The following is a 138595-nucleotide window of genomic DNA, read 5'->3' as shown; positions in this document are numbered from 1 at the left end:
CTTGGAAGGACCCGGTGGCCCCAGTCTCCACTTCCAAAGCTGGTGGCCGGAATGATGCCGCCCGAGGCCTGGGGAGGCTGAAGGCTCCTTTGCATATGCAAAGAGCCTCCATGTCCAGAGCAGAGGCCAGGCCAGGATCTGGCAGATGTTGGGAGGCTGGTTCAGGGATCTTCAGCCCCCACACCCACTCCAGAGTTCGCTCTTCCTGAGCTGTTTGGCCTCACACTCAGCCTGGCCCTGAGGAGGCTCTTGACCTTGTAGCCTGGCCTGCCCCAAACAGTCACACTATGTCGCTCCCAAGAACTTCACTGAAGGAGAGAAGGAGGAAAGAAGGCAAGAGTAGGGGAAAGAAGGAATGGAAAGGGGAGGAAGGGTGTGGATGCAGGACCAGACTGCAATGTCAGGACAGCAAGGCCACATCACAAGTCTGAGCAGTGAGTGGGAGGGATGCTAGGCTAAGGGGGCCACCTGAGAAGGGTGGGGCTCACCTGCCCCTGTGTTCAACCCTCCACGGCAGCATCTCCCTGGTCCATGCAACCACCTGTGAGGTAGCTCTCCATGCCCATTTCACAGATGGGGAGACTGAGGGTCACACTGGGAGAAAGAAGACAGAGAACCCAGGACTCAGGTACCAATGCTGGAACCCCTTAGAAAGCAGCCACCACTCAGGTGTGCATCTCAGGAGAGTGACAGCAGCCGATCAACTGCGTTGACAGGACTAACTATTCATCCTGGTGTTTTGAGGCCACTTGGCAGTGGCAGGTTGAACTCTGGTAGCACCATAGGAAAGGCAATATGCCACATCAAAGACAGCTGAGGTGGGGGAGGGGGAGTTACAGCACCCCCTCTTCATAAAAATGTTCTTAAATTTGCTTTTACTATTTTGTTAACAGAAAAAGAGAGACTTGGAAAGAGTGAGTTAATTTGAAGGGAGGGGTGTTTAAAAAGAACTTTTCTGCTGGGATGCGATGGGATTTCCAAAAGGACCTCACACCTGGGATGTAAACTTCTATGCAGTCAGAGCCCTCGCGTGTAAAATGGGTGGGATGCGGGGTGGGAGGAAGGGAGGTCCACAGGGATGGGACATATGTATGCTTATGACTGGTTCACTTCATTGTCCAGCAGAAAGTAGCACAATATTATAAACAAACTATATATGCGTGCTGTCACTTCAGTTGTGCCTGACTCTTTGTGACCCCATGGACTATAGCCCACCAGGCTCCACTGTCCGAGGGATTCTCCAGACAAGAATAATGGAGTGGGTTGCCATGCCCTCCTCCAGGGGATTTTTCCTATCCAGGGATTGAGCATTTGTCTCTTAAGTTTCCTGCATTGGCAGGCGAGTTCTTTACTACTAGCGCCACCTGGAAAGTTCCCATAAAGGAACTATACGCCACTTAAAATAAATTAATTAAAAAATGTTGAACGAGATGAAAACAATAAATGAGAGGGTTGCCTGAAATCACCCCTACCCTCAAGCCCAACAGGACCAAGTCAACCCAGGGCCACAATTCAAATGCCCCTTGGAGTGGGAAGGTGAAAAATGGACAGATAAGGAGAGTCAGGAACTGCATTTTCACGTGAATATTCCTCTTACATCAGTTCAGTTCAGTCACTCAGTCGTGTCCGACTCTTTGCGACCCTGTGAACCACAGTGTGCCAGGCCTCCTGTCCATCACCAACTCCCAGAGTCCATTCAAACCCATGTCCATTGAGTCGGTGATGCCATCCAACCGTCTTATCCTCTGTCATCCCCTTCTCCTCCTGCCCTCAATCTTTCCCAGCATCAGGGTCTTTTCCAATGAGTCAACTCTTCGCATGAGGTGGCCAAAGTATTCGAGTTTCAGCTTCAGCATCAGTCCTTCCAATGAACACCCAGGACTGATCTCCTTTAGGATGGACTGGTTGGATCTCCTTGCAGTCCAAGGGACTCTCAAGAGTCTTCTCCAACACCACAGTTCAAAGGCATCAACTCTTTGGCACTCAGCACTCAGTCCAATTCTCACATCCATATATGACCACTGGAAAAACCATAGCCTTAACTAGATGGACCTTTGTTGACAAAGTAATATCTCTGCTTTTTAATATGCTGTCTAGGTTGGTCATAACTTTCCTTCCAAGGAGTAAGCATCTTTTAATTTCATGGCTGCAGTTACCATCTGCAGTGATTTTAGAGCCCAGAAAAATAAAGTCAGCCATTGTTTCCACTGTTTCCCCATCTATTTCCCATGAAGTGATGGGACCAGATGCCATGATGTTAGCTTTCTGAATGCTGAGCTTTAAGCCAACTTTTTCACTCCCCTCTTTCACTTTCATCAAGAGGCTCTTTAGTTTCTCTTCACTTTCTCCCATAAGGGTGCTGTCATCTGCATATCTGAGGTTATTGATATTTCTCCCGGGAATCTTGATTCCAGCTTGTGCTTCCTCCAGCCCAGTGTTCCTCATGATGTACTCTGCATATAAGTTAAATAAGCAGGGTGACAATATACAACCTTGATGTACTCCTTTTCCTATTTGGAACCAGTCTCTTGTTCCATGTACAGTTCTGACTGTTGCTTCCTGACCTGCATACAGGTTTCTCAAGAGGCAGGCCAGGTGGTCGGTACTCTCATCTCTTTCAGAATTTTCCACAGTTTATTGTGATCCACACAGTCAAAGGCTTTGGCATAGGGGTGCTAATTTGCAATTTTCAGAAACATTCCCATTTGCTGGAAAAGACCATCTGCGCTGATTTCCCTTTTCATTGCCCTTCTCAGCTGCTCTGGGTGCCCTCTTGGTTCTCCTCAGAACACTGTGTCTCTCTGAGGCTTTCTGGGGCCCAAAATAGCTAGAAGCAGGCTATTTTTATGGAACTCTGATAGCACAGGTCGGAGGAGCTGGGGGACCAAGCTGCTGGGCTTGGAGTCTTTTATCAGCCTTTATCATCCAGCTCTGACCTGTTGAACTCAAAGTGCCTGGAGGCATTGGAGAAGCCCAGGAATGTTCCCACTGGCGACGTCTGGGGAGAGTCAGGCAGCCTGGGGTAGTTATAAATAGGACATCCACGCAGGTGGAGCCCAGCCGGCAGGCTGCGGAAAGCTGGTTCCTGCTCCTTGAACCCTTCCATCTCTTCCTCTGCCAGAGCCTCGGGCACCCATTTCCCTAACATTTGCATGGCGGTTGCCTGGGTCTCCAGTCAAAGTGCATGCAAATCCAAGCTCTGTGCCCCAAATTTATCTCTTGATGAGCACTGTTCCCAGGAGAGCCCAGACCCAAGATGTCCAGGGAGAGAGGGAGCAGTTGTTCTTCCATCCCTCAAATACATAGTAAGCACCTACTGTGTGCTTAGCCTGGGCACCTAGCACAGGCAACGTGCTAGGGGCTGGGTACCAGAGTGAGCAGCCAGCCTGCACCCATGGGGCTTCCAGTCAATGGGCAGACAGCCGGACAGATCCATCAAATGCCTAAGATGATAGCTGGGGTGTGTGTGGTGGGGGGATGAGTACATGCTCAGTCGCTCAGTCATGTCCGACTCTTTGCAACCCCGTGAACTGTAACCCACCAGGCTCCTCGGTCCATGGAATTTTCCAGGCAAGAATACTGGAGCAGGATACCATTTCCAATTCCAGGGGATCTTCCCTAACTGGGGATGGGTAATACTTAAAACAGGATTGTGCAAGAATGCTCTTAGCAATTTTATTTATAAGAGTCCCAAACTAGGAATAACTCAAATGCCCATCAATGGGGTGGAGGAAAAAAAAGGGCTGTGTATACAACTCTGGAATATTCCTGATCACTGAGGAAAGATGAGACACCAGCCACAGGGATGCATCTCGACATGAGAAGGAAGCCAGACCAGGAGAACACTCTGTGCGCCTCCATGCACAGATCATTCAAAGGCAGGAACTGTCTATGTGTGGAGCTGAAAATAAGGACAGCGGTAACCCCGGGGTGGAACAGGCGGCCCAGCGAGGCACAAGGAGAACTTCGAGGGTCAAGTTCTCTTTCTGGATCTGGGTGCTAGATACCCATGTGTGCTTCCTTTGTGAAGATTTGTGCATCTGGTCAGTTAACATCTGTGCCCTTTTCTGTTTGTATATTTTACGTCTTGATAAAAGTTTACATAAAATAATAAAGGAGAAAAGGGGATATGTGGGGTTGTCCAGGAAGTAGGGCTGCAGAGAAAACACAGGACACCCAGTTACATTTGAATTTCAGTTAAACAAAGAATCCCATTTTTTAGCAAATGTCCTGAATATCGCTGGACCCGCATGGCGTGCTACTTGGAACCACAGTCCCAGGACCTGGGCTCTCTCCACCACATTTCATGGTCTCCACGTGGTCTCCATGGTCTCCAGCTCATCTGCTCCCCAGATGGGTTGCTTTGGGGTGCTGCCAGGCCATGAACCCAGGACTCTGGGCACCCCCCAGGGCAGCTCAGCTCTGCACCAAGACTTGGAATCAGGAAGTTGAAGACACCAGCAAGTCCCCCTCAAGGCCTTCCCTCTGTCCAAATTAAAATACTAAGTGGGAATATTGGAGCTGGATCTTCTGGAGTTTAATGGGTAGTGGCCACGACATAGTTCCTGAGTGCTCAGCAAATGTTATGAGCTTCTGGTTTGATCACTGGCAGCACTGACTCAATGCTGACTGTGTGTCCGCACTGCTGCTGCTGCTGCTGCTGCTAAGTCACTTCGTGTGCAATTCCCGCTTTGAACGCAGAGGTGATGCTTTGTAGAAAGTCGGTTGATTGAATGAATGAGCTCTCCCACTGCTATCACAGCCCCCACTTACCACCTGTGCAGTGACTTTGGAACCCTTCCCTCCTTAAGCCTCAGTTTCCTTCTCTGCAAAACAGAGATGATGACAGTCACTGGCTCACTTGGAAGCGTTTCTCAGCCTCAGCACCACGACCATTCGGCCTGGACCATTCTGTGCAAGGGTATGTCCTGCACTGCCAGGGGCTGAGTGACATCAGGGTCTCTATTCACAAGATGCAGACAGCAGCTGCTCCTGGCTGTGATGACCAAAACGTCTCCAGATGTTGCCAAGTGTCCTTGGGGAGACAGAATCACTGGCTGAGAGCCCCTGGGTTGTTATGAAGATTAATGAGATTATGTCTGCAGAGGACCTAGCGGAAACCCCAGCAGGGAATGATTGCGGTCAAGTTGAGGAGCCTAAAAGTGCCAGAATGAGGACTTTAACTCAATGTGTCTGACTGTAAGGCCTGACTGTGCCCACAGAGGCCCCAGGGATCTTGCTGGGTGCTGATCTGATGGGACAGGTCTAGTGTGGGGCCAAGACGCAGCCCTTGTATGAAGTGCTTGAACCCTTGCACTCTACACTGCCTGTGGCCTTGAGGTGCTTATAGTCCAGTGTTAGTTGCTCAGTCGTGTCCAACTCTTTGTGACCCCATGGACTGTAGTCTGCCAGGCTCCTCTGGCCATGGGATTCTCCAGGCAAGAATATTGAAGTGGGTTGCCATTCCTTTCTCCAGGGGATCTTCCCAATCCAGGGATCGAACCGAGGTCTCCTGCACTGCAGGCAGACTGTTTACCATCTGAGTTACCAGGGAAGCCCGGTCCAGAGGGGGAGAAAAATGGACACACACCACAGGACCTGCCATATGACAGGAAGGTAGAAGGTTTACATAATAAAAATTGGGTGGCAATGGGGAAGCAGTACATACATGAAGCCTTCAGTTTGCAAAATTCAGATCAGCAAACTATAGCCACTATAGGCCGCTGTCTGTCTGTATAAATAATGTTCATTGGCATCGGGGCTGGGTTTAGGGCAAGGCAAGTGAGGCAGGATGGTGCCAGCACAGGGCTGCCGCCTGTCTGTACTAAACTTTTTCCATATTTTGTACCTCATGGCTTTTTTCAGCAATTGATTTTTTTTTATTATTATTTACTGGTTTTGCTGAGTCTTCATTGCTATTTGCAGGCTTTCTCTAGTTGCAGCAAGCAGGGGCTTCTCTCTAGTTGTGGTGCAAGGGCTTCGCATTGCGGTGGCTTCTCTTGTTGCAGAGCACAAGCTCTAGGTACTCAGGCTTCAGTAGCTGCAACATGTGGGCTTAGTTGCTCTGTGGCATGTGGGATCTTTCAGGACCAGGGATCGAACCCGTGTCTCCTGCACTGGCAGGTAGATTCTTAACTACTAGACCACCAGGGAAGCCCTGAGCATTGATTTTGATTTTTTAAATTTTGCTTTGTAGTTATCTCTGTGCCTTTTCTGTGCACAGGGCCACGCCTCACTCGCCTCATCCTAGCCTCAGCCCTGCTAGAAGGGTTTCAGAAGGGCTCTGTGCCTCCAGATGGGACCAGCAGGGGCTCAGATGTGACACTTCCCTGTGTCTGCCTCCTGCGCTGCCCCCGGCTGGCTGTGTGGCCTTGGACAGCAGCCTGAACTCTGGGGCCTCCACTTCCCTCCTGTGAAATGGGGCCAGCAGTGCCCAACTCTCCTACCTGGCAGGGATGCAGAAAGAATTAAATGAGATAATATATGCAGAAGCTTTGGGGAGGCCTGAAGTATACTCACTGTCAGCTAGAACGCAGTCAAGTCAAATCCACCACATGGAGGCCGAAAAGAAGCAGGGAAGCCTTCAAGGGGCTGAGCTGGGTCATCACAGGTGACCCTCGAAATGGGTCTGGAGGAATAAGGAAGGGTCAGACAATCCAGAAAGACATCTGGGTGAAGGAATCTGCAGAGGGCAAGACATAAAGGAAGGGGTTCTCCTGGAAGGCGAGACCCAGATGGCCACGTGCAGAGGGACAGTCGGAGCTCAGCATGTCCACACGTCGGCAGTGGAGGTACTTCTCTCTGTGGCCAGGAGGAAGGGTAATTCACAGTCTGGCATGGATCACCATGGAAGGTAATCACCATACCAGCAGCAACCATCCACATGCCAGAGCCCCAGCAAGCCGCCAAGAACTTCCTGCGCAACCTCCTTTGCCACGGACACCATGTGGGGTTACAGAAGTGAGAACACGGGCTTCTGATTGTCCAGACCTGGAGGAAGGGAGAGTCAGACCAGGATGGCCTGGATGCAGGAAACGAAACTGAAAATACAAAGCAGAGGATTTGGCATTGGGCACCAGGGAGACTTGGCTTCCCTGGTGGCTCAGACAGTAAAGAGTCTACCTGCCAATGCAGGAAACCCAGTTCAATCCCTGGATCAGGAAGATCCACTGCAGAAGGAATAGCAACCCACTCCAGTATTCTTGCCTGGAGAACTCCATGGACAGAGAAGGCTGGCAGGCTATAGTCCATGAGATCACAAACAGTCGGACACAAGTGAGCAACTAACACTTTCAGTTTTTTTGACTGGGGAGACAAACAGCCAATAGCGCCCAACCTCGGACATATCAGCTTCAGATGCACTGAGTTTCAAGATACCATGCGGCAGGGAGACAGGCTCTGATAAATTGCTCTCTGGGTTAGAAAGCAGCAGATTCCAGCTGGGGGACTGGTCTGGGTGATTTCCCCCTAAACTTACCCAGAGATGGCCCCAGGAGGCCTCCCTGAGTCACACAGAGTTAGCGAGTCTCAAGAGGCACCATCTTGGGATGCCTTTGCTCTGTGTACATGGTGTGAGGTTGCACAACCCCAGGGACACTGCCACAGGGTGACCTGTAGAACATCAGCTTTATCTCCTTGATCTGTGCTGTCAGGACCATTATTATCCCCTTTTGCTGCTGAACAGTGTAAGGCTCAGAGAGGTGATGTAACTTGCACTTTGGCCAACAGCTAACACAGGTGGAGAGGGATTCATGGCCAGCTCCTGTCCCTTTCCAGAACAAATGACTTCTACCCCACTGGCCTCTCCCCTGAGGACTCACTTTCATCCAAACCCACTCAAAAGATGCTAAGCATTCTCCCACACCCTCTGGTTTCTTTGCCTAGGAGAACTAGAGGCCGGCCTTAAGGAAATTCCCTGGGACTTAGGGTTTATTGGAATCAGAAGAAACCGCTTCCTCCCAGGACAACACACCTGAGCCTTCTCTCTGTCCATCCACCTGGGCCTGTTGGGGAGGTGCAGCCTCCAGGAAGTCAGGCTGTTGGGGGTTCAGTGCTGTGCCAAGGTCTGATTTCATCAAGGAAATTGGCCAAGTCAGATTGCAGGATGTAAGAGAAGGTTCCTAAAATTCATGTAGCAAGAGAGGTGGAGAGGCAGGCGTCACACCCTCCAGGGGAGGCATGGGGGAGGAGACACCATAAGCACAAGATGTTCATCCTTGCACATCTGCAGCGGCGGGGATCAACACCCTTCAATGGGGATGTAAGCTTTGGTTGAACGACAAGGTGGAAGAGTAATTATAATCACAGCCATTTATGACATCTGTATTCATTTCTCCATGTCTGATGCCACAATGGACTACAAACCAGGTGGTTTAAGACAACAGAAATTTATTCTGTCCCAGTTCTAGAGGTCAGAGTCCAAAGTCAAATTGTTGGCTGTGCCTCTCTTCCTCTGCAGGCTCTGGGGGATGACCCTTTCCTGGGCTCTTCTGGTGACCCCAGGTGTCCTGGGCTTGTGGCCACATCACTCCAGTCTCTGCCTCCATCATCACATGGCTCCACCCTGTGTGTCTCCCCTTCTCTTCTCTTCTAAGGACACTTGTCACTGGACTTGGGGCTCACCCTGATCCAGGATGGCTTCGTTTTGAGATCCTTAACTTGATTACATCTGTAAAGATTCTTTTCCCAGTAAGGTCCACGTTAGCAGGCTCCAGGGGGACATAAGTTTTGCGGGGGGAGGGGCCACCTTCAATCCACGACTGCGCCATTCCCACATCCCACAGGCTGAGTGGGCAAGGGAGGGCTTTCCAAGTACAATCTCGTTTGCACACACTGTTTTGTACATAAAAATATGAGCTCCCTGTGGAACAGTGTGTTGGCTGTGAAGCTGCACCCCTGTCAGCCAAAGTCATTGCCTGTTATTTCCTTCCCCTGCCACACCCTCTCGGTACAAGAGAGAAAGAGGGAGGGAGCTTGCAAACAGCACATCCACTACTCTACTCGTTATAGATGTCCTATACGGGAAGGGAATGGTTGCATAGTCACACACCTGCACACATACAATTCTAAAAGCCAAGTATCTGGTCATTTTACGGATAGGGAATCTGAGGCTGGGATGACACGAGGGAAGATGACAGGAAGTCAGAGGATCAGAGTGACGGCTTCCATGCCCAGGTGGGGTCGGTTGACCCCCGAGAGTGCATTTCAACCCACCTTGAGCCTGGCCTCATAAGGACATCCGCAAACACCTCCCAGAACTTTGGTTGAGAGGCTTCTGAGAGAAAATCCATGCCTGCAGTCTTTTTACTCACACACCTAGCCATCCGAGCAGATCCAGGCCTGCTTCTCAGAGCAGAGCTGGGACAGGTGCTCCGTGGGCAGCATCGGTTTGGAATAAGCTTATCTTGCAGAGATTAACTCCTCTCTCAGGGCTGAATTCAGAGAAGGCAATGGCACCCCACTCCAGTACTCCTGCCTGGAAAATCCCATGGACGGAGGAGCCTGGTAGGCTGCAGTCCATGGGGTCGCTAGGAGTCAGACACGACTGAGCAACTTCACTCACTTTTCACTTTCATGCATTGGAGAAGGAAATGGCAACCCACTCCAGTGTTCTTGCCTGGAGAATCCCAGGGACGGGGGAGCCTGGTGGGCTGCCGTCTATGGGTTCGCACAGAGTCGGACACAACTGAAGTGACTTAACAGCAGGGCTGAATTAAAGTTTGATGAAAGATACTTCTTAATGCCTCGCTGGCCTCACAGAGCCCTCTGGGAGACAAGTCCTTCAAAATTCCTTCCCATGAGCCCATCCCCTCCCCAAATCAAGCAGCCATGTCATCTAAGGCAGGGCACAGAGGAAAACATGAGTTTTCTTCTGGTAGGAAGTTTGGCATCTCCACTGCCAGGATTAAAATTCTGGCCCTGTTTCAGACTAACTGAGAAACAAAGGCTGTTTTCATCCATCCATTCATCCACCCATTCATCCAGCAAGTATTTTTAGAGGGCCTGCTTAGCCCTGGGGCTTGCATGACCTCACCCTCTAGTGGGAAGGTGGACATGAAACCAGTAACAACACAAGAACCACATAATCAAGCCACGGGGGCTTAGAGTGGGAGGTGGGGTGCTACAGGGCAGGGCAGGCAGAGCTGAAGGATCCTGTTGGAAGGAAGACCCTCCCTGGGGAAGTGATGCTTGAAATGAAAGTTTAAGGACAACTAGGACAGACCTGGAGGAGGTGGACCTAGGGAAGGGGAGTCATCCCAGCAGAGGAATAGCAGGTGCAAAGGCCCTGCGGTGGGAAGACACCAAGGTAGGAGGGCCTGAAAGCAGACCGGGGGAGGGGGAGGTGGGAACCCCAGGAAAGAACTCAGGTGTGCCCTGGGGTGGGTGTGGCCAAAGCACAGAAGTGCTTAGATTTAATTCTGCGAGCAACCAGAAGCCTTTGGAGCATTTATTTTCAACTAAACTTGTAATTTGTAGATAATTGTTGATTTCCATGCAGGAGGAAGAAATCATGCAAAGAGATCCTGTGTAATGTCACCTCACTTCCCCCAGTGGTTTGTTTTGTTGTTAGCCGCTAAATCGGGTCCGACTCTTTTGTGACCCCATGGACTGTATAGCCCACCAGGCTCCTCTGTCCATGGGATTTCCCAGGCAAGAATACTGGAGTGGGTTGCCATTTCCCTTCTCCAGGGGATCTTCCCTACCTAGGGATTGAACTTGAGTCTCCTGCATTGGCAGGCAGATTCTTTACTTCTGAGTCACCGGGGAAGCCCCTCCCTCCATGATTATATCTTGCAAACTATAGTGTAGGGTCACAACCAGTACACTGACACGGATACAACCACCCATTTTATTCAGACTCCCCCAGTTTGCTCACTCGTGTATGTATGTGTGTGTACCTATGAATGTGTATATGTGTGTATTTGTGTCCCTGTGTTTGTGTACGTGTGTGCACATGTGTATGCAAGTGTATACACACGTGTGTTTAGTTCAGTGCAGCGAGTAGGCTTGTAGGGCTACTCACACATTTATCTACCATTTCACAGTAAAAGAAAAGAGCTTGTAAACATGAAATACGGCAGATGGGGTTCAAGTCCCCGCTGACCACTCCCATTACTGGTCCCTGTTGCCTCTCCCAGAGTGACCCTGAAGAGATCTCTTTGGTGTGGAGACCTCCACGGCTCCACACTGTAGGTGGAAAGATGTAGTGTCATTCATTTTCCAGGATGGCTAGAAAGTAAAAACAATACCACGTGGACTGTATGTGCCTGTGGTAGGATGTGACAAGAAGGGAATTTCACCTCTGTGGTCTTCTTTCCCCAAACCCCAAGCTTGGTCTAACCTTGAGGAAAACATGAGGCAGACCCAGATTGGAAGGTGTGTCACAAAACGCTTGAGCTGTACGCCCCCAAATAGCCAAGACCACCAAAAAGAAGGCATGAGGGGGAAACAGTCACTGGCCAGAGGACTAAGGTAACAGGGCGCCAGAAGCCACGTGCACCCTGGTGTGCGCTGGCGCGGACCCTAAAGTCTGGAATCGAGTGAAGAGTGACACCAGGATTGGCGCAGGACCCAATCATGCAGAATGACATTATGGGAAAGTCAAACGAGCCAGAGACACGGGCAAACACTCTGTACTATCTTTGCAACGTTTAGTACTTTTCGTTGCAAAGATAGCACAGACTATTCTCATATGTCCCACACTCAGAGTTCAAGGCACCCCCTTGAAGTTCACAAGGGACCCCAGGGAGCTTATATATTCACAAGTATGCAAAGTACAAAATTCAAATTTCCCCTCCAGCATCTTCTACCCCAAATTTACTACCCAGTAGCTAGGACATGTGGAGAAAGCAATGGCAAGCCACTCCAGTACTCTTGCCTAGAAAATCCCATGGATGGAGGAGCCTGGTAGGCTGCAGTCCGTGGGGTCGCTAAGGGTCGGACACAACTGAGCGTCTTCACTTTCACTTTTCACTTTCATGCATTGGAGAAGGAAATGGCAACCCACTCCAGTGTTCTTGCCTGGAGAATCCCAGGGACGGGGGAGCCTGGTGGGCTGCCGTCTATGGGGTCACACAGAGTCGGACACGACTGACATGACTGAGCAGCAGCAGCAGCAGCAGCTAGGACATGATATGGATTTTCTGCCACCTTTGGGACTTCTTTTATAAAGGAACCTTCCAGTGCCTGATGACAGGCCCATCTTTGCAGACGAGTCCTAAGTCAGAGGGAAGTCTCTGAAAAGACCCTCACTTGGACATATTTCAAACAACAAAAAACCCACATAGTCTGAACTTCTTCCTTGCACCAGGCTCTCTGCCTCCTCACCCCAGCCCACCAAATAGGAACTGTCTTTAGCTCCATTTCCAAGAGGGGGAAATTGAGGCCTGAGTCACAACCACTTGTGATGGGAGTGGAATTCGGTTCTTGCCTCTGATGGCAACACACAGCATCACCCCCCACTCCCCGGGGCTTCTCTCCCACAGTTCTTCCTTCCCTGCTTCTTTCCTCCCTCCCTCCCTTCCTCTGTCCGCCCTCGCTCTTCACCTCTCTCTTTCTTTCCCTTCCTACTTCCTTTCCTTCTCTCTCTCTCCAGACCAGCAGCACCAGCACCACCAGAACACACATTGTCAGGAGCCCGCGGGGCAGTGTTGGGCACGCACCATCCTGAGGGCTCCCCTCATAAGGGATGCTAGTGAAAAGCCTCCAGGCCCATCTGACTGCAGATGCCGTGCTGGGCTGGGATGGAAACTTCAGGAGGCTCCGTGACTAGGTTCAAGAACGCTTGGGTCTCACGCTTCAGCCAGGCACTTAATTGGCATCTTCCTCTTTCTAGCCTAGGAAATGGCTTTAAAAAGCTCTGCAGAACCTAGTCCTGGGAACCCTGGCTCTGCCAATCCGTCACGTCCCCAGGGAGGTCACTCTGCCAGCCCAGGAGAGGCCTGGGCTGGCTCTTGGCACTAACCACAAGTGGCTTACTCTGTGGGTCCCACGGGGGGCTCACCCCCACCCTACTGATACAGCCACGGACCCCGAGCACCTCAAAGTCTTACACCATCTCCTGCACAGAGCAAGCCTTGGGGAAGGGATACTGTGAAGGGGTAGATTGTGGACACAGGACTCTGTCTTGTCTCCTCTGATTCCTGAGGCGGAGACTCTGTCCTTTGAGGCAGGGAGCATCTGTCAAAGTTCCCTGCTCTGCAGCCTGGATTCAGCACCACCTCGGCCTGTTGCTCCTGACTCCCAATCTCAGCTTCCCCATCTGTAGAACAGACTGACCATTGTTTCCATCCCATGGGGGTGTCGTGAGGGCTAAGCGAGATGCTGCAGCGAGGGAGGCCACGCTGGCACCGGCTCAGTGAATCTATAACAGGAGAAAGGTCAGAAAGTAAAGAAAAGGCTGTGTGTGGGCTAAGTTGCTTTAGCCGTGTCCAACTCTTTGTGATGCTATGGACTGTAGCCCCCAAGGCTCCTCTGTCCATGGGATTTCCCAGGCAAGAATGTTGGAGTGGGTTGTCGTGCCCTCCTCCAGGGGATCTTCCCAACCCAGGGATCAAACCTGAGTCTCTTACATCTCCTGCATTGACAGGTGGGTTCTTTACCACTAGCATCACCTGGGAAACCAAACAGAAAAGTGGAGGATCAAAACTGGAGGATGGCAGGGCAGCTCTGATGGGGCCCCTGAACCAGGGATGAATGAACCGTTCCCAGTGGGTACACCTCTCAGGAGGAAGTAGACATTTGAAAATGTTTGTGGAAAACAGGGGCTCTTCCCTTGTTGGGGGAGGCAACCTCAGGGTCCCATCCAGACCCATAATCCTACGTCAGGGCCCAATGAGAAAAGAAAACTTGGGGCCTTTGTTCAAAAAGTATTGAGACTTTCTAAACCGTGGTGGCACAGCATTAAAGTCAGTGTGAGGTGCTTCAGAGAGGGCCTGTGTGACCACCCAAGTCACACACCCACAAAGCCAGCCTTGCTCAGGGGTCTCTCTGCCTTCAGAGAGTGAAATCTGGAGAACACTGTTAGCAGATACCTTTACCCAAGCAGCCTAACCACACACCCCATCTCCTCCAATAGTTCCCCAAAGAGTAAATTGATCTAGGGGTCAGAGTGGCCCACACCATTAACAAGAGGGGAAGTGCGAGAAGGGGAGTGGACCCTGGGAAAAGTCAAAGTGTCACCACGCAGCTCCAGGAGATAAGCTGATGATAGCCAGCAGCCACCAGGCATTTGCCATGATGCCAGAAATGGCACTTTGCTTCCTGTGGTCTAGGGAGGAAGTCATCTCACACACAAGGGACCCCTGCTCCAGTCCAGGCAGTGGGTGGGCACTTAGAGCCTTCAGGCGCCCCCAGAGCACGCTGCAGGGTGGAGCCAGCCACCCACAGGATCATGGAGCACAGGGATGAACCACCTTCCCAGAGCATCCGTGGTGCCTCTGGCCTGCAGATTCAGGGGTAGGGGGATGCTCCTGCCTGAGAGCCTCAGTTCCTCTGGAGGTCTTCTGATGGGGGCGCACAGCAGAGGGGAAGGAGTTGGGCCCCTCAAAACAAAACGAAAGGACTCTGGCACTGGGGACACTGCAGAGCAGCCAGGGCCCTGTGGGCCGTGGGGAGTAGGGGGAAGTCATGTGGCAGGAGGCACAGGGGAGTACAGGGAGGGGGATCAGCTCCTCACCTCATGCCCGAGGCAGTGCCAGCAGAGGTCGCCGCAGACAGAGATCAGGCCCTGTTCTCAGGGAGTCAAGGCTCTAGGGCAGTTACAGACAGACAGCGCTCACCACCCTCCCACCCAACAAACACGCCCGCACTGTGCAGAAGTTCTCCCAATAGACAAGAAGAAACTACAGGACCCAGCCTGGCAGTCTCCCCCAATGCTGCTCTAATGCCTCAGCTAATCTGCCACCATCAGAACCTCCATCCTAAGAGGAGGAGCCTGAGGGTCAGAGAGGAACTGCATCTCTGGGGTCACACTGCTGATCAATGGCAAAAGCAGTATTTAACCCAGATCTGAGTCACCTTCGGGGTCTTCTAGGGCATCCCAGGTGGCACTAGTAGTAAAGAACTCGACTGTCAATGCAGGAGACATAAGAGGCGCAGGTTCCATGCGTGGGGTCAGAAAGATCCCCTGGAGGAGGTCACGACAACTCACTCCAGTATTCTTGTCTGGAGAATCTCATGGTTATAGTCCACGGGGTCACAAAGACTCAGACACTACTGAGGCAACTTAGCACACACGCTTCTTTCCAATCTCAGGAAGCCCTCCTCCCCTCCAAGGATGGCTATATCCCCTTTGTCCACCCAGCCCTGAACTCTGTCCTCCAACCACCCACCTTGGGGAGGGCCCACTGACTCATACACACACACACATACAGATACACACACAGACACACACACTGGCTTTCGAATTTCCCCACAAGGGATTTTGTTGGTGGCCCCATGGTTAAGAATCTGCCTTCCAGTGCAGGACACATGGGTTCAATCCCTGATCAGGGAACCAAGATCCCACATGCCTTGAGGTAACTAACCTTGCATGCTGCAAATACTGAGCCTGCAAATCACAGTGAAAATCCCGCATGCCTCAACTAAGACCCGACACAGTTAAATAAATAAATATTAAAAATAAAAATACTTTATTAAAAAAAGAATTTCCCCTCGGTTGGCTTCTTGCCCTGTGTGGTGTGATGGGAGATGTTCACATATACACACACACACCCTCATTTTTGTCTCATCCAATGCAGAGACGATTACATCCCCACTCCCATATCTTTTGGAAATAGCACTTGGAATTTTCTTACAGGACTCTCTGAAAGTGAAAGTGAAGTCGCTCAGTCGTGTCCGACTCTGTGACCCCATGGACTGTAGCCTACCAGGCTCCTCCGTCCATGGGATTCTCCAGGCAGGAGTACAGGAGTGGGTTGCCATTTCCTTCTCCAGGGATCTTCCCAACCCAGGGATAAAACCCAGGTCTCCCTCATTGCAGGCAGACACTTTAATCTCTGAGCCACCAGGCAGGACTCTCTACCTCAAGTCAATTCCCTATTGTTTGGGTAGTGAAAACAGTTGGCTTAAAGCTCAACATTCAGAAAACTAAGATCATGGCAACCGGTCCCATCACTTCACAGCAAATAGATGGGGAAACAGTGGAAACAGTGGTTGACTTTATTTTTTTGGGCTCCAAAATCACTGCAGATGGTGATTGCAGCCATGAAATTAAAAGACTCTTACTCCTTGGAAGGAAAGTTATGACCAACCTAGATAGCATATTAAAAAGCAGAGACAATACTTTGTCAACAAAGGTCCGTCTAGTCAAGGCTATGGTTTTTCCAGTAGCAGTCGTGTATGGATGTGAAAGTTGGACTATAAAGAAAGCTGAGCGCCGAAGAATTGATGCTTTTGAATTGTGGTGTTGGAGAAGACTTTTGAGAGTCCTTTGGACTGCAAGGAGATCCAACCAGTCCATCCTAAAGGAGATCAGTCCTGGGTGTTCATTGGAAGGACTGATTTTGAAGCTAAAACTCCAATACTTTGGCCACTTGATGCGAAGAGTTGACTCACTGGAAAAGACCCTGATGCTGGGAAAGATTGAGGGCAGGAGAAGAAGGGGATGACAGAGGATGAGATGGTTGGATGACATCACCGACTCAATGGACATGAGTTTGGGTAAAACTCCGGGAGTTGGTCATGGACAGGGAGGCCTGGTGTGCTGCAGTACATGGGGTTGCAAAGAGTCGGACACAACTGAGCGACTGAACTGAACTGAACTGAGGGGAAGCCCATTTCGAGGGTCCAAGGGCAGACATGTGACTCAGTCCTGGCCCATCAGATTATCCCATCCTCCAGGCCTCAGCAATTGATTCATAGACAGGAAGATGACCCAAATCAATCCAGTCTGTTAATTCTGTGAAACTGTTGGAAAGAAATAACCTGAGTTTCTATTGGAAGAGGAGGTGGGAGGATGTAAATCTTGAGCTGCCAGGAGTTGACTGGAAAGGAAGACAGAGCCAGTGATGGAGAGAAATCAAGTCCTGGTGACAGGATTTGATCTCCTGGATCCAGCTATGCCTGAAGTCAGCCCCAGACCATTTCAGTAACATAAAAATCATTTTTCTTAAGTCTATTCAGTCAGATTTTGTGTCACTCATGACAGAAAGAGCCCTGAGCAGTATTCTGTCTCTTTCTTTTGTGAAGGATACAGGCACACAGGGGCAGACTCCACACTTGGCTCTCAAACACAGTGCCCAGAACTTGGAGAAACTCCCAAAGCTGGCCCAAGGAAGGCTTTGGAATGGAGCCTGTGCCTCTCAGTGACTTTTCTTTCTAAGGCAATTTAACCAGGAGTCCTTCCAAAGAGTGCTCTTGTCCCCCTCATGTAGCACAGAAATCCTCCAATCCTCGTGGGAGGCAGAACCCTGTCTTCTGGTGCAGACACCTGGCATAATTTCTTTCCCTTGAATTTGGGCAGGACTGTGAATAAGATGGAATATCAGTCCCAAGAAGAAGTCACTAATCAGTTGACTTGGAGTTTCTCCAAGGGGAGATTACCTGGGGTGGGCCTGGTCTAATCAGGTGAGGTATTAAAAGAGACAAGGCCCTCCTGAAATCAGAGTTTGAAACCGTGAGGGCTGAGAGAGAGGGTCACACGGTAAGGATCTAGAAGTAGCCTGTTGAAGCTGAGAGTAGTTCCCAGCCAACAGCTACAGGACAGAGGCATCTCAGTTCTGAGTCTGTGACAACTTGAGGGAGCGTATTGCTCAGTCGCTCAGCCGTGTCTGACTCTCTGCAATCCCATGGACTGCAGCACGCCAGGCTTCTCTGTCCTTCACTATCTCCTGGAGTTTGCTCTACCTCATGTCCATTGAGTCGGTGATGCCATCCAACCATCTCATCCTCTGTCACCCCCTTCTCCTCCTTCCCTCTTTCTCAGCACTAGGGTCTTTTGCAATGTGTCGGCTCTTCGCATCACATGGCCAAAGTACTGGCGCTTCAGCTTTAGCATCAGTCCTTCCAATGAATATTCAGTGTTGATTTTCTTTTGGATTGTCTGGTTTGATCTCCTTGCAGTCCAAGAGACTCTTGAGAGTCTTCTCCAGCACCACAGTTCAAAAGCACCAATTCTGAAGATAGTCTTTTGGTGGGTAAGCCTCCCGACGAGAACCCAGTTCAGCCCACTCCACGGCTGCAGCCTTGTCAGACTTTGAGCAGAGAGAGGAGCTCAGCTAAAATGTGCCAACTTCTGACCCACAGGCACCCTTGAGTGCTCGTTCAGCCACTAAGTTTATGGCTCTTTGTTATACAGTTTTGAAGATGAACACACCTCTCCTCTGCCTGGCTCACCTTCTCTTTGTTTGGGTCTCAAAGGTCACCACCTGAGAGGTCTTCCTGACCCCCTGCTGTAGGCAGAACCCCCACCCCCACCCCATCCCATCAGCCTCCAGTCTCTTACCCACTTTAATGGCCTTCTAGCCCTTCTACCTGCCACAGCATGGACACCACAAGCCTGCAGATTCTTTACCTATCTCCCCTGTGGATATGGAACTCCGGGGGAGGTTGGGGGGAAGGGGGGCGTGGCCTGACTGTCTACTGGCTGCTGTTGCTGCCCTGGGCTAAGAACTTGGCAAAGGAGAAGGCTTCTGTCAACACTGGTGGAATGAACATGTGAATGAATGAATGAACAAGCAATTGAATGAAGAACCAGCCAAGTTTAGCTGCTCAGAAGCCCTGCCCAGTTGCAGCTCTTGCGGGGGGCAGATAAGCATGTGGTTTCCAAAGTTTCGCTTCCTCTAGAGCAGCTGAAGTGCTCCCCATGACCTCTGCGGCCTGCCAGGCTGAGAATCCCCTCCCAAGGTGCGTGCACACTCAGGGTCAGCAAACTTCTTCCCAGAGCCTGGGTGCTCAGGCTGCATTGCCACACTGGCCCTGCTCCCCAGGAACCTGTGGCCCTATCAACTGAGCTCTCCATGCCTTGGTCTTCTAATCTACAAAATGGGTACAAGAGGAACTTCCCTGGTGCTCCAGTGGCTAAGACTTCACCTTTCAATGCAGGCGGTGCAGGTCTGATCCCTGGTTGGGGAGCTAGGATACCACATACCTCGTGGCCAAAAAACCAAAACATGAGACAGAAACAATGTTGTAGCAGATTTAATAAAGACTTTGAAAATGGCCCATATTAAAAAAAAATCTTTTTAAAAAATGGGTACAAGAGTTTAACTGACTCCCAAGACTTTTTGAAGATGAGATGAACTCATTTGTACCCAGTTGTACCCAACTCATTTGTCCCTAAAAGGGGCCCAGTTCACTTTAACAAGTATTATAATGGAAATGAATTTGCAGCTCTACCGAGAAGGGTGGTCTCCATCAAGAACCACCCCCCCCCAACTTTCTTGGTGCAAGCTGCAGTGTCTGACTGGCTCCATCTGGGCCATGAGACCAGAGAAGGGGATATAGCAGACCCTTAGCATAGTGACACCCCAGGGCTGTGGGTAGAGGGGCTGTGTGAGCAGTTGAGGATGTCAGTTTCGGACGTGATGTCTTAGCTTAGGGGTTTCCCAGAGAGAAGCCATGGTCCTCCCCCTTCCTGCCCTGAGCAGATCCCGAGTCTCCCCACCCCCACTGCTAACTTCACCGAGCAGGAAACAGAAATGCCTGGGCCCCCAGCCAACAGGCGAAAGAAACGCAAGCCTTTGGGGAGGGCAAAGAGGTGCATGCCAAGGACAGAGGGCCACCGGGCCCAGGGCTGTGAAGCTGTGGGTGACCCTGGAGAAAGCAGACACCTTCCAAGCCCATACCTGGGCTGGGGTCCCAGCAGGGACCACACCTCCAGTGGTAGGACACAGCCAAGAGGTCCCAGATTCACACTGGGACCAAGAGGGGGCCGTGAGTACTCCTAGCACATGGTGAGATGTGCCAGCCACAATCCCACCTCTAACTGACTCCCACCCCGGGCTTCCCCAGGCTGTCCTCTCCTTCCTCCCTCCCGCTGGGTCCCAAGGTGCCCAGTAGAGCAGAAGTATCCTGGAAACACGGTGTTGACAGAGCATTACCCCAACAGCCCTCGATTCCCTATCTCACCCCGTCAGCCAGTGCATTTCATCACGTGCCCCCAAAACTGAGCTACCCAGACTTCACAAGCTGTGCTCAGTGCCCTCTGAGTAAGTAATTCCTGACTAACACGTCAGCATGTTAACTAACTGGATGCCCCTGGTGGCTCAGATCGTAAAGAATCTGCCTGCAATGCAGGAGACCCAGGTTCGATCCCTGTGTTGGGAAGATCCCCTGGCAAAGGGAATGGCTAACCACTCCAATATTCTTGCCTGGAGAACTTCATGGACAGAGGAGCTGGTGGACTACAGTCCATGGAGTTGCAGAGTCGGGCACGACTGAGAGACAAACACTTTCACTTTCAACGTGCCAGCAAACTGACAGCAGCTAAGTGAAGTGAAACTTGTCACTGTTCAGTCACTACGTCGTGTCTGATTCTTTGTGACACCATGGACTGCAGTACGTCAGGCTCCCCCATCCTCCACTATCTCTTGGAGTTTGCTCAGATTCATGTCCATTGAGTCAGTGATACTGTCTAACCATCTCATCCTCCGTCGTCCCCTTCTCCTCCTGCCTTCAGTCTTTCCCAGCATCAGGGTACTTTCCAGTGAGTCAGCTCTACTCATTAGGTGGCCAAAGTATTGGAGCTTCAGCTTCAGAATCAGTCCTTCCAATGAATATTCAGGGTTGATAAGTGAAACTTAACATCCAGTAACTTTCACATGAAACCCAAGTAAGGGATACCCTCACAGGCTCCTTGAGGAAACTATTCTCCCTCCGCCCAACCCTTGAGCCTCCTGTTCCTCTCTGCAGCCAGCTGGTCACCCAAGAGACACTTTGCCACCCTTGGTGGAGCAGGGCTGATAGATAAGAGCAGCCCATGTCCACTGACAGCCAGATGTTCGCAGGTTCGAAATAAGCCCTGAGCCCACGAGGGCATCTACGCTGTGCAGGCCTGCTAATTGGCCGCAGGAGACACAAGAGCCAGGCCACAGCCACTCAGAGTGAGGAAATGGGGCCATGGAAGGGGAAGGCAGCTGCTGAGCCTCACTTTTGCGAAGTTAGCTAAGTGGGCATCCCTCCCTCTGTGTTACATAACTCTCTCTCTGACCTGCCAGAAGGAGGCCGTCTCAGCCCAATTTCAGAGTCACCTGGAAAATGCAGATGCCAGAGTCCACTGCAGAGATTCCAAAGCAACTGGTCTGGGGCATGGCCTGGACACCAGGATTTTAAAAGCCCTTTGGATGACTCCAAAGGTTGACAGGGTTGAGAACACAGCTCCAGGTTCAAGAGCAGAGACATGGCCCATGGAACAAAAGGCTGGACCCTACCCAACTGCAAGGATCACAGAGTCTTAGATGTAAGCTGAGCCTTAGAGTTGTGCAGTCCACAACCTGTGCAACTGGACACAGCACCCTGTTGGAAGCAGGTGAGAAACTGAGCGTTGAACACTCTTTGTTGATATATAACAACATGGTTCAAATCCTGGCCCTGCTGTTTGTTCAGGGAATTTGCACTCCAAATTCCCTCCAACCCTCTAATGGCCTGGAGAGGGAGACAGAAAACAAAGAATCTCACAAATGAATATATAATGACAGATTTGATAAATGCGTGTGATAGAAAAGACGAGTCAGGTAATGCAGGAGGCAAAATAATGTTCCCAAAAAGATGTCCAAGCCCAGTCTCCAGACTCTATGAATATGTTAGGTTATATGACAAAGAGGAGTAAAGGCTGCAGAGAGAACTGAGGTTACTAAACAGCTGACCTTTTTTTGCTTAACATACGACATTAGATTTTTTTCTTAATTTTAAACGTTAGGTACAGTTGTAATATGTGACAATTTCATATGCATAGATTGAAAGGTCTTAAAGTTGTGGAATCACTTAGGCAGGAAACAGGATTAAGAAATACACGAGAAATCAGAAGATGAATGAAAACATCTAGACAAATTAGAACAACCCACTTTTAAGTGAACAAGGTAAAGTTTTTTTTTTAATTTCTACTCATTTTATTTTATATTTCAGATTATATTGAGAAAATCTTTTTTACATTTTTATTAATTATTTTTATTGAGGTATAATAGACATACAACATTATATTTGTTTCAGGTGTACAACATAAGGATTCCATAATTGTGTACATTGAGAAATGATCACCACAATAGCTAACATCCATCCCCATACATGGTTACAAAATAGTTTTCTTTTTTTCTGCTGGTGAGGACTTCAAGTTAAACTGTTCTCAGGAACTTATGTTTATTTATTTGGCTTCGCTGGGTCTCAGTTGCAGCGCAGGGGCTTAGCTGCTCCATGGCACATGGGATCTTCCCAGCTCAGGGATCGAACCAGGGATATTTAGTTGTGGCCTGTGAACTGAGTTGCAGTGTGTGGGATCTAGCTCCATGACCAGGGATTGAACCTGGGCAGATTGCATTTGGAGCGTGGACTTTTAGCCACTGGACCACTGGAGAAGTCCCTCTTGGCAACTTTTAAATATGCAATCTGGTATTATGAATTATTGTCCCCACGCTATACGTTACATCCCCATGATTTATGTATCTAAACAGTTGACCTTGAGAGGAAGCGATTATCCGGGATGATCCAGGTCCAATGTAATCACAAAGATCCTTCAGAACGGAAGATAACATATATATATAAAGTTACATGGCAATGACGTCTAAAAAAAAAAGTGGAAGAGAATGGGAGAGAGTCAGAGAGATGGCAGACTGAGAAAAACTTGGCCTTGAGCTTGCTGGAGGCAGGAGCCACCAGCCAGGGCTCTGAATTCTGCCAACAATCCAAATGAGCAGGAAACAGGTGCTTCCCAGATCTCTAGGAAGGAGTGTAGCCAACCACCACCTTGGGAGACCCCAAAACCACAAGCAAGTGGAGCCCCCTGCACTTATGACTCATGCACACTCAGCTCATAAAGGCTGTTGTTTACATCCACTCCATTTGTGAGGATGGGGTACAGCAGCAAATAGAAAAGCTACCGGGTCAGTGCCCAAAAGGAGGGTGGAGTCTAGTCTTGGGGGCGGAGTCTAGTCTGGGGCGGAGTCTAGCCTGAGGGTGGGAGAAGGCTTCCTGAAGAAGCAGATCTCGAGGGGAAAGGGGAGACAGAGGGAACAGAAGGTAGGAGGGCCCCTAGGCAGGAGGAAACCTTGTGCAAGTGACAAGAGGGCAGACCCCTAGGGACATCACCACACTCACTGAGCCTCAGTTTCCTCCTCGGTGAAATGGGACTGTAAGAGCATTTCCTCGTTTGAGAGTGAAGAGGGCCTGGGAGCCCTGCGGTCAGAGCAGCCAGCCTGGGCCCTGCAGTCAGACCAGAGCTGGATTCAATCCGGTCTTCTGGTCACCCCTGGGTGACCCGAGCAGCCTGCAGCCCCTCTCTAAGCCTTGCTTCTCGATCTGTTGGATGAGAGCTTGCTGGGAGTGCTTGACAAGTCCTGGTTATTTATCCCCATCATCATCGATGGGAGACTGGGGCTCAGAGATGGGAAGGGACATGCTCAGGGTCAGACCCCAAGGCTGACCTTCTTCCTCCCAATGTCCAGGTAGGGACAGAGCTCAGGCTGCAGTCTCACACACTCCCCAAGCCTCCACTCTGATCAGCACCATCATCACTCATATGCAAAGTTAGTTCTGTGTTGGCACAACGAACCCAAGGTTTCTACACGCACATATCAGCAGCCTCAATGAAAACCAGCTGTGAGGTTTAAAATAGCCTCCCCAGCCTTCCAGAGATGCCAGGTCCCTGGCTGAGGGAGGAAAGTTCAGGCCCGAGGTTGGGGCACCATCTTCAGAGAAGAATAACAGCTGCCATGAGTCCAGGCCCAGAGATCGCCAGAGAGATGGGTGAGCTGAACTCCCCAGAGAGGCACAGGTGCAGAGAAAACCACGAGGTGGGGGTGGGGGTCCAGAAGGTCCCCCAAAGTGGGGCATCGTCTTACCTTTGTCAAGTCTTTCTCTCCTCTCCTGCCCCCGTCTCTCTTCTTTCATCACCTAATAATTCAAAGATTGGGCTGTGGACAGACATTACCTAGCCTCCACCCCCACAAGCTGTGTGATCATAAGCAAGTGACTTCACTCCCTGAGCCTCAGTTTCTTCATCTGTCAAATGGGGTCCCCACTTCACCAGGTGGCCCTGAGGGTCCACAGGACAGTGCAGTGAAGAGATGACAGATGAGCCCATCTGCAGGTGCCTGACAGCTGGCTGCTACCCCAGAGCAGGGTGACAATGGTGACAAGCCCTCTTCCCTAGTCCTCTCCCTGCTCCCCTTGGGGCTCCTGGCCTGGCCCTTGGCAGGCTGAAGACAGATGATGGGATCTCGGAGCTGGGGGCCTGTTGGGCCAAATTCCACCCTCAGGACAGCCCTGTTGCCCAGATGCGCCCCATCTCTGGCTTGAAGAGGGAACCAGGGCCAGACATGAGGCCCACATTCCCCATCAACTGGCACAATAATTCACAGGGCTGCTTGGTTCACAGTTGCCTCCACACCTAGATTGGTGCGTGGCACATAGTAGGTGCTCAATAAACATCTGCTGCTCAGCTGATGCAGTACTGTTATTGTCCCTGTCTTACAGGTGAGAAACAGGCTCCCAAAGGTCAGCGGCATGTAGCAGAGTACAACCTTCAGAGTTTGAGGGAACCCAGGCTTAGAGGGGAAAGGTACAGTCCAAGGTCCCAGAAGCAGAACGTGAATCCAAGTCCACTGGCACCAAAGCGTGAGTTTTAATCACCAAATGATACCCCATTTACCACCTCCTCTGGCCAACTTCTGCACTCAGCTTCCTTGCAGGCCTTCCATGCCCATGCTGTGTTGTCTTAGGTAACTCACACAACCTCTCTGAGCCTGTTTCTGCATTTATAAAACAGAAAACCAGCAGCTCATTTTTCCTCTTGCTTCTCAGCCTCTAGTGGCCAGCTCAGACACAGTCCATGCCAAATAAATCTTTGTTGATTAATTGAAGAGACAAGTTTACTTTAGAGCGTCGATGTCTGCCCGGAAGGTCTCTGGGTTGGTTGTCTCCGTGAACATATGCCTTCTCTCTTCACTTTAAAGAAGGAGAAACTGCAAAAAGCACATGATGATTTAGGTGTGTGGTTTTTGTGAGAAAGACGTAAGCTGTTGGCAGACCCCTCAGGCCCTTGGAGAAAAGACCTCCTACATCAGAAAATAAGCCAATGAACGTGAATCATCAGGCTTTCCATTAAAATAAAATGTCAAAGGACTAGCTATCATACTGGCGGTGAGCCCAACCTCAGAGGAGAGTTCTGACCAACACCCACTCCTGGTGCAAATGGCATGGGCTGCAAAGGAGCCTCTCTCCTCTCCTCACACTGGAAGGTTGTGCCAGGCTCGAGAAGACCCCAGTGAAAAAGCCAAGCCCAGTTCCCAGCCCAAGGGACCGCAGAGCTCAGCAGGAGGAGACCTGGAAGGCTCTGGGAGGAATCCTGAGGTTCCCAATGGGCACGTTCAAATACCATCTGGCGGTTTCTGGAGATCACAAGGAACTTTCCAGAGAGGGGAGGAAATACGCTTTGCCAGCAGAGTGTCACCTTAGGGCCAGTGTCAAGCGACAGCCATCAGGGAAGCCCCAAGCCCCTTGCAGGAGCTCCCAGATGTCAGCCTCTAGTTTTTGTGCTGAGGGGCTCTGGGGGTTTCAGGGGGCTCTCCCACCCCCATCCCCACGTCCTGGCCTTCACCTCCAGAGCTCACCTTCTCTACCCCAGGGGCCCATCCAGCAGAGCCCATCCTGGCCACCTGAGGGGTGTCCCTGTCATGGACAGCCGCACCTGCAGGCTGACTATAGCAGGAGCTACACAAACTTGCTGGCCTCTGGTCCAGGGGAACAAAGCTCACTTGGCCTTCAGTAGAACAGTTGGAAGAGTGTGTTTATTATGGGCTCCACATCCTGACCTGGGCTCCTGGCTGTTTCCATGACTGGGGACCCCGGGGGTGGGGGCTTTAAAGACCCTTCCAGCTGATCCCATCACCACCACTGTGCTGGACTGGAGAGACCATGGTCCAGCTGGGGTCATACATGCTCATACTGCCAGGGAGAGTGAGGGGACAGGACCAGGGCAGCCACATATATGGGGACCAGTGTTCAGAAAGGCCCCATACTTGGTTTAAGGCTATGCTGTTGCCATCTTTAAAGTCTTACTTTTTAAACAAGGAGTTGCATGTTTTTATTTTTCACTGGGTCCCTAATTCCATAGCCCATCCTGGGAGAGGGGCTTCGAGGGTCCAGCTGGGGAGCTCCATCACTTGAAGATTCCCAGACCTCATGAAAAGGCTTCAGAAATAGCAATCAGCACAAACCACACCCCCGTGCCCATACCACGAGTCCGAGCACCCACTTGCCTGCATACATTCACAGTCACACAGCTGTGTTCATGGGAGTCCATGGGGTCCCCCACATTCACACACACTCATACGTGTTCACACATGAACATCCGTGTCACCCTCAGCCGCGTGCTTTCTGCTTTGGAAGGGGCTCAGGAGACCTCGAAATGCCACTCCAGCTCCCCTAGGCCACTGAGAAAGCAGTGAAAAACTCGGGGAGAGCGGCCATCGGGAGCAGGCCCCTGTCTGCCCCTACCCCCCAGGAAAGGCAAGATCTCCTCCCTCACCCAGGATCCCACTAAATCCCCAGACAACTCTATGCAGAGCCCTCCACACACCTGACCTAGCTGAATTCCCACAGTCAGTCATGTGGTAGCGTTTGCATTATACCCATTTTAAAGATGGCAAAACTGAGGCTTCAAAAAGTGAAGCTGCTGACTGTAACAATGGCAGGCAGACTAGGGGACTCCATGCCCAACAGTGAGTCCTGAGACACAAGCCCCCAACCCCAGCTCACGGCAGACTCGCCCCTCCTCCCTCCGAACCCCCACCTTCAGGATGCTTCCCCCAAGGCTTCTCAGTCTAGTTCATGGAGGGGGATTCTCCCAGTTTAGCCAGTGCTCACCCCTCTTCTCACCATAGACACAGGTGGGGACAGGTAAGTGCCCATGGGTCCTCAGTTTTCTCTAAAGCCTCTGTCCCCCTGCCCCAGCCCCTTGGCCAGTCTTACCCTTTGACACCACAGACCAGACAGTGGGAAGGAGCTGCTGGTGTGACTACAGCTGCAGGTTACCGACAGATAACACCCAACAGCAGGACCCCCTGAGGGTTAGAAGCAGACGTGGGTGTGTGCATTGAAGGTGGGGCAGACAGGTCATCCCTTTGGCTGAGTTCAGGGCTCCCTGGGGCCACAGCAGGAGTTCCAGGGATGTTTCTACATCTTGATGCGTCTCAGATTCTAAATGGAACTTTCTGAATGTTCCAAGGCGAACATTCCTGTGGCCCTAAATAGAGGCTCCTCTCCCGAGAATGCTGAACAGTCCTCCAGGGCTTCTTGGTGGTGGGGGGCACTCCTGAACCTTGGGGACAGGGCTTTGTGGGGCCAGCTGGCTCCATGCACAGGAGGAAGAGGTGACCCAGCAGGCCTGCAGCCGCCTGCCACTCTACCGGAGCTTGAGCCTGTCCAGGCCCCGCGGTCCAGGCCTTATTTGGTAAGAAGAGCCTGCACTGCCAGCCACTAGGGCTGCGAGCTGACGGGACACAGGAGGCCCTGAGCCGGCCCCATGCCCGCTGGCCTGGCAGCCCGGGTCCGCCCACCTGGCCTCCTCACCCGGCCCCTGGGCCAGAGGCTGGCAGAGTTGGAGGTGCGAGATCCCGGGGGTCACGCCAAGGCTGGGGCTGCCTCCCTCAGATCCCCATCCAGCCATGGGAGAGGGATTCCCCAGCTTTTGCCTATATATGGCCGAGGAGAGGCGGCGCGCTCAGGATGGGCCCGCAGGCCCCGGAGGTATTGTCTTAAGAGGGTGTTTGGCATCGGGCAGTGATGCTTCGGATTCTTATGAAAACCTGGCAGGGACATTGTTTGACAGCTCTGACAGGGTGCTGGAGTCTCCGCGGGGAGCCCGTCCCTGGGGGCTGAGGGCATGTGACGCATCAGCTGCCTGCCCGGTCCTGGCAGGAGGGAGGCCAGACCGGGTAACCATGTTCATGTTCGGGAGGAGGTGACCATCTCAGAGCTGCCCAGCTCAGGGGAACCAGACAGGAGCGACCCCTTCTGGGTCTCTGTTTCCCGATCCATGTGTAGTGTGTGCAGAGGTGCCGCTGTGGACGCGGGGAGAAAGGTGCAGTGGAGGAGCAGGTGGGGCCCCCGTGGGCAGGGCTGCCCATCTCTGAGTCCCACGACATGCAGCCTTGGTGGACAGACTGGTGTATCTTTGTCACCCCATCCATGCCTCGCAAACCCAAGGAGCTGGCTGCCCCTACACCCCTGCTGACAGACGAAGAAACCAAGGCTCAAAGACAGTTAAGACCCTGGGCTCTTTCTCCAATCCGCTGGGGACCTTCGCAGGCCAATGTTCATTCATCTATCCTCCTGACGAACTCCTCCTGAGCTCTGCTATGGGCCAGGCATCATTGTAGGGCCTGAGGCGGCAGTGGTGACCCATCTAAGAAACATTCTGTTCCCAAGGAGATAAACATCCCTTCAAATTAGGTAGAAAGGGAAGGTCTCTCTGTGCAGATGACTTTTAAATCAAGGCCCAAAGATGAGAAGAAGCCAGTCCTGGGGGAAGAGGAGGGCTGGTTACTTCAGGCAAAGGAAACAGTGCATGGAAAGGCCCTGAAGCCGGTAGAGGATGGGTCAGGTCTAGGCCAGCCAGGAGACCAGGGTGATAGAACCAAACAAGCAGACAAGAGCAGAAGATGCAGCCAGAGGTCTCAGGGTAGATCAAGGCGCTTCAAAGGTCCCTGAGGTTGGGTTGTATTATGAGAATGATGGGAAGCTGGGTGTTAAGCAGACACTGACAATATAATCAGGCATGCTCTGCTGTATCAGATGTTTCGTTGTTGTTCAGTCACTAAGTCGTGTGTGACTCTTTGCGACCCCATGGACTGCAGCACGCCAGGCTTCCCTGTTCTTCACTATCTCTCTGAGTTTGCGCAAGTTCGTGTCCATTAAGTCAATGATGCTCTCTAACCATCTCACCCTCTGCTGCCCCCTTCTCCTTCTGCCTTCAGTCTTTCCCAGCATCAGGGTCTCTTCCAGTGAGTCAGCTGTTCACGTTAGATGGCCAAAGTATTGGAGCTTCAGCTTCAGCATCAGTGCTTCCAATGAGTATTCAGGGTTGATTTCCTTTAGGATTGACTGGTTTGATCTCCTTGCTGTCCAAGGGACTCTCAAGAGTCTTCTCCAGCACCACAGTTCAAAAACATCAGTTCTTTGGCACTCAGCTTTCTTTATCCAACTCTCACATCCATACATGACTATTGGGAAAAACATAGCTTTGACTATATGGATCTTTGTCGGCAAAGTGATGTCTTTGCTTTTTAATACACTGTCTAGGTTTGTCATAGTTTTCCTTCCAAAAAGCAAGCATCTTGTAATTTCATGGCTTCAGTCACCGTCCACAGTGATTTTAGAATGCAAGCCCCTTCACCATGACAAGGCAGTGATCCATAATGAAAGTGAAAGTGTTAGTTGCTCAGTCGTGTCTGACTCTTTGGGACCCCATGTACTGTAGGTTTCCAGGCTCCTCTGTCCACGTAATTCTCCAGGCAAGAATACTGGAGTGGGTTACCATTTCCTTCTCCAGGGGCTCTTCCCAACCCAGGCATTGAACCTGGGTTTCCTGCATTGCAGGCAGATTCTTTACCGTCTGAGCCACCAGGGAAGCTACGATCCATGAAGGGGATCATATACTTGGGTTCTGCTAAATGTTGTATGTCTGTTTTCTCATTTGGTTCCTGGGCATGCCCGTGAGAAGACCAAAATCTTATTACCGTTTTAGAAAAGAGGCAATTGAGGAGCCAAGAGTTGAAATGACAGGCTCATGTAATCATTACGGGATAGACAGGGATTCTTCAATGAACTCTGCCTGATGTCAAAGCCAGGCCCAGTACAGACCCCCTCGGGCAGCAGGGCCTGAGGGGAACAGAGCAGTGTGCTTGGGGGTTGGGGGACTGACCTGGTTTGGTTCCCCTCTGCTGTCCGGCCTACCACCCCACCACACAGGGTAAGTCACCAGGACTTTCCCAGTTTTAACACTGAAAGTCCAGCTTCCCAGAAACCCCTCTGCCCTGGCCATGCATGCATGCTCAGTCGCTCAGTCGTGTCCAACTCTTTGCAGCCCCACAGACTATAGCCCTCCAGGCTCCTCGGTCCATGGGCTTCTCCAGGCAAGAATACTGGAGTGGGTTGCCATGCCTTCCTCCAGGGGATCTTCCTGACCCAGGGATCAAACCCACGTCTCCTGCATTGGCAGGCAGATTCTTTACCGCTGAGCCACCTGGGAAGCCCATCTGTTCTGGGCAGACTCAGTCACTCACCCTGCAGGTGGCTCAGCCCTGGCCTCCAGGCACCACCAGGAGCTCAGAGAGAGACGAGTGATCCAAAAATCCTCCCCACCCGCACACCTGGCCCCACGCCCACCTCTGTCCAGGCCAGGAAGCTCCGTGGAGAGGAAAGCAAATAGCAACCTGTGTATGGCTGCCTCAGCCTCCTCCGAGCACCAGGGCAACGCGGCCAGTTGGCTCCCAGCCAGCCAGCCAGCCACAGCAGAACAAAGTGAGGGTGGGGCTGCCCACCAGGAGAGTGGATCAGGAGCAGGCCTGGCCGAGTGGGAAGGGCTTATCCCCGAGGCAAAGACTCAGGGTCACACAAGGCCTGCCTTTGACCCTAGAGACTCTGTGACCTCAAGCATTTTGTGGGCCTCAGTTGCCTCCCCTGTAAAATGGGAGAGTGACAATAGCCAGAGGTCTGCTGGATGCCAGGCCCTGCGTTAAGAGCTGTGCCAATTATCACCTCCTGGAAGGCTTAGAGCACCCTTCCTCTGTGCAGACAAGGAACAAAACCCAGAGAGGGTGAGACAGCCACCCCAGGCCACACAGCTAGTAACCGTAAAGCACGGATTTGAGCTGACTGTTTCAGACCCTCACCCGGTGCAGGCAGGCAGCACACCAAAGGGGTGGAGTGCAAGGGCTCTGGGGAGCCCCTTCCTGTTGAGCCTGTGACCCTGGGCAAGTGGTTGCATCTCTCTGGGCCCGTTTTCCACCTACAAAGTAGGGATAACAAGGGTCCCCACCCCCTAGGGCTGGTCATTTATACCAGGAAATTTGTATGAGGCATCTACCCTGAGCCAGGCCCTATCCTAGATGTTGACGATACAACAGAGAACAAAACAATTTATATTCTGGGTGTGGGGACACGGACAGAATTGTGGACCTGTAAACGCATCTATGTCTGGGATGGGAATAGAGTGAAGGTGGGCTTCCCTTTGATGAGGGGGCATGGTGGGCTGTTCAGGGCAGTGACATTTGAGCAGAACCTGAATGAAGGGAAGGAGCAAGTGGTGCAGACATTGGGCAGATCCTGGGGCTAAAGGAGCAGCCAGTGCAAAGGCCCTGAGGCAGGCTCAGGCCCGAGTGGCTGCAGCTGAGTGAGGCCGGAGAGGAAATGCTGCAGGTGAGGTGGCAGAGCTCTGGTTGTGCAGGGGTGAGGAGCCGCCGGCGTGGTTCAGGCAGAGTGAGGACAGAATCACACAATCTTCTTTAAGGATCTGTCTTCCTGCCTGTGGACAATCAGGAGGATGCAATAATCAAGACAAAACGTGATGGTGCTTGGCCCAGCATAGGAAGAGGCCGAGGTGGGGAGACAGTCACATTCTGGAGATACTCTCAAGAGTCAACAGCTTTTGAAAAACAAATATCGTATATTAAGGTATCTATGTGGAATCTAGAAAAGTGGTATAAATGATCCTACTTGCAAAGCAGAAACAGAGACAGACACAGAGAACAAATATATGGACACCAAGGGGGAATGGGAGCGTGAACTGGGAGACTGGGATCGACGTATATACACTATTGATGTGTTGCTCAGTCAGGTCCAACTCTTTGCGACCCCATGGACTGTAGCCCACCAGGCTCCTCTGTCCATGGAATTCTCCAGCAAGAATACTGATGTGGGTTGCCATTCCCTTCTCCAGGGGATCTTCTCAGCCCAGGAATTGAACCTGGGTCTCCTGCATTGCAGGCAGAGTCTTTACTGTCTGAGCCACCAGGGAAGCCCTATTGATCCTATGTATAAAATAGATAACTAATGAGAACCTAATGTATAGCTCAGGGAACTTTACTTAGCACTCTGTGGTGACCTAAACGTGAAGTAAATCCAAAAAAAGTAGGGATAGATGAATATGTATGTTCATATACATACTGATTCACTTTGCTGTGCAGAAGCTAACATCATATTATAAAGCAACCACACTCCAATAAAAATTACTTTAAAAAAAGAGTCAACAGGGTACAAGGGATGGGGAGTAAGAGGGTGTGGGAATCAAAGGTGACCTCAGGATTGAGGGGAGGAGTGAATGAGTTAATGCCAGAGGAGTTCTTAGCACAAAACCCAGTCTGCAGTAACCACTCAGCGAATGTGCATTCTTGTCATTATGAAATGTGACGCTTTCTCTCCTAAGCTGCACTTCATCCTGGAAAACCTCTCTAATGAGCAGGCCAGCTAAGAACTGATGCATTGGCCTAATGAAGTAGGAGAGGAAGAGTTGGGAGAACAAGAGCCCACAGCCAGGGCAGCCCAGTTACCCTCCCCATAAGGAAACCCTGAAACCAACGTGGCAACAGCAGGTGTCTGCACTGGACCTAAAGATGCTTCCTGACCTTGTCTTGGCAGGAGGGAAAGGAGGTAAGAAAAGAGAGGAGGGAGGACTTAGAGAATGAATTTTTGGTTCCCAGCGGGGAAGAATGGCAGGAGGGATATTTAGGGAGTTTGAGACGGACATGAATACACAGCTATATTTAAAATGGATAAACAACAAGAATCTGTTGTATAGCACAGGGAACTCTTCTCAATGTTATGGGGCAGCCTGGATGGGAGGGGAGTTTGGGGGAGAATGGATACACGTATATGTATGGTTGAGTCCCTTTCCTGTCCACCTGAGACTATCCCAGCACTGTTAATTGGCTATACTCCAATACAAAATAAAAAGGAGGCCAAAGTTCCCAGAGACTCAAGAACTGGTCACCTAGACCCAAGGGGAGGGGCAGGCAAGACCCACACAATCCAGGATGATCTCACTGGGGACCAATGAGGGCCCCTAGCTCAGGGGCCACCTCTGTCTGACCATCTCCACCTCATCTATCATTGGCTTCATATTTTTACTTAGAATGACTCACCTGTTTTGCTTTGTTATTTTTTTTTCCACTTAATTAAGTTTATGGCAACCCACTCCAGTAATCTTGCCTGGAAAATCCCGTGGACAGAAGAGCCTGGTGTACTACAGTCCATGGAGTCAGAGAGAGTCAGATATGGCTGAGCCACTAAACAACAGCACCTTTTTTTAAAAGTAAGTTTATTTTAAAAGGAAAATCTCTATCATCAAAAATAAATGGAAAACCAGCATGAAAATTTGCCACTAATAGAGGATAACTCTGAAAGTGAGCACGATGAAAGCAAATCATGTTGCCTGTCCACAGCTTTCAGCCTGGGGCTTGGTCTCTCTTAGCTCAGAAGAGGGACCGGCAGGGAATGGCCGGCCATCAAGATATGCGAGCACCAGGCTGAACCAAGGACAGAAAAATCATTGAAAAGGGATGGCCTTTGCCCCCGTGCCCCACGACTACCACACACCAAGAATCCCTCAGCCATGGCAGCCTAGGGCCCCACATTTTCAACAAAATCATGTGGGCCAACCCTGCTCTCTAGAGATGGAGATGGGGGACCCCAAGAACAGGAGCCACTGCTCCCTGAGAGTTCACAGCATGTCGGCACTCACACTAGTCTCAGACAGGCCATGGGGATGTGTCCCCTCCTGGGAGGCGGAGAATCCAACCTCTGCCTTGTGCCAAGAGCAACTTCAAACAGTCATGTCCTCCTTGAAGCCACAGGTGCCTAGAGCTGTCACTGTCTTTCCCGCCACGAGGCCACCGGCATTTCCGCTTGTGGGGGAAATACAAGGGTTCTGGGCGTGGGTTCAACCGCTCAGCTCCCATCGAGGCAGTATGAAAGGTGTTGGCTTGATTCCTCGGACAAACACAGAGCGTGTGCACTGGCCAGGTCTGTGGGCTGGGCCTAGCCCACCAAAACCAGCCACCAACGGCAGGTCTCCGGGGTTGCAGCTCACCCACATTCCAGAACCACAGGCTGGGGCATGCCTGCTGGGTAGCAGGCACACATTTACCATCAAGAGGAAGCAGAAAGAAGCTCCTTTGTCTTCTGGTAGCATCCTGGTGACAGCATGCACGTACACACACACACACACACACACCAGCAGCAGCTGCAGCAGGTCACTGTCTCTGTGGCAGACAATTGTGCCTTCATGCTACAGAGCAATAATGTGGGGTAGGAACCCCCAAGTTTCCGGTGGGGCAGCTTGGGTTCAAACCTCAGCTCTGCTGCTCGACATCTGATTGACCATGGAGGGAGGGCCAGACTCCAGGGCCCTCTAGGTCCTCATCTCTGAAAAGAAGCCTCAGAAATCACGCACCTCGCAGAGCGGCTATAAGGTTAAAGAGGTAATACATGTCCAGCATTTCAAGTAGTTGAGTACACCACCGAAACTAGCACAGGGCGTCTGGGGGTTTTGGCTTTTGTTTATTTCTATTTTCCGCTTTTAAATAAGGCCACATTTTGCCAAAAGCCAAAATGCTGGGTCAGAGGGTATATGCAGTTTCTCAGTGCTTATTTCAGGAAGGCAGACTGATCTTAAAAATCTGAATCTGTTTATAGCAAAGTTGATGTGTCACTTTCCCCACATCCCTGCCAGGACTGGGCTTTATCATTTTGTAATTGTTTCCTAATTGAATCAGCATGTAACAGGGCTTTTGTTTGCATTTCTTTCTTTGCCTACAAGGCTGTGCATTCTTCCAGGTAACAACTGTCTACACTTTCACAGGGATAAATGACTTGTTTACCCCTTTTCAATGTTTCTTGAGTGGCCTCTGTGACATCCTTTGATGGGTCCACACAGAAAGCACCTTCTGGGCAGGAAGGGAGATGGGAGAGGGTTGAAGCATGGGAACGTGGTGAGAGCCTCTGCCCCCACCCACCCCCCACTCCTGCCTTAACTTCACCTGAGTTTTCCCAGCTGAGGAAATGCTTCTCTGGGATGGGGTTGCAGGCACCCTGGCTGGGAGGAAGCAAGGAGGGGCCAGAGGAACTGATTGCATTCTCCAAACAACAAGCCAGAAACCTAACAGGCTCCATTCCTGCCCCATTCCTCTCCATTCCTCTCCTAGAGCCCCTTATTATCGGGAAACTTTCCTTCCAGATTAATGACATCAGAATAAATTCATCCGAGTTATGATACTGCAATGATTTTCTCTCTTTGTTCCTTAATCACTCAAACTCCCAGGTGCTGTGTTAGGAAGATGCCCGGAATCTCCTTTTTGGGTCCTCCCACACCTTGAATGGTCCAAGGATCCCTAGGTCATCTTCAACCCACAGGTAAGGGGTGGGGCCTGTTCCCCCTAAACTTCACTGCTGCCATGGCCTCTTACTACCACATGGGGTCGCTGTTGAAGAGGGCTCTCCAACAGTCCTGTGGACACTTGTCCACTTTGCAATGATGCCTGAGCTGGTTGGACCTTTGCCTGGGTCTTAGAGGTCACCCACACTTGGGACTCGAGTTTATAGCTCTCGTGGGTCACTCTTAAACACTCAGAACAGAATGGCAAGTCACCTCCCCACCTGAGTTCTGATCCCAGCCCCTCACTGCACAGGAGGCCCCTGGGAAAACTGGATCGTAGCACTGCCCTTAGGGTGACAGAGAGGGAACTGGAGCCCCAAAGAGTAATTTTTCCAAAATCACTTGGCCAGGTGACACCCAGTTCAAGCTGAAACTCCATTTCAGAACTCCCCATCCAGTCCTCCCAGCACTTTTGCTTTTAGAGGCTGCCAGTGAAACTCCTGGGAGAAGGCAATGGCAATCCACTCCAGTACTCTTGCCTGGAAAATCCCATGGGAGGAGCCTGGTAGGCTGCAGTCCATGGGATCGCTTAGAGTCGGACACTACTGAGTGGCTTCACTTTCACTTTTCACTTTCATGCATTGGAGAAGGAAATGGCAACCCACTCCAGTGTTCTTTCCGGGAGAATTCCAGAGATGGGGGAGCCTGGTGGGCTGCCATCCTTGGGGTCACACAGAGTCGGAAACGACTGAAGCGACTTAGCAGCAGCAGCGGCAGTGAAACTCCTGGGTTTCCCGGGTGGCTCAGTGGTAAAGAATCTACCTGCCAAGCAGGAGACAGGCTCAATCCCTGGGTCAGGAAGATCCCCTGGAGAAAAAAATGGCAACCCACTCCAGTATTCTTGCCTGGGAAATTTTATGGGCAGAGAGCCTGGGAGGCTACAGTCAGTGGGGTCACAAAAAGAGCTGGACACGACTTAGCAACTAAACAACAAAAAGTGAAACTCCTGTTTCTCAGCCCGTGAGACTCTGCAGGAAGTGACCCTTGACTTCCTCCCAGGCTTCATCTCACTTCCTCACCCACATTCAAAATCCTTTCCCACCTGCCTTTGCACCTGTCTTCCTCTCCCTAAAGATCCCCCCAGATCTCCCCCATCACTCAAGTCTCTGCTCAGTGGGCCCCCATCAAGCTCCTCCTCAACAAGGCCCTTGTCACCATCAGACATCACCCTGTCCTGTCCACTCTGCAGGACACCCCTCTGATCCTGGCCACCTCTTCTCCTCCGCTGTCCCCCCGGCCACTCACTACTATGTCGTCCTCCAGACTCAGCCCCGTGGACATTCTCTGTTGTGAGACCAGCCTGGGCACTGAGGGCTGTGTGGCAGCTCCCTTGGCCTCTTCTTCTGAGATTCCAGGAGCACCCCCTCCCTAGCGATGACAACCAAAGACACCTCCAGACATTGCCTGATAGCCCCCGGGGTGGGGGTGCTGCAGGGGGTCGGGGGGGAGAGGGGGAGAGCCCGTCCAGAAGCCAGAGGAAGCCCCATCCTGGGCCTCGGAGCCTGAGTCTCCCCCGTACACAACCCCTGCCCTGCAGGCTCCTGGGGTTCTTGAGAAGCAGTGTGGAAACCCCTCTGCAGGACCAGAAGGGAAGCAGCCGCAGGCACAGTCACACCCAGCCAGGGAGGGTAGGCTGGGGGCTAATTATAGCAGGCAGGTTGTGAGAGGTCTTCTCCGGGAAGAGGAAGTGGCACTCTGATTAACCCTGGGGTTGGTTCACCCCAAGTTGAGACAGTCCCCATGGGGAAAGGAAGTGTGGTGAAATGAATTCAGCCTTGGGGGCCCAGGCAGCACCAACAAGCCAGGCGGTTCTGACGGGGAAGGCCAGAACGCTGCTCTGAGGCACTCGGGCCAGGTCTGTTGCAGAAGCCTTCAACTCTCCAGACCTTGGTTTTAAAAGAAAAGGGGCTGGGACAGATTTGATTTTTGAAGCGGGTCTCTCGTTTCAGGGCACGGGCTCCTGAGTCAGGAACTCACTGAGCCTCAGTGCCCTCATCTGCAGAATGGGTCAATGGGAGCCATGTCTCTCACAGTCTTTGGAGGATTCATGGAGCTGATCCATGCTGCTGGCAGGCCTGGGCCAGAGCCTGTCATGGGATGTGGGCTCAGTAGGTGCTCCATGTCGTCAGAACGGCGACACGATCAGTAGGGCCCAGTCAAAATGAAAATGTGGGCCCCTCGTTCAAAAGTTGCTAAGAACTCCAAGACAGAGAAAGCAGAGCTTTAAGCCTGGTGTGGGGCCTCTCTGAGCCCTATATGGCTCCCTGGGCCACAGGCCTGTGAACTGGGGCAGCTGTGGGGATGGGAGTGAGGTGAGGGCGGGGAAAGGCGCCTGACCAGCATGGACCCCTCTCCAAGACTGTCATCAGGGGACCTTAACGGGAACACATAAAATCAGAGTGCTGCATGCGTATGAGACCCTTCACATACAAGCTATATAAATGGCGCCCACAAAGCAATACTGCAAATTAACCGTCACCATAAATATGGGGGCTTCCCAGGTGGCACAAGCAGTGAAGAACCCACTGGCCAGTGCAGGAGACAGAAGAGATGTGGGTTCAAGCCTTGGGTCGGGAAGATCCCCTGGAGGAGGGCACAGCAGTCCACTCTTGCCTGGAGAATCCCCATGGACTGTGGCTCCTCTGTGGAGCCGGACACGACTGAAGCGACTTAGCACGCATGCATAAATATGTAAGTAAAAGCCTATGCAGGAGGTTGCAGCCCCTACTCCCACTGAGGTTGGCTGTGGGTGGAACATGGGAGTCACAGCAGAACTGAGCTGTAATCTATAACATTTTATTTCTTCAAAAAAAAAAAAGGATTCATGACAAATGTGACAAAATCTTCACATCTCATTGGGTGTCCTGTTTAATCCTGGGGAGTCGTAGTAGGAGCTTGTTCTCTGTATATTTTCATTTTTAAAAAGCAGGCTTCACTGCTTTAAAAACCTTGAAAGCATTCGGTGAGGAAAGAACTAGCCTTTGACTAAGGCTCCTGAGAGCAAGGTGCCTGGGAGACACATGAGTGTTAATTGAGAACCTGCTACATGCCTGGCCCAAGGCTGGGGTCTCAGGTTGGAGGTGGGGGGATGTCCCTCCAAGAGCCCCGAGACCAGCACAGAAGCAGAAAGTAGGCCTGCATGTCCATCCTTTGCAGGGACTCACATGAAGTGACCCCAGACTCAGCATGGGGCTGCCACTTGGCTATTTTCACAGGAAAGCTGAATCTTGGGTATTTTTCCCCTCTTGCTGAAGGATGCTCAGAGCCTAGACGGGGAGAGGGGGGTCAGCTGGCAGGCACTGAGGGCTGCCTTTTGGGGTGATGGGGGGCACACCAAGGTGAGAATGTGGGACAGAGTCATCAACAGGCATGGTCACGGGTGCAAGGGAGCCCCAGGGGGCTGCCCCAGCCACTGCTGAGACACTTAGATGAATGACAGGAGACGTCGCCCTGAATTGTCAGCCTCCTCTCCTGGCAGGACTTGGGGTCTGCAACCTCGGGCATGGAAGTACCTCACTCTGCTGGAACTAGAGCCCTCCCCCAGGGCATCAGCAGCCTCTTTGTCAGTCATGGGCAGAGGACTAGACACCGGGCTCACCCAGCCTAGGGCTTTCTCCCAAAGGGGCTTTGGCCGATGGTCCCCACGAGGCCAGGAACACAGGCAGCTCCTCTGTCCCAGGGCTGCTCTCTGGTCATTTCTGTCTCCTTGCTTTACCTGTTCTAGCGTTTTAATTTTGAAATAATTTTAGACAGAGAAAAGGTGCAAAGACAGTTCCCATATCCCCTTCCCCCGGCTTCCTCTATTACTCTCTTTCATAACAGTACAAAGATCCAAACTGAGAAATTCACTTTGACACAATACCATTAACTAACTACAGACTTTATTCAGATGTTCCCCCAGTGTCCTTTCTCTGTTCCAGACCCCACATGGAATTTGCTCATCTCGTCTCCTTCTCCTGCAGCCTCGGGGATGGTCCTCACGCTTTCCTTGTCCTTCCTGATCTTGCCATACTCGCAGAGCATCAGTCAGATGTCTTCAATGTGGGCTTCTCTCATGTCATCTCACGTTTTCAAATGAGATATAATTCCATGTTTCAGAAAATGCAACCTTGTAAAGCGTATGGTCCTGCAGCTTTTCATATACACAGTTGTGCAACCATCAAAAGGATCTAATTCCAGAATCTTCCCATCACCCTGAAAGGAGGCCCTGGGCCCCCACTTCCTTTTTGTCCACCGTGCGTGGCACTTTCTCTTGTCCCCTCCCTCTTGCTCCGTCTCCGTTTCTCTGCAGGACCCTGGTCCTGTTTTCTTTCAGTTTCTGTTTGCGGCTCTGCCTCTGAGTTGCTTTGTCTCTCAGATTTGCTTCTATCTCTGATCTCTCTCTCTCCATCTGACTCCCTCTATTTTATCCTTTTTCATTCTATTTTGCTCTATGTACTGTGTGCAGCTTTCTCTCTCTTTCATTCCAAACGTCATTGGTGTTCAGTCGCTCAGTCGTATCTGACTATTTGCGACCCCATGGACTGCAGCACACCAGGCTTCCTTGTCCTTCACCATCTCCTGGAGTTCTAAAGGAGACATAGGCAAAACCCAAGAAAACAAAAAGGAATGATGAGGCATCTGCAGAGCTCTGGAGACAGACAGGGTGAGGGACATGTGAGGGCTCCAGCTAGACAGGGACCTCTCTGAGGAAGTGACGACACAGCAGCCCTGGAGGAGCTGCAGGGAGATGGCCAGGCAGAGGGCAGCACAAGCAAAGGCCCTGGGGCAGGAGAGAACTCCAGACTGAGCCAAGGAGAGGCAGGGAAGACAGTCAGGGGCCTCCCTGTGCCCAGGCTTGCTTAGAATCCCTCCCCAGATCAGGCCCCCAGCTCTGGGCCCCCTGCCTGGGAGCCCCAGCCAGCCCAGGGTGAGGCCTGTGGAGAATAAGTCACAGCTGAACCTCTGAAAACTTGCCAGGACCCCCCACTGGGGGCCAGGTCACGTGCTCCTTCCTGGGGAACCTGAGCTGGACACAACCCACTCCTGCCATGGAAGGAATCTGCAGCAGAAGGGCACAACCCAGGCTCAAAGAGAGTCTGTGTGTTGCTTTATTTCATTATTTACTCCCAAAACACTGAGTAAGCACCTGCTGTATACCAGAACCATAAACGGGCATGGGCAGTGCCCCAACCTCACAGACTTAAGACTCTAGCCCACCCACTCCCATGCAGGGGAGAAAGGGTGAAGCTCAGATGGTAACTTATTCACCTATGGGCTCTCGCTGCGTGGTGGACAAACACAGACGACCCTCAAGGGGTGGCCAATGTTCACAGCACAGTTTCTGAAGCACAATGAATGGGCTCAAGTCCCAGCTCTGCTGGCTCTCAGCTAAGTGGCCTTGGGCAGGTAACTAACCTACTAACTTACAGTCTCCGAGCCTCAGTTTCCTCCTCTGTAGAGTAGGTTGCTGTGAGAGCTACAGGGTAGAATGTCATATGCTTAGTCCCCCACCCCTGACATTCAGAGAGCCCTCCTGGATCCAAATTGAGTTTACCAGTCCTAATCGTTGTCCTTCTGAGCTGGTAGGTCGGGCTGGTGGGTCAGGATCCCAGGCCTGCTGGGGATGGGGGACTGGGCATCCTTCCCCAGGGATGCAGTCCAGGCAGCCGGGTGGGTGGGAGGGTGGAGAAGGGGCAGCGTGTGCAGCAGCTGGATGGTGGCTTGTGTCCTTAAGTCACCGAGGGCAGCACCAGGCAGGCTGGCCAGGGCCAACAGCCTGACCCAGCCTCATTTGTGATGCAAATAGTTGGCCGTGGCTCTGGGCCAGGGCCCCTGAGCCTTTATTTGGAGCAGAGGAGCCTGGGGGGAAGTTGGGGGGTGGGGGAGTGGCCTGCCCCAGACAGCCTCAAGGGACCTCTCTGGGTGGGTTAGGGGTGAGTTGGGACTCCTCAACACCAGAAGATGCATTCCTGGAGGCTTACGAGGGCAGAGTTGAGGGGCGGGGGTGGGGTGGGGGTTAGAGCTCTGGCTTGGCCAGCGGAGTAAGCAGAAAAGCCTTGCTGGCAGGGCTCTGTGGAACCCAGAGATCCTCTCTGGGTTTTATCCCAGATCCTGTAGAAATCAGGGCCTCGCATGTTACACCCTGTCACTTCCTAGCTAGCCGCCCCCACAGGAACTCCAGCCCCCTCCAGGGTCCCCTGCAAAGCTGCGGCCACACAGACCTTCTCACCTTCTTCCCTGGCTCTTGGCCAACCTGGGCTTTTTAACAACCATTCCTTCTGCATGGAATGCCTTTCCCTTTGGCTATGCCAATTTTTTTTAGTTCTCTTGTCCTTACTCAGTACATGTAACCATATATTCTTTTTCTTAAAATTGGTACTCCCAAATTGTATAAACTTCAGGCCCTGTGAAAACTGGGTATGTCCCAGTGGCAGAAAAATGTTCCCTGACACCATTCTTCCTGGTCCCTGAAGAAGTAAGTGGGTCATGTCCCCCTTTAGGTCATTCATTCGTTCATTCAACAACATTTAATGAGAAACATTAAACATTTAGGGCTTTCCAGGCAGTGCTAGTTGTAAAGAACCCGCCTGCCAATGCAGGAGACATAAGAGATGGGGGTTCGATCCCTGAGTTGGGAAGATCCCCTGGAGGAGGGCATGGCAACCCACTCCAAGTATTCTTGCCTGGAGAATCCCATGGACAGAGGAGCCTGGCGGGCTACAGTCCATAGGGTCGCAAAGAGTTGGACACAACTGAAGCAACTTAGCACATACGATTAAACATTTAATGTATCAGGTACTCTTATAGGCACAGGGATAGAGCAGTGAAAGAGGCAGATAAGAATGCCTGCCTTTATGCACTGACAGTCCACCAGGGGTATAAGCAACAGACAGATGAATAAGTTAAGAGGTACATAAGGTGATTGTAGGTTTGAAGTGTAATAAGTTCTACAAAGAAAAATGGACAGGAAAGGTAGAGGAAGCATGGTCGGGGTGGGGGCTGTGATTTTGAATGCAGCAAGGTAAAAGGTGAGTGTGTTGATACCTGGAAGACGAGTGGTCCAGGTAAAGGGAAGAGCATGTGCAAAGGCCCTGAGGCAGAGGAATGCCTAAGAGGGCTTGGCATTTCCCAGTAGTGTTTATCAGACTGAAATTCAATAATTTATGCCAGTGATGACTTACGAATTTTCTGTCTTCCCCACTAGGATCTTGTATTTGGTAACTGTTCAATAAGTAAATGGAGAAAGAATGTATTTATTTCTTTGGGAGAAGGGGTTGGTGCTGGTGGAATTGTAACAGAGCTCCCACCTCAGGGCACTAGGTCAGCTCACAGGCCAGAGCTCTTCAGGCAGGGTGCCGGGCCTGGCAACAGTCTCTGGGGACAGGGGCACCAGGCAGCCTTTTCCTGGGATGTGGATGGGGGGCGGTGGGCAGCAGGCATGGCAAGAACAAAGCAGGAAAAGAAGAATGAGAAGACCCTGAGATGATCTCCAAGCTCAGTTTGGGGCACATGGAGTCCTCTGGAGATGCCTAGAAATAACAGTGACACAGTTTTAGGGGCCAGGTTCCAACTGGGCCACTGAATTTGGGAAGCAAACTTTAAAATCATGGCCCCAAATAGTTACCTCCTCTTATGTGACCTCTGGGCGGGGCTGTGCGAGTGCTGAGAAAGAATCTGCAGGTGAAATCCTGGTGCACAGCCGTTGCGCACGGATTGGACAAGAGCAGGTGTGGCAGCAACTCTGTTCAAGGCGATTCTTCTGCCTTTGCCTGAATTAGCAGAAGGCTGGACATGACATCTGTCTCCATTCCAGGGGAATGGAGCAATAGAGCACACCCACCCCCACTGCTTGGAATATTCCGCAGCCAACAATCAGGTGAGAACAAGCTCCATGTGAGATTGTTAGGGGAAGCACACTGATTGAAACTGCCCACCCTGGCCAGGCACCATAGCAACCATTTGCATGAGTTGTTTTATGACAGGAGATCCTGATAAGGAATATGGAACTAATAAGCCACCACCAACCGGAAGAGTTCAGGAAAGGTCCGGGAAAGGTCAAAAGGAGACACTGGGTGTCCGTCCACTTCCCAGAATCCCTCTCACTAGCATCCATCTTGGCTGAGCAATGCATGCGCCACCAGGGAAGACTCTGAATTAGAATGATTGGCCAAAGACCACCCGGAAACTAATCCCATCACCATAAAGCCCGAGACTGCGAGCCACGCAGTAGAGCAGTTCATCTGGGTTCCCTTACCCTACTGCTCTCTGCCCAGGCGCCCTTTCCCAATAAAATCTCTTGCTTTGTCAGCACATGTGTCTCCTCGGACAATTCATTTCCAAGTGCTAGACAAGAGCCCAGTTTCAGGCCCTGGAAGGGGTCGCCCTTCCTGCAACAAGATCAGTGGGGAATCTTCAAGATATTTCGGAGGGAAAGGAGCCTGACAGAGCGAGTGGCGTGTGCTGATTTGGAGGGAACAGATGGAAGCTCAGGATGTAGTGTTCTGAAGCTGAAGGCCCTGGACGCCTGGAGGGAAGAGAACCAGGTGGGAGACCGGCTGGGAGGGACTTTTCCATCCCACAGCACTCTCCTAATGCCCAGTCAGTACATTAGTGAAAAACTGTTGTTGTTGTCCAGCTGCCAAGTTGTGTACGACACTTTGCGACCCCCTGGACTGCAGCATCCCAGTGACAGAGGCCTCCCTGTCTCTCATCATCTCTCAGAGTTTGCCCAAGTTCATGTCCATTGAATTGGTGATGCCACCCAGCCATATCATTCTCTGTCATCCCCTTCTCCTGCCTTCAATCTTTCCCAGCATCAGAGTCTTTTCCAATGAGTTGGATCTTCGTATCAGGTAGCCAAAGTGTTGGAGCTTCGGCTTCAGCATCAGTTCTTCCAGTGAATATTCTGGGTTGATTTCCTTTAGGTTTGATTGGTTTGATCTCCTTGCTGTCCAAGGGACTCTCAGGAGTCTTCCCCAGCCCCACAATTCAAAAGCATCAATCCTTTAGCATTCTGCCTTCTTTATTGAAGATGGGCAATTATCCTGCATAGAAATGCCACTGCTGTTAGGAGCAGTAAGGTGAGTGTTGACAGCTGGAGGCGGGAGAAACTACTAGCTGGGGGCAGAGGGGGTGGGGTGATGGGCACACCCCTTAGGGACCTGTCTGTTCCCCTTTCTCACAAAGCCAACAACCCAAGGAACAATAAGGCTTCCCCTCCTCTCCGGAGAGAAAGGGAGGGTGAAGACAGCCTGCAGGGCTAGAGGTGGCAGGTGGAAACCTCAATGAGGTGCCAAATGCTATTCTGAGAGGCCAGGCGGAAGCAGGGGCGGAAGTCGTGCCGGGGATGGTCTCAGGCTCGGTTACTGCAAGTGTGTTTGTGCTGGGGGAGGGGTGCCCCGGGGAGGGGAGGGAGATGCCAGGGGGTGCTCCCAGTCAGGCCTCATGCTCCCAACCCTCCAGGAACTTGCTAGTCCAAAGCCATGCCAGTTTCTGTTTTGCAGGAAGTAGGTGTAGGTTAATGCATTCATCTGCCTCCATTTTCCTATCCACTCTGCCAACCTCAACCGCCTCCCGGATCACACTCTCACCCCCCTGACCTCCCGCAGTTCTTCACCCTGGCCGGGTGCATCCAACCTCAGGTTGTTCTCACAGGCTGTGAGTCCCTTGCCTCCTTTCATGACTTTTCTCCAGTGGCTTTTGCTCCACCCCCGTCTCACCTGGGCCCTCCTGGTTCTTCTCCAGTACCTCACCTTGCTTCCTTCATAAAATTGTAACCCAGTGATTTTTTTTTTTTTTTTGCGTATGCTCCTGTCTGGGCAGTAGCCACACCCACCTGGTTTTACTTGCAGAGAGAAAGTTGGGCATTTGTAGAAGGATCAAAAGGAGACTCTTTGGGGGACAACGTCCTGTCACTTGGGGAAAACATTCAGTGGTTCTGAGGCTCATCAAAGAGGGAGCCTGAATCTATCCAAGGTGGGGAATTTTAGAGCAATTAGACTGCCCTTCAAGATAAACAAGGTTGACTTTGTAATAGCCTTGGCTAAGGTTAGGGACCAGCAGGAAGGAGACATGTTTTCTTTCCTTTGCAGTAACCCAGAGGGTAGGAGCCAAGGGCCATGGATTCTGAGCATGAAACCAACATAGGCTGAGAAATAGAGAAAGTTGGATCCCTATAACAGTACTTGAACTGCTGGATCCAGCCATTCCTGAAGCCAGAAATTCAGCTGCATGAGTCAATCATGTCCAACTAATCATTCCCCAGAAGGTGGATAAATCAATCAAGATCCTTTCCTTTGCAAATGCCAGAAAACCCAAGTCAGACTTCTCGGGTGGGCAGAATAATGCTCCTCCCTCGTAGACAGTGTGTCCTGATCCTGGGAGCCTGTGACTATATGAAGTTTGAATATATTTGGTTACATGGCAAAAGGGACTTTGCAGATGTGATTAAGGTTATGGACCTTAAAAGAGGGAGAGTATCCTAGATTATCCAGGTGGGTTCAGTCTAACACATGAGTCATTAAAAGCAGAGAGCTTTCTCCAGCAGGAGGCAGAGAGGGGCAGCAGAAGAGGAAGTTGAAGAGATTTGAACCAAAGGGACTTGATCCATGGTTGCATTGTTGCCAAAAGGAGCCACATGGGAAACAAGAGAAGCAATGTGGGCAGCCTCCAACAAAAAACCCACCCCCGTTGTCTGCCGGCAGGAAATGAGGACCACAGTCCCATAGACACAGGAATTGAGTTTAGCCAGCTATCTGAATGAGGCTGGAAGAGGATTCTTCCCAGCCCCTCCCATAAGGATCAGCTCTGCAGACACCTTGACTTCATCATCCTAAGCTGAGGACCTGTCTGGATCATGCTGTATCTGGAGCTCTGAACCACAAAAAGTAGGATATAATTATCTGTTAAGTGTTGTTTTGAGCCACTAAGTTTGTGACAACTTGATAGAAAACTAACCCCCTGGTTTAATAAAAAAAAGAGAATTGACAGACTTTCTCACCCTGACTTCAGGAATGACTGGATCCAGCAGTTTAAATACCGTCCTCAAGATTCAATGTCTCTGCTTCCTCCTATGCTGGTTCATGCTACATGGCTCACCTTGGCAGCTCCAAAACTCCCACCCCCAGGTTAAATCCACAGGAAAGGAGGCCTGCTTCCCCCAGCTTTCCCATTGTAATTCTTACCACCTCTCATTAGTCATGAGCAGACCATGTGCCCACTCCTGAGTTAGTCTCTAAGGCTATTGGCATGCAGTGTTCTTTTTGGCCAGGTCTGGGTCACATACCCACCCTAAGAGGGTCAGGGCTGGGATCTGGAGCCATGGAGACTGAAAGACAAATGTGGGGAAGGGCTGGTTCCCCAAGGGGAAATCTGGGCATGGAAGGGGGCAAATGACCACAGCGAAGCCCCTGCACAACGGGGCGGCAGGAGGTCGGAGTGCACAGAGAATTTGCTGTGTTTCACTTTCTGGAGGAAAGTGCACCAGGCACCGTGCAGGGTGGCCTGGGCAGAGGAGCTCCGAGCCGGCCCAGTGAATGTGACTCAGAACCTCCAGATGACTTCTGCCCCGGGGGCGCCGTTTCCAAACTCTCAGGCTAGCCAGCAGGGAAGCCTTGCGTTCCTCAGAAGCATGCTCGACTGGGACACAGAGTAAATAAACTGATATTTATACCCCAGCCCCACAGGGTGGCCATTTGGCTCTGAGGCAAATATGGTCAAAACTGAATTGTGCAGCCCTGGGAGGAGACCAAGGCAGTCCCAGGAGGAGCCCGCGGGAGGCAGCCACATACCACACTCCCACGGGCAATCCCTGCTCCTTCCCCAAAGACTCGGGTCAGGAGGGAGGGGTCCTGCTTCTGCTCATCCCCCTTTCCCTGCACCCAGAACAGGTGGCCCCTCCTCTCCTAGGACCTGGACCCCTGCTGGCCTTTCCCAGGTCAGATCCTGGCTGGATCTGTAGCCCACAGCCAGGGTACCCATGCCCCCATCCATCCTTTCCTAAAGATGGCCTCTGCCTCAGATGGCCTCTCCTTGACTTGGAAGGTCACTTAAATTATTTAGAATTCATATGTCCAGCAAGTATTATAAGCCCCTTCCATGTGCCTGGCACTGGGTGCTGGGGCTGTGTACCACCATTGAAGGCTCTGGCCTGCTCCTGCCCCTCCCAGCTTATTGTACAGGATGGGAGACAGATATTAAGTGAGCAAACAACGTGTACTGAGAAGTACAAACCCTGATAAGTGCTCCCAAGGAGGCAGGTGAGCAGAGTGCAGGGTGAGGGAGGGTGTCAGGAGCTGGCCAAGGATGGGCTCTGCAGGAACGGCACTCCAGGGAGTACGAACAGCTTGCGCAAAGGCCCTGTGACCACCTGATAATTTCCTCCCCAGCTCCCGCTGATTCTGTAATGATCTTAGTTAATGGTTTTCCTGTTTTTTGTTCCTCTCTCCCGGGAAACTGAAAGCCCAAGGAGCACCGGGATCTTTGTGCTTTGTCCCAGGCTGTCTCCGCAGGGCCTAGAACCAAGTCTGCACACAGTAGGTGCTAATGCACGTTAGCAGAGTTCACTGAATGCAGTAAGGACGGGTGGGCCGCGAGCTATGAAGGTGAGCGGACAAGCACATTTGAAAATAGTGAACGAGGCATCAATTAAGGGTGTTCCCAGGCGGCTCAGTGGTAAAGAATTCACCTGCCAAGCAAGAGACGTGCCTTCAATCCCTGGACCAGGAATATCCTCTGGAATAGGAAATGGCAACCCACTCCAGTATCACTGCAGATGGTGACTGCAGTCATGAAAAGATGCTTGCTCCCTGGAAGAAAAGCTGTGACAAACCTAGACAACATATTAAAAAGCAAAGACATCTCTTTGCCAACAAAATGTCCATTTAGTCGAAACTATGGTTTTTCCATTCGTCATATACGGATGTGAGAGTTGGACCATGAAGAAGACTGAATGCCAAAGAACTGATGCTTTTGAACTGTGGTGACTCTTGAGAGTTCCTTAAATAGCAAGAAGATGAAACCAGTCAATCCTAAAGGAAATCAACCTTGAATATTCACTGGAAGGACTGATGCTAAAGCTGAAGCCCCAATACTATGGCCACCTGATGTGAAGAGCCGACCCACTGGGAAAGACTCCAATGCTGGGAAGGACTGAGGGCATGAGGAGAAGGGGATGACTGGGGATGAAATGGTTGAATGTTAGAGCAAACTCCGGGAGATGGTGAAGGGCAGGGAAGCCTGGTGTTCTGCAGTCCATGAGATCACAAAGAGTCGGACACGACTGAACACACAAGCTGTTAGTCATGGCTATGTCACTGCCTTGCTGCTGAGAAATCTGGAGCAACAAGCACAGATATGATCTGGAACTGGAGGGGCTTTTCTTTTGCACTTTTCAGAACTCTGTAACCTTCCAGTGTTTTACCCTGAGGTGGTATTTCTTTCTACTCTTTTTGTTTTTTATAATTACAGAAGCAATACACCTCTGCAACATCACATTCAAACAGAAATATGTATAGAGTAAAAAGTAAAATCCGTATTCACCAGAGAGCACTCCTCAAATCTTGAATTCCATGAATGCCCCTTTCATCGTAGCCCCCCACCCCATGGGTTACACGTGATGCCCGCACGTCCACCACAGACTATAGTGATGGAGGCCCAGGGCCAGACGAGTGTGGGTGAAGGCCTTGGAGAGGTCGAGGTCCCCTCCGCATCTTGGTTAAGCCCAGAGCCTCCCCTCCCCTTGTGACCTGGAGACGCAGCCCAGCGCCTGGACTGAGCGCATGGTCGCAGCCTCTACCCCCACGGTTCTAGCCAAGCAGACACCTGGGAAACAAACATCAAGAAGGGTTGGGAACCCATCACATACGTCATCCAAAACAGAAGGATATTCAGCGATAAGTAAGTGCGGGCAGGGCTCAGAGCTCTGCTTTTTCCCATGGTGACTTCCGTGGCTCTTTTGGAATACTCATTCATCATCTTTTCTCATTTTTTCAGAGCCTCTGCCTTGCTGGTTTCGTAAGACCTGCCTGGTGAGGTGGGCCTGGTATGTGGCAGGCCACCCCCTGGCCCCCCAGCCCCTGCAACCACTAAGTTACTGTCTCCATGGATTTGCCTATTCTGGACATGTCATGCGAATGGAATCATGTGAGACGTGGTCTTTTGCGATGGGTTTCTGCCAGCTGTCATCCTGTTTTCAAGGTTCACCTGTGCAGTAGCATAGATCAGAATTTCATGTGTAGGAAACAAACATGTGATTACCAAAAGGGGAAAAGAGGGAGGGATTAACTGGGAGGCTGGGATTTACATATACACACCACTATATATCAAGCAGATAACTGATGAAGACCTACTGTGTAGCACAGGGAACTCCACTCAGTATCCGTAATAACCCATATGGGAATCAAATCTAAAAAAGAGGGGATATATGTACATGTGTAATTGATTCACTTTGCTGTGCAGCAGAAACTAACATAACATTGTAAATCAACTATGTTCCGATAAAAATTTTAAAAAGGAAATTTCATTCCCTTTTATGGAAAATAATATTCTTTGTATTCAGTTCAGTTCAGTTCAGTTCAGTCGCTCAGTCGTGTCCGACTCTTTGCGACCCCACGAACCACAGCACGCCAGGCCTCCCTGTCCATCACCAACTCCCGAAGTTCACTCAAACTCATGTCCATCGAGTTGGTGATGCCATCCAGCCATCTCATTCTCTGTCGTCCCCGTCTCCTCCTACCCCCAATCCCTCCCAGCATCAGACTCTTTTCCAGTGAGTCAACTCATCGCATGAGGTGGCCAAAGTATTGCAGTTTCAGCTTTAGCATAAGTCCTTCCAATGAACACTCAGGATACTATATTTTGTTTATCCATTTTTCAGTGGTGGACAGTGAGTTCATTTCCACCTTGGGGCTATTGTGAATAGGCCTGCTAGAATGTTCATGGACAAGGTTTTGCATGCATGTATGTTTTTTATTTGTCTTGGTATATACCCAGGCGTGCAATTTATGGGTTGTATGGTTATTGCTGCTGCTGTTTAGCCGCTAAGTCATGTCCCACTCTTTGTGATCCCATGGACTGTAGCCCAGCCTGCTCCTCTGTCCATGGGATTTTCCAGTTTCCCAGGCAAGAATACTGGAGTGGGTTGCCATTTCCTTCTCCAGGGGATCTTCCCAATCCAGGGATCAAACCCAGGTCTACAGATTCTTTACCAGCTGAGCCACAAGAGAAGCCCAGAGAGTTTCATTTCCTCCCACTCCACCGACACGGGTTCTTGCTTGACTTTTCCTTCCAGCCACCACAGGGGCTGTGAAGTGGCATCTCACTTTTTTGCTTTGATTGCATTTAGTGTTATTCTTTTAAAACAGTCTAAATTGTAGTAAAAACCCCATGCTATATTCACAGAGGGTCTCAGAGCCACATAAAGGAAGTGGATGGGGGGCTCCCCTGCTCTCACCAGCTATACTCCAAGGGGAGTCACAAAAAATAGATTTTAAACTGAACCATCAAAACCCTAAAAAGGAGACAAATTTAAATTCTTCCTCCAACTACAGAGGACAGAGTCTTTTTGGACCTCTGAAGAAACGAGAGAGGATAAACAGGAAAAATGGACAGGGGGAAACATACCAAACATTAAATAGAACTAAACATGGTGGTTCTTAGGTCAGGCTTCACTTTAAAATCATCGCGATGCTCTTTAAATAATACCCATGCCCAGACCCTTCTCTCAGAGACCAAGCTTCAGCTGATCCCGGTGGGGCCCATGCAGTGTGGTTTGGGGAAGTTCCCTGGAGCCAGGTTCTGTGGGTGCCACCAGGAACCTGTTCCCTGCAGATTGTTTGTGCCTTTGGGGGGTTATATCTGTCTGGTTAAAGCCAGAGAGCAAGGGGTACTATCAGTATTGGCAGTGGTCCAGCAAAATCCCGAGATCCTCAGAATGGAAGGGAAGAAAATGCTGGGTTTCCCCAGGGACTAACCTGTTTCCCTTGGACCAAGAACAACAGCACTTACTACTACAGGGCTGGCGCTCCACAAGCTCCTCCCTCAAACCTGGCCCTCGCTGCTTTTCCCACAGTTAGCCCAGGAGGCACAGATGAGGAAACCGGGGATCAGAGGGGGTGAGTATCTCACCCAAGGTCACATGGCTTGTAAGGAAAGAAACTCAAATTCAGACTCATGTCTGTCTAATTCCAAACCCTTGCACAGGACCCTTGCACTGACTTCACTGGAGTGGGGATGGGGACCGGCGGTCTATCTAACCTGCCATTCATCCTTCCGGCGTCCCTCCATCCACCAGGCCTCCCTTCCCTCTCTCTCTCTGTCCATACTTTCTTCCATTCATTCATCCCTCCCTCCTTCCATCCATCCATCAAGGCTTAACTGCATGGACGTCCTCCACTTCGACATTGATGTGGATAAAATGGACGTGTATCTGATGAAGCCCCTGCCTTTCTCCCCAACTGACTCCCTCCCATGGCTCCTAGCTGGCAAATTCAAACACCCACCAGAGCTTAGTGAGAAGCACCATCAGGACTGGTGGGGACTGTGGCGAAGGGGAAGAATGAGTGTTCTATCGTTGCTCTGTAGGACTGTGGGCCAGAGAAGCTTCTGCCTGTGGGTGCTCTTCCCACAGCGCTCCATGGGTGCTCCATCTCTCCAAGTCACAAAGGTACCTCTACCTCAGGGTTCTTCATGGCTGCACCGAATTACACATTGCCATTCCTTCCAGTGGAGAAGCCAGCAGCAGGTTGAGGGGGTGACTTTGGCATCAGGCCTGCTGAGGTTTGGACCCCAGCTCTGCCAGCTTCCTAATTACTTTGAACCTCGGTTTCTGCATCTGTAAAATGGGGACAATGCACATACATGCTGCATGGGGTTTGTGAGCTGACACAGCCAAGCAGTGAGCACAGTGCCTGGCAGAAGCTAGGTGCTCAGTAAGTACGGGATTCTCTCAGTAAGTACGGCATTCTCTCAGTAAGTACGGCCTGCCCCACAAGGAGGAACACGGCAGCCTCACTCGCCCCTACCCCCCATCCCCTGTGACCTTGGAGGATCCTATTTAAACCTTAGCTCCAGGCTCAAGATTGTGGCCTTTTTTGCAAGTCCCTCCCTCATCCTCCACCTATGGGAGCCAAGCAGACTCTTCACCTGGGCCAAGTGAGGTCATGCAGACCAACCAGGCAGAGGCCGGATCCGCAGCAAAAGGGGGCAGGTGTCCTGGATGTGCTGAAGGCTGGTGAGCTGGGATGGTGGGAGGCCTTGGGTCAGGTGGGAGCAGGATGCCAGGAGAACACAGCCCAAAGGACCCAGTCAGCTCCAAGGAGGAAGAAGGAGGATGCAAGAGGCAGCCTGGACCCGTTCCTACCTAAGATGCTCTGAGGCCACACCCAGGCTCCTGTTTTGGGTGATGGCAACACGGGGACAGCTGCCCCGAAAGGGAAGAAAAGTTAGAGTGAACAAAGATGGGGGTGGGGTGGGGAAGCAGCTTCGACAAGGAGGTCTAGGAAGGCATCTTTTGGGTGGGGAGCAGGGGTGACATCTGAGCTGAGACTGGTGACTCTTGAACTAAGGCTGAGGGACAGAACACCTGCGGGGAGAGTGGCTTCTGAGAAAGTAATCTGCGAGGTAGTAAGGCCAGTTCAGCCATGGCACAGACTGAGATTTTATTCCAGGGCAATGGGGAGCCACAGAGGCTTCTATGCCAGGGAACAGCATGTTCTGTGTTACCTTTTTAGAAGATTGAGCAGGTCACCCTAGATAAGAGGTGGGAGGAGGCAAGGATAGCTGGGACCCCACCCAGCTCTGGCTCATCAGAGACACCCAGAAGACCAGTATAAGCAAGCCGATGGGCACTGAAATGACCCCACCCTGGTAGTATTTGGAGTATGTACACAGAAATGTAACATCAACCAGACGCCAAACTTCGGTCTCCAGTTTTTCTTGCTCAGTTGCAAATCGCACAGAATTGTGTTAAGAAAAAAGTAAAACTTCCCTGTGACCTGGTATTATTAACATCCCTGGTGGCTCAGATGGTGAAGAATCTGCCTGCAATTCAAGAGACCCAGGTTCAATCCCTGGGTTGGGAAGATCCCCTGGAGAAAGGAATGGCTACCCACTCAGGTAATTTTGCCTGGAGAATTCCATGGACAGAGGAGCCTGGCAGGCTGCAGTCCATGGGGTCGCAAAGAGTCGGACATGACTGAGCAACTATAACACTTTCACACTAGTTCCTTCCTCTCGTTTATTATACATATATGTAGATTATTTGAATAAATTCCCTTTCTTTAGGAATTTTCCCCCAACCTTGCTAATGTTATAATTTAGAAATAAAAGACCTTCATTTTTAATGTATCTCCAAGTGTCTCCATCATGGGGCCCAGGGAAGCCAGCAGGAAGCACCTTGAACTCTCGAGTTGTCTCTAATGTAGCCAGCTTAGTTGGCTGGTGTTCGGGGCCTGGGGCAGGGGGTGGAGTTACCCCATCCTTGATCTCTAGGCTGCTGTGTACACAAGGCTTGAGGTGAGCAGACAGTGGAGCAGGGCTGATAAGCACGGCCAGGCACTTATCGGCCCCAGCAGGAGGCCCAGGTGGTATCTGGAGGGCCAGGTGCCCACCCCACACCGTGGCCCGTGCCCCACGCAGACACCCAGCCCCAGGGCATGCTGGGCATCTGCCCTGTATCTGGACAGCCCCCAATCCCAGGGGGCTCCCGGTTTGGTGTTTACATCTTGGGGACAAGCACAAGTGTGACTCAGCTCTCTAGGCAGGGACAAGCAGGGGTAGAGAGTGAGGAAGGGGAGAATGAGGCCGGGGTGGGGGAGGCCAGAGCCCAGCCCTTGGGGCAGGGTGGCATGTGTCCTCCAGATTCAGGATTCTCGTGTCCAAATCCTGGCGGCCACACCAGCTCTCTAGCCATGGGCAGGCAGCTGACTCTCCCAGCCTTGGTTTTCCTCCCTGTGAACTGGGCACAGTCAACCGCCTGTGGGTTGCCAGAAGGATTCAGGGAAAGAATGGGTGTAGACTATGGAAAGCCATCACAAGTGTTCAGTGACGGTCGGTTGTCATGACCCTGGGGACAGCCTTAAGTTCCAGAGCTGAGGGTAACGCGGGGGAGGGTGTGCCTCATTTGATGGAAACATGGGGTCCTTCATCCACAGGTGGGACCCTTAGAGGCAGCGGGCGGCTTTCACAGGAATTGGGGTGGTTTTCTCACCTCCACCCTCCACTGCTTGCTCAGCTTCCCCACGGGCACAGGGCTGAGGCTTCGGGAGCCGGGCGCCTGCCCCACAGCACTGAGCACTTTACCTAAGTCACCCTCTTTCATCCTAGTGGTGGTCTGGGGAGAGGACCGTGGTGATCACACTGTGCAGGTGATCATGACCCAGTTACTGCCTAGGGACAAGCAGTGACGAGGAGAGCCAGAGCCAGAGGTACTCAAGTATCTAGTCCTTTGCACTGCAACATGTTGGCCTAGTGGGGTCTGCCTGCCTGGAGGAAACTTGTGGGCAGGGTTGGGTTGGAGCCCTGGCCAAGACATTCCACCTCAAGCTCCCGGGGGCCACAGAGCCAGAGGCCAACATCACAGACAAACCCAAGCCTGGACCAACCACGTAGCCGCTCTGAGTCTCAGTTTTCTTCTCTGTAAAATGGGACTATTAACCCACACTTTGTGGGAGGGTGCTGACCAGGAGGAATAGAGCCAGCACACGGGAGAACTTCAAATGGTCTACCCAGGGCAGCACCCGATTCAAGGACCCTAAATGTGAAAGCACCTTGGGCCGCAAGTCCTACACAAGGTTCAGATGCCCCATGATGACTGTTCACCAAACCTGAGCAACACGATGAGGCAGAAACTTCAGCTGCCATCTCAGAACTGCCCCTGGGGAGCCGGGTGACCCTGGGCAAGTTCTGTGCACCCTCTGAGAACCAATTTCTCCATGTGAGAACTGGGTATGACGATGACAGACCCAGCTCAGGGACTGAGTCAGTACAGTGAGCACAAAGCCCCTGTGAATGGGACGTTAGTAGCCTGGACTCACAGTTAACTGCCGGGAGAGTCTGAGACAGAAACTGCATGATGGACAGTCCCACCCTCCTCCTTAGTAACAAAAGGCTTTCTGTATTGCAGGTAAAAATCCAGCTAAACACCTGCATTACCCACCCGCCCCTCCTGGTTGAGTGTGGCCATGTGACTAAGTTCTGGTCAGTGAGATGGAAGAGAAATGTGCAGTTTCTGTGAAACCTCCTTGGGAACTCCCAGCTTGAGGTATTCCTTTCACTTTCCTCCTTCTTTCTTCTGTCTAGAACTCTGAGGTGATGGCTGGATTTCTGGCAGCCACCTTGTTTCATGCGATGTCTTGAGAAAGTAAACCATGCACTAAAATAGTGCCATTGGAAGTTAGAAGGAGCCTGATTCTGATGACTGGAGCTCTCATTTAAACACTGGACCTTCTGTTTCAGATTGCTTTTACATGAGAAAAACAAAAAAATGAACTTGTAACTTGCTAAGAACCACTGTTACTTTTTTTTTTTTTTATTGTATGCTGCTGCTGCTGCTGCTAAGTCGCTTCAGTCGTGTCCAACTCTGTGCGACCCCATAGACAGCAGCCCACTAGGCTCCTCTGTCCCTGGGATTCTCCAGGCAAGACTACTGGAGTGGGTTGCCATTTCCTTCTCCAATGCATGACAGTGAAAAGAGAAAGTGAAGTCGCTCAGTCATGCCCGATTCTTAGCGACCTCATGGACTGCAGCCTACCAGGCTCCTCTGTCCATGGGATTTTCCAGGCAAGAGTACTGGAGTGGGTTGCCATTGTATATCACAGCCTAATTTTAAGTAATGCAGACCCTTTGAGATTGGATATATCCAGAGTCTTGATTGCAAAGGACAGAAAAAAATAAAATTAAATTGGGGTAAGTGAAAAAGGAAATTTATTAGCCCTAATAATGGGGAAGTCCAGGGTCTAATTCAGGCCCAGCTGGATTGAGGGGCCCGATAGATGTCACTGAGACCTTGTCTTGACTCCCCAGCTCTGCTTTCCCTAGTGTGGTCTCTTCATAGGCACACACAGTCCTGCCTCTCCACCCCATGCCTTCGCCCCACCCCAGCAGCTCCAGGCTTATCTGCTCCCAGATTGGCTCCCCAGCAGACAGGCAGCTTCCTTCCCCCAAGATGACCAGTAGGAATCCAGAACTGACTCCCATTGACCCACACTGGCTCACATGCCTAACCCTGAACCAATCACCGAGGCCCCTCTCACCACACTGCCTGCTGGGGATGCAGCAGAGAAGGGACAGAGCCCTGGTCTCAGGGGGACTGTTGTGGCCCCTTTCTCAGCAAGGCTCAGGGAGGCAGAGACCTGGCTGAGCTCACCCTGCCAGCCTCAGAGGGCCCCAGGACCCCAGATCAGGCCCAGGCCCTTCACCTCCACGGCAGATCACCTCCCACCGCCACGCCTCAGGGGCCCAGGCAGTGGTGACTCCACTTCTGTGTCTCAGTTTCCCCATCTGAGCAAAAGGGCCATCTGAGTGTCCCCTCGTGGGTAACTAACCATCCAGGAAAAGCGTTTGCCCCCAGCGCCTGAGCCAGGTCAGCACAGTGGATGTTGGCAGCCATATTTACTGTCCTCATTTATAATCATCTTCGGGGCATCCCATGTGCAGAGACCACCTCCTGCCGCCCTCAGCTTGCTCCTGCCCTGCACTGAGTGCCCTGACTCTAGAAGCTCGCTCTCAGGGGTTTACCACCATCCAGAGCCCTCAGTCCCGGACCCCAGGAGGATGTGTATGAGGCCTCGAGGCCGGTCCCAGAGGCTGCCACCAGCCGATAGCGACAGGAAATGGGCTGGCCGCGAGTGGCCCTCCAGATAACCCTGGCAGCACCCGCCACCCACTCCCGGCCCCCCCAGCCCTTATCAACAGCAGCAAATGTCTTCTCGGAGCTGGGAGCCCCGTGGTGACCTTCATGACCCCTTGCCAGTGTTTGCAAACTAAGACCCAGCCAGAGGGAGAGAGGCAGGGGGCAGGAGCAGGTGTGAGGGGGCATCAGGGGTCCCTGGTGAGACAAGGAAACCCTGCCTGGCAGGATTTCACCTGACTTGACACCGGGAACCCTGACCCTTCCCTGGGCAGAGGCTGGGGGCCTGGACCACAGAAAGGGGGAATTTGTAAATCTCAGAATCAAAGGGACCGAAACAGACCCAAGGCAATCCCACAGGGACCCCAGGAGCACAGGGAAGGTGGCTCCCAGTCTGCCTCAAGCCACCTCCCTGAATCAGGGTGAGTATCTCGCTTCAAAGCCAAAGGCTGACCACGTGGAGTTGTTGGTAGACCTGGGGTCAGACCCAACCACCCAGCTCTGGGCAGGCGCTACGTTCCCCAGGCATCATCTGTCCTGTTCCCTGCGGACACTGTGGCAACTCTGGCCTCTGTCCGCCCCACCCCTCCCCTGGCCCCAGTTCCTTTCGTCTCAGATCTGCCCAGCACATTCCAGCCTGGATGGATGGTTCCAAAACTCCCGCTGGTGTCCTCCGCCAGAATCAAGTTCCAAATGCCGGCAGGCCTCAGTTTCCCTGCTGTGCCTGGCACAACACTCCATGTGGGGGACATACAGGACACAAAGCAGATGCCCCCCTGGTGTCAGTGTTCCAATGGGGGTGGGACAGGGGCAGGTGAGGTTACACCAGACAGCAGACACAGTTCAGCTGTCTGGACTGAGGGTGGGGCCAGAGGAGGCTGCAGGGACAAAGATGCACTGAAAGCTGAGCGTCCAACAGGTAAAAGCTGGAGGATTCGACAGCAAGTGCAAAGGTCCTGTGGTGGGCTCTGGTGTGGGGGCCTCTCCAACCACAGTGAAAGCTTTGGCTTTTTCCTCGAGGATGATGGGGAGCCACAAAGGGTTCTGAGCTGGGGGAGCAGGGAAGCCCACTGATGTCAAACAGGGCCCTCTGGCTGCAAGATGCAGACCATGGACCGCCAGAGGATGGGGGCAGAAGCAGCGAAGGGGCCACTGCAAGGGTCCAGGAGAGAGGAAGGCGATGCTGCACCAGGGCTGGAAACAGAGGAGGGGGCAAGGAGTGGGCAGACAAGAGACAGGAGCGAGGAGTTCGGAGAGACCAGAGGGAGCCTGGCTCGCCTACTGTGCAGGAGGTGGATGGGGGAGATGGCACAGACGTACAAGCTCTGCAAGGTCCGGGAGGACAAGCAGCCTGGTGCCTGGAGACTGTCCCAAAGTAGGCCAACCCCCGACCTCTGAGCTCTGCTCAGATTGGCCTCCCCACCAGGAGCACCCACCTTGTTTCCCCAGATCACCAGGAGGCACCCCTCCATCCAGCTGCCCTTGGTGTCTCCCCTCCCGTCCCCCAGGGCATCAACCGCACTGTGCTGAGCTCGCCAGGCAGCAGGTGTCTCTGCACTGTACCCCTCCCCCCAACCCAGACTGTGCTCACAGCATGCTCACTGGTCTCTGCTGCCCCTCAGCCCCGCCACCTCCTACGCTCACCTGCCTCCCTGCCTCCCCTCATGAGCCTCTCCAGCCACCTGGGCCTTGGCGCCTGCTGTTCCTCTGCCTAGCACCCAGGCCTCGTCCTCCATCACCTGGTAATATCCTGACCGGTATGTGAAATCACTGCATTTGCATGTTTCCTGCATCTCCCTCACTGCTTTGCATGCTTGCTGTGTGTCCCTACTAGACTATAACCCCCCAGGCAGGACTGTGTGCTTTGTTTATGACTACTCCCAGTGCTTTGCATGTGACCTGGCACAGAACAATTTCTTGGAGTGAACGAATGAGGGAGCAATTGAGGGAACGAGCAAATGAACCTCCCTCTCCAGCCTTCACATTCCTTCCAGAAGGCCCCCATGATCTCCCACCGCTGACAGGGCTGCAGGTGGGTGGTGGAAGAGGTTGGGACTCCCCTGAGATGGGACCCCCTGACTCACACACCCTAGATGTCTCTTCTCCACCCTGACTTGTGTCTGGCTGCCAGTGCCCCAAGGGTGGGTGGCCTGGATACCTGCTCCTCTGCCCAGGTTCCACCAGTAGCACCCAACTTTCTCTTCCACAGGGCTCCAGTGGCGCCATCAATGACAACACCCTCCCCAACCCCTTGGCCTCTGCCCCCAGGGCCCTGCTCCCAGCACATCAGCAATGCTGAGCCTGGTCACTGTGGAGGTCAGAGGCGCCCCCTTTGAGGGGAAAAAAACCACAGACCCACTTTTTCTTTAAAGAAAACAAGTTTTATTTTTTATAATCAGAACATTCTAATAAAAATATTATTATAATATTAGCTACCTTTACTTTCTGGGCTTTGACTCTGCACCAGGCGTGCAGCGAAGCCCACGTACGTTAGCCCCGAGGCCTCCCGCGTCCCTGAGGTAGGTCTGAAGGAGCACCCCAGTGCCCCCAACCTTCCGGCCCACCCGCCCCGCATCTCTCCCCTGCTCCTCCAGGGCGGGGCCCCATCGAGGTGTGTGTGAACCACCACCTCCTCTCCCTGAGCTACCAAGGCAGGCAGACATGTCTCAGCTCAAACCCGCAGGTTGTATACAGCAGGCGACACTATGGGGGTGGGGGGGTGGGATGGGGACCACCCTGTGCTCTGAGCCTCTAATCTGCCAGCCGGCCAGGATGTGGTGGTCCAGCCCCTCAGCCAGCACCCTCTTCACGGCCTCGGGGAGCGGGCCAAGCTTAAGACAACTCACTGTCAAGATGCCCACCTCCGAGGAGCTCGAGCTGGCAGACACTTATCAGAAAACCACCACCACCATCTCTTTAGGCGGACGAGCCATGGACCAAAGCGAGTCTCAAAGTCAAAAAAACAGGTTTCGTATTCTTGGTGATGGGAGTCTCCATTGAAAAAATAGACTGAAACTCTGAAATCATCTTAGTAGCAAAACAACAATGATAAGAAAAAGAGCCACGTGCTTCGATGGAACGGACCACGGCTGGCTGCCCCATCACCGGGGGCCCTGCCACACTGGGAGCCTTGCGGGGGCTGCCCCCGGGCCAGCATTTAGATAATGGGAATTCTGGGGGTGGGAGAGCCCCCTACCTGCGGTTCACAGTCATGCGGGTGGAGGGACAACAGTCAATGCACTTTGCAATCCTGGGCTTCCCTGGAGTATTAAGGCCTCTCTGAACGGGACCCAGAGGGTGGTCAGGGTTTACGGAGGGTCCAGAAGACCCCACCGGGTGCTGGGGGGACCGCCTGCGGGCTCCTAGGGTGTGGGAGGGTGGGGACGGTGCATGTGCGACATTCAGGCTGATCTTCGATTAGCTTTCGGTCATTCAAGTCCTCCCTCAAGACATGACGTCCCAGGTGTAAAGAGCAGTGGTATCTGGGCCATCCAGGGTGCCGGCGGGGTCCCACGGGGTCCCCCAAGGCCCAGGGGTGGGTTTGCACCCCTGGACCCGGCTGGCGCCCGCCCAGCCCCCAATGGCAGGGCCACGGTCGCAGGCGGGGGCAGCCTCACTGCATCCGGTCAGGCTGCAGCTGCGGAGGCTGGTACTGCAGGAAGGTGGTACCCGCGGGAGCCGCGGCTGAGAGGGCCTGGGGCATGGCGGCCGGGTAGCTGTAGCCCACGAAGCTGGCGGCTGTGGCGGGTGAGGCGGCGTACGGGTACTGGTCATAGGTGGCCGGCGGGTACTGGGCATAGGCCGGGCTGGCCGGCGTGTACTCGATGTAAGGCGAGGACAGAGGTGGCACCGGGGCGGCCGGGATCACCACGCTGGGCTGGACGATGGCTTGTGGGTAGATGTAGTGGGGAGTCAGCCTGCAGGGCCAAGCAGAGAGGGTCAGGGTCAGGTGACAGAGCAGGGAACACAGCTGGCTACAGGGTGGAGTGGAGGAGCTGGGACTGCTGGGCGATGCTGTGTCACCCTCCTATGTCTCCACTTCCTCATCTGTAAAATGGGTGCAGTCGGAGCAATAAGGCTGCTCCCACCGCAGGGCTGTGGCACTGGCCATGGCCACCACCTGCACAGCACTCTCCCCAGCGACCCACAGGGCTCCCACCTCCCCTCGTCAAGTCTGCACTCAAAATATCTCCTCAATGAACCCCTCCAGGAACCCCCCTCAAACCACCCTACAACCCAAACACCATCCATTCCTGACAGGAGCAACAACATGACCTGGGGGCCACAGGGAGTTTAAAAATGATTAGCAATTTCAGAACCAGCACATCAAACCCAGCACGGGCCCTTCTGAGCACAAGTCCCTGTGTGATCACCCAGGGCACAGGTCCAAGAAGCCAGCCCTGTTCCCACCCCCACTTCCCTATTCATCTTCCAGCATCTTGCCATGCCCCCAAGTGACACCCACACAACTCACTTATTTCCCACAGCTGTCTCCACCCCCTAAAACGTCGGCCACCTATGAATTGACAACACAGACCTTGGCCCCCAGCACGGGCTCACTTGTTGAGTGAACGAAGAAAACAATGAATGCAAGTATAACCAGATGGTGGTACTAAGAGCAAAGATGATGGCCAAGCCTTAGGGACAGGGCTCCGCAGCCCAGTGGCCACGTCTCACATAAGACTAACTGGTGAACCTTTCCCTAGGGTGGCTATCATAATTATTTCAGTTTACAACAGAAACACTGGGCTCAGAGGCACCTCGCCCATAGTACCAGAGTGGAGGGAACGGGATGTGGCCCCTGGGCATCAGTCTGAGAGCTGTGACCTGCACCTGGCATTCATCACACCTGGCAGGCTGCCCACTGTGGGTGCTGTGCATGCCGCACACCCAGCCTTCCACCACAGGGGTGATCCTGCACATCACTAAAGGGGAAAGTGAGGCTCAGAAAGGCGCCTGCTCTGCCAGCCAGCGCTAAGGCCCATGGCCAGCTTGCAGCAGTGCCCACAGCAGGGGTGGGCAGAGCCACCAGGGCGGGGCATCAGCTCCTCGTCCTCCTCTCAGACCTGCTCGAGGTACACAGGACGGGGCCTCTACACCTGTAAGACAGGCCTAGGAACCCTGTCCTGCCGCCCTTCCATTTCAAAGAGAAGCTGCCTGAAAAGCAAAAGGGAAAATGTTCCCTCCTGGGAATCCCGCAGGCATGGCAGGGCCAGAAACTGGGGCAGCTGGGGGACAGCAAGTGGACAGCAAGCAGGGCCCTGGAAGCCAGGTTCCCTCCCCTGCTGGGCCCCTCAGCATCCGGGAGCCCTTGCTCCTGAAAAAAGACGGGGCTCAGTGAGTCCCGGCCTCCCCCTTGGGAACAAAGAAAAAGCAGAGAAACCCCAGTGTCATCCATTGGTCCAAAGCAGCACCCGGGGTCCCCCAGACCAACCAGGGCAGAGGGACAAAGTCCAATCTCAACCTCAAGCCACTCCCTCTCCACGCTGCCAGGAGAGAAAACCAGGCCACAGAACAGATGTGCTGTTTATTCAAAACTGTTATATTTATACTGAACGGTGACAATGTTCACGAAAAAAATCAAATGTGTGTTTATACCAGTGCTAAGGATGGGTGAAGTGGAATCGTATGAAACTGCCATTTTTATGGGTCCAAGAAGTTGACTGACAGCAACTTTATGTGGCCCGATGATTTGAATGCAAAGGAAAGGCGGGGAAGGGGACTGTGGGGGGGATAGCTGGGCGGGCAGTTGGTGCATGTGTGTCTGGGTATCTCTATGAGGTGAACGGACTCACGGGCACAGTTAAGAGATAAGCGTTATTCGCACCAGCCACAGAGGAGAATCAATGCAAGCTCCTGTCCAAGGATGAATGGGTTTCCAGACTGTGGTGTATGCATGCCAAGGAATGTTATTCTGCCATAAAAAGGAGTAACACGCTGACACATACCACCGCTGAGTGGATGAACCTTGAGGACATGACGCTGGCTGAAAGAAGCCAGAAGTGAAAGGCTCCGGACTGCACAATTCCACTCATGGAAACCTCCACAGAAGCGAGTCCAGAGAGAAAGTGGTCACAGTGCAGGGGCTCCAGGAAGCAGGAGAGGGGAGGGGTGCTATGTGGTCGTCTCCTGGGTGACGCAGAAGTTCTGAATCCAATTGTGCTGATGAACACACAACTTTGTGAAAATGCTCAATGCCCTAAAACGGCAGATTTTAGGTTATGGGTACTTTACCGCAGGGCTTTCCTCGTGATTCAGCAGTAAAGAACCTGTCTGCCAATGCAGGAGACACAGGACATGTGGGTTCGATTCACGGGTCAAGAAGATTCCCCTTGAGGAGGGTATGACAACCCACTCCAGTATTCTTGCCTGGAGGATCCCATGGACAGAGGAGTCTGGTGGGCTACAGTTCACAAGGTTGCAGAGCTGGACAGGACTGAGTGACTGAGCACTTCCTCACACCTTACCACAATAAAAGCACACACATAAGAAGCAATCCTGAGCCACGGGTGAACCATCCAGTGAGGGCAGAACTGAGGTGGGGATGGGTACCATAGCCTCGTGGACACAGCAGCAAACCCTCCCTAGGGGTAAGTGCCTGGGCACACCTGGCCAGTCCCAGAGGAGCTCCAGGTGCCCCTGGCCAGGAAGTTCTCACACTGGATCCCCTCATCCCTGCTATTTGCCCTCCTAGGTGGCAGCACCCCTATGGTTGCCATGGCGACCCACTCCTGCTTCTCAGGAGGTCAGACAGCTTCCTGTAGGAACCTGCACACTGGCCCCAGGCCAAGCATTCCCTCCCTTATTAAGGGTTTCTGCCGTCCACCCGCTCCTGCTTCTCTGGTGGGAACAAGAGCCCTGAACGGAGTAGGGCCTGGGTTTGAATTCCACCTCCGCCTCCCCAGGCTTCTCTCCTGTCTGTGGGTGTGCTCTGGGCAAGGACACAGCAGCAAGAAGACTACACAGCCCCTGGCCTCTCATAGCTCGGAATCCAGGAGGAGGAGAGACACACAAATATGCCAATCCGCGAACCAGAGTCGGGAGTGGTCAGGGGAGGCTTCTTGGAGGAGGGAGCAGCTGCCCAGAGCCTGAGCTCCTGGTCCATCTGGGAACCTGCATCCAACAGGCCCCCGGGGATGCAGGCACACCGTGCACTGCAGAAGTACCACCCTGATCAGGCACAAGCTGTCCCCACTGGACCTCACATGAGTGGGTGGAGGCTCTACACGGCACCTTGCCCAGGCCCCTGGATGGGGAAGGGGCGGGGCACTCGGTGCTGACACCAAGACAGAAGAGGGGCCACACCAACAGTTCCATTCCTTGTATCTAGTCTGCCTGCAGGAAATTACCTAAGTATTTACACAGAAGTATATGAGAACTTGAGAATCCAGAGCAAACACGTCCCTTATTTAAAAGCGTATGTGATATGAAGTATATGAGTTGCCTTTTGGGTCTCAGGTTAATAACTTAACAATTTGATAATTTAATAAATTGGTAACAATGCAAACAGTGCCATCTATTTCACAAGACTGTGATAATTTTAAAAGCTATCGTACATTTTAAAATCCAGGCAGGGAAAAAAAAAAAAGAAGCAGGACAGGAACTAATACCTGGTCAACATTCTGCATCTATTTCTTGGGTACTCACTATGTGACAGACACTTTCTTTTCACCTTCATGGAGCACTTTTATTTTCAGTCTAATTATAAAAAAAAAAAAAAGAGAAGCCCCAGCTGTCCAGACCCCTCCCTAAAGAGAAGCCAGTGGAGACATGATGGAGTGGGTCTCGGTGCAAGGCTCCGGAAACCCCAGGACATTCCTGAGGGTGAGGTTCTGGAAGTTTTGAGCCCAGAACTTCTCCCAACACAGGCAAGGACTCCCCTGCTTCAGAGAGCAGACAGTCAAGTCTGATGGGGTCTGGGAACCTGCATCTGACAGGCCCCCAGGGATGCAGGTACACATCAGGCACCAGACCAGGCACCAGCTGTCCGCGCAGGAGATGTACCCAGGGCACGGAAATGACAGGATTCTGGCCATGCCTGCCAGAAGGCATGGGTGCCGCAAGGGTGCCAGCCAGGAAAGTCAGCATGTTCACCAGGTTTCCGACTCTCGGCATCGTGGGGAACACAGAGCTGGGGATGCTCAGACATGGTGGCCGAGTAAGCTTCAGGCTGGAAGGAAGGGGGCTCCCATTTCCTGGCCTGCGGGGACATTCTGAGTCTGCGTCTGTTCATCTGTGTCCCTCAAGCACCCTGTCCCACCCTCCACTCTGTGAAAAGCCAGAGATAACATATGAAGCATTTCATAGCCAGAAAATAGGTGCTGATGTTGCCCCATTTCTCAGGAAAACTTAGGCTCCAAGAGGCCAAGGGACTGGCAGTCACACAGCCAGGACACAAGTGTAGGGCTCTGCTGCTGCACAAGCCCTACAGAGTCAAGGGGGAGGAAACTGTGAAACTCCCCCCAACAAGGGGCTGGGCCCCTCAGATCTGCATTCAAGTAACAGAGCTTCCATGAGCCTCAGTTTTCCCATCTGTAAAATGGGTCTGGCAGAAGCTGACCTCAGAGCTTGAGAGCAGAGATCCTCTACCAGACCAGCATTTCTCAGCCACAGTGACTTCACCCGAGGGGTCACTCGGCATGAATGTGATATTTCTGGTTGTCACCTGGCAGGCAGGGAGTGCCACTGGTGGAGGCTGGGAACACTGCTAACATTCCACAGCACACAGGACAGTCCCCCCACAAAGAATTCACCAGCATCATGCTGAGGTCAAGACCTGCTGTAAACTACAAGGCAGAAGGCCGATACAAGGAGTCCTAACCACTGTCCCAACCAGAAACCCACACAGAGGGCTGGGAAGGAGGCCAGGCGGGAACCAAGGAGCCGAGCTGGCACATGAACACAAACACTCAGGAAGGAACAAACACACACACACACATACTCACCCACCAGAATCTCCAGTGAGAAGGAAAACCCAGCCAAACCAGCGGCTGGCCCTGTCTGAGCACAGCGCCCTGGATCCCTCCCCAGGCCCACACACCACACAAGAGGGGCGTCTCAGACACCTGTCACCAGGACACAGGGTGCACGTGCCCAGCGGGCTCCTTGGCGCCCCACCTAGTCCTCAGAAAGATCAGGTGCCGCTGGCCTCCACGTACTCCATCTACAGGCTTCTGAAAAGGGCACAGGCTTGGCACGTTCTGTCCCCAGACTGGACATGCTTCTCTGTGCACAGGGCCTTTGCACCTACTGTTCCCGCTGCTGGCAGGCTCCTTCCCACAGCTCAATTACCTCCACAGAGGCCTTTCCTGACCACCACCCCCTCACCTCCTGCCCACCACTGGTCACATACTTCCTTCCTACAGCCTCAAACCACTTTGTCATCCACCTGTCTTCCCGAAGGCAGGGACATGGCCTGGACTGCTCGGTCCCCAGCACCTAGCCAGCACCAGCCGAGAGCCAAGGGCCTTGCTGGCACTGGGTGAAAAAGGGGCTTGCTCCAGGGCCCTGCTGCTTCCTGGGCTGGGAGTCTCGGCCCCTGGAAGGCAGCGGAAGCAGCAGCCTGACCTGGAATGGCCACTAGGGCCGGCACAGCTTTGCTCGGCAACTCACAGCCATGAACCCTGGGGAGGCAAGAACCACAGCCTCCGTTCAAGTCTGACTCTACACCTGTCAGTCTCAGTACCATCCTGGGGGCTGGGACTGCCCCCTGTCCGTACCCCCAGGGACCTCAGCAGCACCAGTGACCCCTCCTCCTCGAGCCTGAGGAAGAGCAAGAACAGCCCATCCAGCCAGAACGGACAGAAGGCCCTCCCAGCCCAGCCCCATGGAGGGCAGACCAGAGACCTGGAAGGAAAAGCAAACCAGTAAGCAGGAGAGTTAGTGCATCAGAACCTAAAAATCAGGTGACCCAACGCCTAGGCCAGGACCAGGACAAAACAAACCCACAAAATCCCAGATTGTGGGAAGTGGAGGGGGCTACAGCTGGCCAGATTCAAAAGGCCAGACCATCCTGGAGGGGCACATGCTCAGGTTGAGCAGCCCCTGCTGAAAGGACGATGGCAGAGATCTCTGCCTGGACCCACGTGGCCAGGGTGAGCAGTTCTTAGCCAGGAGTGACCCAGCTGTCTCAGGCTGATGGAGACTGGGGTGTAGGACTGAGAACCCCAAGTCTGGATCTTGGCCGCGGGTGCCCCAGCCCCTCGGCCCTCGCTGGCCTGTTTCCCTGTCTGTAAACCGAGGGTGACATAGGGTGCACAGAGCCTCCCCTGGACCCCTGGAGGCAGAAGTCGAGGGGTCTGATCAGCAGGGTCTGGGGACTCCTGGGCAGGCGGGGGCGGAGGGGGGCAGCTGAGGGAGCTGGCGCCAGGAGACAGACGGCCTCACACCCCACACACTCAGAGCGAAACTCACAGCGCAAAGGGATGGGTGGCCGTCCCAAGCGCTTACTCTGTAAACGCACGGTCACCCTCGAAAATAAAAATAAAAAAGGCAAATGAGCCCATTTCACTTTTTCTGTTCTCTGGAGGTTTGCCCTGATGGGCTGAAGAAGTCGGCAGCTGCTGGGGTACAACTCAGGATTCTCAGGCTGGGGAGGGCCCCCCCAGGACTTCCCAGAGGGGGGCCTCCAGGCTCTCTGGGGCCACTGGATCAAAGCAGGTGCGATGCGTCTCCTGTGGGGCAGTGCCAGGCCCTAGCTTGCCCTCTCCACCAGAACCTGTCCAAGCCCAAAAGCCGGCTCTTCCCCCCAGACTGCAGCCTCCCCTCACTGCCAAGGCCAATCAAACCACCGTTGAGCACAGGTCCAATGTTCTGGAATCCTCTTAGACTCCCTTCTTTCGTACATTCTTTAAATGTACTTCTTTAAATGTACACAGAATCCCATAACTCCACACCCCTGTACTGGTCCAGGCCACCAAGGCCCCAGTGGTTCAGGCCCACCTGGCAGCCAGAGAGGCTCTAAAGATGCAAGTGACTCGGCTCTCACATGCTGAGGGCCCACGGTAGCCCCACATGACTCAGAGTAAAATCCAAATGCCCCCCCTGGACCACTAAGGCCCTACATGAGCTGAGGCCACCCTGCTGGGTCCGTGACTCCCCTCAATCTCCCACTTCCTCCAACTGGTCATACCAGCCTCCCATCGGCAGCTCCCTTTCCCCCAGGAGCACCTGTCACCACCTCTGCCAAAGAAAGTCCTGTAATCACAAGCAGGACCAGGGTTCCCTTCACCCCAACCTGCCACAAACCGGCAAACGTCCTTTGAACAAACTGAATGAATGACAGCAGGGCTTCCTCCCCACCCGCGATGTAGGAGGGGTCGGGCGAATGATCCAGGTGCCCCTGCAGGACTCTGCAGAGTACTCATCACATCCACGCTGCAGCCGGGGAACCGGAGACTTGAAGAGGAAAGGTCATCACAAGAACAAGGGGTCACCCAGGCAAGTCACGGGGCTCCCAGGCTCCTCACACGGCCTCTTCCCGCTGCAGCGTGAAGGGCCTGGCCCACCTGGGAGACGCCCCTCCCACACTCCTCCCCACCCATGGGGCCAGGATGCCCGCGTCAGCCTGACCGTGGTCGGGCCTCTCCCCTTGGCCCGAGGCTTCCGGACGAAGCCCTGCAGCCCTTAGTATAGGGTCCCTCCTGCCAGGGCCAGCGTGGCTGGCGGAGAGCTCGCCCTTGGATGAGAACCCAAGAACCACCCGGAGGCCGGTGTCTGTTACAGCAGACGGCGACAAACAACAGGTGTGCACGGGCACCCACGGGGAGGGCCACGCGCCAGCCCACACCTCGCTCCAGTGAGAGCCAAACAGGAAGCAACGGGGTGGGGAGGGGCAGGACCACCCCAGACACCCTGAAAGTAAAAACAAGGCACGTGATGCCACACGGGGAGGATACCAGCTTCCTCTTTGTGCGCCCCCACCCCCCACAAAGCCTCCACTCTGACCTCACTTCCTGCCACACCTCCAAGGTGCTGGCCCCCCACACCCTGCCCCCTACCCAGCTGCTGACCCCTATTCTAGGTACTGCAACTACCCTGGTTTTATGTCATATCATGAGATAACAAGGCTCTCCAGCTACAGTTCATGAGGCCCCCTGCAGTGTACCCAGTGGTGACGTGTCATAACACAACATGCCACCCAGCCCAAGAGTCCACAGCAGGCATGCTGCTCTTAGCTGGCTCCAGGCCTTGCTCTGATTTCACCATCTGGAAGTGTCCTAGGGTGCAAGTCTATGACTGTCATACTTGCAGATCACCCTCCCTACCCTTACATCACGACACAGGCCTGTCCTGCCCCCACGAGGCCCCCTGCCAGCCAGCTGCTCTGTCCAGCTGCACCCATCCCAAGCGCAGACGGATTTCTAATGGTCTGGCATCCCTGCCAGAAAGCGAGACGGAGAACCAACCACATCTTTCAAAGTATCCAGCAGGTGCTCAATAAATACTTGAGGAACAAAGCATTCTGGGAACAGCTCATTCCCTTCTGCCCAGTCCCGTGTGCTCCACGCTTTTGAGAAACAGACATCTTCCTGTCACCCTGTGGCCTCCCCCCTCCCACTCTGGGGACTCAGGCACTCCACTCAGACCCCCTGGGGGGTAGGTACCCACGACCTGATGACAACAAGGGCAGCGGGCCTCGACCTGGGCAATGAAGACCATCACAGAGACGGAGCGGGGGCCCGGAAACCTTCAGCCAAATGGAGCATGCAGGTGTCGAGGGAGGAGATCCTAGTCCCTGGTCCGTTCTGGGGGTTCTGGCTCTGACTTGTCCAAGAGCTGGCCAGACAGCGGTGCTGGGGCCTCGGGGAAGAAGGGAGTGTGTTGGAGCCCCCGACTCAGGCTCCAGTGCCTGTGCCATGCACGTTCAGCTCTGGCAAGTTTCCCCTCACCCAGCACCTGCACAGGTGGAAGGGGCAACAGAATGTGGCCGAGCCGCTATGAGATGAGTCAATGTGCACCCATCTTCCCGTGGGCCAGGCCCTCACTGTGCGGCTCTGTACACAGGCACGGGCCCATCCCCACTCAGCCCTGCGAGGTGGCACTGACACAGTCCCCACCCTGAAGATGGGCAGAAGGGGATGGGCCTGATCCCGAGCCTAGTCAGGCTCCCAGGGCCTCGCTCCGGCACGAAGCCTAACTGACACCCAATGGCCACAGGACCCTGTCCTGTCATCTCAACCCGAGGGCTTGGCCTGCCCCTGACCCAGCACTGAGGGGGCTTGTGGTGGACAGGTATGAAGCACACAGTGAGGCCCCCTTAAGAAGTTGGGGTGGGGGGAGATGAGCCTAGAAAAGCAGGTAACCCTTCAGAAATACCCCAAGGAAAGGCTCCCAGCGTAGCTGGGCCCAGGACACACCTTAGCTCCTACCGGCCTCAGGCCCAGCCTGGACAGACAGATGGCTGTCAGACAGCCCTGACACCAGCCAAGAAGCCCCTTCCGAGCCAGACCCAATGCTCTGCCTGGACCCGTGCCTGTAGGCTGCTGATTGTCCCACCCGGTGGGCTGCTCGGCAGGGTGGTCTCTGGCTGTAGCTGTCCACCCTGAGACCTGCCACTTGCCATCTCCCAAAGAAGTCTTCTCCAGACCCAAGCCTCAGCCATCACAAAAGTGACAGAAATGTCCCACCCAAGGTAGACCCTGAAAGACCCTGTTCTTGAAGAAAAGATAAACCGGGGAGGAGGAACCCAGGCAGAAAACAGAACGTCAAAGTCCTTTGGCAAATCTTCCCACACCGATGTTTATGCCCTGGCCAGGCGAGGATTCCGCAGTGGCTGAGCCCAGGAGTCGGGGGTCTGGGGTCTTTGGAGCTGCCCCGGGAACAGGAGTGGGCCTGGAAAGCCTGCGAAAAGTTCCGCCGGGCAGGAGAGGGGTTAATGGGTTCGCAAACCCTGGGCTGCCCAGGCCTCCCTGCCAGCCTGGAGCTGACACAACTGACCGCTGAGTCAGGCCCGACCGGGCTCCCGGGCCCAATTGTTTGTAAAGACAAAAGGGACGCTGACGGCCCAAGTCTCCAGCCAGGCGGGTGGGCGGTGGGAGGCGACAGCTGACCCCGAAAGCCTGGCCGAGGCCCTTCCTGCCCCTGGGTCTCAGCACGGCCTGGTGGGAGGCGACCATCCACCAGCCGCTGGAAAACACAGAGCTGGACCGTCCCTCCGACCCCTTGTCCCTGTTTGTCGACTATCCTTCCACCCCTTGGCAACCAACAAATAGAGCCTCTGCATCGTCATGGGTCTTAAATGGCCGGCCAGCAGATTCAGTTACAAAACACTGTCGCCAGCACTCAGGAGCACATGGCAGTAAAATCTGAGTGACCCCTGACCACCGTCCCGTGGTCAGCGCTCTGAGGACCGTGAGGGAAACCGTCTGGGCTCCCTTCCCACCTCCCACTCCAGAGAGCAGGGGCTGAGAGCACAGGTCCAGAGCCAGCTCGTGGAAGTTCAAGTTCCCTCACTTCAGCCTCCCTGGATGGGTCGTTAACGGTTCTTAACTTCTCTTTGCCCGTTTCCCCACCTATGAGGGAAGGATGATGTCCGTCCCAACCTCAGAGAAGTGCCTCGAGGGTGTGGAGCACCTGGCCCCGTGAGCCAGCACTGCCTTGTGTGGTTATTATTCCCATTTTCCAGATGAGAAAACGGAAGGCTCAGGAAGAGAAGACATCACTTATCAAGGAGAACCCCACCGGTAAAGTGACAAAGCCAGGATTTGAACCCAGGTCCGCAGGCTCCAGAGTCCCAAGTATCAGGACTCTGAGACTCAGTCCCAGAAGCCGCTATAATGGGTCAGAACAGAGCCCAGGCCCAGGTGGAAAGCCACGGAGGCATTTTAAGCAGAGGAGAGCAGCGTGCATGCAAGGCTCACACCTGGATCTCAATGCTAGCCCCTGTCCCAGCCCCTGCCCCAGGGAACAGAACCAGGACTGTGAGAAGTGAGGAACGCCCTCCCCGTGTGGCCTGAACCCAAACAGGAAGAACCTGGGTGACAGCAGGAAGATGGGGGTCTCTCCAAACACCTTCTCAGACGCCTACAGACACAGATGAAGCAGATCTCAGGGTGGGAAGGAAACCAGAGTCCCCTACTACTGGCTGCCCTCCAGGTTTCCTCCCAGGAGGACACACAAGGCATGGGGCTCACACACAGTCTCTGATCCACAAGGAGGGGAAGCACTGGACAGCCACAGAGACTGCCTGTCAGGGCAAGGAGCCTCAAATTACAGCCAACCTGCCCAGTCCACCCCAGCCCAGCTCCCAACCTGCTCCACACCACCCCAGTGAGCTAGGTGAGCAATCAAATCAAGTCTCTGGGGCAGATACACACACACATATTTGCAACTTTCAACACAAAACACTGGGCCTGGAATCTGATCTCTGATAAGCTTAAGAAGTTCTACCTTCCTAATAGGGGCTGCCTGTTCTATAAATGGCCCCCCAACACAAACCTCCCATCGTAATCAGCATATTCCCCACACCAGAGCACAGAGCCGACATCAATCAAGCGGCTGAGAAGTCAGCCAGTACGGCAGGCTCCTTTGTGCATCTAAAGTTTGTGTCCTTTCCCAAACAGCTGCCAGGCCTTATTAGAGGCTTTAAAAAAAAAAAAAAGAAAGAAGGCCCTTTTCGAGTAGAGGAGGGTGAGACATGCTACTCCAAAGCACATCAGACAAAAGGCCCACAGGCTGAGCCCACTTGGGTGGAGACATCTGGCCCTGATCCCAGCTCACCTGCTGCAGCTTCACAAACACCGGACCGGTTGGCAGTGACCTGCTGCCGCCATCTGTTGGGCACTGGAGCAGGTCAGAGAGGCGCCCTCAGAAGAGCCTGGCCCGGTTCCTGGTCGGTAAACACTTCCAGCATGCCCACCTACCTGCCTGGCCTCCACCCACAGAACTCAGAGGTGCTATCACTATTCCATTTTACAGGTGAGGAAACTGAGGCACACAACCAATAAGGGGAAGCCAGGACCTGAATTCAAGCCCGCAGGCTCCAGAGCGCATGTTCCCCATCTCTCTTCAGTGTGGCCTTTGCCGGGGGCAGAGAAATGCAATCTGCCTTCTCTCCCTTCTCCCAGCTGAACCCCTCCCACTCCCACAACACAACCATACTTCTGAAAGATTGGAGCAAGTGACGGGTCTCAGACAGAGAAATGGAGCTGCAGACAGTGCCAACAATGCCAGGGGGTTGGCGGTCCTGGGGTGAGAGGCTCCCTCAGACCGAGGGCCACCTGCACGGGGAGACCCAGGAAGCCCATGGCCCCCTGGCCTAGTTTCCAAGGGCTGTGCGCCGCCCTGGCCCCATCCACTCACCCGTAAGTACGCTGGATCAAAGTAGGGGGCACCTGCTGCACACCGATGGCAAAGCCTAAAATGAGAGACCAGTTAGGGAGGGGCCCAGCCTCACCCAGGGAAGACCCCCACAGCCCTCCACCTCTAGTCCAGAGGGGTAAACAGCTTTCTCTCCCCTCCTGGCCACCTCCACCTGTACCCCAGAACTCCCAGCCAAAGGGGGCCCATGGAGCTGAGGGGCAGCAGCCGCTAGGCTTGCGTCCTCCCGACCTCCAGCTCTGGAACCCACTTCCTCCCTCCGGTGAGGACAGCTGACAAGCGGGTGACCCGCCCTCCTTGCCCTGTCCCGCCACACACCCGGCGGGAGGAAGGGGTTCTACTTCCAAGCTGGGGGATGATGGCCCTGTGACGGCTCTCTTGGAGCACATGACAGCCGACTGCTGCTCCTGGAGCAGGGCGGTGGGGGGGTGGGGGGGGCCTCCTCCACCCCACAGATACCGAGGCTGAATATAGCAACCAGAAGCACAGGGAAGGAAAGCACAGACTCTCACCCGTCTGGAGGCTGCGCGGCTTAGCACCCAGATAGGCCAAGTTCACGTTTGCCTTGCGACCATCGATGTTTGGGTTAGGGTCTTTGCAAGCCCTCTCAGCGGCTGCCCGGTCGACCATAGTCACCTGGAGGAGCACAGAGGCATCAGGGGCTTCCCCGGAAGGTGGTGGAAGCAGAGAGTGGGCTCTAGAGCCCAGGCACGCCGGCATTCACTTCCCCTGACCCCAGGTGCCTGCTACCCAAGGCATCTGCCCAGCCCCCGTCCAGCCTAGGCACCCCCACCCCAAAGCTGCCCCTGGACCCCAGCTCCTCCTTCCGAGTTCAAGTGCTAATAAACGCGGCCTTGAAGGGCAAAAACAATCCCCGGGGAGGACAGCGAAACCCGAAAGGAGGGAAAGGTCCTGGCTTGGCCTACCCGGCCCGTGGGGACCACCAATTTCCTCACGGGAGGGGTTTGGGGACACCCTAGTTAGAAAAGAAGTAAGAGAAGTGTCTTCAGGCCGACTCTGACTTAGGTTGTTTGGGGTGTCTGTGGGAGTTGCTGGAAAATAAAGCACGGGTTGCTCAAAGGCTCCTAGGTGCCCCAGGGTGAAGTCCTGTTCCTCGCTCGCTTGTTGCTCCAGGAAGTGCCAAAAAGTAGCCGGCTGTCCCCAAAACTTCTCCACTAACTTAGAAGAGTCCTAACTGAACAGAGCGGCTCTCCCTTTTAAAGTCGGCGTGGCGTGGGGGCAGGGAGACAGGGGCAGGACCGGCTGCAGCCCGAGAAGGGTCAGCAGGTGCCGAGCCGGCGGGAGGAGCCCGGGGCTGGCGTGCGCCCGCCGCTTGACTCAGCGCCCCGGCCGCGATAAGTGCGGGGCGGGCGCGCCCGGCCGCGGGGCCACTTACGAAGCCGTATCCGCGAGACTTGCCCGTCTGGCGGTCGGTGATGACCACGGCCTCCTCGATGTCCCCGAAGCCCTCGAAGTACTTCCTGAGCGAGGCGTCGGTGGTATGGTAGGGCAGGCCGCCCACGAAAATCTTGGTGAACGTGGTGTCCTTCTGCGAGCCGTGCATGGCGCCGGGGGCGGCCGGGGGCCGCGAGAAGCCCGCGCTCGGGGCGCACGGCGCGGGCTGCAGCAGCATGGGGGGCGCCCCGCCGCCTACGGACCCGGGCCGCGTGGGGCTGCGCTCATTGGGGGCGGTCGGGGGGCGAGCAGGGCAGCAGGGGCGCCGGTCTAGCCGCCGGGCCCGTCCACGCGCCGGCCGCTCCCGCCGTGCACGCCTCGCTGCGCTGCGCTGCGCTCCTGCCGGCGTTGCGGGCACTCTGCGCCTCAGCGCCTGCCCCCGGGCTTTGTAGTCGGCCCCGCCCCCGGCCCACCGGCCCCGCCCTATAAAGTCGCCCCGCCCCCAGTTTCAGCCCCGTCCCGCCCCGGGCGCGCGAGGAGCGCCGGGAAGCGTAGTCCAGGCCCAGCCCCACCGAGTCCCACGTGCGGTGGGGAATCACTTGGAGCTTGGCGCGCACTTGCGGAGGGGACACATCCGGGTTTTCTAGGGCACCTGTTCAGTGCTCGTTGGGTTCCGGGCCCCACTCCTCGTGGAGAGCACAGTCTAGCGAATCAGATGTACACGATTCAGATCACGCTTAGTGAGTCGGCGTTTCTCCCAGTACTACTTCCAGTACAACAACATATTGAGGGTGAAATGATTTTTGTCTTTATGTACAGGTGCTAAGTAGCTTCAGTAGTGTACCACTCTTTGTGACCGCCACGGACTATACCCTGCCAGGTTCCTCTGTCCTTGAAATGCTCTAGGCAAGAATACTGGAGTGGGTTGCCATGCCCTCCTCCAGGATATCTTTCCAATCCACTGACTGAGCCCTCAATCTCTTATTCTTCTGCACTGGCAGGCAGGTTCTTTACCACTAGAGCCACCTGGGAAGACCCGTTTGTCGAAAGTGTATGTATGTGTGTGGTCTATATACATGAATATAATTCAGTTCAGTTCAGTCGCTCAGTCGTGTCCGACTCTCCGCGACCCCATGAATCACAGCACGCCAGGCCTCCCTGTCCATCACCAACTCCCGAAGTTCACTCAAACTCACCTCCATTGAGTCGGTGATGCCATCCAGCCATCTCATTCTCGGTCGTCCCCTTCTCCTCCCGCCCCCAACCTTTCCCAGCATCAGAGTCTTTTCCAGTGAGTCAACTCGTCACATGAGGTGGCCAAAGTATTGCAGTTTCAGCTTTAGCATCAGTCTTTCCAATGAACACCCAGGATTGATCTCCTCTAGAATGGACTGGTTGGATCTCCTTGCAGTCCAAGGGACTCTCAAGAGTCTTCTCCAACACCACAGTTCAAAAGCATCAATTCTTCGGCGATCAGCTTTCTTCACAGTCCAACTCTCACATCCATACATGACCACGGGAAAACCATAACCTTGACTAGATGGACCTTGGTTGGCAAAGTAATGTCTCTGCTTTAAATATACTATCAAGGTTGGTCATAACTTTCCTTCCAAGGAGACGGCGTCTTTTAATTTCATGGATGCAATCAGCATCCGCAGTGGTTTTGGAGCCCCAAAAAATAAAGTCTGACACTGTTTCCACTGTTTTTCCATCTATTTCCCATGAAGTGATGGGACCAGATGCCATGATCTTTGTTTTCTGAATGTTGAGCTTCAAGCCAAGCTTTTCACTCTCCTCTTTCACTTTCATCAAGAGGCTTTTGAGTTCCTCTTCACTTTCTGCCGTAAGGGTAGTGTCTTCTGCATATCTGAGGTTATTGATATTTCTCCCAGCAATCTTGATTCCAGCTTGTGCTTCTTCCAGCCCAGCGTTCCTCATGATGTACTCTGCATATAAGTTAAATAAGCAAGGTGACAATATACAGCCTTGACGTACTCCTTTTCCTATTTGGAACCAGTCTGTTGTTCCATGTACAGTTCTGACTGTTGCTTCCTGAACTGCATAAAAGTTTCTCAAAAGGCAGGTCAGGTGGTCTGGTATTCCCATCTCTTTCAGAATTTTCCACAGTTTACTGTGATCCACACAGTCAAAGGCTTTGGCATAGTCAATGAAGCAGAAATAAATGTTTTTCTGGAACTCTCTTGCTTTCTCCATGATCCAGCGGATGTTGGCAATTTGATCTCTGGTGCCTCTGCCTTTTTTAGTTCAAGGAATTTTAGAGTGTGTGTGTGGAGGGGGGTGTGGTCTATATCAGTTCAGTTCAGTCGCTCAGTCGTGTCCAACTCTCTGCGACCCCATGAATCACAGCACACCAGGCCTCCCTGTCCATCACCAACTCCCGGAGTTCACTCAAACTCATGTCCATCGAGTCGGTGATGCCATCCAGCCATCTCATTCTCTTGTCGTCCCTGTCTCCTCCCGCCCCCAATCCTTCCCAGCATCAGAGTCTTTTCCAGTGAGTCAACTCGTTGCATGAGGTGGCCAAAATATTGGAGTTTCAGCTTTAGCATCAGTCCTTCCAATGAACACCCAGGATTGATCTCCTTTAGAATGGACTGGTTGGATCTCCTATACACGAATATAATTCATTCGAGGAATATTTATTAGGGTGTGGGGGATGCAGAAATGCACACTCTAGGCCCACCAAACCGCTGTGAACAAGACAAATAATTAAACGGGTTCAGTTCAGTTCAGTCGCTCAGTCGTGTCCAACTCTGCAACCCCATCGACTGAAGCATGCCAGGCTTCCCTGTCCACCACCAACTCCCAGAGCTTGCTCAAACTCATGTCCATTGAGTCGGTGATGCCATCCAACCACCTCATCCTCTGTTGTCCCCTTTTCCTCCTGCCTTTGCTCTTTTCCAGCATCAGTCTTTTCCAATGAGTCAGTTCTTTGCATCAGGTAGCCAAAGTATTGGAGTTTCAGCTTCAGCATCAGTCCTCCCAAGGAATATTCAGGACTGATTTCCTTTAGGCTTGATGGGTTCAATCTCCTTGCAGCCCAGGGGACTCTCAAGAGTCTTCTCCAACACCACAGTTCAAAAGCATCAATTCTTTGGCACTCAGCTTTCTTTATAGTCCAACTCTCTCCCATCCATATGTGACTACTGGAAAAACCATAGCTTTGACTAGACGGGCCTTTGTTGGCAAAGTAATGTCTCTGCTTCCTAATTATACAATATATTACCCATCCAGGAGTGGCGCTGCCATTCAGGAGTGGCCAGAGTGGTCTCTGAAGCCCCTCTGATAAGGTGACTGGGCAGGGGAAGTAATTCTGGCCTCATCAAAAGTCCATCCCGGTTCTCGGGATTCCTCCATCTCTGTCGGCAATCTCTGGGGAGAAGCAAACAGAAAGGGCACTGCATTTCCTTTTGTCCCTTCCCCAACCATAGGGACAGGCCCACCCCTGGGACTCTGTAGCAAGACCTGCTGCAGAATTGTCAAGGCCACTTGTTCAAAGTTACTAGGAACTTCTTGTCTGACTAGAGCACTGAACCCAAGGCCCCGGCACCAGGATCCCCCACCAGTGGGTCCAACAGCTATGTAGAGCCAGGCCCTGAGGGTCTCAAACCCTCCATATGTCCAGGCACCAGCATTGGGATGTCCTGTGCAGTGGACATTAAGCCATCATCCACTGTAGCCACTGACTACACCCTGAGGGGATTCAGGTTGGTGGGGGACGGGGACAGTATACTGATCCTAGATGGTTAAGGTGCGCATCAAAGGAATGATTTCCATGAACCCAGACTCTTGTCTGGTTTTTCTTTAATTCACAAGAATCCTCTGATGTTGGACTTTTGGGTTTTTGTTACAAAAACTACCTATATCCTGGCCCCTCCTTTATGGCTTAGGAGCACTCTCTCTCACGCTTAGGAGCACTCCCTCTGGGCTATCCTAGAGACTGTTTCTAGGGTTTGAGTCTGCATAAAGCCCACTGAATACAATCCTCAGTTTCTAGTTGTGCACCTTTTTTTAAGTTGACACTGCTCAAAGTGGGGTTGAGGGGCACAGGAAGGCAGGCGAGGTGTTTATTAGTCTTTGCGATTATCCAGTACATTCTCTGTCAGGCTACCTTTGACCCCAGGCCCAGACCAGCTGTGCCTGAAGCCCCCGACTCCTTAATCCCACTATCCCCCAGGCAACCACTGTTCTGATCTTTGCTTCCCCCAAGACTCCCGCCTCAGTCCCCTTACGCTGGGAATGGAGCCCCGAGTCTTCACGGAGTCCCCTGGGGACACACTTTTCTGACTCCCCTGATTTCTCGTCTTGTCCTTGGTGTTTCCTCCAGCTCCCCAGGCCCACTCCTGCTTGTGTCACACCACTTGCCCTTTAGCCTGCTCTGGTCCCTTCATTACTTTGCCAACCAAGGTCCGTCTAGTCAAGGCTATGGTTTTTCCAGTGGTCATGTATGGATGTAAGAGTTGGACTGTGAAGAAAGCTGAGCACTGAAGAATTGATGCTTTTGAACTCTGGTGCTGGAGAAGACTCTTAAGGTCCCTTGGACTGCAAGGAGATCCAACCAGTCCATTCTAAAGGAGATCAATCCTGGGTGTTCATTGGAAGGACTGATGCTAAAGCTGAAACTGCAATACTTTGGCCACCTCATGCAATGAGTTGACTCACTGGAAAAGACTCTGATGCTGGGAAGGATTGGGGGCGGGAGGAGACGAGGACGACCGAGAATGAGATGGCTGGATGGCATCACCGACTCGATGGACATGAGTTTGAGTGAACTCCGGGAGTTGGTGATGGACAGGGAGGCCTGGCGTGCTATGATTCATGGGGTCGCAAAAAAGTCAGACACGACTGAGCGACTGAACTGAACTGAACTGATCCCTTCATCGCACTTTTCACCTCCCAAACCCTGGTCCCCTATTCGCTCTTTTAAATTCTCTCTCTCCCCTGCGAGGTGGGGCCTTGGATGTTTTCCTTAAGCTCTACGGTCTGGCAAGCACAAGTACCCCGAGGAAAGGTTTGTTGAGTGAATGAATGCATGGTGGAAGGAAAAAGCCAAGGAGAGCTGTCGACCAGAGAAGGGACTCTCAGCGCGCCCTTGGAAAACTTTGCTAAAGTGTCATCTACACTTGTTGGGCCAGGGAAGGCGGCCATCTTGCAGCCGCGCGATCTTGGGCACGTTGGATACCTTCAGCCGGCCTCAGTTTCCCCTTCCGTGATTGGACCTCTAGGGGTGGGGGCAGGGCGCGAGCCGCTAGGCCTACAAGTCCTACAAGTCCCAGCACCGCCCGGGCCGGTCCCGCCCCGCCCACTCCGCGCCCCTCCCGACTGAGCGGCCGCGCGGGGAGGGGCGCCGCCGGGAATGAGGCTGCGCCCTGGGCGGCCGGCGTCTGCTGAGCACGTGCTGACGCCGCGGGATCTGGAGGGTTCAGACCCGGGCTGGTCGGCCGCCCTGGGCGGGAATACCGGGTTAGGAAGGCAGAGCGCGCAGGTCCCGTGCCCGACGTTTTCTGCCAGTGTCCGGCAGGATCGCTGCGGGCCCCTAGCGCTCCCGCCCTGCCCGGAAGAGGGCATAGGGCATCTTTTTCTTAAAAATTGGGATGCCCAGCCATGGTTCATTCAGTTGTTTACCCTCCAGTCCCTAGGTTTCTGCGTCACCAATCGCTCCGCCCGTCGAGTGGCCCATGTCCCCATGTGTCACCCCCTTCTCCCAACACGTACTTATTAATGATCTGTTAGGTGCCGGGCAGCGTTCTAGACCCCAGGAAGACTGCAAGCGGGAAATTAACAACCTCCCCCAGTCCCTCCACCCGCATACAAGTCCAGGCTTACGTTTTAGAGAGAAAGTGAATGAATGAATACTATATTTACTTTTAGGTAAATTTTTCTAGACAGGTGCTGAGACAAGGGCAAAGAAGAGCGACAGGTGTTCTCTAGAAACAAGTTAGGACTCTAGGGGATTAATGAAAGCCAGAGCCATCGGCGCACAAGGCACAGGTGACCGAATGTGAAAAGTCAGAGCAGGAGGAGATCCAGGCGCCGTCACTGATGCAGTAACCTCTGGGTGCTGGGCACTTTTATATGGCTAATTCTCCCACACCACTAATAATAATAATAAAGGTCAATTGTTTTAATGCTTGTTGGGGTTAGGTCCTGAACTGGATAATTTATATATTAGAAAGTGTGAGAATGAACGTGTTAGTTGCTCAATCATGTCTGACTCTGCAATTCCATGGACTATAGCCCTCCAGGCTCCTCTGCCCATGGGATTTCCCAGGCATATTGAGAATACTGGAGTGGGTTGCCATTCCCTTCTCCAGGGGATCTTCCCTACCCAATGCAGGGTCTCCTGCATTGCAGGCAGAGTTTTTACCGATTTAACCTCCGAACACTCTTTGTCACAGGGAGGGAACTGAGGCACTGGGTGACTTCCCCAATACCACCCAGAGCAGGAGACAGCTGGCCAATCCATGATTATGTTTGTCCCCTCAGAGCCTTTAGAGAAGGCATTTAATTTTTTTTTTTTGAGATTAAGTCACTTTTTTTTTAATTTTCAAAAATTTTTATTAGAAAACCTGAAATTTACAATGTGTTTATATCACTCACTGAGTACATGGCATTTAAAAACAACATCATTACAGAAAGATAACAAAAATATGAAGTCTTAAAACCTACAGGATATGGAAAACATTATCCACTGAGGCCTTAAATGTGGTAGACTTTACATAACAAGGAAAAGCAATGAGTCTACAACTATACATCCAGTTTAAAAAGTTAGCAAAATAAACAGAATAATCATAAAGAAAGCAACTAATACATACCAGGTATTAATGCAATAAAAATAAAGATAAAAGGCTCAACAGAGGCAAAGCTGCCTTAAAAAACTTCTCTAAAAAGGGAAGCATCAGGTAACAATAATCAACAATAAAAATCTTGCAAATAAACAATACTCAAAATGGGAATTACTCATAGAAGCATTAAGAATATAAATAATAGAAACAACTTTATGCCTATACATTCGAAGATTAGTTGTCTCGTATACAGGGTTATCATTACCATCTTTCTAAATTCCATATATATGCGTTAGTATACTGTATTGGTGTTTTTCTTTCTGGCTTATTTCACTCTGTATAATAGGCTCCAGTTTCATCCACCTCATTAGAACTGATTCAAATGTATTCTTTTTGAGTAATACTCCATTGTGTATATGTACCACAGCTTTCTTATCCATTCGTCTGCAGATAGACATCTAGGTTGCTTCCATGTCCTGGCTATTATAAACAGTGCTGCGAAGAATATTGGAGTACATGTGTCTCTTCCAATTCTGGTTTTAATTTTTATTTATTTATGCCTTTGCTGGTCTACGTTGCTGCACAGGCTTTCTTTAGCTGTGGTGAGCAGGGACTACTCTCTAGTTGTGATGTGCTGGCTTCTCATTGCGGCCACCTGGACTGAGGTGGTGGTCCTGGACTCAGGCCCTTCCTCTGGAAATGTTGGCCCTTGTCTGAGGCCATGCCTAGGTGTGGGTATTTGCTGTGGGTTGGACTGTGTCCTCTAAGAATACATTCAAGTCCCTGGTACTTATGAATGTGCCCTTAGTTGGAAATAGGATTTTTGTTCTATCATCCACTTAAGACGAAGTCATATTGGAGTTGTATGGGGACTAATCCAAAGACTGTTGTCCTTATAAGAAGGCTATATGAAAACTCAGACAAGCAGAAGACCATGTGACACCAGAGGCAGAGAGGTTGGGGTGATGTGCCTGCAAGGTGAGAACATGGTGATTGCTGGCAACCTCAGAAGCCAGCTCTGAAAAAGACATACTGGGAACAGAGTTCTCTCTCTGAGTGCCTTAACAGGGAACACGGCCCTACCGATATTTTGACTTTGGACTTCTGGTCTCCAGAGCCATGAGAGTAAATTTCTGTTGTTCTAAGCCGCTCAGTTCAAGGTCAGACGCTGCAGCAGCCCCAGGAGACCAGCACAGCTGGAAGGGAGAGAAAGCCAGAGCCCCGGGTGGGTGGAATCGTGGCCATGGGACTCGTGGTTTGGAATGACCGACCTTCAGAGTCACACAAGGGTACGGGGGCTCCCTAGGGTCATTCTAGGACTGGGAAGCACTCCTGTACCTCCCTGGGCTTCAGCTGCTTAGCTAGGGAAAAGTCCAACTAAGCATCCTTTTACTTAGAACATTGCCGGTTTATGTCCTGTCCTGTTCTTCCCTGCCCAACCCACACTGGGAATAAAACTGACAGCGCCCACCTCCCCTGACCTCCTCCTGGCTGTCTCCTGAGTTTGGAAGCAGTACTCAGCAAGCAGTCGGGCTGGGATCCCACCTCCCATCCTCACCTGCATCTTGGAGGCAGCATCTAGCTGCAGCCCCAGGACCCACACAGACCCTCTCTGTTCCCAGCCTGTCCTGGAGGGCAGCCAGTCTGGTGTTTGGATCTGCTATCACTGAGCTGGATGCTCCCGGGGCCTGGGACTCAGACTCCCTCCAGGCCTCTCCTCCAGCATCCCTCAAAAGCTCATGTCCCTTCCCAACCCTACTTTATACATCTGTTTGCTTCTGTGTTGACCATCTCCCAGAGGACAGGCTACTGGCTACTTTGTTTGCTTCCATGTATTCAGGGCCTGGCACATGGAAGGCATTCAGTAAAGATGTGCTGAGTGGAGCAACAACTGTGTGACTAAACACATTTCAGAGGACTGAGATCGGGGGTGAAGGGATCCCAAAGCCTGTTTATCTTAATGGAGATGCGAGCCACACGATGTTCCTGTGGAATCAAGCCTGGGCAGCCCCAACTCCATCTCTGAGCTATGCTGCAGCTGAGGGACGGGGTGCAGCCACCTGCAGCCCCTCCCCCACCCAAACTGGGGGCCCAAGGAACCTTGAAACAAAAAAACTGAGGCGGGGAACCAAAAGAGGAAGCACAAGAGACGTTTGCACGTCATTCGGGCATGGATTGGGTCCTGCTGTTTCAACTTCGGAGAGTAACTTGCCTCCTGGGTTCCTCTGGTCATCCCTGTCAAATAGTGAAAGTCCCTCTCCCTTCTTTTCGGGCAGAGGGCCGGCTGCACGGCACAGAGTATAGCCACCACCTTTCTGAGCCTCAGTTTCCTCAGCTCTAGAATGGGCATGATGACAGTAACTCCCTCCTAAGTCTTCAGTGAGGCTGAAATGAGATCGTGCACAGAGTGCCGAGCCTGTCCTCATACTGAATGCTGCTGTTCAGCCGCCCAGTCGTGTCCGATTCTTTGCGACCCCATGGACGGCAGCACGCCAGGCTCCCCTGCCCTCCACTATCTCCTGGAGTTTGCTCAAACTCATGGCCCATACCGACAACTGCAATCTTGACTTTTTCACCAAGCATGCCTCAGTTTCCAGGCTACACGGGCCAGGTGAGGAGGTGGGCACTGGCAGCCCTCTCATGTGTGCTCCCTCCGTGGCTCCCCGGTGCCCAGGGACAGAGTCCCAGATCTCTTCATTCAAGATGCTTTCCCTGCCTCCCAAAGCGGAGCCAAAGGGCCCAGCCTCCCAGGCTGTGTCCCCTTCCCAGGAGCCTGCAGCTGTGTGGGCCCCTGGGTGGTCTGCTGAGCTCAAAGGACCCTCCTCAGACAGATGATCTTAGACACTTAATAAAATGCCTAGAAAGGCAAAGGAAAACCGTCATACTTAAAACACAGCTATTAAAATAGTTAAAATGAGGAATGCATGTGCTCCTTGACTAATGCCAAGAAGCAATATCCAGCAGGGGCGCTGGTGAGTCAATAGTTTCAAAGGACTAATGAGCAAGTCCCCTGTGTCAGGATGTCAGTGATGCCCTGGGGTACAGGGCCTCCATGGTTGGGTCACAGCTGCTGCTGGGGGGGCCCTGGCCCAGGTTGTGACTCATCTGCGCCTCAATCTGACTCTGGTCGCTAAAGATGAGGACTTTCCCCTTGCAGTTCACAGACCCTGAATTCTACCTGGGGGGGTCTGTGCATGCGTGCAAGTCACTTCAGTCGTGCTAACTCTTTGTGGTCCCGTGGACTGTAGCCTGCCAGGCTCCTCTGTCCAGGCAAGACCACTGCAGTGGGCTGCCATGCCCTCCTCTAGGGGATCTTCCCATCCCAGGGTTTGAACCCGCGTCTCTTACATCTCCTGCATTGTCAGGCGAGTCCTTTACCACTAGCGCCACCTGGGAAGCCCATGGGATCTGTGGGTCCCCGGTAAAGACCCCTTTGTTTTAGTTCCAGTTGCTGCTGTCACAGAGGGCCCACACTTTTTGACTTAAAGCAGCAGACATTTCCTCTCTTAGAGTTCTGGAAGGCAGAGCCCAAACGTGTCTCACGGGGCTTAAGTCAAGGTGTAGGCAGGGCTGGTCTTTCTGGTGACTCCAGGAAGGAATCTGTTTCCTTGCTTTTTCCAGCTTCTAGAGGCTGCCAGCATTCCCAGCTGGCAGCTTGCTCCCAGTCTTTCTCCCACTGCATCTCCCTGTTGCTCTCCCTTCTACCCACCTCTTCCACTGTTAGAGACCCTTGCGACTCCACTGGCCCCCTGGAAAATCCAGCATAAGCTCCCCTATCTCAAGGCCCAGCGCCTCAGGCATACCTGCAAAGTCCCATGGGCATGGAAAGCAGTAGGAACCTCAGGGACTGGTGATGGTGTGTCAGCGCATACCTTGGGGCACCGCCTCTGTCAGCCTTCTAAGAGCAGCTGCTGCTGGGTGAGGATGTGGATTAAACAGTCAGTCTCACCAAGGCTAAGGAGTCTTAGTTTTTTTGCATCCTCCAGGCCAGCAGGTGTGCTGGGAAGCCTGTCCTGTCAATGGGAGCCCCGTTTCCCAGGCTAGTGCATGGCTAATCCCCGAGCTGAGAGCGGTCTGCAAGAATCAGTGCAGGGATGGGGGCCAGCCTGACTCTGCAGCTGGAGGGAGGGTGCCCACCTGCCGGCAGGGGTCTTCCCAGTGAGCACCAGGGGGAGACCCTGGCCCAGGCAAGTACAGCCCTGCTCTACACCTGCTCTGGGGGCACGGGAATGTGTGTGAAGGCTCCTGTAGGTGTGGCATGAACTCAGGGTCTATTCCAGAGGGGACACCTGGTCATACGGCTTAAAGACACATGGCTACCTGGCAACACTTAGCTCAGGGCGCTGGAACAAAGCACCACAGAAATCTATTTCCTCACATTTTTGGAGGCCAGGAGTCCAAGATCAAGGTGTGGGCAATGTTGGTTCTGTGAGGCTTCTCTCCTTGCAGATGGCTGGCTGTCTTCTTGTTGTCACATGGTCTTTCCTCTGCGGTGTCTGAGTCCTAATCTCTTAACGACACCAGTCATACTGGATTAGGGCCCATTCTAGTGACCTCATTTAATCACCTCTTTGAAGACTCTCTCTCCAATCCAGTCATAATTGAGGTACTGGGGGTTAGGACTTCAAGATACAATTGGGGGAGTGGGGGACAATTCTGCCCATGACAAATACCTCCTTTGCATCTGCAGGCGACTAAGTTGTTAGCCTTCAGAATCATGCTCAGGGCCTCCCCTGCTGCTCAAGGGCCCTCACTGTGGAGGCCGCAGAGGCCCACAGAGGCAGCCAAGCAGTGGTTGATGTCAGGTGAAGTCCAGAAGCTGAGGAGCCTTGAGGGAGTCCCTGGGCCTTGGCACCAGAAAACACGCACTGAGCTGAAGACAGTGGGAAGCAACCTGCTTGAATGCTTCCAGGCATTCTCTCTCAGAAAAAGTCAGCCTCTGCCACACTTCTTTAAGGACCAACCCCAGAGCCAGAAAGATCCATGAGGGAGTGGAAATGATGGTAAATACAGTGCCCAAGGTATTCTTGCCTGGAAAATCCGATGGACAGAGGAGCCTGGCAGACTGCAGTCCATGGGGTCACAGTCAGACACAACTGAAGCAACTGAGAACCTACACACAGTGCCTGATGAGGTGTCCAGGGTCAGCAGGGGCTGCGGGTTTGACTCCGCTGCAGGCGGCGAGTCCTGGCCAATGAGTAGCCAGTGAAGGGCCAGGGATAGGCCCCTCCCAGTCCCCAGGCAGGCTTGTGAAATCTGGTGTGATCAATGCCCCTAAGCTCACCAGGGGCAGTATTGACATGGTATGGGGGGCTACCGGCCACATCTAAATTCAAGACTCAAAAGGAAGAGACTCCACTGCTGACCGGTGATGGGGAAGGGACGCTGAAGCCTTGGGGGTGACCCAGCACTGCCAGGGGCCCTGATGACCTAAAGGGTAGTGCTGGTTTGGTCCATGGGAGACCGGGGATTGACAGTGTCTTAGTACTGTGTCCGTGTCCTCTCCCCTCACCACCCTTGCCCCACACCTGGGAGGAAAAAAACCAAAAGAATGCACACCAGTTGCTTTTCAGGGGCTGAATTACTGTTTAAGCAAGTGTGTAACTGGTTTTTCTTATTTGCTTTGGAAATGGCCCTCACCTTAAAGAATATTTCTCAACACTTCGATGCAAAATTCAAAACAGACTTACATCAGGCTTTGAAGTTATTTACTCTGCTTCTGTTTGTTCTTTGGTGACATAACACCTGTCGTGATTTAAAAAGAAAAACAAAAAACCCTCTCAAAACTGCAGCCACAGGATTTTCCCGCCTTCTCCCGCCTTTTGATGAACAAGATCTGTGAAATCCAGGAGTCCTCACTTAGAAGGAAATTCTGCAGAGCTATGAAATGCTGGGTCTCTGGGTGTCAACCCAGCATCTTTCAAGGAAATAGGACTCTAGTGTTGAAACTGCCTTTGCTAAACACTGCAGCCCTGAGAGACTGCCCACCAGGCACTCTGGACCCCAGGACTGGGGCTTATATAGCTTGTTCAAGGGCCTGCAAATGTGTCTAGGGGTGGGGTTGGAAGCAGGGAGAGAGTGGAAATTGGCTTCAAAATATAAAAACAACCCGAAACTAATGTAAGTGTCCACAAATATAATACTATCAAACCCTTCAGTGTTCCAAAGATTCGTCAGAAAACATGTTTTGAGAAACTTCCTGGTATTCTAGGTGATCGTTAAGAAATGATTGCCAAGTGTGAGTTATAGACTGCCAAATAATCTCAGAAGTAAAACACTTTTTTTTTTCTAAAAACTTGCAGCAAGAATATGTACTTAAGGTGGGATGTGGGTGCATTTTAACATATGATGTGATGAGTAGGGAAAACAAAAAGTCAGAGGGCCTGGGGCCCCAGTGTCCTGGGGAAATACACTGTGGTGGGTTTACATTTCTAGTAGCTGCAGTTACAAAAGTATGACAGGGTGAAATTGATTTTATCATCCAGAATATTATTTCAATGTGATATTAAAAAGAAGATATTTATATTTTTTGTTTTTGAAATCTACTGTGCCAAATTTTACATCTCTGTTCCGACTAGACACACAGAGGCCTGGAGCACCCAAAGTTACTAAAATGCATCTTAAAATGGGGTGTTTGCCACCAATATCCACGTGGGATGGAGATTTTCTGAATCTTACTTTCCCAAACCAGGGCAGGATTGCTAAAGGGTGAGCAAGTGCTCAGAGCCCCCCGCCCCCCATCCCACATGAGGGCCTCAATGTCCCAGGAGGAAACCAACAGGGACATTAAATCTTAAGTAGAAATTCAGGAATCTGACCTCTTAAAAACTGTCCCCTTCAGCATTGTGGCTCAGACGATAAAGAATCTGCATGCAATGCGGAAGACCCAGGTTTGATCCCTGGGTCAGGAAGCTCCCTTGGAGAAAGGAATGGAAACCATTCCAGTATTCTTGCCTGGGAAATCCCATGGACAGAGGAGCCTGGCAGGCTACAGTCCATGGGATTGCAGAGTCTGACATGACTAACACTTTCACTTTGACTTTCATAATTTCCCACACAGGACATCAATCTTCTAAGATAAAAATGTATTAAAGAGTATTCTTCTAGCAGCATCAATAATCCTTAGACTCTGCTGCTGCTAAGTCACTTCAATCGTGTCCGACTCTGTTCAACCCCATAGACGGCAGCCCACCAGGCTCCCCCATCCCTGGGATTCTCCAGGCAAGGAACACTGGAGTGGGTTGCCATTTCCTTCTCCAATGCATAAAAGTGAAAGTGAAGTCGCTCAGTCGTGTCTGACCCTCAGCGACCCCATGGACTGCAGCCTTCCAGGCTCCTCCGTCCATGGGATTTTCCAGGCAAGAGTACTGGAGTGGGGTGCCATTGCCTTCTCCGATCCTTAGACTCTACTTCCCAACTATTTTACAAGCTTAGTAACAGCAGCAAATGGTGAGCCACACCGTTTCTTCCAATAAGCTGAAGTTGGTGAAATTGAATACAGAAGCTGGTCCCCAACACTGGCATTGGCATCCTTGGCGCCACCTGCTGGTCACATTGAAACACAGCCTCCCTGAGGGAGAATCTTAGTGACGTTTTGGTCCCAGCAGGCTCCCTGGGACAGTAAACTTCCCACAATGCCATCTCCCTGAAGTTAGAGCACAGCAGCTGACATTTATCATGCACCAGCCACGGAAGCCCTTCACACCCATTAGCTCTTTGAATACTCACACCGACCATTTGTGGCAGCTACTTTAAGTGTCTTCCATTTTAGATGAGGTCACTGAAGTTAACAGTTTAAGTCACATGCTTAATTTAAGGTCAGAGTTGGTCATCACTTGACAGCTGGGACGTGGAGGCAGGCAGTCCAACTCTGAGTGCATGTTCTTAACTACGTCATACAGGCATTTCAAATGTCATCTTGGAATCAATGTAATTACCTCTTCCATTTGGGGAGGATGCAAACACAGTTAAGACTGGTGCTCATGCAATAAATGCTACTTGAGGTTAGTTATTAAACCTCAAGAATTCACCCAAATCAAAAGTCCCCAACACCTGGGTTCTAATGCTTGACAATCTGAGGTGAAGCTGATGTAATAATAATAGAAGTAAAGTGCACAAGAAATGTAGTATGTTTGAATCATCCTGAAACCATGCCCTCCACCCCCTTGTCTGTGGGAAAATTTTCTTCCACAAAACTGGTCCATGCCAAAAAAGTTGGGGACCACTGCCCTAAACCATGTAAAATGAGGGACAGAAAAAAAAACCCCAATCCAGTACATTATTAAACATGTAATGGTAGCATACCATGCAAAATATTTACCATTACTGTAAGCCACGTACTGGAATAAGTTCTGTCATCTGTGGCTTCACGTGACATTACAATTCGTTGTAATTGTACCACCTACGAGGGGTCACGATTTAATTGGAAAATGCTGGCTTAGATGTTCCTGTATGCATTCAAGGTTCATTTCTTACTGAGCCTTTCCTTTAAAGGAAACTAAAATTTTGAATTAAAAAAAAAAATCCCTCCATCTCTAGGTAGCCCAGAAAACATGAATAGTGACCTTTGTGGAATTTTCACTGTATTTTTTATAGTTACTTTCTGCTTTGGGTAAGAGATACTAGTTTTCCATGTAAAATTGAAATTTCTCTAAATTTATGTCAACGACAAATTTATTTTTGAGGAGCGAATGTTTTCAGTAAGTGAATCGATTTAGAAGAAAAACAAGGAATGGTAGCAAAGTGCTGACTGTAGCATCTAGGTGTAGGTAAATGGTTACTATAAAACTCCCAACTGCTTCATATTTGAAATTTTTCATTAAAAAGTGTTGGGGAAAAAGAACAAAACCTGTCTTCTCTATGAGGTTTACAAACTCCACCTTCAAAGAAAGCAACTCCATCTTAAACTGGGTATAAATTTTTAATGGCAGAATGACTTGACACTAATTAAAGTGGAGTAAAGATTCTACTTGGGTCTTCCCAAACTAGATGATGCCATCAAACTTATGATTAACTATTGAGCACCTGTGGCTTCCCAGGTGGCTCACTGGTAAAGAATCCACCTGCCGACGCAGGTTCAACTTCTGGGTTGGGAAGAGCCCCTGGAGAACAAAACAGCCACCCACTCCAGAATTCCTGCCTGGGAAGTTCCACGGACAGAAGAGCCTGGTGGGCAACAGTCCATGGGGTCGCAGTTGGACTCAACTGAGCAACCTGGCACCTGCTGTATGCAACACACAGTACTGGTGCATACAGGGATGTCGAAGATGGAGAGTTCCTCAGACCCCACATACCTTTTACAAAACATGAAAACAAGTATCTTGCGAACTTTAATGATTTCAACAAATATTTACAGGTTCACTTTTATGTTTCAGGTTCTAGGCCAACAGAGGACTGAACCCATCTCCAGGACTCACATCCTGGGGCCCTTACTTACTCCTGGTTTCTGGCAGCCATTAAGTCCAACCAGGGACTTAAATGTCTTAAATCTGACAGTCAGAAAAGAACACTCTAAAAGAAAGGTTCACGACTTAGGATGTACTATTCTATGGTCACTCTCAACCATAGCCAGCCACTAGCTTGTAAAAAAAGCACAGTGAAACTCTGCCTGAACTAAAAGTGATATGTTCCTTCTCACCTCCAGCGAATGTGGACTACCGAGACAATCAAGCTTGGTTAGAGCCTGGCTCTCTTCAGAGCCACATCTGCACAGACATACAGATGACAGGGCTACACGGGTGATTCAGAAAGGAAAGGAAAAAATTAGCTGTAAACAGTTAACTTGACAACTAAGACCTTTCTAGTGCACCTGCCTTTCTCTCAAAAAAAAATTTAAAAAATTAGAAAAGCCAAAAGAAAACAACCACCAGCCAAAACAAAACAACAGCAAAACTTATCAGACCAAAAGAGCCAGGGAGTTAACGGTCTGAATTCATCTATGATTTGATGAGTGAAGAATTTAGACCACTGCGTGCAGGTTATGTCTTTCAGTAGAAAACTTTATTTTGTCTTTTAGGAGTAGGCAAACATGTCTTACAATATTACAATACCTGACTTCCACACTGAGCAAGTTAATTTACAATCGGCCCCAAAGAGTAAAGCAGAAGCATTTGGGTTTGCAGGGTAAAAACACAATAGAACCTCATTTCTGATACTTACCAATCAGGAATTTTATTACATGAAATAAAAAAACACTCCAAAACTATGGCTACCAGGTGCACGAGCTCAGAGCACTTCCCATGCAGGGAACTTGGGTTCTAACTTGAGAGTCCACAAAGGCATCACACACTTGGGCTTTGCCCACAAAGGGCTGTCCCTCAAAACAGTAAGAACCATGTTCCAATTACCAGGATACCCAGCAGAGGTGAAAAGCACTGGAATGTCAAAGATGGGAATGAGGGAAGCAAAAGAAAAGCACATCCAAACTCTGTCCAGCAATGCTTGGAGAGGCTGCTGCTGGACATGCCACGGGGCAGAGACAAGCCCAGCTCAGGACTGTCTCTCCTGGGGGGCGAGATCTCTCACTTTCGACAGGGCATCTGCAACCACAAACCAAAACCCAACGAGGACGCTGAGCAGGACAACCACTTCAGAGCTCATGGGGTGAGAGGAGAGTCGGACAAAGGGAGCTTAGGAGACAACCTTCAAAATGTTTATTACAAAATACAGTACAGGCTCGCCAAATGTTTCCCAATGTTCTCTAATACACACATTGCGGGACGACGCACTGCAAATACCTGGCAGGCGCCCATGTGAACCTAAGGACGTCTATAATGATTTGAATCTCCTTGGAGGTACAGACGAAACCTGTAACCAGCAGTGGAATGGAGACGGACAGTCACTGTGGCTGCCGGGCTCTTGCCTGCTGAAGAATGACATCGTTTTCTCCAGAGGTTGAAATCCACGTCCAGGGCTGACAACCTACTGAAAGCTGGGACCCAAATTCGTACAGAGACGAGGCAGAATGGAGAGAAAACTCCGGACAACCCACAGGTCTCCAGCCACTACTTCTTATTCCTGGGTTTTAGCTCTTCAGCTGCGTTACGCAGGAAAATGTAATTTTTCTTTTGGGGATTATAAAATTCATGTCCCTAAAGGGGAAAAAAACAGTATCTTAAAAACTGATGAAAAATCAGGTTAGCATTTTGTGGGCACTTATAACATGCCAAGTCCTATGCCCTGTGTGTGAAGCATAATCTCTTAGGAGTGAAAGAGGTAAACGGAGAAAAATAAAAGTCAAATCTTAAAACAAAAACTTCAGTCCCCAGAGAAAAGGTTAAGGATGTGGGACTTGCAATGTCCCCTTGGAAGGATGATCTTTTACATATTTCTCTCTTCAGCACCGAGACTCCTGTCAACCTTCCAGCCACTGCTTTACTGCTGAGACGACTCCCCAGACAGCACAGCCCCTGGGGAGGGAAGGGGGGTGGAGGATGAGCTGCAGGTTTCTGAGCACAGGAGACACCTGGTCTGTGACATCAGAGGGAGCAGCCGTGCCATCCCAGATGCCAAGGGAGGTGAAGTGCAGGTGTTGGTATATCTGCCGGGGAGGGAGGGGGGCTACGTGACACTGGGGGAGCTGGAAACACCCAGTTCAGGCCAGTCTGTGAACGATGAGGGGAAAAAGGAATGGCAGCCACAAAGGCCATAAGTGACAATGACAGTGACAGGACAGGAAGAGAGCAGAGTGGGCGGACAAGACAGAGGAGTAGAAACCCACGGTAACCGCAAGGCCTGGAACAGAGCGGGGAGGAGCCTCTGGGTGTACCTGCCACCTGCTCTGCAATGGCACCCTTTATCCTCAGTCCTTGAGAGTCATGCCGAGATGGTTCTAGGAATTCTGCTCAACCAATGACCAATCATTCTCATAATATACAAAGTATAGCTTTCTTATTGGTTATGCTAAAGCAGCAACCTAATATTAATCACGTAATCATGATTCCATACCACAGATAACTGAGCTTCAACTTACAACAATGGAAAACTCCTAAAATAACTTTTTTTATAATTAAAACATTATAATTAAGTATTCCACTGTAAGTTGACATTAACTGTTCAGATTAAGGGATTCTGACCAGCATTCAAATCAATGAGCTCTGGTTGTACACCTCTTTCAATTTACAACTATTTTTTCAAGGCTTGAAAACAGAGCCCTGAGTGTCATGTGAATAAAACATGGAGTTTTAATGTGGCTGCAGGTCGAGCAGGTGAAGATGAGTTCCATCAGAGGCCCACGGGGACACTGGGGCCTAAGGCCAGAAGCTGGCTCCAACCCCAGACAGGCAGAACCAAAACCAGCATACTCTATGTAAAATCGAGGATATGGCTTCCACAGATGAACGGATAAACAGTGATCCCAGACCACAGGATACTACTCAGTTGTAAAAAGGAACGAACTAGTGATATACTCAACAGCAAAAAAGCGTACCTAGCATATGACTCTATCTGTACAGAATTCTGCTGCTGCTGCTGCTAAGTCACTTCAGTCGTGTCCGACTCTGTGTGACCCCATAGATGGAAGCCCACCAGGCTCCCCCGTCCCTGGGATTCTCCAGGCAAGAACACTGGAGTGGGTTGCCATTTCCTTCTCCAATGTGTGAAAGTGCAAAGTGAAAAGTGAAAGTGAAGTCGCTCAGTCGTGTCCGACCCTTAGCGACCCCACGGACTGCAGCCTACCAGGCTCCTCCATCCATGGGATTTTCTAGGCAAGAGTACTGGAGTGGCTTGTTATTGCCTTCTCCGGTATAGAATTCTAGAAAACACAAATTCATCCATAACAACAGAAAGGAAATCAATGTGTGTGTGAAAAGAGGATTACAATAATACACAACCTTTTGGGAGATAACTGTTAATCTTGATTGTGGTGATGGTTTCCTGGGTATATAAAGACACTGAAACTGATCAAAGTATACTTTTTACATATGTTATATGCAATTTACTGCATTTCCACTACAACTCAGTGAAGTTGCTTAAAAAAGGGGGTGGGGCGGGGGAGGGGCAGCTGCATGGCTCACAGAAACAAAGGCTCAGAGAGGCTGAGCCTCCCACAGGCCAGAGCAGGCAGAACAGGTCAACAGTGTGCTGAGCGGGCAAGATGTACCACACAGGGGAAGTGGATGCAGCTCAGTGATTGCCCAGCTCTTCTGAGAGAAAGACACAGAATCAAAGGCGATTCCAAGACTTCGGCCCCACTGACCAGGTGGTGTTTAAGTAAAGAGGAACACAGGAGAAGCAGCAAGTCTGGAGGATAAAAGGAGACGGGTCGGAAGATCCACCCGATTTTTACATCCTAGGTTAAGGTGCTCAGGGGGTTCCCAGGTGGGGGATGGGGACACAGGGAGAACTGGGGCACAAGGTCAGGAGGCGGGTTAGACACAAGAGCCACTAGCTTATGCTGGAGGTGCTTCATGAATGCAGATGCGCCATGAGGAACCTGAAGGAGAACTATAGAAAAAGGCCTGCATGGAAGAGTTGGGAAGAGCAGAAGCCACCAGAGATGGTGAGCAGCCAGGAGTAGGAATACAACAGACAACAGAAATCTCAGAGACCAGGGAGAAGGCTTTGTGAATGGAAGAGGAAGGGGTGGCCCACAGTGCCCAAACAGACGATAAGCAGCTTCTGGACTGGACGAGGACAAAGGCAGTGAGATCCCAACTACAGCTCCAGGAAACTAAGGAGGAGACAGAGGTGGGGGAACAAGAGGGCAGGTGGTTACCTCTCTGGATGAGTTTACCAGGAAGGGGACACTGGGATTCTTAACGCTTGTTTCAGAACAGCTGAAATGTGTGCTTACAGACCGCAGAAGGAGACAGGGGACAGGAAGAGAAGATGGAATAACAGGAGGCAGAGGAAGAATGGAGTTAAGTGTGTTGGGGATGGGAGGGGAGGGGGGCAGGACAAGTGAAGACAGACACGTGTGGAGGTGAGACTGTGGCTGAAACCTGAGTGCGAGGCTCAGTTCTTCTACCACAGCACGGGGATGACTCAAACACAACCAGGACCCCCAATCGGTGCTTAACTTCCCTCCCCAAAGAGCGAACAAACAAAAACCCTACGCCTCTGGTGAAGGCCGGGCGCCTCGCCGAGCCCTCGTCACTCTCACCCAACAACCCCCAACATCCCTGAATGACTCAGATGCCCCAGAGTGTCGGCTGCTGGGTTTACGCTGACCAAGCACCTCACATGGGCATGTTCTCAGGGAAAGGCTGAGAGGGAGGCCCTGCTGCTTCCTGCTGCAGTGAGGTGATGGTGACAGGCCACGTGCAAGACACTCAGCACGTCTGGAGAGGCCTCACGACTAAGCTCAGGCCTTGGTACATCAGAACCTGGCTCTGCTGCCGGACGGTGCCAGTGCAGGCCTGGGGATTCTCACCTTTGACCAGTCGTAGCTAGAAGCATACGCAAATATGTTTCCATTGTGATTGAAGCAGCAGGCCGATATCGGCTGATCTAACTGTTCTGAAGTCTTTAGTTTTGTTCTGGCATCTTTGTCCCAAAAGCTGAATCTACCATCAGATCCCACAGTGGCAAGCGTGCCATGGACAGGATGGAACGCAATTCCATTAACCTACGAAGGATGGATACATACAATAAGGAGCAGAGAAGGGAGGAGAAACAAACCGGGTTTTTGACAACGCAGACTTCCTGGTTCAATGAGAACATAAAATGAACAACCATAATTTCATTAGAGCTGATGGCCTGCTGATCACATCAGAAACCAGCCCTGCTTTTTGAACCAACTGACAGCCCAGGACTGAATCTTGTCTCTCGTTAAAAACACAAGTCAGCAGAAGTTACTAAGTATGTATAATAGTGGCATCAAGCAGCAAACCTCAAGAAAATGCCTTTTTCTTTTTCAGCAAATAGCAATTTCTCAGTTTTAGCTAAGCGTACCAACTGTCTAACAGCACTCATACAGGTGGAAGTTGCTCCCCAAAACTCCTAAGCTTGCATTTCAGAAACAGAATGAAGAGAGTCGACACGTTCATAAAAACAGAAAACTGAAACCTCCCACGTGAGCCACTGATCCCTGCACACGAACACACACAATGACAGTGATCTTTGCTGATCCCATAATGACTCAGCTATCCACCACCAAGTCTAGTTTCTAGACACATTCTCAGGATTAACGTTTCTAAAAACGCACCGCATAGATGTCCTGAGGAGCAGAAGTGTTGGTCCCGTTAGATCGATGACATTTAAAGGTGAAGTTATCCTTGGCACTGAAAAACAAAGGCCCAACTTAGCTTTCCTTCAAAACAAAATGTATCACATGAACATCTGCAAGCTGACCAGGCCTCACTTACGGATTTGGGGGGTTGATGTAGTGAATAGCAACTCTCCCCTCGATGCTTCCCAGGGCAAAACCCGTCGGCTTGTTCTGTTTGTCTTTAAAAATAGCCACACATCGATGCTACAGTTGGGGAGAAAAAGTATATCATCATCATGTGAAATATAACATTCCATAAATAACATGAAAGTAAACAACTTTTACTCCACTTTTGGGTTTTGAAAGAACCAGAAATGTATTTCTCCAACACAATAAAGAAGACTTTTCTATTCCTCCAGCAAGTGTTACTTTTTTATACAGCCACATGATTTAATGAATAAACCGCAGACCACATGCTTCCGTCCAGGTACTGCTGCTCTGCCACCCTGCAGGCCTCGCTGTCACTGCAGCAGGGCACGCTCCCCTCAGCCCTACCAGATCCTACTCTGGTACGGACCCCCTGGTGGGTTGCGAGGACACGTCACTTTGATTTGCAGCATACCACTGACTAAGCGAGTGCCCTCTAGGAGGTCACCCAGTGTCCCAGGGTCTCTGCATCCCCAATTGGAAAAGGGAAGTAGTGTTGGCTGGGGAAGGATGTGGGAACAAGGGTCAGGCATACAGTGGATGTGGCCAGAACTTTCTAAACCGTGAATAAGCTATGCAAAAGCTAGACACTGCACTTGATCCAACACTGAGCCTGAGGGCCCAAAGGAGGATCTCCTGGACTCCACAGAAGATCCCAAACAAACAGCCCACGGCCCAGTCTCCAGAGGCAGAGCCGCACAGGTCCACACTCCTGTTGTCATTCAACAAGAGCTGCGTTTGAGCTGGAAGGAGAGAAACGGTGAGATTCGAAGCCACATACAGGGTGCAAGCGAGCATGGTGGTTAATGAGGTGGGGGAGGAAGCGAGGAAGGACACTGAGTGAAGGACAGCCCCACCCAGGGAGACGCACAGCACACGGACAGGAGCAGGCTGGGGGCAGTGGGAAGGCCCTGGGCCTGGTACGGGATGCTACGGGGCTGATAATGGGGGGACACGCATAGGAGCCGCCAGACTGCGGGTGCCCTTGTCAGGAGCACAGAGGGTAGGCAGCTAGGGATCCAAGACTCCAGCCCACCATGCACCCCTAACCAACAGTCACGAACGGCAGATGGGACCGTGCTGAGGTTCAGAAGGCAGTGGCCTGGGGCAGACGCCTGGGGAACCTCAAGATACAGCAAGGAAGACACAGCAGCAAGCAGAGGCAGGAAGTAAGAGACGGGCATTACAGAGCCCAAGCACAAAGTCTTAAGAACATAAAGTAAGAATATCGGTGAGTGCCATGGGTGTGGTAAGATGAGGGTGACGAGTATCCACTGGAGTTACTGACTAGGAAGCCACCAGTGGCCGTGCCAGAAACAGTTTTGGTGGAATAACAGGGCAGAAGTCTCAAAGGAGTGGGTGAGAAATGCGGAGGAGGTAGTGGAACCAGGAAAGCTCATTTAAGACACTTGACTTACAAGGGGAAAAGGTACCTAGCTGGCTGCGAATGTGGGGGTCAGAAGAGGTTTGTTTCCCAGGATTAGACTTGAGTCTGTTTTATGCCAATGAACAAAAGTGCGGGGGGGCGGGTGAGAAGCGGGGAAGATGGGATACAGGAGGAAGGTAGGTGGCTGATAGCCTGAGGCTCCTGAGAGATGGGAGGGCACAGAGCCCAACCAAAACTGGCCACTGGAGAGCGTGGACCACCCCTCAACAGGTGGGAAAAGGCAAGAAAGAGGCAGGTGTAGCCAGAGCTCTAGGTTCAGCAGGAGTAAAACGAGGAAACTTCCAATTATCAGCTTCTGTGTTCTAGGAGATCATATCCGCAGAGACAAAGGCCAAAGGAAGGATGGATCAGAAGAGGGTGAAGAAGATCTAAGAATCTGTGGCAGGTGGAGAGCAAGCTGAAGGCAGAAGCTATGGACTCATGATGAAACCAGTTCACTGTGGTGTGTACCCATTCAGCAGCATTCTGCTACCCAGGGGATGTCTGCCAAGGATGGTATTTACCCACTAATACTGCGTTTTTATCCTTAAATTCACCGCCTTTTAATATCTGACAGTATAATAATTTCCACATGCAGGCACTTACTCCTTATGATAGATGCTAAATACAAGCTTCCTGATCTGTTTCGTGACTCACCTGATGCTTCAGTGGAGACTCTATCCTCCTGAATTCAGAAGGCTGATTCTCTAACTGATACACAATCAGGCCCCTCTCTGCAGTTGCCACCACAGCCATAGGATATATCTAGGAAAAAGAGGAAAGCAGAGACCTACTTAAAGTGGGGCATGCTCTTTTGTATACCAAAGTAGTCTATCAATTTTTTTCAGACTTGCAAAAATAAGTGAATTTTTTAAAGCTTAACAATCCAATGGTATTTACATGTTTCAAGGTAATCTGGTGAAATCATATTTGAAAGTAGAACATACCTTTTTAAAAGACTCATTTTTTAAAACTACATTATGAAATATTTATTTAGAACATATACTGAGGAATAGAGAAGAAATCAAAGTCATTGTTCTACCACCCCCTTCAAATGGTAACAGTTGTCAGCATTATGCTATGTTTTCTTTTTTTGAGCATTTTTTAATACACATGTGTATATGCATGTTTCCATATAATTCACATCCTTTACTAAAGCATGTTCAGTGAGCACTGCTCCACACATTTTCCTGAGAACACTAGTAGTGGCCATCTAAGTAACATCCCCTCAAATCAAACGACTGCAGAGTTCACTTAACTATGTCTAGTTGGCCCCCTGGGTCATTTCCAATGTTTCCCTCTATTATACAGAACAAAGAACATTTGCATCTCTACTTTTCTCATGATAAACTCCTGAAAGTGGAATTATGGGGCAGTTAGTACACTCTTAAGACTTATTTCTACACCAATAGCACCAACAGAGAGAGTTCTTCAGCTTCTATCCCACTCAGAGACAGTCATCAAAGACTTAGTCCCACATCACAGAGTCACTGCCAGTTTTTCATACCGGTGCCAGCATGGCCTGTGACTGAGTATGTTCATATAACAAGTGACTACAAAAGTGTGACATCCAGTTTTCTGTAGTTCTGGAACATATGCAGTACAAAAATCTAGGTTTAAGACAACTGAGGCAATCCAAACTACATCCCACATCTATTATTAAAGTCTGAAGGGTTTTTACGTTGTCCTCTAATTGTAAGATATCATAAAGTAAGAAGAAATTCCTTACCACGTCAGCACAGTAACACCTTTCAGGGAGCTGTAACACCATCATAGGATTTGATGATCGTGTATCCCAAAACTGAAAGACAAAAACAAAAAAACAAGTGACCAACCATTCAAAACTAACATCCAGATAGTGTAAGAATAATATCCACCTTGGTCAGGCCAGGAAGTCTCTCGACTATATAGCATACCTTCAAGGTCTTATCCCAGCTCCCAGTCATCACACAGCTGTAGTTTGGTGCTTTGATCCAATGTATTGTTTTGACAGGAGCATCATGCTTTCAAGACAAAACCAAAGCAGATCAAGGTAAATGTAATGTAACATGTCACACAGCTTTGGTTCTGGAAATTCAGAGAGAAGGAATCTTAAATATTGAGGTCATACTCAACAAAAACCAAAGGATAATTTGGTCCTTCCCCATGACCAAAACATTCTGTGTAACATGAAGAAAGAACATGTACCTACCTTCCATACCAACAAAATTTAATTTGATTTGAACCATAATTAACTAGTATGAGAGTGAAGGGGGAGGTTCTCAGAAACAACTCACAGGGAAGAACTCCACCACAGTTGTGTCACTGAGAAGATAAACATTAGAGATCGAAGAGGCGCTCTACACAGGGTACTGCCATCACAGGGTATGTGACAATTTCCCGAAAATGCCTGTGTCAAGAGGCTCTTCCCCACCAGGCCTGACCCTCTGGTTCCTGGCCCTCTCCTCTTCATGGTTCCTACTTTTCTCAGCAGTCTTCACACAAGAACCTGCCTGCCATCCTCAAGCAGGCTGTAAACGCTCCCGAAACAGGGAAGGGTGCCTCTCACTCACTGCTGTGTTTCTACTCCAAGGACACTGCCTGCGGGATCACTGGCAATTGATACATATTTGTCTAATGAACAAGTAACCAAATGCAGCCTGGGACAAGGTAAGTCACACACAGGTGCTGGAATGCTGAGGAACAGTTTTAACACTGTCTTTTACAGGTCTGAACATCACTAGCTCCATATGATGCAACCCCCAACCACACACATGCAGAAGACCCTTGATAGAACAACTTGTGAAACACCAGTAAAAACGAGTGCTCATAAAATTGGTGTTATTTTGTGCTGAAGAGGCTTCTGGTATATGTAAGTCTAATTGCACCTTTCCTGTAACAAAGAATAAGAATCATTACAACCCTGCCTTGCCCAGCATCTCTGCAGAGGAAAAATTTTATTATTTATTACCTGTGCAATCTGTATCGCCTGGTTACTATTGAGGTCCCACATTTTGGCAGTTTTATCACATGAGGCTGTAAATACTTTGCTCCCATCCTAAAATAAAGTAGAAAAAAATCTGACATTCTAATAAAAATTCTATATGTACATTTAGATATTGGATTGAACATACTGAGGAAAGTTTTATTTTACAATTTTTATTTTTCCAATTATTTGGGGGCTTGTGTATTGCAAACCACAATGTCATATACAAAACACATTTCCAGCTCTCTTCAATTATCAATTTTTTTCTACGAGACAATGTGTAAACAGGTTAATAAAAAATTTAAATACCATTTAGAGTTATGTAATGAAAACCAAGTCCCTCCCTGAGCCCAGCTCACTGTTCAGAGGCAGTCATGGTCACTGGCAGATCTCGAGGAATAGCCTTTTATATCCTGCATCAATGTGTATTACCTACCAGGAGCCACTTACATTTTTTTTTTCTTATTTTCATCAATTTTAAGCCTTCACAACAGGTACAAGAATAGTACAACGAATACTCACAAACCCATCATCTAGGTTCACCAATTTAAACATTTTGCCACATATACTGTATCTGTCTCCCCACAATTTCTGCTCTAAACCACATATGTTCAATCATTACTTGTGTTCAGTTCAACATCTAATAGCATTCTGAAGTGCATGCAATAAAACTACACTAATTTACAATGACCACTGGTCAGACATAAACCACAGAATAGCTTAAAAAATTGGCAATCACTGTGTTATGGTTTTAAAATATTCACATACAGAATGCATAAAGTAGGTCAATTATGAAGTACAAGACAATTTAAAAACAGTAAGTACGGAGTTGAAAATCTAGACCAATCATCAATTCTTTTTCCTAAAGGGTGATATAGTAAACATTTCAGCTTTGAAGGTCAAGTGGTTGCAACTCCTAATTCTGCTGTTGTAGCTAGAACGCAGCCATACACAGTGTCAAATGAATGAGTGTGGTTGTGTTTCAAGAAAACTTTATTTACAAAAGTTAGCAATGGGCCAAACTGGGCCCATGGGCCATAATCTGCAGACCACTATCACTTCATTTCTGGTTCCACAGCTCAAAGATTTACCATTATCCTTCCCTAGCAAAAACTTATTTGAAGTCACCAGCTCTCCATCTCAAAGAGAGAAAACCTTCTTCTCTATTAATGAGGCTCTAAGGGTAAGTCCACAAATCCTTGGAAAGATGCTAATGTGGGCTGTCCTGAGGCTGAGTGAAACACTGGCCCCTCAATCTCATGAAATGCTGACCCTACCAGCTGCAGGATGCCAGGCCCCAATGGACACACCGAGACAGAGGCCAGTCTATCAAAAGGCTGGGGCAAAGGAATGAGATCACTGCTGCTGCTGCTAAGTTGCTTCAGTCATGTCCGACCCTGTGCGACCCCATAGACAGCAGCCCACAAGGCCCCTCTGTCCCTGGGATTCTCCAGGCAAGAACACTGGAGTGGGTTGCCATTTCCTTCTCCAATGAGATCCCTAAATGCTCCCAAATCAGCTCCTCTAAGCTCTACTTGCTGTGTCCATGCAGTGAGCCACGTCCTTGGACTGCTGGAGAATCACCCTCACCAAGTTGGGCTTTTATACCTCAAGGGTTAACTCTGGCTCTTCTGTGCCTTTCCATACATGCCTTCCTCTTCCAGGCCAGCTCCTATTTCCTATAAGCTCCTGGGAGGGAGGCTGTCAGTGCATGGGCACTGGAGCCAGAAGGTCCAGATCTGGGCTCAGCCTTTCTCTATGTTCCCTCAAGCAAGTCTCTTAACCACTTCCCACAGGTGCCATGCTAGTCTTTGAATGACTGCATAACAGACTCAGAGAGATTAAGTAACTTGGCAAAGCCAAAAAGTGAAGATAGAGCTGAAATTTGAATCCACACTTGGAATGGACAGTTCTCTAAAGCTAAATGGTTTGCTTTTAAGATTCAGCTCAATTCTTGGCTCATCTGCGAAGCTTTCACTGCACCATTCCCAAACTTCATAGTTGCCTTCTGGGTTCTGTCCACCCAGTACAGTGCATACTGCCTCTCTAAGAACTTAGCTTCCTGAATTGGAACTCTTAATGTCTATATTTTGACTCCTCCACTAGACGGCACATGACTCTAATGGAGATAGAGAAAGGAAATAGGCTGTGTACATGTCTGTAAAAGGCGACTCAGGAACACTTGAACAACAGAGTTCTGGTGTCAGGTAATTCTACTTCTCACCATACTTGATAAGAAACTTACAATTCTGATCTGTTCTCTCACCAGTAAAGACAGGTAAAATAAATTAGAAGTATTTAACATCTACTCAAATGGCTGTTTTTCTATGTGTAATTTAAAACTATTATTAATCTCATAATAACCTAATCAGACAAATCAGCAATACATTTTCCAGATGACAAAAATGCCTTAGAAAAGACTTTCAGAGATGATTAAAATGGGAGCAACTCAAAATATTTATAAACAGAATCATCTGCTATGTGTAAGCTACATACAATCACATAACGCATGGTGTGAGTAGTCTGGTGTTTCTCATAAAATCAACATAAATTTTTCATATGACTCGGCAAGCCCACTATTAGATATAAACCCAAGAGGAAAGAAAACATATATTCACGGAAAATCCAGTATACAAAATGTTTATAGCAGCATTTATTCATTACAACCCAAAACGGAAAACAACCTAAATGTCCTTCAGCTTGTGGATGGTGAACAAATGGTGAACATCCATACAATGCACTATTACTCAGCAACAAGGGGGACAAACTACTGCCAGACACAAGCTGGATGGACCGCAAGTGCACGGAGCTGAGGGCAGCTGGACTCAAAAGGATTCTGTTGATGGCGTTCTGGTAAAGGCAGAAACACGGGGACTGAAAACACACCAGCCGGCTCCAGGGACAGCGGCTGAGGAGGATCTGACTACAAAGGGCAAGAGGAAATCTTTGGGTTGATGGATCTCTTCTATATTTTGACCACAACTCAAAATTCACAGAATCACACACTTAAAAGGTTCAATTTTACTGCTTGCAAATTACATCTAATAAAAAAAATTCTATGAGCCCAGGGAGGGACCTTGAGACTTAGCTTCCTCAGCACATCTGCCCGACTCTGAGTCAGGCGCTTTTGTTTTCTGCTGCCAGCGGGAGGAGAGGAGGGAGGCTGGGCCCTTCACAGCCAAGGCTCCTGCTGAGCGTGACTTCACCATCCCTGTTGGCTTCTTTGTAAATGGTATACCTTCATTAAACTCCCCAATCACTCACATTCTCCCCTCAAAAAAAAAAAAAGAAGAGTTCAGAGTTGAATAAACTCAAACATATTTACTCATAACTCTGATGTTCAGTATTTGGGAGGAAAAAGAATTTCAAAGAAAGGAAATATTTTCAAAAGTCTAATAATGGTAAAGGTTAATTTTCCCCAAAGGACTTACTTCCTGGGACTATAAATTTCTAATTTTAAAACAACATAAGCTCCTGGCACATCAAGAGATACAGGAAAAGCTTTAATTGTCTAACCCCTTGCTCAAGAAAATGGCACCCTGCTCCAGTATTTCTGCCTGGAGAATTCCATGGACAGAGGAGCCTGATGGGCTACAATCTATGGGGGGTGCGGGGTGCACAAAGAGTCAGACACAACTGAGCAGCTAACACTTTGCTCAATGAAACAGGTCAATAAATTAATGGATTTTTTATGCAAAAAGCTTTCAGAGAGACTAACTAAAGCTAACATAAGTTAACTGACTACATTATGAGTATCAATCAATGACCGTATTTAAATTCAGAAACAGCATTTCTAAAATGTGCATGCATACATGCTATTTGTATTTCAGGTCATATAAAAACATAATGAAACTTACATCACTCCAGCAGACATCTAGCACAGGCCCTGTGTGCATCTGCTGGGCTTTTGGAATAGTCTGTCCACTATCTTGAACTTCCCAGCATCGAACCTACAGTAATAAAACAATGCAGACAGAACAATTAATGATAACCCCTATGCTCTCAGCCATAATCGGATAGATACAAATTTACATGACAGACACTTTCCCCTATCAAATTGGCATAATAAAATGAATAATATTTGGCACCAGCAAGGAGAAGCTGAAGTCTGGACTAGTGGTAGCTATACCTTGTGTCTCAAGATACTCCTTTTCTGGGACTCGAGGATTTCCCATGATGTACTTTGTATGTGTTATCCGAATTCACCTCTGCAACAGCTAAACCTTTGTGTACTTACTGTCATCTCCATCTTATTTCAGGATATGAAGCTTAGGGAAGTAAGATAACTGGCCTAAGTCCCGCACTTAAGTTAGCAGCAAAGCCACTATGCATTTATCTGATTATGAGTATGGTTAAATGGTTCAAGTTTGCTCCAACAAGCCACCTGCATTTCTTTTGTGAAGTGCTTCTAAACATCCTTTGCCTTTTTTTCTACCAGAATTTTTATCTTTCTTTTTGAATACTACAATTTTTGTTTGGTAAGTATAGTGTTGATGCAGGACTGTTAATACAGCTAAAGGTGAAAAACTTTAACATACGCCTAAAGAGCATTTTCAGGATGCCTACAAGGGAAATTCACACAGATCATCAGGGACATTTATTCTCAATGAATACGACACATGCTCAGGGAATATACTTCAAAAAACTGAACTAGAGTATAAATTTTTGAATGATGCATATGATCTTGCTTTCTTAAAAAATGGCACAAGAAGTGATGCCTGCCATTCAGAACGGTTCAGACTCTTAAATTCATTTCTTTAAAAAGAGGTCATGAATAAGCCATAACTTTGCTTTATTCACTTGGAGCAAAAATAAAAAACCCAGCCCTGCCCATACAGAGATACATGACAGAACATGCATTTAAGGAGCACTTACATCATTAGCCCACGATCCTGCAATAAGAAAGTTCCCCGGCAAGGTTGGGGGGCTAAATGATAGACAACCAATGCTATCATCAGGAGAGGATGTTACTTCAATATCCTGGGGTGGAAAAAGTCCATGTTAAAATGTATACGTCATCACGATTTAATTCAAAATTGCTTTCTTTCTCACCAACACATCAAGGTGAAGTGTCCCTGTTCCCAAGAACTAAGTTAATCAGATCTCTTACTTGGATAAAAAGGGGGAATATAACCCAGCCAGTTAAAGTACTGGCCCTGTTGGACCGCAGGCAGCATCTCAAAGCCAGGCCTGCAGCCACCTTTCCCAACAATGGCCCACCAGGTCATTCCTGCCCCGCAGGGCTCAACCATCGTCATCACTTGCTTCCCTCTCCCAGAGAAATTCCCATTCCACAGTTGTGGACTGGACCCTGGGCACATGCAATTTTAACAAGCACCTCGTGTGATTTCAGTGACCAGGAGTGTTAGCGGAAATAGAACACTAGTCCAGGGGACACACAGTTTCTCTGCTCCAGTATTTGAGAAAGCAGGCTGAACAAAACTTCAGCGTTTTCACCTCAAAGGAGGCTCCCACACCAACTGGGGTTCTCCTGCTGTCATGGATGTGGGACTCTCTGGCCTGTGCTGTTTCTAAAAGCCCCATGAAGCTGTAAGTTGTACCTTCATAGGGTTGTGATTATCTGTGGTTGTGCTGCCAAACATGCTGGTCCCACCAGATCCGAAACCCGAGGTTGTTCCAAACAGACTCATTTTGGCCCTAAAAAATAATGGAAAAAGTAAAGGACAGGTCCTCTCTTAAGTAATAAACATCCCTAAGAGGCAATATAAAGATACAGTTAAGTTATAGAGGGATATAGAGTAAATAAATAAATGATGTCAGGCTTCTCTCTTCTGAGGAGGTTTAAATATGCAATAAGCAGAGGGCCTTTTAACAATAAGCCTTCTTTTTTAGAATAGTTTTTAATGGAAAATTACAAAGACAGGAGAGTTCCCATATATCCCACATCCAGTTCCCTTCTTACATTCGCCACATTAACCAATACTGATACATTTCAGCAGAGTATTTTTTTTTTAGTCACCAGCTAGAAAATAAATTCATTTTTACACAGTTTGAGACAGTGCTGAGCAGCAGGGATGCAACAGGAAACCGGCAGAGGGCTCTGTCCTTCCAGGTTCCCACTTAGTGACAGCTCACCTTCCTCATACAAGTTTCTGCACTCTGGTTTAGGTCACTATTTCTGCATGAGGATACTAAGAAAAGCAACCAATCTTGGCAGCAATCACGGGAGTTTTAAAGAGTTCAGTTCAGTTCAGTCGCTCAGTCGTGTCCGACTCTCTGCGACCCCATGAATCACAGCACGCCAGGCCTCCCTGTCCATCACCAACTCCCGGAGTTCACTCAAACTCATGTCCACAGAGTCGGTGATGCCATCCAGCCATCTCATTCTCCGTCGTCCCCTTCTCCTCCCGCCCCCAACCTTTCCCAGCATCAGAGTCTTTTCCAGTGAGTCAACTCGTCGCATGAGGTGGCCAAAGTATTGCAGTTTCAGCTTTAGCATCAGTCCCTCCAATGAACATCCAGGATTGATCTCCTTTAGAATGGACTGGTTGGATCTCCTTGCAGTATAAGGGACTCTCAAGAGTCTTCTCCAACACCACAGTTCAAAAGCATCGATTCTTCGGCGATCAGCCTTCTTCACAGTCCAACTCTCACATCCATACATGACCACGGGAAAAACCATTGCCTTGACTAGACGGACCTTGGTTGGCAAAGTAATGTCTCTGCTTTTTAATATACTATCAAGGAGCAAGTGTCTTTTAATTTCATGGCTGCAATCAGCATCTGCAGTGATTTTGGAGCCCAAAAATACAAAGTCTGACACTGTTTCCACTGTTTTTCCATCTATTTCCCATGAAGTGATGGGACCAGATGCCATGATCTTTGTTTTCTGAATGTTGAGCTTCAAACCAACCTTTTCACTCTCCTCTTTCACTTTCATCAAGAGGCTTTTGAGTTCCTCTTCACTTTCTGCCATAAGGGTAGTGTCATCTGCATATCTGAGGTTATTGATATTTCTCCCAGCAATCTTGATTCCAGCTTGTGCTACTTTAAAGAGTAATCTACCTTTATCTGGTTTGGCATTGTGCTGGACATTTGCCCAGCAAGAATTCCCCACTTTGAGTTTTTTAGGGGTGCCATAGTCTAGTAGGCCCACCGAGGTTAGAACCATATCTCTTCCACTCCCCAGAATTGGGATCCTAATCTGACCAAGCCTCATATTCCCTGTTCTGCAAATACAGAGAATATTAACACCTTCTCCAGGGTTGCTCTGAGTATCAAATCAGATTATCTATGTAGAAAATGTAGTATCTAGTGGATAGTGGGTCATAAACAAGTTTCCTTTTTTCCTTACAAGGAAAAAGTATATATAACTCTCTGATGACTCACTTACCTTGACGTCGTATTTTCAATTCTGTAACTGGCTAGTGAATTCTTACATCCAGCTGCCTACCCAAAGGAGCCTTGCAGCTGAGTGACATCAGATAACAAGAGCAGCATCTCTTATGACGACAACACAGAATGGGAAAACTATGAGGAATTTTGGAAGATATCGGAGTCTCCTGAGCTTCAAGAAAAATAATCAAGCGTAGGCATACTAGGTCTGCTGCTGCTGCTAAGTCACTTCAGTCGTCTCCGACTCTGTGTGACCCCATAGACGGAAGCCCACCAGGTTCCCCCTTCCCTGGGATGAGTACATTAATATCTCAAAAAGTGACTGTGCAAGGATGTGGCGCTTGCTGACCACCTCTGACTCAAATGACTGAGATGTATTTGGAACATCAACTAACTGTGTGGCAAAGGAATGACAAAGGTTCTGCAATCAAGTCCAGGAACTAAATATATGATTTCGGGCAAATTATTTAGCCCCACTGGCTCAGACAGTAAAGAATCTGCCTGCAATGCAGGAGACTGGGTTCAATCCACAGGTCAGGAAGATACCCTGGAGGAAGGCACGGCAACCCACTGAAGTATTCTTGCCTGGAATATCTCACAGACAAAAGAGCCTGCAGGGCTACAGTCCACGGGGTTGCAAAGAATTGGACATGACTGAGCAACTAACACTTTCTCATCTACAAAAATAGACACTAAGATCCACTTGAAGTGAAGCTGCACACACAGTGCCTGAAACTTCTGTTCCTTCCTTCTCTTCAACCACAGAGCATTAATCAGCCTGTGTGGACCATTTGTTGTGCAGGACACTGGGAACCCACAAGTTCAGAAGGCAGGTGTTCATCTCTAGCCTACCTAGTCTCTCGCTCCCTCCTTGAGCACCCCAGCTCCGAGGGTTTCCGTTCTGCCTGTGAACACAACAAGCGCCTCCCAATTTGAAGCATTCCTGCCAGCTGTTCCTGCAACCTGGGGTGACCCGGCCTCCCCCGATGGAGGGAGTCACTTTTTGAGATTATTAATGCGCTCATAGACCTAGTATGTCTACATTTCATTATTTTTCTTGAAGCCCAGGAAACTCAGACACCTTTCCAAATCCCCAGCTGTCTCAGTGTAAATTTTCAGGTCCCACTTCGAAAGGCAGCTCCTCTTGTGAAAGTTTGGGGGTGATGGAAATGATCTAAACTGCCCCCTGATGATGCTTACACGACTGTATTAAACTTTCCAAAGTCATCAAAATGTGCACTTTAAATGGGTTACAGTGTGCAAGTGACGTTCAGTGAAACTCTTGGAGCATCTTTTTTTTAAAGTCACCTCCTCTCCTCAGAGGCTTCCCTGCCTTCCGAAGATATAACACCTGATCCTCCATCACTTGCCCCTTTTCTTCACAGCACCGGTCCCCATCTGGGATTTGTCTGCAACCAGCCCCCTCCCCAGTTGAGTGCCAGCTCCAAACGGCCCACAGCTGTCTGGATGCTCCCCTAAAACACACCTGGCTCGCAGCACAGCGCCTGGAGTGTCACAGATGCTTGCCTGAGCGGAGTGTGTGCACACGAATTATAATAAAACACTTGACGGAGGAAAACAGAAACAGAGTTAACTGCAGACAGTGCTAAGTGTAACAAAGGCGCTCAAGCACGTTACCCTGGGAGAGACTACCATGAAAGCTCAAGGAAGGTCCCCGAGGCGGCCGCTTGCGTCTGAGAAGCCAGACGTGTAACCAGGAAGGGCAGAGGCGATAGGGGCTGCCATCGACTCTGCCCTTTCTCGGTGCCTCAGTTTCCCCACGAGAAAAACGAGGGGGTCAGACCGGCGATGATCTTAAGGCACCCTTGCAACTCCGACGTCCCTCCTAGGGGCCACTCAGGAAGCTGGCCAACGGTCCGGCTCGCGCTCCAGCCCCTCGCGGCGGGACGCACTGCCCCGGGGACCCGGCCTCAGCGGCGCCATGGCGGCGGGGAACAAGGGGAATCAGCACGGGGCCTACCTGAGAATCGCGCAGCGGAGGGGAGCCGGCGATGGGAAGCGGAAGGAGCTCGAGAGCCTGCGACACCGCTCGGGCGCGGAGGAGACAAAGGCGAGGTGACAGCAACACTAACCCCGACAGACTGGGGTGCCCGCGCACCGGCCGAGGAAATTGCCCTAATTACCGCGGAGACACTAAGCATGCGCCCCTGAGCCACTTCCTCCGGCGTCCGGAAATCAGGGAAGGAAAGAAAAGGCTTCTCCGCCCCCAAGGCAATGGCACATGCGCAGAAGCACTATCGATGCCTAGCCGTCCCCCTGCCAGCAGTTTGCGGATTGGTCGAAAGTTGGTGTCCGACGCAGTTGCCGAGCGACCGCTCTGATAATTCCGCGGCCCCAGCAGGAGAAAGGTAGTTAGAATCTTCTATTTTGAATTGACTGTAGCAAAATTCTGATTGCCGCCAATTCAAGTTTAAGGCCATCCTTCGAATAGCTGGTGGTTTGCTGCCTGGGTTCCTACCGTGGCCTCCCTATTTGCGACTAGGGTATCTTGAGCCATCTAGGCTTTTTATAGCTGTAAAATGAGGACAATGATGCCTAACTTCCAGGACTATTCTCAGCTAGGCTCAAGTGCAGTAACACGAGTGAAGGTCTTTCGCTAAGTGTAAGGTTCCATAGTAATATTAAGAGACTGTTGTGGCGCACATATGCCAACTCTGAATATATCAGCTTGCTTCCCCCTCCCCCTTTATGAATATCTAAAGGGAAAAAAAAGGGGGTTGTGGTACATACACTGAACCTTCTCCTTTTCTACTCAGTGTGGGCTGAGTACCAAAAACCTTGACGTCTGAGGATCCGAGGACCTAATTATAGAATGAAGATTCAGAAGGTCCAGTATGGGTCTAAGAACCAAAAGTTCTAGCAAACTCCCAGCTGAAGTCGCCAAACGGACCTCAGTTGAGCACCACGAATCTATATGTTTAGAAATCACTTGGGGAAACTTTTAAAAAAATAACTGATGCCTGAGCCTCACTCTTGAAGATTCTGATTTAGCTGGTTTGGGGTGGAACAGAAGGAATTAATATTTTTTAAAAGCTCTCTGAGTGATTCTAAAATGCAGCCAGAGTTCAAGAACTCTAGTCTAAATAATGATAATAGCTCGTTTATTATCTGGCTGCTGTTTTATTATCTGGCTTCTCCATCTCCTGTAATTTCCAGAGCAGCCCTATAGGGTAGCTGTCTCCATTTTATAGAAAATGAGGCTGAGAGAGGTAATGTGACTCCTCAGACATCACACAGCTGTTAAGCCACAGAGCCAGTTGAAGTAGGCCCTGTACCTAACTCTCCCAACCAGCAAAACGTTAGAATCATCTGTGACCAGTACTCCCTCCTCAGTGACACGTTTCCTCATTCTTTCCCACACGAATCATCTCATACCATCTCTCCTTTCATTTTTCAAAGTCCTCTCAGTGCTTATCATATTCTGTCTCATACAGTCATGGGTGTATTTGCCTCGCCTAGCTTCCGAGATTTTAAACTTTGTGTTTTACACACACATATATAGCACCGAGCACAGTCTTACATGTTTTGGTGTTTAATATGTGTTGAATTATATTTTCCATGTCCAAGAAATCTTCCAGAAGCCTCTATTATATACAGATTCTTGTATAATACTGGTTATTCAGCATACTTTAAAAAAATCTTTCTGCTGTTTAGGAATATGTAATTGGCAAGCTGCTTTTGCATACCCTATCAGTGGAACAAGAGTAGCAGCCTGTGTACCAAATATAGCAATAACATTCCAAGGGTGTTATTCAAACCCACACTTGTCCTAACGGTTACACTACAGAATAGCTATTATTACTGTTATCCCCATTTTACAGTCTATGAAACCAAGGCCATATTGTAACTTCTCCCAGTTACAAAGGCAGTGAATAGAAGTGGAACTGGGATGCAAGCAGCCTGCCCCTCAAAATATGACTTTACAGATGGAAGACAGGCTGTGGTGTCACCTAACTTTCCCCCTCAGAAACAGGAAGAATCAAAACCATCTGTATCAGGGGGTAGGATTATTGAGCCATAAAACAAAGGTGAAATTATGAAAAATAAAAAGTAATTAAAATTCAGTTTTGGTCATGGCTATTATTCACATTAGTAAATCCTTCTGCAGTTTTAACACAAGGGGATATTTTTGAATGACTGTAGAGCTTCCCAGATGGTGCTTATGTAAAGAACCTGCCTGCCAATGTGACGCAGAGAGTTGCAGTTTCAATCCCTGGGTTGGGAAAACCCCCTGGAGGAAGGCATGACAACCCACTTCAATATTCTTGCCTGGAGAATCCCATGGTCAGAAGAGCCTGACAGGCTACAGTCCACAGGGATGCAAAGAGTTGGACATGACTGAAGCAACTTAGCACGCACACATATAGTTTATATTCCATTTTTAGGTGAGTAGAGACTGAATATATTTGTAATTTTAGTATCAATTTCTTTTCATTTGAAGTGATCTTAATTCGTCTATTTTAAAAGTCCTAATATGTTGTCTTAGGTTTTTGTAAATAGCTTGGTTGCAATGAAGCACACATTAAATGTAGCTTTACAAGGAATTGGGGGCATCTAAAGCTGATGATACAAAATGGGTTCCTGTGTAGAAGTACTTGATCTCACACAGAAAGCCTCATGGTTTTCACAACCTCTTGTGTCTCAGACTCTTTCATCCCATTCCTGAAAACAAGGGCTTGAAAATATTACAAAGAAATGTCCACCCAAAATAGTGGAAGAATTTGAGAGAACTATAGATGATTGCAACCATGAAATTAAAAGACGCTTACTCCTTGGAAGGAAAGTTATGACCAACCTTGAAAGTATATTAAAAAGCAGAGACATTACTTTGCCAACAAAGGTCCGTCTAGTCAAGGCTATGGTTTTTCCCGTGGTCATGTATGGATGTGAGAGTTGGACTGTGAAGAAAGCTGAGCGCCAAAGAATTGATGCTTTTGAACTGTGGTGCTGAAGAAAACTCTTGAGAGTCCCTTGGACTGCAAGGAGATCCAACCAGTCCATCCTAAAGGAGATCAATCCTGGGTGTTCATTGGAAGGACTGATGCTAAAGCTGAAACTCCAATACTTTGGCCACTTCATGCGACGAGTTGACTCACTGGAAAAGACTCTGATGCTGGGAGGGATTGGGGGCAGGAGGAGAAGGGAACGACAGAGAATGAGATGGCTGGATGGCATCACCGACTCGATGGACATGAGTTTGAGTGGACTCCGGGAGTTGGTGATGGACAGGGAGGCCTGGCATGCTGTGATTCATGGGGTTGCAAAGAGTCGGAAACGACTGAGCAACTGAACTGAAGGTCTGCCAGCAGAGGGAGACCTTGACTTCTTTTTACAAGATTGTTTTCTTGGTGAACAGAAGTCCAAACAGAAGTAATGTTTCTCAATAGTTCACTACAAAAACATCCCACTGAAAATATTTTTTAACATCTATGTACTTGTGGCTTAGCTTTGATAGCATCTCTTCCTTTCAGCATCACTGAAGAGGTATTTACATCAAACAGTTCAAATGAGACACTAAGAGAAGTCATAGATGGAAATCCCGGAGTGTTTTTTTGCCTGTTTTGTAGAAAGTGCAAAATGGGTTTATTTTCCCATGAAATCATGACTTCTGAAATCAATTAGCATCATCAATGATGACAGTTAAATTTCCCAGAAACCTGGGGATATTATGAGAGCTTTTATTTTACAAGGGTGATTATGAGCCCTTAAGGAAAAACCAAGATTCTCTGAACATCTTTCTGTTGCACCAGTTTTTATTCACTTTAATTATAAACAGATTCCAACCCAAATGTTCTTTCTTGATTAAAATTATGAAAATATTAAAAATAAATACAGATGGTAGAGAGGATGTCTATTGTCAGTTGCCATTTTAAACAGCTGCCTATTTTACAGTAATCCTTTTTAGAAACAAATCTTAAGACTTAGAATTCTAGCTGGGTCCCAAACAGCTACTATGTTAGTTAACTTTTCATCTGTGTCTAATAAAGATAGGGAGCTAAGCCCAACTGCAGTGTATTTTGCTCTCCTCTCTCCTCCCATTTTCGTTTCCCAAAATAAATGAAAATTAGTTTACATAAATTTCTAACATAAACTTGAAAAGAATTTAATTATCCAAAGTGAATGTATCTGCAAACCTTTTTCAAATCTATTTTCAGATTTTAATGACTATGGTAGATTTTTTTTATTTCTCCTCATTTTGACAGTATAGCCTAATCCAGACCTTCTGTGGCTTAACCACATATTTCTAAGTGAGTATTTTTCTCCTTTACAAAGTCAAAATTCAATGATTATTAGATGTTAAGGGAGGAAGTGTTGTGTACATTCAAAGAAAAACTTGCAATTTATAACATGTTTTTTAGAATTTGCAATAGTCTCACAAGTAAGTCAAATTAACAGTATAGCAAAATATACTCAAGAGGAAATATCTGGTTTTGATGTGACTAGAGAATGGAGAATCCCAGGGACGGGAGAGCCTGGTGGGCTTCCGTCTGTGGGGTCGCACAGAGTCGGACACGACTGAAGTGACTTAGCAGCAGCAGCAGAGAACATAACGTGACAGGCTTGGCATCAGGGACCCTGACTGGGCAGGGTGCGTGCCTGGCCACACATGACACACGTGACAAGCACCAGTACCATGATTAAGTGTGAGCTATGGAGTCAGACTCCCTGGGAGTAGGTCCCAGCTACACCGTTTTGTAGTTATGTGACCTTGAGAAAGTTACTTAACCTCCCTGCACGCTGGATGCCTCACCTGAAAATGGAGATAGGAAAGGTACTTGCTCATAGGCTTTCTGTGAACATGAAATTAGTTAATGCTGGTAAAGCACCTAGAAAAATACCTGGCAACATAAAAAGTGCTGTACAAGTATTTTTTCTTTCATTATTGTATTTGACCTTATTTACCTCTTGAGTAGGGTTGGCTTAATGGCTGTGCCACCGGTGCAGTCACACAGGGCCTCATGCTGAGAACAGCCCCGTGCTTGGTTTAAGTCTCTGCTGCTGTCATCTTGAAATTCTTAATAACTCTGAAACAAAGGACCCTACACTTACCTCTGCACTGGGCCCTGAATATTTGGTACCTGGTCCTGCCCTGGTGGTAGATGGTGTCACTCGCCCCTTCTGCTACATCTGGCTGGAGCTTTAGACAAGCAACAGCCTCCGTGTTCTCACCTGTAAACTGTGAGTCTAACTACTGCCCTGACAAGGCTCTTGGGAGAGTTAAGTAAGATAATATGTTAGCAATGACTGGCACATGTAAGTTCTCAGAGGTATATTCTGTTCACGTTTATCGTGATAAAAATTAACCCAATGTTTCTTTACTTCTCCTGTGAATACATATTTTTGCCTACAATTACAAGAAAGTTTTCAGTGCAGTTAAAATTTTGTTGAAAATACAGAATAAAATCATAAAACTCATCTCTGGAAAATTAAGATAGGTTTACAAAAGGACAAGATCACACCTTTACTGTTATAGATAGGCCTTATTAAAATTTGAGGCTTCTGTAAATCTTAAAGCTGAACAAGTTCTTGATTCTAATAACCTAGGCGAGAGAAGAATTCAAGTGACTTGAATTTGGGTGAGAACTGATAAAACCCTGGGGAAAATTTTCAAATAAGTATATGATTAATAAGAAGTATGCTTAAAATCAAATCAAAGCACTAAGGACTATATCAACCCAGTATCTATTCATAATAAACATTACCACTACTTTCACAGTGATTGACTGAGGCATGACCCCTACACTATGAAGGCGAAGGAAAGTGTAACTAAGGAGAAAGTGCTTGATATTTTCATTAATTTGCAACTTTCAAATTTAGGTTATTATTACTTTTGTTACTGGGACTTCCCTGGTGACTCAGACGATAAGGAAACCTCCTGCCATGCGAGAGACCTGGGGTAGATCCCTGGGTTGGGAAGATCCCCTGAAGAAGGGAATGGCTACCCACTCCAGTATTCTGCATAGTTCATGGGGTTTCTGAGTCTGACGCGACTAAGTGACTTTCACTTCAGTTCTTCACTTTTGTTACTAATAGGATACTTCATGCCTTAACATTACTTGTACTGTAGAAAGTAAATAAAGCATTTCTGCAGACTTTGATGACACGTGTTAGACATTTTTTCAGACAAAATTTAAAAGTCAAAATAATATACATTCTTCTATGATTTAATTTAGAACATAGGATAGAAATTAATCTCTTAAGAGAATGATAAAGCCTTCTCAAGAAAATTACAGTATAGAATTTTTTTAAAAAAATACAATTATGAAAAATTATTATATTTTACCTCTATAAAATGAAGAACATTTGTTCTTTGCACAACAGTATCTACTGCTGAAAACAAAACTAATGAAAAGCCTCTTGTGATCACAAGATATATTCTGACATATTTTTATATCCACCCGCCAAATTTTAATTTGTTAGGTAAGTACACTCTGGAAAGATAGTCTGATGATAGGAAGGTCAAAGCTTGAATTTCTGCCTTCATTTTAGAGTCTGCCATTATTTCCATCTGTCAATAAAAGTAAACTATAGTCATACCAGAGTCCTTTGCTACAGTTCTGTCAACTCAAACTGGTAAATCTAGATTTGTTTTAATCTCCAAAACCATGGGCAATAAACTTTAAGTCAGCCAGAATATTCTAGAGCTGCTACAGCAAAAAATATTAGTATGGATTCCTTCAATAGTTAGGAATGGTCTGGCATCTTTATAATTTCCTTCTCTCCTTTTGTCCTTCATGAACTAGGATAGAACCATAGACAATGGGTATTTAATTATGATGAGAATAAGTTAGGTCAATTCCACCCAGTTAATCTTATCTATTAGCATTCATAATTCAATGTTTCAGCAACAATGTACTGCCAAACAATGCACATGGCAGTTGCTAGTTATATAAAAATTCAAGAAGGATAGCTTCAAAATATGATGCAAATAGCCACTGCTAAAAGTAAAAAGCAATAAAACATGACATTTGCATTTTAAAAAGAAACATACTTCTTTTCTCCAAAATGGTTGGCAAGTAATATAAGGTCTCTTTAGGATGCTGTCAAGTTTCATCTGGTCCCGTTTTGTCAGTGGAATTAAAGTACCTTTGGGTATATTTAATCTGGGGGGAAAAAAATAGGTGAAAAAAATCAGTAAAAACAAAGTGCTCCTGTAACTTTAAGGTCACATACATTTCATTTTTATTTATCATGCTATTTCAAAAGACTCAAATAACAGATGAAAAACTCAGTACAGGTTCACTTTTAAATATGGAGTTTGAGGGAATCTGGTATGTCTTCGACCAGCAAGTGTTCAAGATCATAGTGGAAGTCTGTTTCAAGTTGTTGTTTTCTTTCATGCCACACTCACAGGATGATGACAGGAAGATAGACATTGGTTATAAAATAAATGCCGGGAGCACTAACATCATGTGTCTCAACACCAAGGCTGCCTCCAGAGCGCCGCAGTCTTAGAGCAGTGAGTGCCAGTGTGTGTGTGGCCAGCAGCGAGATCCACTATGGGATTTCAGGTCCCACTGAATCCTTAATTCTTTGTAATTCACTGAGAATTTTCTGGGCCAAGGAAGTTAGTCTATCAATTTTCACTTATGCACTCATGCGTGCACACAGACATACATACACACATCTATCGTTTCAAATTTTTAAAAAGTGGATTGTAATTTTATCTTGGTATGTGTTTTAAAAATAGAACATGAGAGGTCCAGGGTTTATGCTGTGAATTGCTTTTTGAAGTCACAAATCCTGGATTTCCCAGCAGAGCTCTAGTTTCAAACAGTCTTTCTCAATGTCCCCACAATAATGACTATTTGCCACTGGCAGCTCCTGGATAGGGTGACAATTTGATTGAAAGGGAGGCCTAGAGGATTTCCCTTGAAGCCCTGTTTGTGTAGCTATCATGCTGTTTTTTCTTTGATTGTACATTTATTTAGAGTACATTTATTTTGAGGGCACTGGTGGAATTTATGAGATACACCTAGAGTTTCTTCATTTTCCACCTTAATCAGATTCTCTGTCCTAAACTTGTATTAGAAACGATCTTCATACAAATAGATCACCCCCAAGGGATTTTGACCATGATGTATACACTAAACAAAACTTTGATTCACTACAGCGTAAACATTCAAAAGTCAGAACCTGGATGTTTTCTCTTGTGCCCTCATTTTCTTAGAAGCAGCGATCATTCCATTTTTAGAAAATAAGCGTCTTTAACCAAGGTTTGCTCACTGCTTGAAGAAATCCAAATGTTTAATTTCACTCTCACCTCTCACTAACCAATTAAAACAATAAAATATCTTAAAATATCACATTAGCAGAGATGAATAAAGTGATAATGTCTTATGCTGAGAGGCAGGTGGGCTCTTACTCTCCAGGGAAGACAAAATAATTACCCTATCCAGAGGGCAGCTGAAGCCTTAAAAATGTGCATACCCTTTGACCCAGCAATTCCGGGAATTCAGCCTATGGGACTAATTAAGGATACAGGCAAAGATTCAGTCACAAGAGGGTCGGTCAGAGGACTATCTTTCAAAACGGATTTGGAACCCATCCAAATGTCCAACCACAAGGGACTGACCAAATAGACACACTCAGAATTGAAACCAAGTGGAAGAAGACATTCAAATAAGATTATAGGAATATATACTTATTGATAAGGAAGTGCAATTACATTGTGTTGTGGGAGAAAAGAAGATTACAAAATCAAGCTCTCCCAAATTCTTTTGGAAGAAATTATGGCAGTGCACAGCAAATAATCTACAAGGGCAGAACTGTTCGTCTATAGGTGACTTTTATCCTGTTACTTAATGATATTTTTTTCTATAACAAACACATATATCTTAAAACTGACAAAATGTGGATCTCCCAACTTTAAGTAATCTTAAAATGAGATTTTTAAATGAAATTAAGAACCTATGACAAAATCAATTCAGATGGCAAATGGTGTTGTCAATGATTAGTATTTAGATTCAATGTCTTAATACTAAGTATAAAGAAATTATTAAAGACTTTAACCATAAGGGTAAAACAAAATAATGTCTTCTAACTAGCTGAAGGTTCAATTAACCAAAAATATTTAAGTATTTTAGTAGCTGAAACAGAAACATCGATAAATTAAATTTGTGATGATATAATCCTGAGTTGTCATGAACAACGTAAGTGAAGAACAGTAAGCACTTCTCCTGGTAGTGACTCTTCAGGCTGAGTGCTGCGTGTTACAGTGAGTCATCATTGTAAATACCCTCATTCTGCTAACTGTCTAACCTTTTGATATCAGAAGGGAGGAGACCAAGCCATCTAATAGCTGGAACTGTGAGATTATGGGCTTCAAAAGACATAGCCTAAAATAAAGAGCAGAAGTATATTAGCTAAACCTTTTGCAGAGAACTAGCATACGTGTTTTTGCAGCAATTTTTTTCAACTTATTAAGGACTAGTACTGAAGACTTCACACTTCCCGAGGCCACAAAAGTAAGAAAATCACCAAGAGCTTAGCAAAACTGGACTTTCAGTGGAGGTTTTAAAACTACTCTACACTATTTCTGTGTTGATTTCCTATAACGTCAAAGTACAAATGACCCTCTCTGACCCAAATTTATTGTCGTTTGTGATTCCACACCTTAATCCCTTGCTCCACCATCCTCTTCTTCTGCTATAAACATTTACATCAAGGGCATGCAAAGTGCATACCAGTGGTTCCCAAACTTTACCATGAGTCAGGATCACTTGGAGGGCCCACCCTTAGAATTCCAGACTCAAGACGTCTGAATGGGGACTGAGATTTGCATTTCTAACAACTTCCCAGCACCACATTTTGAGAACCACTGATGTGTAGCAGTTGCCGTCCCTAGTGGAAAAGTTTGGTGGTCTTTTCATTTCTCCTGATGGTTGGAATTGGAAAAGTCAGAATTCAAGACTATATATAATTTTCAGGGTATAATTGGTAATCAGTGTTGTTATGCTGAGAGCTTGCCGTTACTTCCGCAGGCCAGGAAAGTGGAGGATAATTAAGGCCTCTTGCCCGAAGGTAATCCCACTCTGTCATCTACAGTCACGCTGGTTATGCTGGAAGCTGGAATCACAGACTCTGAAACAGAGCGGCCCTAGACTAGGACAGTAGCTTCCCTGGTACCTTTTGGGGTCCCTCAGCTTACTAGGGGCCGATAAGTAAATGCAGAAATCATTCCAGTGAATAATATAAACTATCTCAATAATGGAAAAGGAAAAATATTTTTCTATACTTACCATAGATCCGTACTTATAGATACACATTATCTCTATGCCTGTTAAAAGAAAGTTAACTTTGAAATTTGTCTTCTTACATATTAGAGTTAGATAATTATATCTAACATCTGCAATTTTTATTTTTGTGGATAATACCAGTGGAAAATTTATGGTTCAGTTTAATACAGTAAGAAACAATAAATGCCCCAAATGATTAGTAATTCATTTAAATCTAATAATCATGTTCTTTTAAAGTATTTTATGAAAGTGTTCTATGAGCAGAGAAACACAGCTATAAATATGATTTGATTATGACTATTTCAAATAGTCTAACAATAAATTACCATGTGGATCAGCATCTACCAGAGTGAAAACAGGAATGTGAAATGTATCCCACAACTTCTTGACTAGAAGTCTTGTATTCAGATCAGGTACCCCCTTTCCCTAAAAGCAAGGATTGAAATAATGCATTTTAATTTCAGTAGAATGGAACTGATGACACTGTATCCTTATTTTATTATTAACATAAATATCTTCATAACTTTGACTTAATTATCCCAAGCCTAGGAAAATATTTTAGCAGAAACAGAAAAAATAAAAAATGTGACATACATAAGGATGTCCACTGCAGTGTTACTTAAAAGGACAGAAACCACAGTAAATATCCAAAAGATCTAAAAACAGGCAGCATAGCACAGTGGTGACATGCATCAACTTCAGAGCCAACTGCCTGCGCAGGCGTCTGGCTCTGCCACTTCTTAGCAGCATGGACCTTAACAGTCAGGAAAACTCTCTGAGGTTTGGGGCTTTGTAATAACACCTTCCAATATTATTACAGGAACTGAGTTATTTAATAATTATAAAGCATTTAAAAGTATCTGGTTTAAATTCAGGATTTAATAAAACCAAACAGTAGAATAGTATTATGAAGTGATTAAAGCAATAATTATGTAGAAAAATAATTTGAAGAGCATTCGAAAAATGTTAAAAGAGAGAACAGGAAACCAAATGAAATGTGGAATAGGGAGGAAGCAAGCAGAGATGAGAACTGGCTTTTGATGGGATAGCCCTGAATTCCCTCTCCACCAATCACTAGTGGATTTCCTAGTCTCTTTAGGCTGTGGCTTTATTTATAAAACTGGGCTAAATATGGCTACCACCCAGAGTTATGGCACTGTAGCCATGTGGAGTTGAACTATCTTAATCCCAGTTTTTTTTTTAATATATATTTAATTCACTTATTTGGCTGTGTCTGGTCTTAGTTGTAGCACACAGGATCTTCTGTGGCACTTGGGCTTTGTTGCCCTGTGGAGTGTGGGATCTTAGTTCCACGACTTGGGACTGAATCCACATACCCTACATTGCAGATTCTCAACCACTGGACCACCAGGGGAGTCCCTCTCCAAGTCCTAGTTTTGACCAGCCTTGAGATTGTGTTAAAATACCTTCCTGGGTCCCAGTGTCCTATTGTTAAAATGGGGATGATAATAATACCTATCTCACAAGGCTGGAGACACTTCACAAGTTGATATGAGGGCATGAAGAGAAGGGGGCAACAGAGGATAAGATGGTTGGATGGCATCACTGACTCAACGGAAGCTCTGAGAGATGGTGAAGGAGAGGGAGCTGGGGTCCGAAAGAGTCAGATGCAACTGAGTGACTGAACAACAAGCAACGGAGAAAACAGCAGTAAATGTGAACCCTTATCACGTGAAGTGCCCAGCAGAGTTCCTGGTGCATCACGAATACACAGTGAATGGTTGTGTGTTTTAATTGTTTCCTTTGGGAGAGAAAACCCATATATGTGGTAGAGGAGTCAGACAGTACCAAAGATTCCTTCCTAGCCCAGCCCTCGACTCTCAGCTCCCCTCTGCAGGGGCAGCTACTACAGGTCAGCTTCTAGAGGGTGTTTCACCATAGTAACAACAGCAATTATCAATGGATGCCATGACAGCACCAACATGTAGGTAGACAAAGGCTAGAAGGCAGCATTCAAGAGGAAAGGCAAGGTAAAAAGAGAAATGTGACCAAGAGCTGAGCTTTATGTGCAACTCCACTGCACTAGTACCAGCTGTGATTCAAACTCCAAGGGCTGATACGGAGGCCTGGGCCACCGTTGGTTTCTTTGTCTGTAACAGCTTGTCTTCTGATCAGTCCAGCAAGCATGCACTCTCACCAGGAAGGTGTGAAAGAGCCAAAAGTGAACCAGAAGTGAACCAAAAGTTCCACCAAAGTGAACCACAGGACAACGCCACTGAGAGATCACTTCAGGGGTTCAGGTATGGCCTTTATTACTGACGAGGTCTCAGTGTACATTTTCTGTCACAACTGTTCTCCCCTCTCTTCAAACTGGGCACCTGCCACTAGGAACTCCTGTTATCATCTCAAATTTTTAAGACTACACTAAATATCTTTTTTCTATGAAGAACAAGCCTCCCTGCCACTTGTTCTATAGCATCCACGGGGACATCGTGGTAAAGCTCCACACACCAGAGTCATTTTGATTCATTCCTCTCGTCCTGTGGTCATCACGTCCTTTTAAATTTGTCTTGGAAATGTCCTTTGCTTGCATCCTTTCTCTTTAACCATTTCCCTGGCAACCTACCACCAACGTAACTACCTGAGAGCCTCCAGACAGGCTCCCTGAATCAAGTTATCTCCCTATCCATCTAACTGATGATGCTACCACACAAATCCTTGTCATTTCCTTTCTCACCAATCCTTATCACTTTTGTTAACACTTGATATTTTTGCACTAAATCAGGATGCCTCCTGGGGGTGGCCAGGCCTTCCAAGATGCCAACAGCTGCCCCACATCCTGCTCCCTCGGGAGGGCAGCTCTCCTCACTGCTTCTACAAACATACCTCACAAGCATCATACTTACTGTTAAGCTAGGAGAACTGTAAGTAGATGAGCTTTTTTTTTTTTTTCTTCAGAGAACTATATCTTTATGCAGATCTGTAAGAGTGGAAGAAGGCTGGCACAGGAGGGGGAACCTGATGTGTCTGTTGCTCTCCCATCATCTCACTGACCCACACCCCTGGCTTCCTGAACTGCCACCTCTTTATCCCCCAGGCCAGCAGATGTCATTGGTCTCCCCAGTTTTATGAACACCTCCCACATTACCCTTTGCTAATTATTGCCTGTAGTTCTCTATTACCTCAACATATACTTCTGTGTTCTTTGCTCTTCTTTCAACATTTGTGTTAGAAAAAAAAAATACACCAGTATACAAACCACGTGAGGAAGAACAAGGAGTGGCTCTTGTTCATTCAGCCCTGTCAAAGCTCCCATGTTCCCATATTATAGTTAAGACAAGTAGCCCCTGTGGGAATGGTGTGAGGATGATACTGAGAGCCCGTGTAAACTTACATTTTTATTAGAAAATCTCTGGTATTTAAGAATTGGGACCATCACCTTGATTTCAGTCAGATTTGAGGATGGTTAAATAAACGCTTTGGAAATTCTTGTTCTATAATCCCAAAGGATGCTTCATAATGACAAGAGAATGCTGTTCAAATTCACAGATGATGTTATAAACCACTCTTGTGTGTATATGTGCTTCAGTCATGTCTGACTCTTTGCAATTCCATGGACTGTAGCCTGCCAGGCTCCTCTGTCCTTGGGATTTCTCAGGCAAGAATACTGGAACAGGTTGCCATTTCCTACTCCAGGGGATCTTCCTAACCCAGGGATAGAACCCATGTCTCCAGCATTGGCAGGTGGACTCTTTACCACTGAGCCACTGGGGAAGCCATAAATCCCTCTTACTGATCACCAAAGTAGTCCGTTAGTCTGGTAATTGAGGTAAAAGTAGATAATGTACCGTAACCATGATGCATGGAGACATTTTGTTGCAAAAGTTGTCATCCAGGAGTCGCTGAAATGTCGCATCTTTTTCTACAATTAGTAGAAATTTTGCATCCGTAATTAAATCTGTGAAGTTAAGGCTGATAAATTTAAGGCATGTGTGTTTCAACTGAACCACTAATTATAAGTAATGATGCCATATGGGTCAATTCAAAAGTAGCTATAGATATACAATTTTTGTTTTTACCTTCACTCTTCAGATATCTCGTCTCTTCCAGGGCATCTTCCCAACCCAGGGATTCAACCTGCTTCTCTTGCCTCTCATGCATTGGCAGTCAGATTCTTTACCACTAGTGCCACCTATTCACACACAATATTTACATACCTGTCTTTCTTACTAGATAGTGAGTTCCTAGAAATATCCTAGAAAAGGGAGTATGGTGTGTTCCTCTTGACCAATACAGGATATGGCTTACTGGTTACACATTATGAAGGCTTGATTTATTAAAGTAAAAGTGAATGAACATTCTGTAAGTTTAAATAGCTTTCTCACTCAAAGGATACTCTGAATTCCTTGAATATTAGATGGCATAGCAACAGCCTAAGTTAACAAAAGGAGACAGTTTTTATTTTAAATAAATAGCAAGCATAACAACAGAAAAAAATCCACCTGCAATGTGGGAGACCTGGGTTTGATCCCTGGGTTGGGAAGATCTGGAGAAGGGCATGGCAACCCACTTCAGTATTCTTGTCTGGAGAATCCCCATGGACAGAAGAGTCTGGTGGGCTACAGCCCATGGGGTCGTAAAGAGTCAGACATGACTAAGCGACTAAGCAAACATACACAATAACATTTAAAAATTTATCAAGAACACTTTTTGTTGTTGTTTAGTCACTCAGTTGCTACTCCCATGGACTGTAGCCTGCCAGGCTTCTCTGTCCATGGGATTTCCTAGGCCAGAATACTGGAGTGGGTTGCCATTTCCTCCTCAAGGGGATCTTCCCAAGCCAGGGATTGAACCCATGTCTCTGAGTCTCCTGTATTGCAGGTGGATTCTTTACCACTGAGCCATTGGGGAAGCCCTATATTTTCATTTTTTTAAAAATACACTGTCATCAGAAGTCTATGCCTCAGTAAGAAAATGTGTGGACACAGATTTACTTTTCAATAAGAAAACAGACATACGACCCAAACTACTTCCCAGCAGGTGAAAATTTCTTGGAAACTTCATAGATATGTGGCTTAAAAAGCAGAAACTGACGAAGGAAAGACTTCCTTATGTAGAATCTCATAGGTGTCATTCTCCTCTTTCCAAAATGATGAGTTGACCATTTCCAAACTTCTGTGCTAGTTCTGTGACTTTCTACATACTAAAGCCTAGCAAACACTTTAGTATCAAACTTACAAATTTCAGAACCAGAAAATTTTATGAAGATTACATAAATAGCCATCCTAAAATGGTCAAGTCACACTCTACCTGAGAACAACAAACAGTGCATTTAAAAAAGGAATGTGTATGTTTGTTTATTTCAGTATAACATCTGACAATTGGCATATTTGGAAACTGGGTAATGTACAACCCCATAAAGCATATACCTATTCATCCTTTCGTTTTATTTTAAAGTCTTTAGCTCTGAACTACATAACAAGGCCAGTCAATAAAGTGCATTTCAAACACAAAGGAGTTTGAAATGGAGTGGAAGCCCAAGAACACATTATGATGCTTACTGTTGAACGTGTGCAGTTCACCTTGGTGCCATCTTCCTCGAGGTACTTTAAATCGCCAGCAATTAAACCTTTTGATGTAGACAGCTGAAAAAAGTAATAGTCATATATAAAACCTTTTTCTCGAGTGCATTTTATGCTTCTAAGTCCCTTCTCATGTTCACCTGCTAAATTATATAGGCATTTTGGATCAGACTGGAATTTAAGAAATAAAGGAGAAAATATGTAAGCGTTTAGGAATGAAAAATATTTGATAATTCATCAGTTTTGTTTCCTTTAGCCAAGGGAATACACTGAGACTAGTTATTTAAATTCATAGTGAGAAAAATATCAAAAATATGAAAAGGCACTGCTGCTGCTGCTGCTGCTAAGTCACTTCAGTCGTGTCCGACTCTGTGTGACCCCATAGACGGAAGCCCACCAGGCTCCCCCGTCCCTGCGATTCTCCAGGCAAGAACACTGGCGTGGGTTGCCATTTCCTTCTCCAATGTGTGAAAGTGAAAAGGGAAAGTGAAGTCGCTCAGTCGTGTCCGACCCTTAGCGACCCCACAGACTGCAGCCTACCAGGCTCCTCCATCCATGGGATTTTCTAGGCAATAGTAGGTTACATTTATTCTATTATAATTTTCATACATTTTGTCTTAAAATATCTTGTATTAAATGCTACTTACTATATGCAGACTCCTCCTCGGCACTTTTAACATACAGGAAATATCATTGATAATATTGTCCACGACAGTCTGGTTACCAAAGAGTTGGCTGTCAGTGTAATAAATGTCTCTGTGAAAATTTAAAAAATATATATTTTAATTAACCATATTTTCTCTGAACATGATAAGTATTGGAATATTAGCTGAAAAAAGCTTTGAGTGGATATAAACAAATAATTTATTACCCACAGTCTGGTTTTATGTAACTTTTCAAAACATATAATGAAAGTCAATCCCACTTAAACTCACAACGCATTTCAAAGGGTAATTTATTAGAACAGTGTACTTACCTTTTGGTTGCATAAGTGTTGCTCTGTACTAATTTATAGATCATGGAAAATATTTTAAGAATTAGTGCTAGAAAATAAGATGCAATAAGTGAGTTATTCATCACTTACAAAAATCAAAACATTCTGTGATCAAGAATTAACTCTCTCCAGTTACTTTCTACAACATTATAAAAATTATCTTTCCAAGAGAGAAGTGTTAAGTACAGAATGATAACTGTCTACAAGTTAGATAAAATTTAAAGTTCTGTGTACGGCAAAATTGAAAGAATATTTTTCCACTGAATCATATACTTGAACATTCATTTTGGACTAATACTTTCCTTCCACAGTTATTGACAATGCAAAATTCTACAAATTTATTTCAGGTACAGGATGGCCTATTAATGAACAAATAAAATTATTTAGCTCAGAACAACTATGACCCAGAAAGTAATAAAAATTATTTATTTTACCACTAAAAGCTAAGAATGATGAATTTACCAAAATTTTTAACTGATTTTGGTGAATCACTTTTGATTTTTCTTGTGGTACAATGAGACACCATGTGAAGACCCACAGAATCTTCAAACCTGTCATTTTGTTTAAAGCAAGGGAATAGAATAAAAAAGAGTTAACTTCTGAACACCAAACAATATACGATTAATGTCCTCTTCTGAACATCATTTAAATCCACATTTCTTCTCAATGTAAGCACTGAAGTTTTAGGATAACCTCGTTTATAAGATTAGAGAATTCCAAGTGGTAATTAGTTGATTATCTTTGCAACATCCAGAGGCACTAAAAGAGTGTTTAAAATACATGAATTAAACACCTTTGATTATAGTGTGTGTGCCTGTGTGTATATTTCTTTCCTGGGAAGACATTTAGGGTATGTGAACTATTATGAATTATTTCACAATTTTATTAGCCTTTTGCTTATTGATTTAATAGTTTAATTCAATTTAATAATAAGTTTTGAAATATTCCATTTAATTTACCCCCAAAGTTACAGTAATGAAATAAGTTTATACTAGGTTGTTAAATTGAACTGCCAAGCCTGTCCTAAAGATGGCAGAAGGCACCAGGCAAAATGGTCAGGTGATAGTTGCTTCAAGGCTTGGTGAAATCCACCTTGCAAAATATGATTCAAAAGTTTACAGTTTCACTAATTATATTGATCATAAAAGAATAATGAATGATGGACATGAGTTTGAGTGAACTCCGGGAGTTGGTGATGGACAGGGAGGCCTGGTGTGCTGTGATTCTTGGGGTTGCAAAGAGTCAGACACGACTGAGCGACTGAACTGAACTGAAAGAGCCTTAAGATTTCTTTAATTCTTTTCAGTAACTTTTACTGAGGACTAATCTTGCAGTGTTTTTCTTTGTTTAGTGAAAAGTGTCTACAGGTTGAGGACCTGAAAGAATCAAACTATATAACTAGATTCCAAGACTCTGATAAAGCTGTTTGCTGATTTTACCCTCTTGGGGACATGACTTCGCAGGGGGAGATCTGCTAAGAGAATGAGCCATTGCAATGTGTTCTGTGCTCAGGATACATTTATTTTGGTCTCAGTATCAGGGCTGGTTACAGCTCCCCTAAGCAAGTGGTTTGCTTCTGCAGTACAGATAAGAATTCTGATGGTGATATTTTACCCTTTGAGTGCTAGAAAGCTTAGATCCAAGGCTGGAGCCTATTTTTAGCAGGACTGTAAGACTTTATATGCATTTTGAATTCTAACTTCTTTTGGTGCTCCATTTTTTTTATTCCTAGCATTGTTTTCCCTTTGCCTTATCTTTCACACCTACTTTTAGTTTATATAACCTGCCTGTATGGTATGTATTTTATAAACTTCCTTAAATCCTTTTTGGCAGGGTAAAGGCAACAGATAGAGTTAAATCCAACTAGAACTCTAACTCAAATAAATTCTAATAATGACTTAGATAATGCACTTAAAAATTTAAAAATGCAAAATGCCCACTTTATATTTTCCCAGCTTGATCTGTTGTCTATTGTGAAAGCAGGCGCTTCATTTCTTGCCAAGCTTGTGACTATGTCTTGGATAATTTTTTCTATAGATGAAAGAACCTCAGAACTGAAACAATAAACACAGTGATTCAATCTTAATTCTAAATTAGACCTTTACAATAGGTAACATTTCCCCAGAATATTAATTTTTTGTTTCATTGGTTGTTTTTTAAGACTAGATCATAATATTCTGTCCCACTAAATTTTAACATGAGTTATACATTAAAACAATTATATTTATAGTCGTGAATTTCAAAGAAATTTCATTTGCTTGTAATTTTACTTCTCAAACAATTACCAACTTAAGTACTATTTCCCTTTTAGTGACCAATTTATAAATACATATTTATCTACTCTTCAGATCAACCTACTTTAAATACAAACTCATTGACTTGAAATACTACTGATAAATCTTTTAATTGATGTAATACTGGCTTTGAATTTATTTCCCCAAATGCAATGTGAAAATATTTCAAAAAAAACAGTTCTTACTATAGTATGTTACCCTAACTGATGTCATGCCATAAATCAGCCCTTTTGAATTTTAGTGCTACAAAAAGAAAAAAGTTTAATCATTACCATAAAAGGGCTTGGCAACTACTACACCACAGAAAATTATTAAGACTTAGCTCAGTTTTCTGTCAGCTGACTCTTAATTTCACAAGCCATCAGCTTCAAAAAATGTTATTCTGTTATAAACACCATAAAAATAATGCCTAGGAAGGAAAATCATATTAAATCTAGAAAATGCACAAAACATAGTGTTCTAATTTCCATTGAAACTTCACAGCTTTCATTGAAAATGCATGTATCAGAAAATAACTTTTAAAAGATTCAATATTTTCTAATTTTGGTAGGCAAAAACTGATTCAAGTATCTTATTCATTTTTCTAGTTTGGAAAAAAAGCTGCAATAATATCATGACCAACTTTAAAACAATCAAATTTACATCTGAAACCTGAACAGGGACTGCCACCGCCTTCTTTTACACTCTTCTAGTACTCCCTTAAACTAAAACATTTTGTAAAATTTGTCGCTTTCTAGGGCTTCTTGTTTTTTTTGGTAGTTGGTTTGGGCTTAAATGACAGTAATTTGTTTAAGTGAAAATCCTTGCTGATAAACTAGAAAAGCAGATCAAGTAAGCGGAACAACAGAGCATTTTAAGTGAAAGTGGTTAATAATGTAAACATATTTCCTGCAGTTAACTCCAGCTTGGGCAGCTGGAGAATCTCTGTAATTGATTTCATCAGCACCACACTCTGAGCTAAACTCTAACCGCTTTAACTGATTTAAAGAAATGTATTTTCTTCCCTTTCAGGTCCATAAATCCCATTGTCTTACTATAAAGCACTTAAAATGTGTTGACTTCCTCATTCATTTTGATAAAACACACTTACTAAGAACTAACATTGATTTCCCCCCCACCTTTTCTTAAAAAAAAAAAAAAAGCTTGAAAACTTCTAAATTTTCACAACTTTTAAAAACTAAACACCAAGCCAAACTGTGCCTTAAACGCCTCAAATTGTCCAAATCTCAGGAAACCTGTGACGCCAGCTACGGGGATGATCCTGGAACATTCTAGAAGACACGGGGGGGGGGTCGGGGGGTGTTGTGGTGGTGGGGTAGGTGCGGCTGACACCAGGCTTTTTGAATTGAGAATAAATTAACAGAAGAAATAGGGGGCACTAAACAGGGGCTTTTCTTGGTGTTTAGGGCTGGTGGGCCAAACAGGCAGGCCTCCATGGCCTCAACATTCTGAGGCGGCCTTGCTCCCCAGACTGGGGAGACGGGAAGGGGGCCCAGCATTTCTCCACAGAGAACGTCAAGCCTGGCTGGGCAGAACCTTTTTGCTCCCTAACTCCCAGCCGTCCGTGCCCCAGAAAGAGCCCGTATACCTAGAAGCCAAGCGCATCCCCCCGCCCGCGGGCTCCTCGCCGCCTCTCCTTAGGGCGGCCAGCAGGGAAGCCCTGTGCTGGTCCAAAACCTCGAAAAACGAGGCCTCAGGGCCCCTGAGCGGAAAGGCCATAAGAACCGACTGCAACAAAAGCGTCCAACAACAGGAGGTCCACCTGGCCTGAGATCACCCTCTCTGTACCCACAATGCACTTCCAGGGGTGGGGCCTGGAAGGACGGAGCTCCTCTTCGGAGCTGGGGGGTCCGGACTGCGCGTGCGCACACCTCACCCCCAGGTGGGGCTGGACTAACGCATGTGCATAGCACTTGCACTGACAGACATCTGTGCGCGGGGCTCTATCAGGGGCAGTCTCACCTGGGAGACGAAGTAATGGGCCCCTTCCTGGGAACCTTCTGAAAAGCCTCAGGGACCAGCGTCAGGGACCAGCAGGATATATTTGAGATGTGGGACCAAGATTTGAGACCTTGAAATGGTTTTATATCTTTTTTTTTTTTTTTTGCTATTTAGGGAAAGTCATCAGTGATTTTTTCACTAAAACAAGTAGTTATGGGTATCCAACTGTGTATCAGACACAGTTCTAGGTACTGGGTTCAGATGAGGATCAAGGCAAACGAAATATCTGCCCTTGCTAGCATTTATGTAGTAGCCTAGGGCCTAAAAACCTATTTCATTCAGCCTCTCCCTTTAAACTCTCATAACCGCACCAGTGGGGATTTTGCAAGAGAGGAGAAAGCGGTCCACAAGCCCAGGCAAGCCTGGGTTAACATCCCAGCTCCATCACTTTGTTGGCCTGCCAGATTTTGCAAATTATAACACAGGACCCTCAGTTAAATTGTAGATAAACAGTGAATACATTTTTTTAAGGATAACTGCGTCCCATGCAATCTGTGGGACACTCTTTTACTAAAAAATTATTTCATTATGAAAGAGATGGGAATCCCAGACCACCTGACCTGCCTCTTGAGAAACCTGTATGCAGGTCAGGAAGCAACAGTTAGAACTGGACATGGAACAACAGACTGGTTCCAAATAGGAAAAGGTGTACGTCAAGGTTGTATATTGTCACCTTGCTTATTTAACTTATATGCAGAGTACATCATGAGGAACGCTGGGCTGGAAGAAGCACAAGCTGGAATCAAGATTGCTGGGAGAAATATCAATAACCTCAGATATGCAGATGACACTACCCTTATGGCAGAAAGTGAAGAGGAACTCAAAAGCCTCTTGATGAAAGTGAAAGAGGAGAGTGAAAAGGTTGGCTTGAAGCTCAACATTCAGAAAACAAAGATCATGGCATCTGGTCCCATCACTTCATGGGAAATAGATGGAAAAACAGTGGAAACAGTGTCAGACTTTATTTTTTTGGGCTCCAAAATCACTGCGGATGCTGATTGCAGCCATGAAATTAAAAGATGCTTGCTCCTTGGAAGGAAAGTTATGACCAACCTTGATAGTATATTAAAAAGCAGAGACATTACTTTGCCAACCAAGGTCCGTCTAGTCAAGGCAATGGTTTTTCCCGTGGTCATGTATGGATGTGAGAGTTGGACTGTGAAGAAAGCTGATCGCCGAAGAATCGATGCTTTTGAACTGTGGTGTTGGAGAAGACTCTTGAGAGTCCCTTATACTGCAAGGAGATCCAACCAGTCCATTCTAAAGGAGATCAATCCTGGATGTTCATTGGAGGGACTGATGCTAAAGCTGAAACTGCAATACTTTGGCCACCTCATGTGACGAGTTGACTCACTGGAAAAGACTCTGATGCTGGGAAAGGTTGGGGGCGGGAGGAGAAGGGGACAACGGAGAATGAGATGGCTGGATGGCATCACCGACTCTGTGGACATGAGTTTGAGTGTACTCCGGGAGTTGGTGATGGACAGGGAGGCCTGGCGTGCTGTGATTCATGGGGTCGCGGAGAGTCGGACACGACTGAGCGACTGAACGGAACGGAACGGAACGGATTCACCCAAAATTCTTATTTAATTGGTCATCCAGTATTTTAACCTAGCAGTCCTCCCCTTGCAGATTTGAACTGAGCCTTCACTCCTACTCTCTTCTAGAGCAGAAGACAGAAATTCTGAAGCCTCAGGGAAGGAGTGCTGCCCTTGGGGGACAATTTCCTTGAGGGAAAGGAAACAGGGAAAGGCCCTGGAACAAGGTGGCGCCGAGGCCTTCCTAGGGAGTGGGGGGAAGGATGGTGTCCTGGGGTCTTGGCCCCAGAAGAGCCACCTGACAGCAGGCTCTCTCCAGAGAACTGTTTTGTTCCCTCAGTTCCTGGTCACTTGATACTGTTGATACAAAACCTGCTTCCCACCATAAATAATGAACTCCCTGTGTTGATAATGATGATTGTCTGTGCTAAGCCCTGTGCTGAGGGCTTTTATTATTATCAACGCTAATACTTCCTCACTGCCTACCCTGTACTAGGCAATTGTAGTCTGCCCTAGGCAATTGCAGTTACAGAGGACAAGTCTGTGAGTAAGGCAGGCAGAGTCCTTGACCTTAGGGGACTCACAGTCTAAGGGGAAGGGGGAAATTGAGGAGAAATAGGTGAACACCGAAATAATTGAGGGCGAGCTGTGCATTTGAATCAACAACCCTACGCAGTAAAAATTATTCTCCCTGTTTCACAGATGAAGAAACTAAGGCTTGGAGAGCCTGAGCGGGTTGTGCAAGACTGCATTGTGATCAGCATGATGAAAGGTAAATCTCGACTCCAAAGTGGAGCTCCTACCATTAGGTTAGGAGGCACCACTGAGAGTCTGGCTGGAAATGGGTCATAATTTTGCGGGGGTTTCTTTGGTGGGTGGAATTGCCCCTCCGGCCTCAGGTTTCTCACCTTTCAGATGAAGGCTTTGCAGCAGGTGGGTTCTCCATGAGAAACAAACAAGTAAAAGGTCTTTGAACAGAGGCTGAGTGGGGTGCCTCTCTCCCAGGACTGAAACCATCTGACCACTGGTCTCTGTCCCTCAGGAGGGCAAACCCTTCTGTATCACACAGCACTAACACTCAGCCAGAAGCCAGTGGCCTCTCTAGACCTGACATGAAATGAAAGGTCCTGAGCTGGGCGGGGGCCGGGGCAGGGGATCAAAACAGTGAAGGGAACAAACCCATAATAAAGCTGGCCTTCCTACAGGCAGAAACTGCAAGGTGCAGACGGGCCTCTCCGGGATTCTCCCTGCATGGACCAGAAGGGGCAGCCTGAGCCCTCCTCCCAGGGAGCACATCCCTGCCCTCAGTTATCCACCTCCACTCAGGTAACCCGCATGCACCACATCAAAGTGAACTGGCCCAGCCCTGGGCTGAGAGGAAACCAGAAAAACAGATTCCACCACTAGTGACAGATTGCAGAGGAAACTTGGAGGTGCCACTTTGCAGGGCAGTCCCAATACCAAGTTCTTTCCTCCTGCTGGTCCACTGTGCTCAGCACAGGGATGAGGGTCGGGGTCAGGGAGCTCCCCAAACTGCATTCCAACTGTACAAAGTTGGAAAAGTGAAGAACTTTTCCCCAAACCTTACTTGCAAGTCTTTCCTCCAAGCTCATACTGTCACTCAGAAATGTGTTTGAGGACCAGCGGCTTCACGATGGTTAGAAAGAGCATCATTTAAATTAGGTGCAATGATCGTTTCTGTGTCTAACACACCAAGAGGTGGGGAAGGTTGGGGAGGCCCTTTCAGCAAACCAGACAGGAGAGGATCCTGTGCTTGGTACATTTAAACAAAGTGGTTTTTTCCTTAAAGCAAATGTGACTGAATTTTAGCGTCTTGTAGAATTCTTGAGAGGAAAGAGTAGAGAAAATGCTATAATAATTTATTTCTTGGGGCTTTATGAGGTGTTTTACTTTTGTGTGTATATTTTTAAATTAAAAAAAAATTATAAGCATGATACACGCTTCCATAAAATATTTACATAATTCAGAAGGCATGAAGTTAAAATGAACGAATTGCAACTCCATTGCCCTTTGTCCTGCTCAGGACTCTGTGATCCTCCTGACCCTGGAATTAGTCCTTCTTGCCCTGAGGGCCTTTGCACTTGCTGGTCCCTTAACAGCCTGGAATGCTTTGTCCTCTTTTCTCTCTGTGCTTTCTGCCTTCCCTCGCTAAATCCAGCCTGGCTCATTCTCCTGTGTCCTTCAGATCTAGTCTGGACCTCTTTCCGCACTGCCCCTAAGTCTTGACCCCTGCTTTTTCCTTGTCTTGACATGCCTTCCTTTCTCTTTCCCGGGGAGCAGGTGCGGAGCTCAGCCAGTGGTCCCAGTTCCTCTGTGCCTGGCACAGGGAAGATACTCAGCTGTGCTTGTTGAATGAAGGAATGACACCCTGAGGGATTTATCTCTGTAATCTCTCTTTAGTATTTCATCCAGTCATCTTTCTACAGATGCCCAAAGAAGCATAATTTTTAAAAATAAGTTTATTTCTTCACTTTTGGCTGTGCTGTGTCTTTGTTGTTGTGTAGGCTTTTTTTTTTCTGATGTGGCCAGTGGGGGCCACTCTGTAGTTGTGGTGTGTGGGCTTCTCATTGTGGTGGCTTCTCTTGTGGAGTACGGGCTCAGGGGCTTCAGCAGTTGCGACTCCTGGGCTCTAGAGCACAGGCTCAGTAGTTGTGGCCCACGGGTTTAGTTGGTCCAAGGCATGAGGGATCTTCCCAGATCAGGGATTGAACCCATGTCTCCTGCATTGGCCATCGAATTCTTTACCACTGAGCCACCAGGGAAAGTGAAAGTGAAAGTCGCTCAGTTGTGTCCGACTCTTTGCGACCCTATGGACTATACAGTCCATGGAATTCTCCAGACCAGAATACTGGACTGGGTAGCCTTTCCCTTCTCCAGGGGATCTTCCCAACCCAGGGATCGAACCCTGGTCTCCCACATTGCAGATGGATTCATTACCAGCTGAGCCACAAGGGAAGCCCAAGAATACTGGAATGGGTAGCCTATCCCTTCTCCAGGGGATCTTCCCAACCCTTGAATTGAACCAGGGTCTCCTGCATTGAAGGCAGATTCTTTACCAGCTGAGTTATGAGGGAAGCCCAGCATAATTTTTTAATATGAATAAGCCTCTACTGTGAATTATTCTGGTGTTGCTGCCACTGGTCATAACATCAAACATGCAAAATCTTATTTACTCCTTCCCATTTTAGGAGAGAAAGTTGAGGTTCTGAGAAATATAAGTGAATTTGCTGAGTTTTCTAGAGATGCAGATGACAAAACACGGACAGGAATAGTTTCTCGGCTCTCAGCCACTATATGATATTGCCTCTAAGTCAAGGTAACTTAGTGCTGATGAATAAATTCACACATTTTTTATAGCCAGTGATTGTATACCTAGATATAGTTTGTAAGGCAGAGCAATGAAACAAAGTTCAATTGAATTTTAATAAGAGTCCCAAAATATTTGTAAGCCTGTAGGTCATTTGATTGATGAAGTCATGCTTGTTTTTAGGGAGGGGCTATGTAATCCACTCCCATAGATCCAACACCAGATGCCATGATTGGTCAACCAGGAGTTTGTTTGGATTTTCCCATAAAATGTAATGGAAAACCCCAAACAAACATTTTGGCCAATCCAGTACATCCTCCCATACCCCATCCTCATTCCAGATTATTTAGAAGCAAATTCTCGGCATCGTATTACTTCATCCACAGTATTTGAACAAATATCTCTAAAAAATAAGGATCCTTTTAAAAATAACCATGATCCATTATCATATCAAAACTTGATTTCACGATCGTCCTTTCATATCACCAAATACGTTATCACTGTTGAAATTTCCCAGCAATTTCATGAATTGTTTTCAGTTTGTTCTTGTCAAAATGCAAACAAGATGCATCTGTGCATGGCTGTGGATTGATATTTCTCTCATTGCTGTTGTTGCTAAGTCATGTCCGACTCCTTGAGACCCCATGGACTGCAGCACACCAGGCTTCCCTGTTTTTCACTATCTTGCAGAGTTTGCTCAAACTCATATCCATTAAAGTCAGTGATGCCATCCAACTATATCATCCTCTGTTGCTCCTTTCTGCTCTTGCCTTCAATCTTTCCCAACATCAGGATCTTTACCAGTGAGTTGGCTCTTCATATCAGGTGGCCAAAGTATTTTAACTTCAATTCAGCACCAGTCCATCCAATGAATATTCAGGGTTGATTTCCTTTAGGATTGACTAGTTTGATCTTCTTGCACTCCAAGGGACTCTCAAGAGTCTTCTCCAACACCACAGTTCAAAAGCATCAATTCTTTGGCACTCAGCCTTCTTCATGGGCCAACACTCACATCCATACATGACTAGTGGAAAAACCATAGCTTTGACTGTACGGACCTTTGTTGGCAAAGTGATGTCTCTGCTTTTTAATACACTGTCTAGGTTTGTCATAGCAATCTTCCAAGGAGCAAGCATCTTTTAATTTCATGGATGCAGTCACCATCCACATTGATTTTGGAGCCAAAGAGAATGAAATTTGACCCTGTTTCCATATCTTCCAATATATTTGCCATGAGGTGATAGCACCAGATGCCATGATCTTCAGTTTTTGAATGTTGAGTATTAAGCAAGCTTTTTCACTCTCTTCTTTCACCTTCATCAAGAGACACTTTAACTCCTCTTCACTTTCTGTCATTAGAATGGTATTATCTGCATGTCTGAGGTCATTGATATTTCTCCTAGCAATCTTGATTCCAGCTTGTGATTCATCCAACCTGTCATTTCCCATGATGTACTCTGTGCAGAAGCTAAATAAGCAGGGTGACAATATACAGTCAATGAAGCAGAATTTTTTTTAAATTCCCTTGCTTTTTCTATGATCCAGTGTATGTTGGCAATTTGATCTCTGGTCCCTCTGCCATTTCTAAATCCAGCTTGTAC

General features: G+C 49.0%; 3 protein-coding genes and 1 long non-coding RNA gene across 5 annotated transcripts; 1 reads left to right on the top strand and 3 right to left on the bottom strand.

Annotated features, from left to right (window-relative positions):
- The first annotated feature begins 32152 nt into the window (after positions 1-32152).
- On the top strand, positions 32153-49975 carry LOC129561655 (uncharacterized). Its single transcript, XR_008687050.2, has 5 exons — positions 32153-32802; positions 33332-33463; positions 35471-35562; positions 38086-38275; positions 49559-49975. It is a non-coding gene; the product is annotated as an uncharacterized LOC129561655 (long non-coding RNA).
- Positions 49976-59772: 9797 nt separating this feature from the next.
- Positions 59773-75561, bottom strand: RBM38 (RNA binding motif protein 38). Its single transcript, XM_055434378.2, has 4 exons — positions 75130-75561; positions 74246-74369; positions 73716-73770; positions 59773-61330 (listed from the first exon to the last, which is right to left on the bottom strand). The coding sequence occupies exons 1-4, from the start codon at positions 75364-75366 to the stop codon at positions 61027-61029; spliced, it is 720 nt and encodes a 239-aa protein (XP_055290353.1). The 5' UTR covers positions 75367-75561; the 3' UTR covers positions 59773-61026.
- A 17007-nt stretch (positions 75562-92568) lies between these two features.
- RAE1 (ribonucleic acid export 1) lies at positions 92569-111231 on the bottom strand. The gene is made up of 12 exons (XM_055434382.2): positions 111018-111231; positions 107242-107338; positions 106556-106660; positions 105538-105630; positions 101666-101752; positions 100632-100718; positions 100445-100516; positions 99373-99480; positions 97240-97346; positions 97080-97155; positions 96306-96500; positions 92569-93024 (listed from the first exon to the last, which is right to left on the bottom strand). The coding sequence occupies exons 2-12, from the start codon at positions 107329-107331 to the stop codon at positions 92938-92940; spliced, it is 1107 nt and encodes a 368-aa protein (XP_055290357.1). The 5' UTR covers positions 107332-107338; positions 111018-111231; the 3' UTR covers positions 92569-92937.
- A 6215-nt stretch (positions 111232-117446) lies between these two features.
- Positions 117447-131846, bottom strand: SPO11 (SPO11 initiator of meiotic double strand breaks). Of its 2 annotated transcripts, XM_088844389.1 has the most exons (13): positions 131716-131846; positions 129774-129887; positions 128296-128384; positions 127816-127882; positions 127487-127595; positions 126819-126902; positions 125654-125690; positions 125106-125215; positions 121623-121722; positions 121300-121337; positions 120320-120396; positions 118050-118161; positions 117447-117566 (listed from the first exon to the last, which is right to left on the bottom strand). In XM_088844389.1, exons 1-13 carry the CDS (start codon positions 131844-131846, stop codon positions 117447-117449), a joined length of 1188 nt encoding a protein of 395 aa, XP_088700515.1. The 2 variants fall into 2 exon arrangements, with proteins under 2 accessions (XP_088700515.1, XP_055281266.2); XM_055425291.2 differs by lacking the exon at positions 129774-129887.
- Between the last annotated feature and the right edge of the window lie 6749 nt (positions 131847-138595).

The sequence above is a fragment of the Moschus berezovskii genome, chromosome 15, assembly GCF_049115385.1.
Source record: "Moschus berezovskii isolate FMDL1 chromosome 15, NW_MosBer_1.0, whole genome shotgun sequence".
Classification (NCBI taxonomy): Eukaryota; Metazoa; Chordata; class Mammalia; order Artiodactyla; family Moschidae; genus Moschus; species Moschus berezovskii.
The sequence above is the reverse complement of the archived record's forward strand: the minus strand, read 5'-3'. Positions and strand labels throughout refer to the sequence as shown.

Excerpts from the sequence above, each read along its gene's own strand:
- RBM38 (XM_055434378.2), bottom strand. The coding sequence starts at position 75,366 with ATGCTGCTGCAGCCCGCGCCGTGCGCCCCGAGCGCGGGCTTCTCGCGG. Across the intron at positions 74,370-75,129 it reads AGTCTCGCGGATACGGCTTC|GTGACTATGGTCGACCGGGC; the intron begins GTAAGTGGCCCC and ends GTGCTCCTCCAG. Across the intron at positions 73,771-74,245 it reads GCCGCGCAGCCTCCAGACGG|GCTTTGCCATCGGTGTGCAG; the intron begins GTGAGAGTCTGT and ends CTCTCATTTTAG.
- RAE1 (XM_055434382.2), bottom strand. The coding sequence starts at position 107,331 with ATGAGTCTGTTTGGAACAACCTCGGGTTTCGGATCTGGTGGGACCAGC. Across the intron at positions 105,631-106,555 it reads CAGGATCGTGGGCTAATGAT|GTTCGATGCTGGGAAGTTCA; the intron begins GTAAGTGCTCCT and ends TTATTACTGTAG. Across the intron at positions 96,501-97,079 it reads CTCCTCAGGACATCTATGCG|GTTAATGGAATTGCGTTCCA; the intron begins GTGCGTTTTTAG and ends CATCCTTCGTAG.
- SPO11 (XM_088844389.1), bottom strand. The coding sequence starts at position 131,846 with ATGGCCTTTCCGCTCAGGGGCCCTGAGGCCTCGTTTTTCGAGGTTTTG. Across the intron at positions 127,883-128,295 it reads AAAATCAGTTAAAAATTTTG|CACTAATTCTTAAAATATTT; the intron begins GTAAATTCATCA and ends CTTATTTTCTAG. Across the intron at positions 125,691-126,818 it reads TGAACTGCACACGTTCAACA|GCTGTTGCTATGCCATCTAA; the intron begins GTAAGCATCATA and ends TTGTTAACTTAG.